Consider the following 137131-nt stretch of genomic DNA (forward strand, 5'->3'; position numbering starts at 1 on the left):
CCGGACCTGCTCCAACCTTGTGCTCACCCCACCAGGTTCTTCACACCTCGCTTCACAGGGTTTGGAGGTTGCCCAGTCTTGCAGCTGGTGGGGTGGTTAGAACTGGAACCCGAGCGACGCCCTGTCAGACAGGGTGGCTGTAACTCAAATCTGCTGGAGAAGGCAATGGCACCCCACTCCAGTACTCTTGCCTGGAAAATCCCATGGACGGAGGAGCCCGGTAGGCTGCAGTCCACGGGGTCGCTAAGAGTCAGACACGACTGAGTGACTTCACTTTGACTTTTCACTTTCATGCATTGGAGAAGGAAATGGCAACCCACTCCAGTGTTCTTGCCTAGAGAGTCCCAGGGATGGTGGAGCCCGGTGGGCTGCCGTCTAAGGGGTCGCACAGAGTCGGGCATGACTGAAGTGACTTAGCAGCAGCAGCAACTCAAGTCTGCAGGAAGTGGGGAGGTGCATAGGGTAAGCGAGTGGTGGCAGGGGTGCACCGTCTGTCTTTGGAGAGAGCCACACGGGGCATCTGGACCTCCGGACATGTGGCGACGGGCATTCCTGGCAAAGGGAACTTTGAACAGTGAGGGATTGTGCTGTGCGAGGGGACTGGGGGAAGGGGCAGGGGCAGGGTCTTCTGGCCATGGGAGGGGCTGTGGATTTGATCCTAAGTGTGGTGCCAAGTCCTTGGAGAGGCTGAGAGGGGTGACATGGCCTCCTGTGTTCTCCCCAGCAATTCTGCCAGTGAGGGGGCCAGGCCCCAAGTGCAGCAACAAAGCAGAGGCTCTGAGGGTCCCCGTGTGCACCCATGGTCTGGTCCCCAGCACAGAGCGGTAGCCGGACTGGGCTCCCTAACTTGCTCTTTGTGTGGGATGCCGGGTGTGGCTACAAGCACCCCCACCGACCACAGCTGGGGTCCCTGGGCTTCTGGAGGGCTTTTCCCCAGTGATGGCCTGTCCCCTATTGTTCCTTAACACGTGCGCTCAGACACTGTGCCCTGGGAGAACACTACAGGGGAGGAGACGCAGGTAACAGAGGCCGGGCCAGGCCCCACTCAAGGAGTTGCAGGACCACAGGGTGGCAGAACCCATATCACTGTCCAGGGGGAAGTGCCAGGATGCCCATGGCATCAACGGAGGCCCCCAGGGCAAGATGCCCACTGGATCCTAAAAACCTATGAGCACTTGGGCCAGGCTGACTTCTAGAAGGATCCTCCTGGGTGGAGAGGTGCTCAAGGCAGAGGGAACAGCACACGCAGGGGCTCAGAGGCATGCACATACAGGCCATCTGGGAGACCCCGGGGAACAGGTGGGGCTGGAGGGCAGGATCTGGGAGCGGCGCCAACAGAGGAGACTGGCGGGCATGATGCGGGGAGGCCCGAGGAACCCAGGCCGGCTGGCAGTCTGGGTTTGCGGGCGGCTTGCATCCAGTCACTCAGATGAAGATGGTGACGATGCAATTTTATTCTCATCTTTCTGCTCAGTATGTCTTAGATAAGCACAGTTACAAAAATTAATAACAATGTTTGCTTTATGTCTTCAACTTGTATTTTCTTATAAGAAATTAAAGAAAGAAGTGGAAGGAAAACAAAAAGGATGGGGAGGGAGGAAAGAAGGGGAGAGGAAAATGTGAGAAAGAAGCAGAAGAAAGATTGGGGGGATTTTTTTTTTTTTTTTGCCTTTTTCTGGTTTAAATGGCTAAAACTGTTGCATTGTCTCACCCCTTGAGGTCATTGGCCTCCTGCCCTCTCTTGAGACCTCTGTGTCTTGGCTTTGTAACTGCTATGTCTGGGTCAGCCTCCCCAGCCTGGTGCCCCAGCACAGACCAGCTTCACAAGGAAGGGCTCAGAAAAGGAGCAGAGGTGAGTGGGAGGAGAGGGCAGAGGGAGAACCAGTCTGGGGGTGAGGTCCGAGGTCTCCGGAGAGACTGGTAGATCCTGACATTCTGCTCCATCAGCCCCAGCTGGAGGCCTCTTCCAGAGCCAAGATGAGTCTTCTTGCTCTTCTTCCCACAGCACTGGATCCCTTAAGTGCGAGGGCCCGCTGTGCATGCGGCCCTGGACTACATGCTTCCTGCCCATGGCCTCCTACCTCGAAGCAGGTATTATTGAGCTATCTTGTCTGCTTATGTGTTTTATGATCTTGGCAGCTTTGAAAAGTACTGGTGAGGTATTTGTAGAATGCGTGCATGCTTTTTTTTAAGATTTATTTATTTATTTGGCTATGCTGGGTCTTTTTTACTGCACTCGGGCTTTCTCTAGTAGCAACCAAGTGGGTTTCTCATTGTGGTGGCTTCTCTTGTTGCAGAGCACAGGCTCTAGGCACTCTGGCTTCAGTAACTGAAGCTCACAGGCTCAGTAGTTGTGGCTCACGGACTTAGTTGTTCCGAGGCATGTGGAATCTTCCAGGACCAGGGATTGAACCTGTGCCCCCTGCATTGGCAGGCGGATTCTTGACCTCTGGACCACCAGGGAAGCCCCTGCATTTTTTTAAAGGATTATTGTTATTTTTATTATTTTGACTGAGTTGTGCAGCATGTGGGATCTTAGCTCCCCTACCAGGGAAGGAACCATGCCCCATGCAGTGGAAGTGTGGAGTCTTAAGTACTGGACTGCCGGGGAAGTCCCTGGAGCATTATCGTTAAAGATGTTTACCAAAAAAAATAAAATAAAATAAAGGCTTTCCCTGGTGGTCCAGTGGTTGAGAATCCACCTGCCAAGGCAGGGGACAAGGGTTTAATCCTTGGTCTGGGACGATCCCACATGCCACAGGGCAGCTAAGCCCGTGCACCACAGCTGTTGAGCTCAGGCACCCTAGAGCCCTCAGTTCAGCTCAAGTCAGTCACTCAGTCGTGTCTGACTCTATGCGATCCCATAGACTGCAGCATGCCAGGCTTCCCTGTCCATCACCAACTCCCAGAGCTTGTTCAAACTCATGTCTATCAAGTCAGTGATGCCATCCAACCATCTCATCCTCTGTCATCCCCTAGAGCCTGTGCTCTGCAACAAGAGAAGCCTCCGCAATGAGAAGCCCAAGCACCACGATAAAGAACGAGCACAGCCAAAAATAAATACATAAATAAATAGCATTAAAAATAATAAAAATAGCCTATCTTGTTTGGAATGTTCACCACTATAGGGGAAAAAGCCTGAGGAGTAATGGCTGATAAAGACTAGAATTGTTGGGTCACAGATTGAAAATTATATATTAAGCTGATGCTGTTGTTCATTGTTACACTTCATGCCCTAAGGAGGAAATCTGAGGAAGATCATAAAAACTTGTTTCTGAGGCATGATGAGAGCTGTGGAAAAAAGGTGTTATACAAATCTCTACTGAATTACCAGGTTATTGATTAATGTAGAAAATACTGCAAATATTGCTCCTTCCCTAAAAATAAGATGGAAGCTTTCTTCTGAGCCCTCATGCCCTTTCTCTTATGATTTCTTGTGATTTCAGTGTTTTGGTTTCTGTCTGTGTTCAGGACTCCTCTGCCCTTTCAGACTTCCAGCCCCTGGAGGGACCAGGGTAGCTTTATCTCTGTGCCCTAATAAGAACCACCACCCATCTAGGGCTTCACAATTTCTAAAGCTTTCCCCCCTCTGCTTTCTCATTCTGAACTGAAATGCAATCCCTCAAGGTGGGAGGGATTGCTACCCCCACTTCACAGATGAGGAATCTGAGGGCTGGCCAGCATAGGCTCTGCTTGCTGGACAAATGGATTTGGATCTGGAGTTCAGATCTTGGATGAAGCTCCCTGAGACATCCTGCATCTTTGCCAGGAGAAGATGCATGCCATCTTCACGGCACACCCTCTCTCCCTGCCTGCAGCGCCTCTCCCTTGAAGCCCTTTCTTCCTGACCTCAGAGACATTCCCATCTGTACAGCCATTTCTTCCTGCTTCTGAACCTCATCACCCTGACTGGCCCCCATCACTCTGCCTCTTCAGGCATTTGAGATTCACCTCCAAACTGTAAGTTGTATCTGACTCTTTGCAACCCCATGAACTGTAGCCCACATGGCTCCTCTGTCCATGAGATTCTCCAGGCAAGAATACTGGAGTGGGTAGCCATTCTTCTCCAGGGGATCTTCCTGACCCAGGGATCGAACCCACGTCTCCTGCATTGCCAGGTGAGTTCTTTACCACTGAGCCACAGGGAAGACCCAGGAAGGCAGATGAGCCTGACTGCTCCAGCCTGTGCCCTGGGTCGGCTTGGGCCTTGGGCAGAGTATCTGGCTTATCTTGCACCTTCCTCTGTAAGACAGCTTACATGCTGTGGACCCAGGAGAACCTGGCTTTGAATCCCAGCATGGCCATGCGCTGCCTCTGTTTCCTCATTTTTTAAATGGCAATGGCGCTGCTAACCTCAAGGGCTCCTCATGGGGATGAACTGAGAGAGGAAATGCCAGAGTGCACTGGGCTTCAAAGGGCGTGAGGAAGGAGAAGTGAGTTTGAGGAATGCAGGAATGTCCCCTCTGACCTTGCACAGGGGAGATGGTCTTCCAGCCTTAGGAGGCCCTCTCTACTTTGCAGCCTGGCTTGATCCCCTGAATTGCTCTCCAGCTCACTTCCTGGGCTGTGGTTGGCTTATCATCTCTTTATCTGCATCCAGCTCTCTTTCCTAAATCTCTGGGGCAGTGCAGATTTGCAAGCTGGGTGTAGAAGGGACTGGGTTCTGCAGGCAAATGTTGGCCTGGGTGATCCAGCCCGGCATCTCTCCAAACCTCATTTTTTCCCTGTAAAATGTGAACAATATGAAAGCTCACCTTGAGGTGTCGTGGTGAAGTTTGGGGCCAGTGCCATGCCTGGTGGGGGCACGTGGTTGTTTAAAATCATCAACTAAAGTTAAATAAGGACTTAAAACTGCAGCTCCTCAGTTGCACTGGCCATGTTTCAAGTGCTTTCGTGTGGACAGGACAGCTAGATTGCAGTCCATCCTCCCAAGGAGTCCTAGTGGCAGCATTGGTCTGTAGAATCTGTGGACAGCACTCCAGCCTGTGCCGGGCACCTGCTGCGTGGGGGCACAAGTTCATCTGTAGCTGCAGACTCTTCAGGGGTGGAGGGCTATGATTTCAGCGAGAGTGCTTCCCTCCTGCAGGCCCAGGAAGGCCCAGCAGAGAGCCAGGGCTCACCAGAAGGTGTTCCAGGATGGGGGTGGACCAGTTTTAAAATGTGGAGCTCAGGTTCCTGCCTCTGGGGGCAGGCACACAGGGCTTCATTCACTTTCTGGTGGAGAAGGCGTGTGGAGTCTGAAGGCAGGTTGGACAAGTGGTTTCTGGCCTCTAGGACTACCACTGTCAGACTTTTCAAAAGAATGATGGCCGCATGGCTTTGCAGAGGTGTTAGTGTGTCTCTCTGCTTCTCCCCTCCCCCTCATCACTCCTTCCAGTCTTCCCTCTCCTTCCTTCTCTCCCTCTTATCTTGTGGCCAGAGAAGGGCAGTCTAGATTCCAGCTAGTGAGAACAGAGGGCTGTCATCCCCCATCTCCTTTTGCACAGGCAGAAGGAATATGGGGCTCGGGGAAGGACAGTGGCTTGCCTTCTATGCCTTTGCCAGTGAGGGCACAGTGGGACTTCTGGACACAGCCTCCCTGAAACCACAGATTGGCATAGTGTTGAGGTCACCCGGGCCTCCTTGGATCACAGGCCGTGGGAGGGTGCTCTCTGCCAACCCAGGAAGCCCTGATTCGTCCCCAGACCCTGCTGTGAGGGGTCTCTGCTGACCCCACTGTGACTGGAGCAAGTTGGGCTTGGGCTCCTCTCCAGGATCTGGCCCTCCTCCAGCATGGTTCTTAGCACATAGTAGGTGTCTCGTGGGCCCTGGTTGAACTGAAGGGAGGAGGTGTTTCCTATGTGAGAGTGCGAGGCCCTGTGAAGGGGCAAGCCTGCACCAGGGGGGTCTATAAGCCCCTCACTGGAGGAGGGTGAATCCAGTACCCCACCTTCTAGGGTCACAATGCCATTAGCAGTCTAGCAAAGCATCTGCACCATCCTCAGAATAATTTTCAGGTGTGTTTTACTGAAGTAGAATGCATACGTTAAAGTGACACATCTGTAGCATACATCAGTGAATTTTCATCAAGGGTAACACTCGTACCCCAGCATCCAGCGCCCCTGCACAACCACCCACCCCCACCATCCCGTTCCACCTCCCGGACTTGGTAATGTTTACAAGCGCACAGTGCGAGGAGAAGCATGTTTGAGCTTCGGCTGGGGGTTCTGGGCGTGTGTGTGAAGGAGGAGAGGGTGTGTGGACCTGTGGGACGTGCCTGGGATGTGGGGGGATTTGTGGGGTCTGAGTGAAGGTGGCCGTGTGCGTGGGTTCAGGGGTGAATTTGCCACGGTTTGTGCAGTGGTGTGGGGTCGTTGGCACGCGTGTGTAGGTTTGGGGCGTTGTTTAGAGTATTGGAGCGTGGGTTTTGGGGTGTGGTGGGAAGGCTGGGTAGTATGCGTGGGGTCGTGGGTACCCCAGGGAGGTCGCGGGATCAGAGAAAGTGAAGCTTGGGCAGGCTGGGACCCTGGCCCGCGGGCGCGGGGCGGGGCCAGACGGCAGGGGGCGGGGCCGTGCGGGACTTGGGCCGGGCGGAAGGGCGGGCCCTCGGGGCACGGGGCGGGGCAAGACGGCAGGGGGCGGGGCCTTTCGGGACCTGGGCCGGGCGGAGGGGAGGGGCCGGCGGGTGCGCGCACGCAGCCGGCGCGCCCCCTCCCGGCCGCCATGTTGGCTGGTGTGTGGGTGTCAAACCGAGCTGGAAGCGGCTGCGACTCTTCGGGCTCCAGTCGCTGCCGCCTCCTCAGCTCTCCTGGCGGCCTCAGCCGCGCACCCGGGTCGGCCCGGAGGAGCGCAGGTGAGCCGGGGCCTCGGGGCTCGGGGGCCGGAGAGGACCGAGGGCGCGGACCCTGCCCCTCCCCAGAGCGCCCACAGAGCACAGCTCCCCCCACCACCTCCCGGAGTATGCACCCCTCAGTCCCAGCCGGGTCTCCACCTCAGCCGGGATCCTCTCTTACCCAACAGGCCCCGCCCCACGGGCTGGAGCACGGCCCCTCCTCGTCTGGGTCCTCATTCCTCTGCAGGGACGCCCCCCCCGCGACCACCGCCTTCCCCTCTGGGAGCTCTTCCTTTGGTATCCTCGGAGCCCCGGGCTTCCCGCGCCCGCCGCAGCTCCGGGAGCCCGTCCAGGCCTCGCCGTCCACCTTTCCGCTGGACCCACCCTGCCCCTCCTTCCCGGGCTGGGCGCCCCCGCCCTCGTCCAGGTGCCGATCGCCCCCCTCTGGGCCGCCGCGGGCCCCCTCCCCTCCGCAGGGACCGGGCTCGCCCTCCCTACCCCACGGCACAGCGGGGACGGGGGCGGCGGAGCCAGGCTCCAGCTGCCTTTTGTTCCGCGTGGGATGGAGAGACCCCGCCCGGCGGTCCTGCCGGGCTGGTCTAGGTGGGTGAAGGGGTGCGTGGGGCCGCCTCTTCCAGGGGACCCTTCGTCTCTCTCCCCGTGGGGCGGCTCCCGGGAGCCCAGCGCCTTGGGAGAGGCCAGCCCTTCCAAGAGGAGTCCGTGCCAACAGGTTTTTGTTTGCAACCCGGAGTTGGCCCGGTGGCTTTGCGGGGGGGAGGGGAGAGGACAGCTCGCTCTCCCCAGAAATTCCGGCAGGGGCCTGTGGGAACCCATTCCTCCGCCCATGGGCTCCGTCTGGGGCCCTTCGCCCTTTAGCTGCCCTGGGGACGCGTCGGAGCCTGTGCTGGAAGGAGGATGGGTTTAACCACCTTTAGGGTTCAGATGGGGAAACTGAGGCCCAGAGAGAGGCACTGGGTCATGCGGTGATGCAGCGTCGGTGCCGGAACTAGAAGCTTGGGCTCGAGGCTCTCTCTGGGATATTTTAGAATTTTTTTAAGAGAGATATTCAGGGTTATCCCTCTCCTCTTTTTAACATTCACTAAGAACTTAAACAGAAAAAGGTGAGAAGTAGGAGTTGTTCCTTTCCACCTCCAGGAGGAACTTAAAATGATTGAAAAAGGTGAATTTTAATTTTTAATTGTCCTTGCCCTCTTCCAATTATGTAAGATAATGAAGATTTGGCAGAAAACTTGTGCATTTTGTAGCTCTAGATATGGATGTTAGGTGCTAACGGATCGTGTGCTGAATCCTGCGCAGCAGGGATTGAATTTGCACTGATAATTAAGTTTTCATCTGTATTTAAAGTAACATCCAAAGGGCCTACAGGTTGTTCCTGAGTGGTGCTCATTCCAGCAATTGTGTTTGGGGACAAGTGATTGTGTCAGAGAGTCTGCCAAGATCTTCTCATTTCTTATTTATCTGCATTAAAAAAAAATCTGTACTGTATTTTTACATTTTTAAAGCGTTTTTGCTTCTTTAGTTTTAATATTGGGTCAGTCATCCTTACCAGTCTTATTGCGTTTTTCTTTTGTAAGCACTGGATGAGTTGCATGCATACTCAGTTGCTCACTTGTTTCCAGCCCTTTGTGACTCCATGGACCCCTTTGCTCCTCTGTCCATAGAGTTTTCCAGGCAAGAATACTGGAGTGGGTTGCCATTTCCTTCTCCAGGGGATTTTCCTGACCCAGGGATCGAACCTGGGTCTCCTGCATTGGCAGGCAGATTCTTTAACACTGAGCCACCAGGGAAGCCCACTGGATGAGTTGTTGTTCAGTTGCTAAGTCGTGTCCTACTTTTTTTGACCCCATGGACTACAGCAGGCCAGGCTGTCCTTCACTGTCCTGGATGAGTTACTGGCTGTTGAAGAGTTTGGTAAAGTGCTGATTAGAGTGAGGCACGATCCAGGACTGCATCCCACCAGCCCCCTGGCCAGGAGCGTGTCTGGTTTGTGCTATGGGGTGTACTGATCTCGGTTTACACAGGCTTCTTGCCTCCCTGCACCTAGCGGATGGGGTGCTCTGGGGAGACCTCTCTCCCAGCAGGGTGTGTGACTCCAAGCATGTGCCTGAGGTGTGAAGAAATGTAAGACTCGCGTGATGAAAGCTAGCATGGTGTGTACAGTCTTGAAATGCCCCCATCCTCTATGGAAATCCTCTCTGGAAACGCAGGTGACTCTCTGTGTAACTGTCTTCCATGACAAGACGTGGGTTTCCTGAGTGTTTGGATTCTGATAAGAGCCCTGCAAAAATAGTTGAGAATTACTTGTGATGCTGATTTAATTTTTTAAATATTTATTTGGCTACACCGGGTGTTAGTTATGGCATGCAGGATCTAGTTCCCTGACCAGGGATGGAATCCAGGCCCCCTGCATTGGGAGCATGGAGTCTTAGCCACTGGACTACCAGGGAAGTCTCTGATTTATTTCAATGGCTTGGCTTTTCCCGAACCTAAGGAGTGGGCATTTATTATAATAATAATTATTGTTTCAATTTCATTAGGAAGAGTGGCAGCATTCAGTTCTTTGTGGCCTGAAGTGTTGAAGGATTTTCACTCACAGGGCTGCTGTTGTCACTTTCTAGGGAAGCACCTTTAAGTTTTCAAAGCTCTCTGGCAGCTGTTCTCCCCCTTCCCCAGAACCTTCCTGGTGAATTGGTGGGCGTGGAGGGTTGTGGCTCTTGTTTCATGGCTGAGGATCTGTTGACCCTGAGCCTTGGAGAAATCAAAGGGCTTGGATTTGGGAGATTGAGAAGCTGTTGTTTCATGGCTGAGGATCTACTGACTCTGAGCCTTGGAGAAATCAAAGGGCTTGGATTTGGGAGATTGAGGTTGGGAAGGATGTGAGGAATTATTTAGTCCTACCCTGCTTTTGTCTGCTGGGCTCTTGGTTCAAGCGTTCTACTTAAACAGGTTTTCTGGGATTTCCCTGGTGCTCTTGTGGTTGAGAACCTGCTTTGCAAGGCAGAGGATGTGGGTTTGATCCCTGGTCGGTGAACTAAGGGCCCATGTGCTGCAGAGCAACTCAGCCCATGTGCCACAACTGAGACCCGATGCAGCCAAATAAAATTTTTAAAAAAAGAAAAAAGATTTTCATGCAGTGTAGCGTGAAATGTGAATAAGGAGTCCTGGGCGGTGGGCAGCAGGGAACAAGCTTATCCATCCCCACTGCAGGATCCACGGTCTGTCTTGTTCTTGCCAGAACTGCTGCTGTTGGTCCAGCAGTCCTGTGCCACTCAAGTGGGTGTTATCCCCCTTCTACAGATGAGGAAACTGAGGCCCAAGAGAATAAGTCTTGTGCTCAAGGTCATGCAGCCAGTAGGTGATGGGGCTGAATTTAGACAACTGTGTTGACTCCCCAGATGTTCTGATGCCTTAATCTCCTGTGAGAAACAGTCCTGGGGTGAAAAGACTTGTTCTAAGCCCATCTGCGAGTTGGTGGAGGACCGAATACCATGGGGTGACCTGATTATCAGGATTGCTGAGGTGGGAGAGAGTACGTTTGGCTTTGCCAGATGCATTGTGAAATGTCTGTTTGTCTCCATCTGTTGAGTTTTTGAAAATTGACAAGCTTTCTGATAAGTTCCTCAATGAAATTTTCTTTGGTCTTAATTAAGTTTGTTCAAGGTGTCTAAAAATAGACGCTTAGAAAAACAAACACAGTGAAGTAAGTGTCCATGCGGCTGAGAGGGTGTGTTGAGTAGCCTCTGTCCACAGGCTTGTTTGACCGCACCTACCTTCCAGATTCTTGATGGCTTGAAATGCAAAGTTGTTCCAGCAGACTCTTGTTGAACATATTTCCCCTCTGTCTTCACATCCACATGCAATACAGGGGTTGCCACCCATCGTGAGTAGAAAAACAGGCCCAGAGAGATTAAGTAACCTTTGAGGAGCTGACCCAGCCAGGAGTCAAACCCAGGCCTGTGTGGTTCCCAAAACTGGGTGCTTCCTACTCCACCAGCCCCTGCAGAACACCCCACATGATGAGTGCTCATTTCTGTTATAGGACACACTTGTAACCTGAAAATGGCCATGTTTATTTAGAGGGCTGGGAATTGTGAGCGAGGAGATGTGTGTCTTTTTCCTGACTTTAGTGTCTCTGAAGGCACTGAGGTTTGAATGGACCGTTTGAACTGATAGAGGCTGAATTTCGGCTTCGGATTTAGAGAACGGCCTGGCTCTTTTGAGCAGATCCTCAGGACTGTTACGATCCCCTGCGTGCATGGGATTCTTTCTGGTGACTCAGCCCGGCGCACCCAGGTGCTGGGGCTGCATTGTGCCTTCCTGCGGGCCCTGATCTGGGTGGAGCGCGCCAGCCCTCCGGAGAAAGAGCAGGCAGCCGTGTCCCTTACCTGGTCGAAGTGGTGGTTGGAACTGTGCACAGAGGCTGTCAGGGAAGGGACCCCGTCTGCTTCCTGGCGCATGGATCATGAATGGTGACTGACCATTCAGGCTGATGCATGATATTGGTTTAAAAGCATCTATAATTCATCACTTCTGAGTGCAGGCTTCATCCTTCCTGTCACTCCCACCTCTTAAGGAAGAGTAAGCTTCACAGAACAGGGCTCCGTAGCTGAGGACACCAAATGGCACAGACAGTTTGGCTACAGAGGCCATGCGACAGCTTTGGAATCAGGCGTGGGTACAGATTGGCCTCCTGGCTGGATGGCTTTGGGCACTTCAGTCACTGAGCTTTGCTTTCCTTGTCTCTGAAGAGGCCAGTAATAACCACTGCAGAGAGAGGAGTGGTCTTCCTCGGCCACTAGTGCATATTAACATCGCTCAGAGGGCGAGGTGGGCCCTGCACCCAGAGTTTCTGACCCAGTGGATCTGGAGTGAGGCCTGAAAATGGGCTTTTTCAGCCAGTTACTAGATGTTCTCTGATGCTGCTGGTTCTGGGGCCAGATTGGGAATGCAGGTCCACAGGACAGACGGGAAGGCCAGTGAGGAGTCTGCACTGGCTGGCTGTGCCGGAGAGTCCCCAGCAGCAGGTCCTTGCTGCCTCCCAAGTGCTCTGAGTGAGATGGTGGCATGACACTTGGGAAGGGAATTTGGTTTCTCAAAGTGATGTTTTCACTTGTTCTTACGTGATTGTAATTTGACCTGTGGTCACAGCACGATGACTCTGTGGGTTAGTCAGGATGTTGTCCTTAAGGAAGGGAACGTAGACGTCAGTGCTGTTCGAAGATGCAGTTTAAGTCCAGAATCCTGTTTGAAAAGCTGGTTCTTCATTCCCAAACGTCAAGCAAGATGTTCGCTGTCAAGGCTCTTGAGAAATGCAGCTGAGAAAGGGCAGGGGGCGTGGCAATGAACAGAAGCAAACTCCCACGGGGCTGTTGGGGGTGGCCTCTGGGGTTAATGGAAGTTGCTCCTCCTTCCAGCAGTTCAGAGTGATTTCATAGTCTTTGGTGTTTACAGTTCGGAAGGAAAATTTTTTTTGCCTCCAGTAGTAATGATCAGCTTGTTCGTCAAAACCAGACACGTGGGTGTGTGTGAGCCCTGCGGATCTTTGAGTGTCTCCTTTGTGCCTGGCCCCGTGCGACTCCTTCCGCAGGGCGCAGGGATCCTCCAAGACTTGTCACTACTTCCCCTTTCGCCTGTGCAGAAACTTAAGTCTCCGAGGGGCTCAGCAGCTGACCTCAGGCCACACAGCCAGTCATTGCCCAGCTGATGTTTGCCGCCACCTGTGTTAGATTGAAAACCACAGTGTCTCCGTGGCCTCGCCCTGCAGCCGTCGCAGGTGTGCCCACTGCCTCACTGTGCCTCACAGCAGCCCGGGGGCAGGTGCTTCACAGGGGAGCAGAGCTGGGGCTCGGAGGGGTCGGGCTTGCTCACGGGCACCCACCCGCTGCTGGCAGGACCTGAATCCTCCCCTCCTTACCCAGAGGGGCAGAAGTCAATTCTGAGACCCAGAGCTGCCTGGGTGTGTAGAGCAGGGAGTAGAGCAGGAACCTGGGGGAAGCCTGACTGGAGCGGTGGGAGGAAGTCTGTGTGGCTGGTAATGGGTTTTGTGTTCGTAAAGCAGTGCTAAAGAAATTGCCCAAATTGCTCTTGGAGAGAAGGGTTTTTTTTTTTTTTTAACTCTGTGATCCTGAAACTCTGCACATTCGTTCTGTAAACATAGCACATGGGAGTTTAGGACTAAAAAATGGTCCTGTAATGCTTTTGGAAGTAATGATGCTAAAGCTGAAACTCCAGTACTTTGGCCACCTCATTGGAAAAGACTCTGATGCTGGGGGAAATTGGGGGCAGGAGGAAAAGGGGACGACAGAGGATGAGATGGCGGGATGGCATCACCGACTCAATGGACTTGAGTTTGAGTGAAGTCCGGGAGTTGGTGATGGACAGGGAAGCCTGGCATGCTGTGATTCATGGGGTCGCAAAGAATCAGACAAGACTGAGTGACTGAACTGAACTGAACTGAATGCTGTTGTTAAAATGTGATCAAATTCATACCGAAAAACTTGGTAGTTTTAAAATGTTGCATATAAATAAAAATATGATGCTTCACCTTTCTCACTAGGCATTTCACACATGCCTTCTAGCACACGGGTCATTTTTCTGGTCCTACCTCCCATGGGTGAGGAGGCTGGGTGTGATCACTTTCCCAAGGTTTGAAAACTGCCTACAGCTCCCAAGCCAAGGGGTGAGATAAACAGCTATGTGTCAGTACCTGCCCTGTGCTCTTGGGAGGCCCTGGAGGTTTGGACTCGAGTTGGTTGTTTTGTAAACTCTCTAAGACTCTGGGGTGAATACATCCTGAGAGCTAAAGGTTGCTAGCTAGAGTCTGTCCCCTTCTCTGTGTCTGCCTCCCCCAAGGTCATGGCAATCAAGGAATGATGATGGGCTGAAAAGTTCACATTTTTATTTGAAACTACGTCCTCCCTGAGTGCCTGTTTGATACCCAGAGCTGTCATGGGGTATATTGGGAAATGGATGATCAGAGAAATAGCTTTTAGGCCACTTTCTGAGAGGCAGTCGGTTGAGGCAGAAGTATGGGTGTCAAGTCAGGGCGGTTCCATGACCCTAGAGCCCACATCCGAGGGCAGCGTCAGCCTGCGGGAGTGCCGCACAAGGTCTCTGAGGTCAGAGCTTCGTGTTTGTGAGAAGCCATGGCTCCCGCCGCCACTAAAGAAAACTGTTAGTGAGGCAGAAGCTGGTGGTTTGTTGAGTTGTGATTTTGATTCTTGGTTAGGAAATCAAAAGTGGAGAAAAGTCTGGAAGAGTCAGGGAGAAGACAGGATCACAGCTGGACCTGGCTGGACAGGGAGCCAGAAGGCAGACGGGGGGTGGGTGCCTGGCGGGGGTGTGGTGTGCATGTGGAGGGGCTACGGAAGCAGCCCTGCTGGGTGGATGCCTCCTGAGAGCAGGTAGCGCTGGGCGATGACTGGCTCCAGTGTCGGGGGCGCCCTCGGGCAGGGCCTGCAGCGTGGCTTAGTTCCTGTGGGTGAGGGCCTGGCCAAGCTGCCTTCACCAGACCGGATGGGTCCCAGTTCCAGAGCCAGCCCCAGGGTGTGTGTCAGGGTGGAGAGGCCGGAGTCCCACTCTGTGGAGGGGGCTCCTTGGGGCCTTCTTGCCACCTAGGAAGATGGCTATCAATGCCCTCGGAGCCTGCAGTTCGTATTATTGGCTGCACCTGCAGGTCACATGGCCTGAAAGCTTTTCAGAATGCCTGTGATGGGGCTGTACCCTAGACCGTGGTGAGGGAGCCAGTCGTGTTTTCCGAAGTGCTCTAGAGCACTCTGATGGTGTGTGTGGGCTGCGAAGCTGAACTGTGTGTTCAGGGAGCTCCTGGGAGTGTCAGGGATTGGGGTAGGGGGGTCATCGAGGCTGGAGCCAGAGGGAACCAGAAGCCTTTGCAGTCATGAGGTGTGGGGTGCTGGGACCCTGAGCTCCTGTCAGCTGCTGTGGATAGGCTGGGAGGGAGGGAGGGGAGGGGGCAGGTTAGGGGAGTCGTGCCAGAGGAGGATGGCTGGGTGACCACCTGGCTGCAGAGGTTTGCCGTTCAGTCACCCCAGGGAAAGCGGGCTGGGTTAGCAGAGTCGGCAAGGTGAGAGCAGGAGGAGAGACTCTGGCCCAGCTGCTTGGTGACCTCCTTCAGCCTGGCTCTTAGCCATGTCAGTGCAGCTGACACCGCCGGGCCAGCCTGGAAGCCAGGTTCCTTCCTGCACCTCTAACTGTGATGACCACAGCAGACACTGCTTATAAAACGTAGAACTACACTTCTGAAAAGTAATTATACTAGATAGCTGTAATTTAGAACACCTTATTTAGGTAAATGCACTTTATTGATTAAAGGTCAGAAATAAGGTTTTACCTGGTGTCTTTAACACATACCACGATATCATCATTTAAGGTATTTCCAGAAAAAAGTAGTTTTCAGTCCAGTTTATTCACTTTTTAATGTTTACTGAACACACATGTGTTATATACTGTAGGTTAGGAATACATACATGATAAGATGTAAGTTCCTCGGAGCGAAAGATTAGGAGATTGTGATTAATATATACATACCACTATATATAAAATAGGGCTTCCCAGGTGGCACAGTGGTAAAGAATATGCCATCAGTGCAGGAGATGCAAGAGACGTGGGTTTAATCCCTGGGTCTGGAAGATCCCCTGGAGTAGGAAATGGCAACCTGCTCCAGTATCCTCGCTTGGAAAATTCCATGGACAGAGGAACCTGGCAGGCTACAGTCCGTGGGGTTGCAAAGAGTTAGACACAACTGAGCATGCGCGTGCACACACACACACAATATATATATATACATAAAATAGATAGCCAACAAGGACCTACTGTATAGCACAGGGAACAATACTCAGTATTTTGTAGTAACCTATAAGGGAGAATAATCTTCAAAAGTATACACACACACACTACTGAGTCACTGTGCTGTGTATCTGAAATTAACACTGTGTTGTGAATCAGTGTTGTAAATACTCTAGTTTAAAAACAAAGGATGTAAATTCCTGCCTTTAAGCAGCTGATGGTCTGCAGAGAGCAGCTCCTGATGTGGAAGGTAGTGTCTCCGTTTAGAAAGTGTGGGCAGACACCTAGAATGAACTTGGATGTCAGAGAGGAGATGGTACATAAGCAGAATCTTGAAAGAAAAGTGGGAGTTCTAGGGGGCAGAGGACCCCAAGCAGCAGGAACGGGCCATCAGAAGCCCTGAGTGAGATGTCAGGCTCGCTGAGCCGGGAGGGTGTGGACGAGGCAGGCTGGGGCGTGCGCGGAGGCCCCCATCAGCCTAGAGTCCACCCTGGTTCTCATGTGGCTTTGGCGGCAGGGGGCACCCAGTGCTCCCCCCTGACCTCTGATCTGAGCAGCTCTGCTCCCTCCGAGCCTGGGGAGCTGAAAAGAGCTCCTGTGAGAAGAGATCCTCTGCTGTTTGAGACAGACTGAAGTGATGTCACTGCTGTGGTGTGTGGGCGCACCCAGGGTGACTGGGAGCGGGTGCTGGAGGCTTCCCTGGGGACCTGGAATGCCCACACTCCTTTCTTTTGTCGCAGAAGGTGGGGCTGGAGGGGGCTCTCGGCTGCCCCTCCTCTCTGGAAAGCTGGTTCCTCGGGTCCAGGCCGGGCGGGGCAGCACTCCTGCCTAGTGAGCAGGTCCCTGGGGAGAGGACTCCTGACAGCCAAGCGGCTCTGTTCTCTAGAACCCCTGGAGCCCTGTGTGACGACATTGTCAGGGCGAAGGGTCGAGTTCTTAGCGCAGGGCATGTGTGAGCAGCTGCTGTGTGCCAGACTTGGAGCTGGGCACCCACCATGTGCACCAGGCAGAAGTGGTCTGTGGGCCCCATCCAGCCTGCTGGTGCTTTTCGTTTGGGTTGTTGGTGCCTCTCTTTCAGGATTGAACTTGGTTGCTGTATCGGTTTCCTATGGCTGCTGTAACAAATTACCATCCACACAATGGCTTAAAGCAACAGGGTTCTGCAAGTCTAGTCCATGTGGCTCCTTGGGTGTAGGCAGGGCTGGCTCTTCTGGAGGCTCTAGGGAGCTCTGTCCCTTGCCTTCTCCAGCGCCTTGCCTCGAGGTCCCTCCTCTTCAGAGCCAGCAGCTGTAGTCCTGTCCCTCTCCCACTGTGCCCTCTGACACGGCTTGCCTGCCTCCACTTGTACTTTAAGGTCCTTTGTGGTTACATGGAGCCCCTGGATAATCCAGGGTCCTCTTCCCTATTTTAAGGTCATCTGATTAGAGACCTTAATCGCATCTGCTGCTGTAATTCCCCTTTGCCATCTAACCAGGATTAGGATGAGGGCATCTTTGGGAGGCCATTATTCAGTCTACCCCAGATGCCAACATGAAAATCAGGAGATCTTACATAGCAATCCAGACTTGCGGCTTCATTGACAAATCAGAACACTTGGCAGCCGGGGCCTGCCCCGTTGCCTGGCAACACTGGGTCAGCGCCAGGGTCGGCGCCATCTCTGGATGGGGTTGCGTGCGCCAGCTCCTCACAGCCCTCACCCCTCCCGTGGTGTCCACTCACCTCCCTTCGTGGCCTGGGCCCTGCTCTGGGGACTCACGACCTTCCACGGAGTGCTGTGGTGGCAGGTGTCTGCTCACGGTGGCAGAGCTTCCTGCCTCCGTCTTCTGTGTCCCTATGAGACCCCCCTCCCTCCCCTGCAGACCTCTGTCCTCTCCATGCCTCCCCGCTGACCCAGGCTCCACGCTCCAGAGCCTCTCTGGTGCTCTTCTTGGTGGGGGTGTTTTTTCACCATAAGCTTGTCTCCTGTCCCTTTTTTCCATCCTGGTACCTTCCATCTTGCATTGGTGTCTGTGAGAAGCAAGTCTTTCTAGTGCACCGTTAGAGCAGTGCCCATCGAGTCAGGACCACACAGCAGCGTTTTGTTGAACACCTGCTGTGTGCCACATGCTCCCCTAGACTCTAGGAATGCAGCGGGGGTGGGTGGAGGGAGATACCTGCCTTGCCTCCCCTGCACACCTAGTTCTGGAAGAGGGAGCAGGGACAGGTGAGCTGGCAGTTAGTTGCAGCATCAGCTCCTCCTGACTCTCGGGAGGGAGGCTCTGGCAGCGTCCTGTTCCTGGTCCCTAGCCCAGAGGTGAGCTCCGTCTGGTGTGCTGGGGCTCTGGAAGAGGCACTTTGGTGACTGACCCCCGTATCTGCAGACATTGCCGGGACCCCAGCTGATGGCTGCATTTGGGACAGGCACTTTGGGGGCCCTCAGCTAGCAGTGTGAGAGGCCAGGCCAGACACCTCTGTGCACTGCTGCCCGGTGGCCTGGCCTGGGCCTCTGGTTATTTTCCAGGAGCCCTTTGTATGCTGCTTGTGGCCAGGTCTGCCTCCGGGTGGCCCTGTGCTGTGGGGCTCAGGTGGAGGACACCTGGAATTTGACAGCTTAGAGGCATCTAGTTCTTTTATCTACACAGAATACTATCCAGCAGGTCAGAGATCTTTGGAAACTTGCTTGAAAACAAAGTAAGACTTATCATTATAGAGGGTCCAGCTTATAAAAATAGAATAGTTCAGCCTGACTGTTTTAATCTAGGCTCTTCTCCCTCCCCTGCCAGATTATTTCAAAGCAAATGCGAGACTTGACTGTTGATAAGTACTTCAGTGTGTATTGCTCACAGATGTGGACTCTTTGGGAACTTATTTTTAAATAAGGACTGACCACCAGCGGTCTTATTCTGAAGTTCATACTCTCTGGGTTCAAAGCTGGGTTTTTTCAGTGGTAGCATAACAGCCATCTTTATACAAAATTTTGATATGGGTTAAATTTTATTAGCACTTCTATTAAGGCAAACCAATGAGAGTTCAGCTGTCTTAATTATTATTTTTTAAATAAAATAACGTAAAATTTACCATGGTAAATGGACCTGAGTTTGAGCAAACTCTGGGAGATAGTGAAGGACAGGGAAGTCTGGCATGCTGCTGTCCATGGAGTCACAAAGAGCTGGACACAGCTGAACAACAGCAGCAACCATTTTAAAGTGTAAGTCCTCAGCGGCATTAAGCACATTCACGGTGTTGCACAGTCTCACCTCTGTCTGGTTCCCAAGCTGGTCTCATCACACCCTGAGGAGACCTGCACCCATCAGCAGCTGTATCCATGGATTTGCCTGTGCTGGGCAGTTGACATGAATGGAACCATGTGGCATGTGGCCTTCTGTGACTGGCTTCTTCCCATCGGCATCCTGTCTTCCAGAGTCACCCCCATGGTCGAGTGTCAGTGCTTCATGCCTTTTATGGCTGAATAATATTCCATCATGTGGACAGACCACAAATTGTCTGTTCATCTGTTGATGGACACTTGGTTTGTTTCCACTTTTGGCAGCTGTGAGTAGTTGCCGCTTTAACTTGTCAATGCTTAATTTGAACCGTGGTGATATGGTGTGTGGATCAAAAAGAAAATGTCACCTGTGAGGGAGCAGGAAGGTGCCTTACCCTTGGCTCCATTGGTTTTCACACACACATTTAAAGATGCTTGCTGCTGAGTGGGACGCGTGCCCTGCAGACGTGCACTGTGCGGAGCGTCCCTCTCAGGGCACCCGGGCCCGCGTGGCTGCCACCCAGCAGGCTGCTGATCAAAGACAGGCCCTGCCCTTCCCAACCTGAACAGCCACAGCCGTGGGTCTGGGGGTGGATGGTGGCGAGGGGATGGTCTCTCATGTTCTCTTGGAGCCATCGGTATACAGGTGAATGCCTTTCCTTGCTTTCCCAGTGAGACGGTCAGAGTCAGTTCCCTTGTGGCTTCATGACTGCATGCTGAGTTCAGGATGGCTGGTTAGATACACGGCTGTCAGCTGGACCATGAAATGATTCGGGAGCATGGTGTACATGTGGGCGTTGATTTCTGGCAGGAGTTTAGTTCCAGTGAAGAGTCAGTGGCAGCCCAACTGCTGACTGTAGGTCAAGGGCTGCCATGCGGATGCAGAGGGCCCATTGTTCACTTCATAGGGGTCTGGTCCTGGTGTTGGGAGCACGTTTCATCTGTGTCACGCTGTGTGTCCCCTTATGAGGACATGAGGGTGGGGTTCATCTCAGGCCCCAGGACAAGGAGAAGCTTCTTCTGTGACTCTGGTCTGTTTTGTCTGTAGACAGTGTGAGTCATCTTTCCTTGGGCCACCAGGAAGCTCAGCTCAGAGCCAGTCTCTTGTCCCAACCCTGATGTGGCCTGCACTTGGGTTCTAACCTTGCTTTCTGGCCCTGCTTTTTTTTTCCTCCCCCTTCTGTTTCCCTGTTGCCTTGGTTTCTTCATTCACTCGCTATTCGCTGTGTCTCCTGGCTTCCTCTGAGCCAGTGATTCTCAAATGCTTGGCCCCCATCACCTTTGGTTCTAATTATTCTGGGTGGGGCCTGAGCATAAGTAAGTTCCTGAAGCTTGCCAGAGATCCCAACACAGATCTCCCTCACAGGTGGGGGTTGTGAGCCACTGCTGTTGGCCGTTTCCTTTCTTTTTAGCAACAAGGCAGGAAACATAGGCAGAAAGGATGGAGTTGGGGAGGACAGCCGACGCAAAGGATGGTGGCCTGAGCTCAGAGAAGCAGTCACGTGGATCATGTAGCTCCTGGTGGCCTTCTTGCTGGTGGAACCAGTGGGAGCTCTCTTTGGCCAGCCCGCAGAGGCCTCACCTCCTGGACAGACCGGGGATGAGCGGCTGAAGAGTTTGCTCTGAGGGCTTTGGGCCTGCCTGGTGGGAGCATGGCTGTGTGACAACATCCCCGGGCTGTCCAGGACCCGAGCCTGTGTGTGGTTCCCAGTCATGCTGCCATTTGCTATGGAATGCAGTTCTAGAGAAGACCAGTGGATAAGAAGCCATTCATAACAGGGTCTATGCAGCTAATCTGACCCTGCCTGTGTGTTAAAGGAGCACTCTCCCTGCTCTAATTGAGAGAAGGAATAAATTATGACCGAAAATACGTTCCTTCTTGATTTAAAAAAATATTCTTTATTGGCAGGAGAGTAAAGTAAGTAGCATAAGAAATCAGCATGTAACCTGACTGCAAGGTGTTAGGTAGATGTTAATATTTGATGAAAGAGAAACAAATGTTTTCTTTAAACAACAAAACCAAACCCTTTATTATTTCTTCCCTCTTGCTCCCTCTTCCCAGGTTTTTTTTTTTTTTATTAGGTTCTTTTGACTTTGAGCAAGAATATTGGTAACTTTTTTCCCTCTTCACCATCTGATTATCCGTAGTTTTTCCAAAGACTAAAGCCAGCTCTGATAAAACATATGCGCTGACCGAGTGTCTTCAGGCTAGTTCTCCTCCGTGCCATGTCTCTGGGGAATGTTGATGATGCCTGTCTTAATGGTAATGAAAGAAAATGTGAGAAGTTCATAAAAGTAGGAAGGGCCAAGCTGGAACTAGCCTTGTCACTGTAACTGCGGTTAATGTTTTGGTGTATTTTCTCTAAGTTGTTTGTTTAGTGCCCAGGGGTCTTTGTGCCCTGTGTGGCCGTCGCGGGCTGGCACAGAGCTCTCCCTCGGTGGCTGAGCTCTTCCCAGCTTGTGGCTTGTCCCCCGCTTCCTTGCTGTGGGTGTGGGATCTTGTGGCTGAGAGAGAGCACTGCTGGGAGCGAAGCTGGGGAGTGAGGGGCTTATTCAGCAGTTGGATGTGGAAGGGGAGGAGGAAACCCTGACAGGGAGGCTGTAGCCGGTGCTGGGATGGGGCGTGTGGGCAGGGTGGCCTGCAGGGAGGAAGACTTTGGGGCTGAACAGTGGAGCGGAAGACCTCTGGCTCTGCCAGCCTCAGCGACTGTGGAGTGGGCGGTGCCCCTGGGCAGAGTCAGCTGTGGCCTCCGGGGCTCAGGTTGCCCTTTACCATGTAGTTCAGGGAGTGGCTTCTCCCAGAGCCAGGTGCCCGGGTGCTGGATCTGCAGACCTTCCCTTCTGGGCTGGAGTGGTATCCAGCCTATCATCCTGGGTTTCTGAAGGAACCTCCTCCCTCACTGAGGTCAGGTTGGTTTATGATGAGGTGGTCGTGGGTAGTTTATGCCTCTCCTTTCTGGAGGCTCTGGAAGAGAAAGCAGGCCCGTTCTTCAGGAATGTGTTTGCTTGGGGCTCACCAGCTCCCTCTGTTTCAGTCCAGGCTGTGGGTCCACGACACGTCAGTGCTGAGTGAGTTCCCTCTGGGGCCCTTGGGTGGATGTGCTTGTGCCTAGCCTGAGCCCCTGTGAGCAGCTCTGTCATGCTGGGGAGAGGTCCCCACTTCCCTGCCTGCCTGGCTGGTTACAGGCACCTCAGGGAAGGAGGTCCTGGCTTCCCCTGAGACTGCGCATCCTGTGAGGGTGGTGGGCCTGGTGTGTGTGTGGGGGGTGGGGCGGGGGTATGCATCAGTGATTTGTGGCATTGCTCTGCCAGCCAATGGATGGTGAAGAAATCTATGTGGTAGACCACTAAAGGCTATTGGGAGGAAAGAAAAAGAAAATTGGGTTAAAACTAGGAGGAGGGGAACAAATACTGTCTTCTTTAAAAGGAAGAAACTTCATTGGCACACTGCTTCTGAATCAAGCTCTCAGAAATAAAAGATGTTTAAAAACCTGTGCCATGAGGCTCACAGGATGTAACCTGGAATCCATCCCTGAAGGCCTCTCACCTCACAGGAAGTGATGTGGAAGGGGCCAAGCACAGTGTCCAATGAACTGGTGACTTCTGAGCATCCAGTCACTTGAGAGAGAAAGCCCCAGGCCAGTGCAGCTGGCCTCTGAGGGCCTGTCCGTCCCCCCGCAGCTCCACATCTCTCTGTGTCTCACTGAGGCCAGGGCAGGGCCCGGCAGGAGGGTCCAGTTTTGTTGCTGGCCTGCAAGGCCAACCCCAAGGGGCCCTCTCTGTGCCTGCACTTCCTTCCTTGTTAAGGCTGTATGGGTATACCACGTTTTGTTGTTTATTTACCCATTCATCTGTGAAGGGAAGCTCTTCTCACTGGCTGGCTGTTAGGAGCGATGCTGCTGTGAACTCCAGGGCTACATGCGTGCTTGGACACCTCATCCTTTCTCTTTGGCGGAGACACAGGCTTCCGCGCCCCCCCCCGCCCCACGCTGCGGGGAACTGGCCTCTGAGGTGCTGGACGCAGAATGTCACACCTCCCTTCTGCCATGTTTTACTGGCTAGGGCCATGGCTGATCCCTGAGGAGTGGGGAACACAGTTCTGTTACAGGCCCAGGAGGCAGTGGACTGGAAGTCCTTGGTGCACAGAAACGATGACCACAGCAGGGGAATGGGTATCCTGGGCCCAGGGGAGGGGTCACTGCAAGGTGGGGCTCCCAGGTGCAGATTACCTGGCACTGGTAGGCCCGCCTTGGAAAATGGTTGGTGGAGAGACTCTGCCTCCTCCAGGAAGCCGCTTAGAACATGTGGTCTTCAAGGAAGGACCCGGGAGCTTCGCGTAAGTTATGTTTGGGTCCTGAGGCTGAGGAGCTGGCACTGAGCCTCCTCGGTGGGCACTGCCTCACTCACCCTCTCTCCTCTCCTGTGAAGTGCTTCCCTTGCAGGCTGGGGCACATAGTAAGCCATCAATAAATTCAGCGGCCACCTCAGTGAGTTTGGCAAGCAGCAGCCAAGCCTGCGGTCAGTGAGTGAGCGGGCCGGCCTCCCCACGTTTGGTTGTCTTCCTGTGAAGCACAGGTGTGCCGAAGGACCCGGTCCTCCCCCTGGTCGTCCCCGGGCTGACCGAGGGAGCAGGAGGCTGGTGGCCAGGGAGGCAAGGAAACCCTTCTTTCTCTAAAGTGGAGTGTTTTCTGGGCAGATCTGCGTGGGCACTGTCATCCGTGCTGGGAACTCCTATATTATTATTTTCCTCAATAAAGTAGGACAAAGGCAACATAAACGTTGTTTGAAGAGAAGTATTTGGCTAATGGAGATAAAGCCAAAAGGAAAATAACAACTTTAACTTCTTTTTGGTTTCTGTGTTTTGACATTCAGCAGCATACTTCTAATCTTTTAAGAATTAAAAAAAATTACATGATATGCCAGCCGCGGTTTGTTTCTGCTTGTTAACTTTAGTGTGAAATTGACTCAGTGCCGCCTTGCCAGACATGGGCCTCTCCAGTCCTGCTTTTCTCCTGGCTGGAGGAGGTGCCCAGCGGGACCGCAGAGGGTGTGGCAAAGGCCTGCGAGCAGCCGAGCAGCCGTGGGCCCCGCAGGAGGAGTGAAGGGTCTCCCCTCCATCCACTCATCCTTCATGGGGTCCTCTGTCGGCTTCCAAGGCTGCTGCTGCCATTTTCCTGAGGAGGAAGCAGATTAGCGAGGTGACGAAAACGTGGCGTGGGGCAGCTCTCTCTCCACTCCAACTCGTGGTAATTTTTAACCCCCAGCAGCACCACAGCCTGTTTCCACACCCCGTGATACATTGGGGGCCCTGGACTCGGGCGTTGGGTGAGGGTGTGGGGAGCAGCCGAGGCTGGGGCAGCGTGGGAGCAGGTGGGGTTGAGTCACTCCTTCCTGGGGCAGCTGTGTGCCCGGCTCCGTGCCAGGCCCTGTGAGGCAGCCCCAGTGTGCAGACAGTCGGGGCCTCTGTCCAGAGGCCGTGGGAGGAAGCGGGGAGAGATGGGGGAGGCCGGAAGCGCAGGTGGCCTGCAGGGCAGCCGCAGCAGGTGGGGGGTGCTCTGCACGGCTGGCTGGAGGTGGGGGGTGGCGGTGATGGGCTTGGTGCTGTGCCACAGAGGCCGGCCCTGTGCAGCAGGTCTGGAGGGCTGAGGGCCCCACACTGGGTGTTGGAGCTTTTTGTTGGCATAACCAGGCAGAGAAGTCACAGCCCTCCCAGCCTGAGGCTTGGCTCCTGCGGCCTCCTCTGGACTCCGCATCCCTGTTGGTTGGCATCACGCCCTGAATCCCCTCAGCTCCTCTCCCCTGCACCACAGGACGGTTCTCCTGTGTCTCCACCCCTCTCCTGGCCCTTCTTGGACGTCACTGGTGGCCACTCACCCCCCTATGGCTTGCGCTCCATGCCCGCCCTCCTGGGTTCCCCCAGCGCCACCGCAGCCCTTGGCACAGCTGCCTCAGCCGTCTCTGTTCTCTGTGCTGGTCCTGCAGCACCTCCAGCTTCATTGTCTTCACTGTTGTGCGGCCTCCTTCCTTCTCCTGAGGCGGGCACACCCTCCCCACCTTGACATCCTGTGTCCCTGCATTCCGCCGGCAGCCAGGCGCTGTGGTATGGGCGTTTGCCTGCTTCCTGCCCTTCCCCCCCTCCCCAGTCCGCCTGCTGTGACTCCCTCAGGGCTGCAGGAGCCCCGCCTGCACCACGCTGCTTCTCTGCCCCCAGACAGGCAAACCCACTCCAGTAGCTTCGACTGCAGCACTGTTTCTTAAAATAGTGTTAAGTGGAAGCCGTTGAATGTTACTCATCTTAAAGAGTTTTTTTTATCGTCAGAATGCCGTGGTACCTTTGGTGGTTCCTTCGAAAGTGAAGCTGAGAGCTGCCAGGTGACCCAGCAGCCCTCTTCCTTGGCACCTGCCTAGGCGAGCTGAGGACACACATCTACACAAAAACTCATACGCAGAGTTCACAGCAGCATTGTGCATAAAGGCCAAGGCATGGAAACAGTCCAGGTGTCTGGCTGATCAGTGGGTAAATAAATGTGGTCTGTCCATACGAGAGAAAATTACCACAAAAAGGAATGAGGTACCAATGAATGCAGTATAAACGAACCTTTAGAATACTCTGAGTGAAAGGAGCCAGACATGAAAGGCACATACTGTGTGGCTTTGCGTGAAATGTCCAGAGTAGGTGAGTCCACAGAGACAGAAGGCAGCTTGCTGGGGGCTGGTGAGAGGAGGAGTGGGTAGTGATGGCCGATAAACAGGGTCTCCCGGGAGAAGAAAACGTCCACTGCAGTGATTGTTACCCAACGCTGTGCGTGTATGCTAAGTCACTCAGTTGTGTCCGACTCTTTGTGACTGCATGGGCTGTAGCCCGCCAGGCTCCTCTGTCCACAGGATTCTCCAGGCAAGAATACTGGACGGGGTTGCCATGCCCTCCTCCAGGGGACCTTCCCGACTCAGAGATCGAGCCCACGTCTCTTATGTGTTTTGCATCGGCAGGCGGGTTCTTTACCACTAGAGCCACCTGGGAAGCCCGTCCAGCACTGTGAAGATCCTAAATTGTGAGCGTGAATTGCCTGCTTTAAAGGGGTGAATTTCGTCTTAATAAAAACAAATAGAAAGACCTCCACTGCCCAAATACCATAGCATGATACCCGATTTCACGTATGTGATTACTTGATGCAGGTATTTGAATTTAGAAGTAAATTGATTGAGGGGCTTCCCTGATGGTCCGTCTAGTGGTTAGGACTCTGTGCTTCCACTGCCGTGGCCCTGGCTCAGTCCTGGTTAGGAACGAAGATCCCACGAGCTGAGTGTGGCCAGAAACAAAGTAGGTCGATTTGAAGAACAATATTAAGCATACAGTAATGCAGCTTATATTAAGAATTAAAGAGGAGGATTCCTAACACAGCGCCTGGCATGTCAGAAGTGCCCTGTGAGTGTTAACCGTGTGACTCCTACTTGAAGGGTTTGACAGAGATCTGGAAGGGGAGTAACAAATCGGCAGGTGCAGATTCCTCAGGGCGTGAGGCCCCCAGACCCACCCCCTGCCTCGCCACCTCTCCCCCTCATGCCCACGGCTCCCCTCTGCCCCATTCTCCAAGCCCTGCCCCAGGGGCACAGGTGTCCCACTGGCTGTCCCGACCTAGGTAGGGGTGGGGGCTGCGTCCTGGGCTTCCCTGTGGGCATCACTCCTTGTATGTCCAACGTGTGAAAAGTATTGGCTAAACCCTCCATCTGTCTGCGCTGTGGCAAGGAAATGGCGTTACGAGAGAGAGAACAGCAAGGACATTTGTAAAATGCCATGCAGACACCACTGTGTGCCCTGCAGAGCAGCAGCTCTGCTCCCGGAACAGGGTCTGGAAGCCTCGGTGCACGAGTCTCAGGGAATCATGTGCACACACCAGCACTGTTCACGATGGCAAGAAGGTGCAGTGGGGGCCCAGGTGTCCCCGGACAGACGAGGGGGTAGGTGTCGGTGATCACAGGCGCTGTCACATGGCAGGGACATGGAGCAGCGCGGACGAGTCTCAGAGTCTCAGTATCGACGCCAGGGCAGATTGTGGTGGTTGGATGATGTTCATGGTAAGACCATCTTCTTTCTTGAAAACCATGGGATCGTGGAGCTCAGAACCCAAGCTGTATGCGGGGTAGGGTGGGGAAGGGGTCTGGGTGACAGGTGCGTCGTTTGTGCCCACACAGGGCTGGTGTGTACTCTGGTATGTGTGCCCAGCAGCACATACGTCATAAAAATGTAAGAGGACAGAGCGGTGGCTGGAAGACCGTCTCTGGGCTGACACTGACATTTGAGAGTCCAGTCAGCGGTGCAGAGTAAATAAAATCCTGGGAACATATCCAGCAGAGGAGGAAGGAGGGAAGTCGTATTTTTATTCTGAACCAAAAGAGGAAGTTTACCTTTCGGCACTGAGACTGGTTTTTTTCCTGGTGGTACTTCATACAACGGCTGTTCTTAAAGGAGTAATCAGAGCTCTTGGGTTGTTCTAGCCCATGTGGCTGCTTCAGCAGAAGACGCAGCAGTCACCGAAGAGGTCCCGTTTCTTAAGGTGTGAGTTCTGACGGGCTGATGTTTACATCGTCTTGGAGTCTCTGATGCACAGGCTTCTACCTGCCAGCTTTCCTCCTGTTGCCGTCTGTGGGGCCTGACGCTTTCCAGGGCAACGCTTTCTGGGAAGAACCTTAAAGGCTCCTCCTTGGTGGGCCATGTTGGAAGGCGCTGGGAATGCTGGGGGCCTATCCCAGGACAGCACTGCACCGCCTGGGCCTCACGTCCGCATGCGGGCAGGTGCTGGCCCTTTAGCTCCAGCATCTGGGCTCCTGCCCGCTTGGCTTGCAGAGCTGGAGACGGGCTGAGCAGGGGCAGGAGGGTGGTTATTTCTTTCCTGTCTCACTGCCTGTTTAGCACCTGACAGGAGGGGCCTTCAAAGCCTCTGGATTCAGTGAGGAAAGATTCACTATTCTCATGGTAGTATGGGGTTTGTCTGAAGCCAAACAGACGAGATGAAGAGGATACGACCAGAAGCCAGAGGTCTTGGGGCAAGTCCTGGTCCTGCCACTTGCTGGCATGTGGCTCAGGCCAGTTTCTTACCCTCTCTGTGCCCGACTTCCTCACCTGTGAATTCTTACTGAGGTTCAGTGAGCAGACGCTTTGGCATGCAGTCAGGGCTGTTAGGATTCTCCAGCGTCTGTTGAGAGAGCCTGTGCTATTTTCAGTTTCTATTCTGAGCCTGTTCTGTTCGGGTGACTGCTGGCATCAGAGTTAGCACATCTGAGGCCTTGTTGGAAATGCCAGCCACACAGGAGAGGACTGGGCTCGGGTGTGACGGTCAGGAAGGGGCTTGTGGACGATGCCACCTGCCTGACCAGGAGGTGCCTTCTGCCCAGCGTGTTCTGCCTGGGCCCTGCTGCTTCTGTAGGCGTGTCCCCTGCCCTGGACTGTGTCCCCAGGCTGCCCTCGGGGTGCTGCTGAGAAACATCCTCAGAGAGACACTCTGGGAGGACGCAGGTGTCTGGACCCGTGTCAGCGCTGAGCAGTGGCTGTCCCCACCTCATCACCTGGTCTGCTCCTGAGCCCAGGTTGGTGGGGTGGCAGGGTTCCGCTGTCCATGGGACTGCCTGGGTACTATTGGCTGACATGGCTCATCCACCCCTGCCCTCGGGTTCTTGGTTGTGAACTCTTAACCACGTGGAGTGGTTTTATATGTTCTCTGAGCAGAGTGGCTGCTCTGACCCCAGCGACAGAGCCCCGAGGGAGACTGCTGGGGGACTGGCCCAGGTGAGCCCCGTGTCTGAGGGGAAGGGGTGGGGTGCTGTCTGCCTTGTTCAGCTTCCCTCTGTGCCCGCTCACTCAGCCCGCGTCAGAGGAGGCTGTGCTGAGGACACATGGTGGAGATGGGGAAGCAGCAGCTGGGATGAGCAGGAAGGTGTCCCACATGGAGAGGTTCTGCCCACAGTGGGAGCTGGTGACTTGAGAGAGTGACCGTGGCCCCCAGATCTCATCTGACAGGAAAGAGCCAGTGGGGCAGTGCCGAGGGAGGCCGCGGGCAGGGGAGCAGCTCGTGCCTGGGACCAGGAGAGTGCCAGGGGCCGAAGGTGCACCTGTGCTGGACCCGGAGGAGCTCACCTTCTGGGTGTGCTGTCTTCTGGGCTCTGGTGCCCCCCGCACTTCCTGGGGTGGGCTGCAAAGACCTCAGCCACACTCCCCGAAGCCCATGGGAGTGCTTTGTGCCAGGTTGGGTCTGCACTTACACTGCCCGGAGGTGCCTGTCCTCACCCACGGGCTTCCTCTGGGCAGCATCTTGATTGAGCTCCTGAGAGAGCAGCGACGGGTGGCTGCTGTGCCTGAAACCAAGCCCGTGTGGTCCACAGCTCCCCTCCCCCGGCTTCCCCTCTCCTGCTGGCTCCTCAGGACGTGGCCACAGCCCAGCACTCAGCACCACCACAGTGACCAGCCAGGTCTAAATTAAGCATGAATCCCTGGGAATTCTTCATTTTCCCATGTAGCTCTGTTCTTTTCCCAAAATGCCTCAAGCTGGAAACTTCTGCTGATCAAACACACTGTGGGCCTGCCCTGTGTGCAGGTGGGTGGGTGTGAAGCCATCGGATGCCCCCTTCTGTGCCCCAGTCTCTGGGTGGCATGGCCACTGGCCATCAGGGATCTCTCTCTAGTGGTAGAGTCACTCAGCGTGTTGGAATAGAGACTCTGGCCCAGGGGCCACAAGCTCCTTTCTTGGAAGGGGGCTGAGTTCCGGGGGCTCACTCCACAGACCTGGGAAGCCCCACAGGCCAAGAGAAACATCCACCACTAGGCTTGTTGCCAGAACTCCAGCCTCATGGTGGCTGACCTGGAGCTGGTCTGAGGTGGGAGCTCCTGTGACACCCTGGGGCTGGCAGGAGTTGAGCCCTTGTCAGAAAGGGGCCTTGGGACGGGAGGCTAGGCTGGGTGTCTGGTCTGCTCTGCCATCCAGGAGCGGGAGGCTGGGTCTGGCCCAGCCCGAGCCCCGCTTTCCAGCTCCCTGGCTCTGTGTGCTGTCTGGTTTCCGGCAGGGTTGTTTAAGTACGTTGTCCCTGGTTGGCCATTAGCAAAACTACGTGGAGGAGTGGTGGAGGGGAACACTGAGGGATTCTCTGTCCTCTGCTCACGAATCCACTGGTCCAGGCACCAGTGTTTGGTGCTCACGCCTCTCCGGGAGGTGCTGCTCGTCACACCACCATTTCTAAGTGACTGTGTTGTCAGATGGCCAGAACTGTGTCTCCTGAGCCTGGTCCTTGTTTCACACCGTCTTTCAGAATGACTGCATTTCAACACCCATGTAACCTGTAGCCCATCTGCTCTTCCTAGAGACTGAACGATCCGCCACACTGGTAAAGAAAAGAGGGATTCCTCACGTGTGTTTTCAGTGCTTGATTTCTGCTTTTAGAAAAATCACTAACATGGTCATTGGAGGCTATCTGACATCGAATTTGAATTTTCCTGTGCTTGTTCCAAGACTGTCATGTCTTGGGAGAAGCCCCCAGGTGGCTCTTTCTTTTTAAGGGGACAGGGGTCATCCAGCGTTGGGGGGACGGTCAGTTCCCCTGCAGCCACTTAACTGACACCTGGGGCTCTTCCTGTACTGTGGGTGCTGTCACTGTATCTGCTTTATCATCTCAGAGTTAAGAGGCTCAGATGTTTGTTTTTGCAATTCTTCACATATAAGAATGCACAGTTTTCTTGAAGCCCGCTTTTGGGATAGAGATAAAAGATTTGATTTCTCTGCCCACCAAGGAGTCCTGGGACACAGAGGCTGCGTTCACTGAGTGAGGCGGACAGCCCTCAGCTTCCCTGTGGGTGTCACCTGCCTGGAAAAAGTCACAGGAGGCCCCCAGACGTAGAGCAGGAGCTGCCGTTTGTGGATCCTGTTAGGTTTCGGGAGGGGAGAGGTGTCTGCTGCCATTCCCTCAGAGCTGGTCTGGGTTCCTGGTAATGATCCCCGATCCCTGAAAAGACCCCCAGATGGGGGTTTGGTGGAGACCCCAACCATCAACATCTTCTTGACACCTGGCGAGTTACGTCCCTGTCACAGAAGGGATGTCCAGGACTCTCGTGGGCTTTGACCAGGGCCCACCTGGGGTCTGGAGCCATGAGGGGTGCTTCCTCCCACGTCTGGGACTCTGGATTGGGAAGGAATTTCCCCACCCAACTCTGCAGGCTCTTGAACACATTTTTATGGAATTCTTCTTGCCTCCAGGGGCATCACTCTAGCCTTGGAATTTTTTGTTTGTTTTTTTAGTGTTGTTCTATTTGCTGTTTTATTCAGTCTACTTGTAGTCTCCACTGTCAGGCAAATTCTGGTTGTATTTTCAAATATGCCAGAATTTTTCTGCCCCAGCTTGTCTTTGGCAAATGTGATCCAGCTGTTCCTTTATGGTCACCATTATAGGCTGCTCTTGAGAAAGAGTCCTGATCCCAGACTCTGGCTGGGTTGCCTGCATGTTGAGCGCCAAGGGACGCAGCTCCTCGGTGGTGCTGGGCCACGGCTCAGCTGTGGCTAAGGGCCCGTCCTTCAGGCTGTGTGTGTGTAGATGGGCTGTCGCCTAGGACAGGACACGCGTGCTGCAGGTTACATGCGGCCGCGATGGCTCCTGCAGCTGCAAAGTGCAGGGTAGGGGAGCCTGCCGAGCCCCAGCTGGGTAACAGACAAAGTGCTGGGCGGCCCTGGGGCTTCGGGACCGCGAGTGTGACCAGTGATGCTGGAGCCTTTGCTCTGGGAGCCGGAGCTGCTCTGGAGGCCCCCTCTGAGGCCCATCCTGTCTGGCGGCCATGGATGACCAGCCTGGTCACGTCACACGTGCAGGTCCCCGCAGAGCACCTGGCCCTGCTCCTCGGACACACTATAGAAGGTTTGTAAGAGCCGGCCGGGCAGGGGCGCTCAGTCTGCCCACCTTCAGCTGAAGCCCTGCACCTGCAGATGAAGGCAGAACTCTTGGCCTGTCTGAGGGTGGAGAGGCCTTGCTCACCAAGCAGATGTCTAATTGGCACCAGGATGATGGTTATGAGCTTCTCCTATTTGACTGAATGTGAGGAGTGGGCATTTCCTTTGGCTTCCCCACTCCTGACGCTTGCTGGTTACTTATTTCTGAGGCTGGGATGAAGCGGGTAGAGGCCGCCCACCCATTGTTCCTCTGGCAGAAGCAGCAGAATGAGGGCCCCCGTGGGAGGAGGGAGAGTGTCTTCACCAGGGGGCCTTGGTCAGCTGACTTCATGACCCAGAAGGAAGGCTCTCCATCTGCACCAGGGGAGGGGTGATCCTTACCCGGAAGGAAGGCTTTTTGTGAGCATACAGTGAGACAGCCTGGCCCAAGGCCACCCAGCTCTTTCCCAGGCCAGAAGCCCAGTGGCAGCTGGGGGTGGGGTGGGGGTGGGGGGCTGCAGGTCCTGGGCCCCTCCTCATTCTGTAGGAGAGGAGTCACCTGGCACCGCTTCACTCCCAGTCCCCGGCCACCCTGTCTCGTCCTCTGAAGAAGCCCGCTGAGGGCTGCAGGGAGTGCTCTCCTCGCCTCCGTCTGTGGCCCACTGCCCCAGTCGAGTTGCCCTGGACTTGCATCCTCAGGTCACCGCACTCACCTCTGTCCCCCGCCAGATGCCTTCCTGGGGAAGGGGCGCTGTTTTTGACTTGCGGCAGCAGCATTTATATCGCGGTGCTGGGTGTTCACTGGCAACCAAACCAGGTGGTGTCCCCCACACTCTGGACCAGCCTGTGGCCAGAGGCATATCCTTCACTCCAGCTCCGCAGGTGTTCCTTCCCTGGAGAGATGTGTTTGTGACAAAGGACTGGGTGGACCTGTTAATGTGGAGTCCTCAGTTCTCTTCTTCCTGAGATGAGGAAACTGAGCCAGAAGCAGTTTATTTGTAAGGTTGTATCAGTGCTACATAGTTTGTGCCAGATGCTGGAGGCTCTGAAAGCCCAGTGGGGCCTCAGCTCTGGTCTCAAAGGGGTTGAGAGTCTCTGTAAGAAGTCAGGAGAAGAGGGTCAGAGAGAGTCTCTGGAGCCAGTGTAGATGGTGTGAGATTCTTCTAGCGGGCGTCTGGCAGGTGTGGCAGAGCAGATCCAGCAGAAGTGGTTTGAAAATAGACCAGGAGTTACAGTGTTACTGCTTTCCTTCCAGAGGCTTAAACTTGAGTTTAAACTGTATTGGTTATTAATGTGTAGTATTGATCTTATCTTATTTTTGAAGGGAAGAGGGCATCCTTTTTGTCCTCGGGGGTTGGAGGATGTCCTCTCACCACAGAGGCTGGCCGACCCCTGCCTGCCATTTGCAGAGAGCCTGCTGTCTCAGGGGAACTCACACACAATAACGTTTGTTACTTCTTTCTCTAGGTCATGGCTTCCGGCTTCTCAGACCTGAGGCTCCGATAGAGGAAATGACCGTCAGGGACCCTGCTCCAGACCTGTTACGGAGACTGAGCCTCTGTGGGGCACGAACCTGCTGGAGACGGGGACGCTTCTCTCTCTGAAGGGATCCGCACTTGTCACAGAAGGTAAAGATGACGACCTCATCGATCAGACGCCAGATGAAAAACATTGTCAACAACTACTCGGAAGCTGAGATAAAAGTGCGGGAAGCCACCTCCAATGACCCATGGGGCCCGTCCAGCTCCCTGATGACGGAGATCGCAGACCTGACCTACAACGTGGTGGCCTTCTCGGAGATCATGAGCATGGTGTGGAAGCGGCTCAACGACCATGGCAAGAACTGGCGGCACGTGTACAAGGCGCTGACGCTGCTTGACTACCTCATCAAGACGGGCTCAGAGCGCGTGGCCCAGCAGTGCCGCGAGAACATCTTCGCCATCCAGACCCTGAAGGACTTCCAGTACGTCGACCGTGACGGCAAGGACCAGGGGGTCAACGTGCGAGAGAAGGCCAAGCAGCTGGTGGCCCTGCTGAAGGACGAGGAGCGACTTAAGGCCGAGCGGGCCCAGGCCCTCAAGACCAAGGAGCGCATGGCCCAGGTGGCCACCGGCATGGGCAGCAACCAGATCACCTTTGGCCGGGGCTCCAGCCAGCCCAACTTGTCCACCAGCTACTCGGAGCAGGAGTACGGCAAGGCTGGGGGGTCGCCGGCTTCCTACCATGGCTGTGAGTAGTAACCCCCATGCTGGGCACCGGGCTCAGCCAGACTCATGGCTCCTACCTTCCCACTGCTGGTGCCTGGCAACAGCCTCTCAGTCCACCTGGAGTTACTGTTACAGAGGGCCTTCCGGCCTGGGGTCCCAAGACCCTCTGCTGCTCTGTGCTTGTGGGCAGGGCAGGCTCAGAGGATGGATTACCTGCTTCCTCCTCAGGCCAGGGCTGAAGCAAAGGGCCTTGCTGCCCACAGCAGCAGGGGATTGGCTGTCCTGAAGAATCTACTCTCTTTTGTCTCATATTCAGTGTCTTTCTGAAATTGGGCTTTGGGTCTCCTGACCGGCTCAGCGTCTGTTCTCCTTGAGCATCACTGGGTGAGGCAGTGAATGTCCGCCTCTCTTGCAGAGGGAGAGGCCAGGCTTCCTTCCCACCTCTGGGTGGGAGTCCTTGCTGATTCGGTCACACGGCTGGGTCCGTGCTTTCTGGGCTGCTCTGTTTTCTCGCTTTGCGTGTTGAAGATGCTAGGTCTTTGCCCAGTGTTCAGGAGAGATGTCAGCAGAAGTGGCATTCAGGGCCTGACGGAGGCTGGCCAGGGAGCCATGTTGGCATTCTAGCTGTTCATGGAGATGGGTCGAGTGGGCCCAGGGACACAGAAATTGTGCCTCTGGCTGAAAACAGAAATCCAGGTACCCCTACCCTTTGCTTTTGGAATAAGTAACACTGTTAGCATAAGAAAAAATTTCAGGCAGCTGCTTGCAGTTTGACCCCCTGTTGGCCTTGCTTATTTAGTTTGGCAGGTTTCGGTTTGTCGTTGCCTTGCCACTCATAGCATTTGTGTTGAGCAGATCTGCACAGTGGAGTCGGGCTCCCGCCTCTGGGATTCTCAGCGATTGTCAAGCTCAGAGGCCAGCATTCCTGTCCCACTTGTAGTTCTTGTCGTTTCCCCACCTAGTTTGGATGACTCTGCTCAGGCAAAGGCTGGGACCTTGGTGAAGCCGCTTAAAAGAAATAGAGCATGCAGTCTGGGGTTCCAGGGGCTCCCCTACGCTAGGTTGATAGAAAAGGAAGAGTGCCCTTAAGAAGTGAAGTCGTATGTGTCCCTCATGGAGCCCCTCTCCACCAAGAAAGGCCGCTGCAGGTAGGCTGGGCTCCAGGCTGGCCTCCTCTTTGGAAGTGGTCATGTAAGGACCCTGGGGGCTGCTTTTCTCCTGTCTGCCTTTTGAGGTCATTGACCCTGAGTCCCGAGGACTGAGAGTAGGAGCTGAAGCCACGTCCCATGCATTGAGTGAAGACTGTTCCGGGGCTGGGAGGAGGTAGTGGGGCCTTGTGTCTGGTCCCGTGGCCTCAGCCTTCACCTCCCTGCCCAGCGGCCCTGAGTTGGCCCACCTCTGAGAGCCCGAGCTTGAGCTGCATGTTCAGAGTCTGTTCGCCAGGCCTGGCCTTGCCTGTCCCTCTAACGGCCTGTCTGTGTGTGTGTGTGTGTATATGTATGTATGTGTGTGTGTGTGTCCCTGCCCCACAGCACCTGAGGCCTCGCTGTGTCCCCAGCACCGCACTGGGCCCCCTCGGGGTCAGAGCGAGGAGCCGCCGCCGAGCCAGCGCCCGCCCTTCCTGCTGCGCCCGGGGCCACCCTCCTGCCCGGCCAGTGACCTGGCCCAGCCCTGCCTCTCTTGGGACCCTGCAGCCCAAGGTGGGAAACGAGGGCAGCCTGCTGGGTGTGCTCCTGGTTGCCCAGTACAGCCAGCTTTCTCCCTGCCTCCTGGGCCTCAGGGCGGCTCCCTCTGCAGCCCAGCGCTGGTCCTTCCCTCTCCCGGGAGCCCTGGCTATCCTGCGCCCCTCTCCACACCCCTCACCCAGAGGCCTCAGGGGAGCAGCTGTTTGCTTTGCATGAGGCCTGGGTGGCTGTCAGGCTCTCCCAGTCCTGCACCCTGCGGGATTGGAGGTGTGCTGGCGGCAGCCCCAGCCGTGGGGAGGACAGGCCCCTGGGCTGGGCCTGTGGTTTGGTCCTTGTCCCACCAGCACACCCAGCCGGGAGCCATCCCTCCATGTTGCAGTGATGTGGGCGGGTGAGCAGAGGACCAAATGGGGTGGATTTTGCTTCTCAGTTCCCCGCCGTCCTTCCTGAAATCCGCGGGACTTGGGACCCTGGCAAGCAGAGAGTTGGCTGCCCAATCAATTGTAGGTTGCAGTGTTTGGAGGTCTCTGACTCAATGGGGATGGAAGTGAGGCTTGCTTTAGGGGTGATTGCTAGCTCTCCTGGACAACCTTTAGCTGGTGTGGGCTACGCTGAAAACAGATTTCGCTGCAGCCTACAAAGAAGTGTGCTCAGTCCACTGCCTTGGCTCCTGGGCCCACCACAGAGAACGCCTCTCCTCTCTCCCTGCATGGCTCTGACCGGGGCAGCCGGCAGCCGTGGAAGTGGCCCCCTCACTTGGGCCTTGTACACCTTGTGGCCACCCTGCCAGTGCTTGTGGGATCACTGTGTTGAGCTCTGGGCCCATTTTCCCTCACCCTCTGTCCTGAGGGAGTACTGGCTTTGGTGCAGGGAGGCAGAGTGTTTCAGAGTGACACTTCCGCTGGTCACCAGTGCTCCTGAGCCTGCCTGTTGAGTACCTGGGGCCCCTAACTCTCCTGGGCCGCTTACATTCAAAGCCCCCGAGCCAAGGCCCACAGGTCCCCCCTCAACTCAGTGACTCCACACACTGCCAATAAGTTGGTCAACCCATAGCCCACACGGCCTCAGCTCTGGGGCTAGAGGTAGAAATTAAGGGTAAAATGAGTGAGTTTGTTTTCCCAGAGTTTCTCAAGTGCTGGATGAGGTTTGGGCAAACCAGTGATAACGTGGTGTCACCGTTCTGGGTGCCTTCCTCTCTGTGTCTCATACCCTCACTGTCACGGGTGATCCTTTCTGAGCACCCGCCTGATGCCCAGTGTGAGGTGAGGGCTTCCCCTGGGCCCTGGGGATCTGCCTTGAACACGCTGGCTTGGAATGCAGCATGGAAGGGTCACCCTGATTGGCCTCGTGAGACGCAGCGGAGATCCAGGCCAGGCCGTCAGCTCAGCTCGTGTGGTATGCTGTCTCCATCAGTGGTTGTCTCAGGCTGGGACACTAGCCCTCTTTTCCTTTTATTGACACTTAGCCTTTGGAACTACATTTTGTGGGCTTTTCCAGAAACGTGGAAATGTGCCATATCTTGAGGCTTTGAGTCTAGAACATCTGATTCTTAGAGGTTAGATTTTGTTGGTAGTGAAGGCTGTTTCCAACTTTGTAGGTGCCCTTTCTCTGCTCCCTGAGCTGCTGGCTGCCCAGAGCCCAGACACGTCTGACAGGCTGGAGTCTCGGGGTGGGCGCGGGCATCGTGGTCGTGGTGCTGAGTTTTCTTGGAGGCTGCAGCCTGTCCAGTTCAGGTTCTTCCTCCTGTCCCTCCAGCTGATGACCGGCAGCCATGCCCTTTCAGAAAGTCAGAGTCAGCAGGCGGTGCGCCCATGGGCCTCCTCCCGTGGCCTGCTGGCAACTCAGTGATGAGTCTGTCGGGCCAGTGCCCCTGTGGCCCGCTTCTCCACGTCTAGGTGGTAAGCTCAGCATGGGTGGCACAAGAGAAACTCTGCTGGTTTTCTCATAGTAAGATAATGCCTGTCTACTCCTGATCACGTAGAAAGTGCAAAAGGAAGACGGACACACTCCATGATCTCCTTAGATTGCTGATGTTCCCGTGTGGGTGTGTCCTTCTGAATGTTTTTTCTAAGCGTGTGCTTTTCTAGGCCTGAAGGTTTGTTTGGATCCCTGCCGTTTCTATCACGACGTCGTCACCCCAGCTGCCAGGCCTCTAGGCATAGGCAGTGGTGGGGCCTCATCATGGCCATCTGTCTGGGGAGAGCCAGAGAGTTCTTACTCTGAGGAGGAAGCGAGGACCAGATCAATACCCATATCCCCCACAGCCAGCTGTATGGACAGACCTGGATCTGTGTCTGAAGTATGTTTCGTGGGAGCAGAAAGAATCTAATGCTTTATATTGCATACATGGTAGAACAGTGTTACACACGTGTCGTTTGTAACAAAGCACACATCTCAGAAGGTTACAGCATTCATTTGCCCAGGGCTGGCGCTGGGCAGTGAGAGCTCATGGTCCACAGATGAGGCCTGGCCCTCTGTGGGCCTCCAGTTCAGGAGAGGGTGGGCACCTTGACGGTGTGCCACATGGAGTGCCCGGAGGGGGCCGGGCAGGCGAGTCAGAGGCTGTTCTCAACGTGCGCGCAGTGGGCGGGATGCAGTGGCTTAGAGGACCCCTCAGCTGACTCAGATAACTTGCTGTGCATTTTCCACATTGCTGCACAGTTGCACTTGACTGCAAAGGTTAGAGCTCGGGTGGGTTAGGGTCCGTGGAGCAGGTTGAGGTGGTGCTCTCTTCTGGTTTTGCTCATCCCCTGTGCTGTCACAGGCTCTCACACAGCGCCCCGCCTGAGGGACACGCTCTGAGAAGGGACCACGCGGATCACAGTCTCCACCCTGTCTGAATTGTATCCAGGTTCTCACAGTGTGGTAACAATGTGGTGAATACCTTTGGGCAGAAGGCTGCTTTTCCGAGGGGTCTTGATGTAGAATTGTCTTGTCTTCAATATAGAATTCCAGGAAGTGAGGTTAGTGGACAAGTGTGTTGAAAAGTGAAAGTGAAAGTGAAGTTGCTCAGTCATGTCCGACTCTTTGCAACCCCATGGACTGTAGACCACCAGGCTCCTCTGTCCATGGGATTCTCCAGGCAAGAATACTGGAGTGGGTTGCCATTTCCTTCTCCAGGGCATCTTCTCGACCCAGGGATTGAACCCAGGTCTCCTGCATTGCAGGCAGATGTTTTAACCTCTGAGCCACCATGTCTTGAACTTAGCAGATGTTTTCCCAGCAGACCCGGCTCAGGTGCAGCGCCCTCAGCTGGGGTGCAAGAGAAGTGGCCATGCTTGGTGGATAGCCTCGAGCCCAAAATGGGTACTGAGATTTTTCTGAAAGATAATTTCTAGTTTCAGTTAAGTTGAGTCGCTCAGTTGTGCCTGACTCTTTGTGACCCCATGGACTGCAGCATGCCAGGCCTCCCTGTCCATCACCAACTCCCAGAGCTTTCTCAAACTCATGTCCGTTGAGTCAGTGATTCCATCCAACCATCTCATCTTCTGTTGTCCCCTTCTCCTCCCACCTTCAATCTTTCCCAGCATCAGGGTCTTTGCAAAAGTCAGTTCTTTGCATCAGGTGGCCAAAGGATTGGAGTTTCAGCTTCAGCATCAGTCCTTCCAGGAATATTCAGGACTGATTTCCTCTAGGATGGAATGGTTGGATCTCCTTGCAGTCCAAGGGACTCTCAAGAGTCTTCTCCAACACCACAGTTCAAAAGCATCAATTCTTCGGCACTCAGCTTTCTTTATAGTCCAACTCTCAGTCCATACATGACTACTGGAAAAACCATAGCCTTGACTAGATGGACCTTTGTTGGCAAAGTAATGTCTCTGCTTTCGAATATGCTATCTAGGTTGGTCATAACTTTTCTTCCAAGGAGCAAGCGTCTTTTAATTTCATGGCTGCAGTCACCATCTGCAATGATTTTGGAGCCCCCCAAAATAAGGTCTGTCATTGTTTCCACTGTTTCCCCATCTATTTGCCATGAAGTGATGGGACCAGATGCCATGATCTTAGTTTTCTGAATGTTGAGTTTTAAGCCAACTTTTTCACTCTCCACTTTCACTTTCATCAAGAGGCTCTTTAGTTCTGCTTCGCTTTCTGTCATAAGAGCGGTGTCATCCGCATATCTGAGGTTATTGACATTTCTCCCGGCAATCTTGATTCTAGCTTGTGCTTCATCCGGTCCAGCATTTCTCATGATGTACTCTGCATATAAGTTAAATAAGCAGGGTGACAGTATACAGCCTTGATGTACTCCTTTCCCGATTTGGAACCAATCTGTTGTTCCATGTCCAGTTTTAACTTTTGCTTCTTGACCTGCATACAGATTTCTCGGGAGGCAGGTCAGGTGGTCTGGTATTCCCATCTTTTGAAGAATTTTCCAGTTTGCTGTGATCCACACAGTCAAAGGCTTTGGCATAGTCAATAAAGCAGAAGTAGATGTGTTTCTGGAACTCTCTTGCTTTTTCGATGATCCAACGGATGTTGGCAATTTGGTCTCTGGTTCCTCTGCCTTTTCTAAATCCGGTTTGAATGTCTAGAAGCACTGTTCGCATACTGTTGAAGCCTGTCTTGGAGAATTTTGAGCATTACTTTGCTAGTTTAGTAGATGAAAATTTCCATCAGGATATTCATTTTAAAAGTTAGTTTCCTGTTTGTAAATGTTGCTCTATAAGAAATTGCTGTGGGCATGTAATCTCAGTTTACAAATGAATTAAGAAAGAGGGCGTTCTGTCTCTGTTGAAGTTCTGGTGACCACAGCACCCCCCACCCCTACTCCTCCCGAGCGCCTGCCTGGGGAGCTGTGGGCATGGCCCTCACCCTGGTGCTCCCCCACCCCCCGACCCAAGAGTGTGACTTCCCAAAGCACCAGGAACCATGGAACCCCCGGGAAAGAACAAGGAGGAGAAATGGCTTCCTGTTCTGGACAAGCTCCTAGCTCCCACCTTGCAAGCTGATGACCTTGTAACGGACAGGGTTTACTGTGCAGCCCAAAGAGAGCAGCACAGATAGGACGGGCTCTGAGTCCTGCCAGCCAGCGACAGGGCAGCCTTTGTCTCTGCCCAGCTGCCCATCCCAACCATCGTCCGTGCTGCCTCCTTTCTTCCTGGGCTTCGGCTTTTGCACACCTCGGTGGTTGGGACCAGGGTGTGAGGTGTGCCCTTGGGAGTCACAGCTTCTGCTCACTGGAAACTAAATTAGAAAATGAACACACAGGTGCGTGGAAAGAGGCAAGTCGGGGAGATGGAACAGCTGTAGGCAGGTCTGGAGCGCAGGTGAGGCCCCCAGTCTGTGGGCTCTAGGTGCCTGGGGCAGGGGTGTCTGCACTGAGCCAGGCTGAGAAGAGCCCCTGCCCGCGGAGCACCCCAGTGGGGAGGACGCGCTAGGGGGTGGCTCCAGAGCCGAGGCTGGAGGGGAAGCCGAGGTGCTCTTGCCCACCTGAGGGCCGGAAGGAGCTGGAGGATTCTAGGCCCTGTGTGGGGGTGGCAGAGCAGGGGTGGCGTGGGTGTGAGCAGTAGAGAGTCGAGGGGCAGCTCCTCCGCGTGGCAGGAGTCTGCGGGAGGCGGGGCCCAGACGTGTGTGCTGGGAGGGCCCGGGGCCTGCCGCTGCAGCAGCACTGACACGGGTTTTGTCCCCTGTGGAGGCTGCAGGCCCGGATCAGGGTGTGTGCAGGCCTGTGCCTCTGAGACCCGCATGAGCAGGGAGCGTCCTGCCTTATGCTCCCCCTGCTTTTGCTGCTGGAGGCCTCCTCGGTGTCCCCAGGCCACGGCTGCCGCCCTCCCCTCATGTCTTCGCCCCCATCTCTTCCTTGCCTGTAAGGACACAGGTGACGTTGGGTGTGGGGCCCACCTGCTCCAGTGTGACCTCAGCTTAACCACTCACTAAGGACGCTGCCACAGCCATTTCCAAATCCACTTGTGTTCTGAGGTGCTGGGGGTCAGGACCTCACACCTTTGGGCCTGCTCTGCCTTGGCCCCTCGGCAGGGCAAGGCTCTCGACCCTGGTGAAGCTCCACCTGCTCTGCCTGGCAGCCTTGCTCCCTGCCCCCAGGCCATGCTCCAGTGTCCCCACCCCCTCCCCTGTGTGTGTGTGTCTTGTCCCTCCTTACTGGACACAGGCCCTGGGAGAGCAGGGGCTGTCCTCTGGCCTGGAGAAGCGCCAGGCATGGTGTGCACAAATGTTAGGGCCGAGGGCTCCGAGCAGCTCAGGGCATGGGGACAGCATGGCATTGGCTTTTGAGTTCTGCCGACTCTTGAGTGGCCTCCCTGGGCCCCGGCTCCCTCCTCTGTGGGAAGCAGTCATGGTGAAGAGCAAGACCTTAGGTCGGCCTTTGTCCCTTGTGGCTGTGGGACCCTGGCGAGCCACCTCATCTCTGGGCCTCAGCCCTGGTTTTGGGGTGGATTGGAAGGCAGGACCCCATCTGGGCTGAGGGTTGGGCAAGATGCCAGGTGTGGTACCACTGTCACACGCCAGGCACTGGCCAGGTGCCCCCCGTAGGAACTCGTCTGGTCCTCACAGTAGCCCAAGCTGCGGGAACCCTGTCTCCCATCCTGTGGGTGAGGAGGCCAAGGCGAGGGGTTGAGCAGCGGCAATCCCAGGTCTGGGCCCAGACTTCCAGGCGCACCCTTCACCAGGGCTGCCTCTCTGAGGCCGAGACCGTCAGCCTGGATGGGGATGCGGTGAGGTGGAGCCCACACATGGCAGGAATTGAGGGGGCCGGTGGGCGAGAGTCAGGAAAGCACGCCAATGTGCAGGGCGTGCGTGTATGTCTTCTGGGTGGAATCATGAGAAAATGTCAGCAGCTGTTTCCTCTGGGAAGAGGGGTAGAGGCAGGAAGAGTGGGGCGGCCCTCACTTCCTCTTACACTAAAGTATTTAACACAAGCTCTGGCATCTCCCCTCCCCCACAGCCTGACAGTGGATGGAGTGGACAGCAGCCACTGGGCCGCCTCGTCTCTGCCTGCGTGCCCATCTGCCCACTGTTCTGACTGTGACATGCAGCCAACTGTCTGTACGGAGACTGCCTGGGATCTTGTCCCTTAAGTCTGACTGTGCTCACGACCCTCATGTGCTGGGATGTTGGGCCGGCTGGCCTGCAAAGCAGCCCTTGGTCTGGGTTTGTCTGCTTCAGTCCCTTTCCTGTGCTTCTGTGAACTGGAATCAGATGTAAAGTCTGCGATGGGATCTAGACAGGGTTTTGCCAGGACTGCCGAGTGGTGGACAAAGGGCAGAGCATGGTCATGGTCCAGCCCCTCTTGTCCTGAAGGTCACCCGGCTATGGTGGTACTTCAGTCTCTTCACATCTTGCACCTTTTTGGCTTTTCCACAACATTGTTGTTCAGTTGCTCTGTCGTGTCTGACTCCGCGACCCTATGGACTGTAGCACACCAGTCTTCCCTGTCCTCCACCATTTCCCAGAGTTTGCTCAAACTCAAGTCCATTGAGTCAGTGGACATGTTATTTCCACAACATATTTATGTATTTTCTCTCTTTCAGTGTTACCTGGGATAATCTGAGCTTATTTTCTCATAATTCATCTCACTTGACTAAAAACAGTCTTCCTTGCTGTCTCCTGTGAGCTGGGAGAGGGTGTGCCTGGAAGGTCTCCCAGGGGACAGGGTCAGAAGCCTCTGCTCTCTGTGGGAGTGTCCTTGGTGGCTGAGGTCATTGCTGACTCAGGAAACAGCCTGTGGAGCACAGGAAGATGTCGCCATGCTGAGGAAGGCCCAGTAAGCACTTCACTGCAGTTCAGTGATGAGGAAGGAACTTAGCTGAACGGGGACCTGCTCACCGGGGGCAGAAAGTGGCCCTGGGCTCAGCGCCAGCTCTGCAGCCCCTCCCTTGGTGGCCGACAGAAAGGGGATGGGGAGGCCACGGCTGCCAGAACCATAGTCCTCAGCCCATGTAGGCCGTGGGCCACCACGGTGTCCATCTGTGGTTTCTGCCCTTTGAGATGGGGTGTCTTGTGGCTGTGGGTGGAGTGGAGAGCAGTGACCTGGGCAGGGCCAGCCCCCAGGGTGGGGGCAGCTTGTCTCGGGCCTTCCCACCCCTCCTGCCCCTCCCATCACTCACCTTACAGACTTGGAAGCAGAAGCCTGGAGGGGTGGCATCCAGGTACAGCTCCCTGCTGCAGTGGGGTGGGGACAGGCCAGGTGCCTGGTGTTCCCGTCAGCTGGCAGGCATGGGGTGGTGGCAGTGCTCAGACCCAGGTGGGGTCTTCTTGGCGCAGCATGGCCAGGCCCTTGCCTTCTTGCCAGCCCCTGTGCCGGCTTTCTGGGAAGTCCCTGTGCAGAGCCGCCTGTGGGAGGGGGCTTGCAGTCTACGCCCTTCAACCGGCGTCCGTGACTGCAGACGCCGCTGACAAGCTCTCTAGGAAAACTGCAGAACGTTGCCAATGAGAAGAGGCAGTTTCCTGTTTTTCTGTTACCTTGAGTGCTTTACTTTCTTTTTTCACAGTTCCCAATCTTGCGTATCTGAAGTGCCTTGTAGGGGGCATTTGGGGACCAGTGCAGTCAGCCAGCCCCTGGAGCAGGCGAGCAGGGTCAAGGGGTGTGGCCCTGCAGGAGGTACCAGGTTGAGGGTGGGTTTCTGGTTCTCCTCCTGGCCTGAAGTTTGAGAAAATGTGGTCCTTTGTGGGCTCCCTGTCCAGCCTCCCCCTGTGCTTCCTCAGCCAGGGTGGTGGACCAGGCAGGACAAATGGGAGCTCACCACAGGGGTGCCAGCTTTGCGCTCCTCCCCATGGGTCAGGCTCAACCACAGGGAAGGGCAGGGAATGCTCATGCATCCAGGGTGATGAGCTTGTGTGCACAGGGCCTGCCTTCCCAGGAGAGCATGGGTGAGGCAGAAAGCAGAGACCCGAGGGGGCTTGCTTCTCCTACTGCCCCGTGAGTGGTAGGCCCTCAGAGTGGGGCCCGGCTAAACTGGTGGCCGGAGGGCCCTTTCAGGCTCTGTGCTCACTGTCCTGTTCTCGGGCACAAGAGGCCCTTTGTGGGGCCGAGATGCTGTCACTAATGCAGGAGCATCTCCACCGGACGCCACCCTCGCAGCTGAGGCCCGTGTGCACTCAGCTGACTCTCCAGGCTGGTGGCTGTGAATTCTGCCATCTGTGCGACCGAGAGCCGCGCATCCGCTTATAAAAACCACAGCATTTAGGGGAATACCCTTTGTCTGATTTCCACATTGATGTGGTGAGCTATTTCCGTGTGTGCCGGCCACACATTATTCCAGCAGCGTCAGCTGGGGGGACACAGACGTGCACATTTGCATTTGAAGCCGGGCTGGCCGCGCAGCTGTGCAGAGAGGCACCGAGGACAGGGCGCCTCACTTCTTCGGCCAGCCCTACAGAGGCCCAGCCCATTCATCCTGTCCCGGGCAAGTCAGGTTCTGTGGCTGCACAGCCAAGTTCAGCTTTCCCTGCCAAGATGGGGCCCTCTGTTCAGAGCCCTTTGGGGGTATAGGGTGGGACCTGGGGGCCTGGTTTCCCATTTGGGAGTAAGTGGAGGATGGTAGATATGCAGGGTTTGTTATAAACTGAAGGTTTCGTGAGGCAGCCTCAGAGACCATTCATCAGGAGCTGGCGGGGAGTGGGCGGCCCATGGGGCTGTGACCTGGATGAGACAGCCACTCTGGTCATGGGAGAGCCTCCTCCTGCTCCCCACAACTGTCCCCAGCCATCCCGCTTCCCTTGTTCTCGCCAGTCTGGGTGGTGGTTTTGCTTCTAGAGCACAAGGATGCCAGAATCTGCCGTCTGTGATGGGCAGAGGTGAACTTTGGGGACCTGACATGCTTTTGTTTAGGGATGTTGTTAAGAAATAGGATTGTTAAGATAGATTTGAGGACATTTTGTTACCATCCAGCTTTATTTCTAAAGGAATGCTTTGGAAAATTGGGGTGATGGACTGGGATTGGACTTGATTTTATTTAGAAAAGCATCTTTATGTTTTCTCCTAACTGCAGTGTTTTTTGCTCTTTGACCTCTTCATTAGCTTGGAGTATACATGAGGCACTTGGCCCTTTTTTTGTTTTTAACCATTTCTCTTGGTTGACCATGAATCATAGTGAAAACACTGTGCTCCAGGCCTGGTTGTTCAAGATGTAGTCTCCTTGCTGTGTTTACGTGTCTTTCCTAAACGTAGGACAAGACGTAGCCCTTTACAGGCTGCCCCAAACTGGCCTGCAGCCTTGCCCGTTGGACTGCTCAGGGACCCCAGCTCAGTCTTGGTTCTCCTGCCTTACTGTAGCCAGAGCACAGCCATCTAGAAACTTCAGTATCTGAGCTCTTCCCCACCAGTTAATTTCTCCCATAGAAGCAGATCCTGAGAGGCAGGCTTAAGTGGGAGATTTAGGCTGAAGCAGCGTTTGGGGTCAGGAGGTCTTGAGAGGATCCGTGAGTCCGCAGAGGCCTTGGGCTTCTTTGAATGATGACCCAGCTTTTCCAGAACTGTGCCTCCAATCTTGTAAAAACTCAGCTCCCCTCCTTGATGCCATGCCGCCCTGCTGTGGGGGCAGGTCTGATCCTCGAGAGATCGGAGCTGGCCGTGCCTGTGCCCCAGGATATTTTTCCTGGTGGATGCTGGGCGGCTGGTGTGCTTGTGATGTTCCTCAGCTGTGACCTTGAGATGGTCACAGACACCCGTTCTCCCCGCCCAGGTGGACCCATGGGTGTGAGGCGGGAGCGGGTGGCTGACCGGGGAACATGGGTCCTTCATGGTGACTTTGCATCCCCCACAGCCACCTCTCCACGGGTGTCCTCGGAGCTGGAGCAGGCAAGGCCGCAGACGAGTGGGGAGGAGGAGCTGCAGCTGCAGCTGGCGCTGGCCATGAGCAGAGAGGTGGCCGAGCAGGTGGGTGCTGGCAGGGACACGCGCCCGGTGGGGAGGGCCTGGGCACAGCCACGCGGAGGGAAGGCTTTCAGGACATTGGTCCCGGGACGCACCTGCCAGAGGTGCTTCGCGAGATGCTCCCTCTGCACCCTGCGTGCAGAATACGATCCACAAGGTGGCTGGAGAGCATCTGGACCCGGAAAAGGACAAGACAGAGGCTGGAGAGAGGGCCCAGGAGAGGAGAGTGCTAATGTCCAGAGAAGGGCGTGTGTTTGGTCTCCCTGTTACGAGCACACGTCACGTGAAGATGGCGAAGGAGAGGAAGGAGTGGCCCAGAGGACCTTCAGAGGAGTGGGCCCTCTGCTGCCTTGACTTGCTGTCCTGTGGTTAAAAAGGGCGAAGCAGTGTAGCATGGCTGTTCACCCTCTCGCTTAGAAGTGCCATGAGGAACAGGCAGGGGGTCACATGGAGGCAGCCGTCGGTCCCAGTGTGGCTGGTCCCCCTGTGACTGGAGTATCCTGTAAGGTCCACAGTAGCGGACAGCACCCAGGGCGGCCCCTCAGTCCACCCGACCTCCCCATGGGTCCCGCCCCACCCCTGGCGGCTCAAGGGAGGTACAGAGAGCTCACAGGGAAAACGGGGCGGATGGACATGCCCATCCATTGTGGTTCCTTATCCCATCTTAAGAGTAAATAAGACACAATGAGTGTATTCACTTATATTTAATCATTATATTACCCATTTGTAAAAGCTCGAGTGGCCCAGTCATATATGGTGACTGTGCTTTGAATAAATATAAAATACAATGGACCATTTCTGTTAAAAATCAAAAATAGGAACACACTTGTTTTCTGGAAGCACAGTGGGTCAGGGTGAAACGGCCTGTGACATGTCCCCCTTCCAGTTCCTTTCTGGATTGTTTGTGTTTGTTTTTTTTTTCCCCTCCCGATTATTTCTGTTTTATGAAGAGACATATTGCTTCCATAATTAGAAAGAATTTTAAAGTCATTTTCACTCTGAGAAAGAGCATTTTAGAAGTATTCCTCTTCTCCTCTCTGTCTGTGGTGCCTGTGACCTGGGCTCCCTGGTGGGACTGGAAGTAGGTGGGAGTCACACAGGCGGGTGGGGACCCTGGGCACACAGAGGGGACGGGAGATACTCGCTGTCCACCTTGTCCTCAGACCCTCCTCTGAAGTGACTGGTGACACAGCTTTAGTTTCTGGCTGTGGCGGGAGGGCCCAGCTGGGTGGTGATGTTGTGACCATAACCACCAGCTTTGAGGTCCATTGTACTCCACAGGAAGAGCGCCTTAGGCGGGGCGATGACCTCAGGCTGCAGATGGCCCTCGAGGAGAGCCGCCGAGACACGGTTAAAGTTCCAAAAAAGAAAGAGGTGAGTGCTTCACGGGGCTGGGGGTGGTCCCTGTGTGAGCCCCTCCCAGGCCTGCCCCCGTGGTGTGACAGCAGGAGTGAGGGGAGGGCGGAGGGCACACTTCCGCCTGGGTGGTGGGCCCCCGTGACCCCTCCCGGCTCCCACCCCCCAGCCACATGGCTCCAGCCACTGCTTCGTAAACTGCACATCAAGTGCTCTGAGACCTAAAGGTGACTGCTCTGCCCCCGACAGCCATCCTGTTGGAAGGCAGAGTTCCCCCCCAGGGCCAGGGGCTCTGTTGGGGCCCCCCACCCTGTTACAGTGCTGCGGGCCCTGACAGCAGCCAGGATGGCCGTGAGAGTGGGAGGGTGAGCCAGCCCGTGGGAGAGAGGGCCTTGGGTGACGCTGGCCACCGCGGGGCCAGGTGTGTCAGCGGACAGCACCTGGAAGGAGGCAGAGCCTGCGTTTTCCCAGGAGACCCTGAGGACCGGTCGACAGAGAGCATGTGGCATGTAGGGTGGAGCCGGGTCTTCACTGGGAAATGGTGATGTGGGGCAGTGGACGTCCTGTGGTCCTCTGGGCCCCCAAAGGCCTTCTCTCTGGGAGAACCCCGGGCAGGTGCAGGTGATGGGTGAACTTGTGCTGCCAGGCAGCAGAGCTCACCTGTCCCCTACCCTGCTCGTCTCAGCAGCACAGCTCCCACTCGCAGCAGACCACGCTGTTGGACCTGATGGACGCCCTGCCCAGCACGGGCCCTGCTGCCCAGAAGGCAGAGCCCTGGGGCCCATCCACCTCTGCCAGCCAGACCAACCCCTGGGGCGCACCGGCAGCTCCGGCCAGCACTTCGGACCCCTGGCCGTCGTTCGGTAAAGACCCCCTTGGTACATCTCCCCTGTGCACTTGCTGTCTGCTCACCTGGCAGCGGTGGGCTTGGGTCCAGGTGACGGGATGGATGTCCAGGCTTCCACACCCCCTGTAACGCCCTCCTGAGGGCATTGGTTCAGAGCTCTGTTTCGTCCTGTTGTGAGGAACTTTGCTTGGGCACATTTCTCTTCTGCTTCCCACATGCACTGGAAATGGCTTGTCCCTCCTCTGGAACACACATCAATCCTCAGCCTCAGGATTGCACCCGGGTTAAAAAACTATTATATGGCGTGAAATGTCTGAGTTGAGTTGCTGTGATTAGCTAGAAATTATGACATGCTTAAATGACCAAATTAAAGTAATTCCTCTTACTTGCTATTTAAAGCAATAGCAAATCTGTTTAATAGGCTAAATGAACATTTTAGAGTTCTGTTTAATGCCAGCATAAAGTGAACTTGTGACAGGTGATCCAGACATGAGCGTGGCACCATCTGTTTCATCTGGGTGGTAACCTTGGGCACATGGGCTTCCTGATAGCTGGGCAGGGCTTGGCTACAGGCTCTGTGACGGTTTTGCAGCCAGCTCGCCGCTCTGGGAGCCCCCCCCAGGTACACTCAACCCTGCTCCCATGGCTGATCTGTGGACATCCTGTCTTGTAACTTTGGCTGTATCTTTTGTGCTCATGTCTCTTGGGGCCTTTGTCTCTGCAAATCAGAACCCCATCTTTTGTATTCAACTCAGTTCCCTAGCAGTTTACTGAAGTGTACCAAATGCCAGGGTCTGTTCTCCCATGCGGGGACCAGGACAGGCGCAGGGAATGGCCCTGCCCTGGGATCACACAGCACGTGGCCCTGGTGCTTTCCACTTGGCATGTTTCCAGAGTTCATCCACCTGGTAATGCACATTCCTACCTCACCCCTTTTTATGGCTGAATAATATTCCATTTTATAGATTAAATCATATTTTGTATGACTATTGAGCAGTAAGAGATGATTAAAACCTAGAAATTTTTTTTAACAAAGAATGGTTATCTTTGGCTGTGCTGGGTCTTTGTTGCTGTGCACAGGCTCTCTAGTTGGAGCTCGTGGGCTCTGGAGCACAGGCTCAGTAGTTGTGGTGCTCCGGGCTTAGCTGCTCCACGGCATGCAGGATCTTCCCAGAGCAGGGATCAAACCCAGGTACCTTGCATTCGCAGGCAGATTCTTAATCACTGGACCACCAGGAAAGTCCATAACCTTAAATTTTCAAATCAAACCTGTAATGTTGACAGTGAATTTAAAAAATTAAGAGCATGTTTGGAGCTCATCAGAGCACAGCTGGAGTGGCCTCATGTGGTTTGTGGCCTGCCGCTTTGTTGCCTGCTGCTCCTTACCCGACCCAGGGCCAGCTCCTTGGTTCTCATGCACTTTACTCTGGGCTGTGTGAGGAGGTGGCATGGGGGCTGCAGGGCTGGACTGCACCCCGAGTACATCAAGGAGGCAGTCTGATGGGCAGGACACTAGTCATATATGGCCCCAGTGCAGACAGGTGGCTCTACGCTTGGGCCAGCTTCATCCAGCAGTGGAGCCAGCGTCCTCGGGAGAGATCCTGCCAAGACTCAGCAGAGAGTGAGAAGAGTTTACCAACTCTGTGCTGGCAAACCTAAGGACTTGGATAAAGTGGATAAAATCACACTCAGCCACACTGGTGGAAGGACACCTGTGAACAGGATAGTCCTAGAGTCACTAAAGGACCCGAGTCAGCCACGCACCTCCCCCTCACCCCCTGATCACCCCACAAACTTTGCTGGGAGGTCTGACACCCCGCAGGAAACACCTCCCCTTCACACAAACTCCTGTGGGCTAGCACAACCTTAATACCAGAAACAGAAGACGCCCAGTGTGAGAACAGACATGGGAGGCCAGGCTCACTTAGGAATATAGATGCAGAAACCCTCAGCAAAGAAGCAATTGCAAAATCAAAGTGAGGAAAACATAAAAATGATACAGTACATTATGAAAAGCCTTTTTTTGCAAGGACCAAGTCAGGAAATGCACGGTTGTTGTTTAGTTACTAAGTTGTGTCTGACTCTTTGCGACCCCCATGAACTGTAGCCCGCCAGGCTCCTCTGTTTATGGAATTTTCCAGACAAGAATACTGGAATGGGTTGCCATTTCCTTCTCTAGGGGATCTTCCCGACCCAGGGATTGAACTTGTATCTCCTACAGTGGCAAGCAGATTCCTTACTACTGAGCCACCTGGGAATCCCCAGGAAATGTATTAATGTACCATATTAATAAACCCAAAGAGAAAAATCATGCAGTCATCTTTGTAAAGGCAGAAATAGGTTGATAAAATTCAGCAGCTGTTTATTGTAGAGCTTCTGAACCTGATCATCAGCTTCTGAAAGGAGAAAGCCCGTCATGGTAAATGATGCCATTTAATGGTAAATGTTTAAGAGCAAGGCATGAACTCAGCCTGCGCCCCTGCTGTGTGTTGGGATGGGTGGTCCTGGCCAGTGCAGCAAGATAGAAGAAAAGGAACTCAAAGAGCTCCGCCGCCATCCTTTATGAGAGATGGGAGAGAGTGCGTAGCTACCAGGGGAGGGGTTTATTGGAATTGAGAGTTATTATTAGAATTACTGTGAGAATAAATAGGATGAATTTGAGTGATTAGAATTGAGTTTAGTAAGATTGCTGGATATGAAAATTACTATGTGAACTTCAGTTGTTTCTCTGCATAACAAAAAGGTAATTAGAAAATGAAGTTTTAAAAACATACCAGTCCCTAGGACTAACTTTTACAAAAGTTCTGTAAATCCCTTATGGAAATAAAAACTAAAGTAAAAAGTATTACTGAGGCCACTTGCGGGGATGGAGCTCCTGCTTGTCCCGGAAAGCGCAAATCAGAGGAAAATCCCGGGGGTCCTGCCCCATCCCAGTTGAGAACTTCTCCATTCTTCAAGTGACCCCTTAAGGAAGGTGAAGGGAAAATCCGCAAGTGAGAAGGTGTTTGTAACTCATGGAAGAGAATCGGCAGCCAGATGTGGAAAGAACGCCACTGCTGAGCATGATGGAGAAAAGCAGCCCCTTGGGAGGCGAACAGAGTCAGCACCGCATGGGGGTCAGGGGGAGTTGTGAGGGGCTCCTGGGGAGCAGCGGCCACGCAAACACACCCGCTTCGCCTTCTCTGTCTCAGAGCGGAATGTCACACAGGAAAGCAGCACAGCTGAGCCTCCCAAATAAAACACGTGAACACAGCCTTGTGGTGTGTCTGCTGGGCACCTGATTCAGGGGCCCTGAACCGCTCGTCCAGGGGAGGTGCTGACCATTGGGACAGGGCGCAGGGGCAGGGTGTGGGCACCTGTGATGCTCCAAGGGGGAGAGCCGGCATGTGGGTGCTGTTGGAGTCAGCCCCCTCCCCACAGACTGTTCCCAGGCGTAGAAGTCTGTCTGTCCTTCAGGGAAGGGCCTGTCCAGACCCACCGAGTTGCTGTGGTGGTGCCCAGGTGTGTGCCCTGTGCTCTGTGAAGCACACGGGTCTGCCAGCAAGCTCTGTGGCCCTCTCCCCCCGGGTGTTCCTACCACTCAGGGCTGCCCCTCCCTCTCTCACTCCGGCTGCCCAGCCCTTTCAGCGGGCATCTTTGAGCCAACCCTACCTCTCCACAGGTGCCAAGCCAGCCACCTCCGTTGACCCATGGGGGCCACCTACTGGAGCCGGCACACACTCTGCTCCCAAGGGCTCGGACCCCTGGGCTGCCCCGCAGCAGCCAGCCCCCAGCACTGGGAAAGCCGCTGACCCCTGGGCTGCAGCCTCGGCTGCCAAGCCTGTGTCTTCCTCTGGTGAGATCACCTTCCTGGTTCCTCTGCTTCAGTCTGAGCACCCTACTCTGTATGAGGAGTCCCTCTCCTGGTCCCCGCCCTGCCCACCTGGTAACCCAAGCTTGTGCTTCACCTCCTTTTCCTCAGCTGGCTCTCTGGTTCTCCCCACAAGGGGCAGAGATGCCTGCCCACCCCGGCCCAGGTGGGCAATGGAAGGCAGGGAGTGGAGGCCCCCTACAGTCACCACCACTCTCTCCCCCAGGGTCCTTCGATCTCTTCAGTAATCTGAATGGTACAATTAAAGATGACTTCTCTGAATTTGACAACCTCCGAACTTCAAAAAAAGCAGGTACATGAGGTGGTGGTGGTTTCCGCGCGGTCCTGTGCCCTTGACCAACTCCGTCTCTGCAGGGATGACAGTCGTGAGCCCAGTGACTCCACGCACTTTCCTCTTGTCTGACTCAGAGCTGGAGTGACTTGGGGCAGCAGTGGATGCCCTTGAGCTTTCTGTCCTCTCACTGGGCTGCCTCAGCCTCCTGCCCTGGGGCTGCTTGCAGAGGCTACTGCCCTGGCTTCCAGCCCCACATGGCCCCTGCCCCATCTCCATCTGCCTTCTTCCTCCAGAGCTCCCCAGAGGCGCCCCCTTTTCTAGACCACTCAGGTCTCTGTATGGGCAGGCATCTTTGACACAAACACACACACACATATATGCACACACATACACTCAGAGACACATGCTCACACAGACACACATATACATGTGCATACACGTGCGTACATGTGCACACACAGACATGCACATGCATATGTGTGTGTGCACATGCGCACACTGATATATGCACACACATACATGTATTGACATACATACAAACATGCACACACACAGACACACATACATACTTGTGCGTGTGCACACACAGAGATATAAACAAGCAGCTCCCGCACTGCCCACCCGCCACTGTGCAGGAGGCCTGACCCCTCCCCATGTGCCCCTAGGCTGGGAGGGGTCAGGGTGGCAGGCAGAGGAAGGGTCCGGATGCCCTCTTTACATACTGCACAGAGCTGGGGACAGAGCATCCCCAGGGCCACCCCTCTTGCCAGAGCAACTTTTCTCCTTGCTCTCTCCTCTCGGCTCCCCCTCCCCATTTCCCACTGCCTCCTGTGCCTCCCCCAGCAGCCGAGCTGGGCTGGTCTAAGGTACGGGCAGCCTGGCACCCCGTGCCACCCCCAGGCCTTGCGGCTTGACGGGCTGGAAGCGCCTTAGAACTGCTGCTTTCTGGGCTCTTTGTTTTGCCACATGAAGAAAGCAGCAAGCTTCCATGCATCCTCCACAGCCAACCTAACTGTCCATACCTGCTCCCCGCGCTTAGTGAGAAGTCTGAACACGCTTCCCTGGGCCTTCGAAGTGTTTATCCTGACTCCAGAGGAGTTCCACTGTATCAATAGAAAGCTTGGAAAAGCTTACAGAAGAAAATGAGAATCGTTTCCAATTCTTCCATGTGCTCGTGGCCATCAAGCTTCATTCTAGTACTTTTCCTGAGCTCTTACGTACAGCCTTTGTCGTTGAACTCACAGTGGCGTGAGAGAGTCCAATCCTGCCCCCATGACTTTTTAGAAAAACAGATTGAAAACATTTTCTCTCTGCATTAAAAGTCCTTTAGGATTAGCTCTGTAGTATCTTAGCAATGTTACCGAATCTTTCACTTAAGGGAGGACATTTCAGGCTGACTTCTAGGTTGTGTGTCTCTGTGTGGTATTTCTCGAGACCAGGCTCCTGGACGTGGGGCTGCAGGAACAACGAGCAAAGACATCACCATTTCTAGGAACCCACATCCACATTGCCTTCTCACATCTTGGCAGAGCATCCATGTCCTGCTGGCCTGTCTCAGCACACCCTCTATTGGCTGAATTTTTAAAAATCATTTGCTTTCTTACTGTTGAGAGATTCATGTTCATTGTAGAAACTTAAAAAAATGAAAACATCCGAAAGATGTAATTTACTCGTGTGTAGCCACCAACCCACAATGCTGTTGTCGTGTGTGTGGAGACGGTGCCGCGCTGTCGGTCCCTGCTTCTCTTGGTTGGTCTCCCTCCTCACGCCTTCTGTCCCTGGACTCGGGTCTGATGGTGCGAGCCCTACCCAGTGGCTGCTGCAGCTCCAGTTTGGGGCTGTTGGGAAAGCTCTGCCATGAACGTCCTATCCTCTGGAGTAGCCGTGCACTTCCCCAGCAAGGTAGCATCTGAGGACATCTGGGTTCTGGACACTGCAGGGTGGGATGTGCCTGTCTTGGGCCCCTGCCCTCCAAGCTCACTGGTCCATGTGTGCCCTTGTCTTGCAGCCAAGGCGGCTTCTCCGCCGGCCCAGAACAATGGAACCTCCAGCCCTGATCCCTTTGAGTCTCAGCCCCCGACCGTCGCCTCAAGCAAGCCCAGTGGTGCCCGGAAAACCCCAGAGTCCTTCCTGGGCCCCAACGCGGCCCTGGTCAACCTGGACTCCCTGGTAACCAGGCCAGCCCCGCCGGCACAAGCCCTCAACCCCTTCTTGGCACCAGGTATGTGGCTTCCTGGGTTCCCCAAGCCGTCCACCCTTCTTGAGAGTGGCCCTAGGGCAGGCCTGTGGGCGCTGACCTCCCCTCCAGCCCTGGGTGGACTTTTCCCGCAGGCCATAGGCAGGTGGGGAGCGTGCTCTGGAGCACCTGCATCCTGGGCCAGCGCTGGGGCCTCTCTGGGGCCTTGTGAGGGGCTGGACAACAGCCCCTCCTCTCAGTTGAGACCACCGAGCAGAAGCTGCCCCTGGCTTGGTGCCCCCAGCCCGGGAGACCCTCTAGCGAGCAGCAGTTTGGGACAGTGCTGGGGGCCAGAGGAGCCAGGGTTGGCTGCCCCCGCTTTGGGTGAGTGTACCTGGGTCCTCTGCTGAGCCGTTTGCCCCTGCACTGGGTTCTGCCTCTTCTGGAGCCGGAACTCTGCCCTCTGTCCCAAGCCCATCCTCCCTGCTGGTGGGCTTTCCACCGACGGGCTCCACATGGCTGCAGGACAGGCCCCACCCCTTGAGTCGGTGGCCAGGGCTCCATGTCCCACCCCAGTCCCGAGCCCGTGTGCTCACACCCTCAGCTGCGTGAGCCGCTCACCGTCCCCGCCACATGCTCTGTCCTACCGACCAGGCTGTCTTGCTTCTCCCCAGGTGGGAGGGTCAGATCTACCCTTCAGCCCCAGTCCAGGCAACCCTCTTCCTTAAGGAAGCCCCCGCCCTTCCCTGAGTTTTCCTTGGGCTCTCCAAGGATAGGAACGGGTCACGTTCAGGGCATTTGGCCTGAGGACTTGGCAGGGCTGAGCTCTGAGAGCCTCGAGCAAAAGTGCAGAAGCCCCAGCCACGAGCTCCTGAAGGGATAGGGGTCTGCATCTCTCCTTGACCGCGGGACTTCTCAGAGATTTCATGAGGTCAGGGTCCCCAGGTACAGCATGTGGGGACTGCTCTCAGGCTCTGCTGCTCGTCCCACCTCCCCCGTGGCTCCCCTGTCTCCCCGCACCTGTGGTTGCTGCTGACGGTGCCCAGGGTGCCCGCCTGGAGTAGGCGCTGGACCCTGTCAGCCTGGCCCATCGCTTGGCTCCTCACAGCCTGAGTTTCCTCCTCTGGACATCGCGCCCAGAGGTGGGGCTGCCTGGGTGGCCTCTCTGGCATTGCAGTCCAGCCCCAGGGCCCAGGGACACTGCTGCTCTGAGCACAGCCACTGCAACTCCCACTCTCTCCCCAGGTGCCGCCACGGCCTCGGCCCCTGTCAACCCCTTCCAGGTGAACCAGCCGCAGCCGCTGACACTGAACCAGCTGCGGGGGAGCCCAGTGCTAGGGGGCAGTGCATCCTTTGGTCCTAGCCCAGGCGTAGAGCCTGTGGCTGTGGCCTCCATGACCTCCGCGGCCTCCCACCCAGGCCTGGGGGCCAGCAGCTCCTCCCTGCCACCTCTGGGCCCTGCTGCAATGAACATGGTGGGCAGCCTGGGTGTACCCCCGTCGGCAACTCAGGCCACTGGCACAACCAACCCGTTCCTCCTCTAGTGCCCGGCCGGGACCCGTGCAGAGCATCCGTGCCAAGGACGCCGAGCAGGGACTGTCACTTGTGGAAGGGGTTGGGGAGCAGGGGGATGGGTGTCAGGGCGTCCCGTCCGGCTTCCTGAGCAGAGGGTGTCTCTGTGGTCCCGGGCCTCAGTCTGAGGGGCGAGTGGTGGCGGCAGACAGAGGCATCACACAGCATGCGGGTCCCCGGGCCTGTGTCGTGTGGGGGCCCCCTGACCCAGCCTGGCCACCCCATTGCCTCTATGGGGATCTGCCAGCTCTCGGGGGCTTGGCCGAGGTGGTGGCCATGTGCAGTACCAGTCTAGCCTCAGCCCAGGGTCTCTGGGACACTCTCGCCTGGGACCTGGCCCCCACCCCTAGCCCCAGGGACACCCCAGGCAGCCCCAGGCATGGACCGGATGGATTGCCGGCACCCTCAGACACTGACCTTTCGGGGACACAGTTGTGCGTGTTTCTTTTCTTTGACTCGTGCGTGAGTTCAAAGTGAACGCCACCACCGTGGAACAACTCTTGAATTAAATCCACTAGAGAAGCTTTAAACTAACCTGAGCGTAGCCCTGCCACGTGCTCCATGCTTGTATGCGTTTGCACAGATTTTGTTTAGTACAGTTTCATATTTGAGTTTGCAGAATTATCAAATAGTCTTTTTTTGGCTAATATTTTTATAACGTGGTTCTTATTTAACTGTCTAGTTTTGATAGAATTTACCAGGTCTGGCTGAATTAAGATATTGGCAGTGTCATGTTAGTGGTTTAAATTCTCTTATTTATGGTTTTAACTCTGTAAGAAAATTTAAATACGAAGAGAGAAAAAAAATGCCTTATGGAAAAACTAAAGCAAATTCTTTATAGGAAAAATATGGGAATTTGATTACACATAAAAGATATTTAAAAAAAAAAAAAAAGAAAAACCTACAATAGTAACAAAAAATTGTAGCCTCCAGTTGCCTTTTCCTTTAACTCCCTTTTTTTGGTAAATTACCAAACTGACTTTCAGCCTTTTTGGCTAGATCCTAAGAGAGAGGCTATTTTTCTTACTGATGTACCAACATGAAGAAAGTTAAAGACAAAATCTAACATGAATGTGACTCACCAGGTTTTATCAGCTAACTTCTGTGACTGAAGGCATGCACAGTTAACAAGACTTGCGTTTACAGTGGAAACATGGGATGGAACCCTATCTCTGTGACCTCCCCCTTAACTCCACCCTCAGGGCAGAGGTGGGGACAGTGCTGGCGGCTTGTCCGGGGCCAGTGGGCCTCTGCTGTGGCTCCTGGGGCAGCCCTAGGCTGATGGGCTGCGGCCCAGGCCTGGCTCCCACACACTCACTTGCCCTCCAGACACATGTTGTGATGTAGAAATAACTATCTCTTTCTTTGGAGAGAATAAAAAAATCACTCTTATACAGAAAAGATATTAACAAACATGCACTAATCTTACCTCCCTCTCCCCTGCTTCCTTTGCCCCACCCACCACAATTTTAAAAAGTATTAAGTCACAAAGATCAGAAGAGACTCACTCCTCCCCAGAGCAGGGACATTGGCCCCGAGCCCCATGTCTGGTCAGCTAGCCTGGTGGGCACATCAGTCTCCATTTCCACAGTGGATGTCTCGCCTCCAGCACCAAGGGCAGTTAACACCAGGTCCTTCTGCCTGCAGTGCTGGGCACGGGAGGCTGACAGAGAAGCCTGGAGAGCTCACTCTGCTCCTCCTCTCGGGGGCCACCTCCAGCCCAGAGACCTGGGCTGGACTGTGGGCTCCTGAGTCATCAGGAAGGCCAAACCGGCTCTCCCCTCCCAGCTGCCCAGGGGAGGACGGGCTCGGGGCAAGATGTTCCCCCAGGGAGGGATGGGCTGATGCCTGCACAGGTGGCAGGACCACACTACTGGGTGCTGGGGCCAGCGATTCCTCATCAGTTAAGAGCCCTTCCTGACAGGACATGGGCCTCTGAGGCCCAGGCAGCCTCAGCTCCTGTCCCCGATCAGACCCGTCCCCAGGTGCCTCTTCCCATTGCCCGTTGCACTGATCATGAAGCCACTGGCGCTGCCAGAGTGTGGGATGTATGCCATCAAGCGCCCTCCTGCCAGGTGCCATGGTGGGGGTGTCACCCAGCCGTTCTCAGTCCAGGGGCAGGTGGCTGGTTTTGAACTCATATTGACTATTGATACTTTATTTACTGTATAAATATAATTTATCATTTGTATCATGATGCGGTTTCTGGCTGTGTCCTTCCCCTGCCTCCATCCTCATCAATCCTGAAACACCGCGAGGGGCCAGCTCAGGAGCCAGTTCCCACCTGGACCCAGCTTGGCCACTGAGCTGGTTCCGGTGCCTGTGTTAGCCTGAGCGTTGGGTAAGGAGTGGACTGGGGAGCTCCTGTACAGGTCAAGGTCATGACAAGGAAGGGGCTGGGAGAGAGGCCATGTCAGGCAGGGACCGTCCAGGTGGATGAGGATGCGTCAAGGGCAGCTGGAGTCTGGCGGCCGCGGGCTGGGCTGACGGCCAGGGGTGTTCTGGAAGCTGGGATGGGGCCATGTGGGATGCGCCTGCGGAGCAGAGGCCAGAGCAGGACTCCTCATGCAGAGAAAGCCAGTGTCCTGCTGTCTGTTCCAGGGAGCACAGTGAGTTGGGGCAGGGAGAGTGGCCCTGAGTAGCATAAACTTCTGGTTTACGGAGGAACGTTGGGCTGGGGGCTCCCTCAAATCCTGCCAAGGAGAGAACACTGGGCGAGCCCTGTGACCTGCTCAGAGGGCTCCCCTGAAGCTGTTGGCGGGCGGTCAGGTGGCCTGGCATTGGCCGAGGGCAAGTGGGTTCTCCCCCTGCAACACCACCCACCTGGGGAGGCTCTCAGCCCATCCCCTGTCCAAGGGTGGCGGGCATCCATGGAACTAGAGCCATGGAGCATGGTCAGTTTGACACGTGCCAGGCACTGAGCAGGCAGGTTTTAGGGCTGAGCATGTCGAGCTGTGAGCCGTGGAATCAGTGTTGAGTCCAAGCTCGTGTGCTGTTGGCCGTCCTGTGCAGCGAGCGTCCATGGGCGGTGCCCTCTGAGGTGAGGCCCGGGCTCTGCTCCCAGGCAATGTGCTGTGAAAGTCGGCGCAGCCCCAGCCCAGCCTCTCTGAAAAGGTTACACTTTATTATACGATCGCTGGGCAGAGGGCTGTTGCCTTCACCGGGGAAGGCCCTGGGGTGGGCTGGGCCCTGAGATGCCCTGCGTGTCCGGAGGCCCGGTGTCATAGCCCAGCTTCCTCATGTCCTTGGTCACCACGTTGAAGAGGAGAGTGACGAAGCCCTGGGAGCGGACACGGGTCACTGGGGACAGAAGGATAGAGTCAGCTTCGAGCTGGGTCAGAGACAGATCCAGACTGCTTTGGGAATCGGCAGCCTCAGTGTTCCCTCCTAGAAAGTGGGGGCAACACTGCCCAGCCCACATTCCTCCCTGGGAGAAGGGGCTGCCCTGGGGACGGGGCGATGGAAGTGGCAACCCCTCTGAGCTGGGCCCTGCTCCACCCATCTGACTCCTGGGGGCCCACCTGGTCCCTTCCAGGCCCACCCTGCCCAGGGTGAGGGGTAAACCTTTACCTTCCCGGCCTTCCCCCTGAGCCACCACTTTGGGGTCTGTGTACTCGGGCCGTCGTCCCATGAACCAGCTGGGAAGACAGGGGAGCGCGTGAGCAAGGAGCTTGAGGTCCCGCAGACACGGCATGGGCTCTCCCTCCAGCCCTTTCCTGGGGCAGAGCCTCCCCACGCCACCCTCCTCAGCTGGACGCCGTCCACGGGTATGATCATTGTGGGCAAAAGCAGAGGGAGGGCTAGGGCTGGGAGGGTGCACGGCCTGAACCCAGGAGGCCCCACCCGAGTGCAGCAGCCATCCTTGGGGGTGGGCAGAGGGACAAGATCTGGGCTCTCCACTGTCTTTATAGTAGAGTGGGACCCGAGACTAGTTACTTCCCGACTCTGGGCCCTAGTGTTCTCAAGTGTCCTGGGGATGTGATCACGGGCCCTACCTGACAGGGCTCTGGCCAAGATGTCTGTGCCCCCGGCCTGGGCAGTGTCCTCCCAACCTCGCTCCCAACGGCAGGGAGGTGGCACTGGCCTGGCTCCTTTGCACCCACACGGGCACTGAGGGATGTGGGCCATGGCAGGTAGGGAGGCGCCTCACTGACTGCGCCTCAGTTTCTCCGTCAGAGGAGCAGGGCTCCACTTGTACCTGCCTCCCAGGCTGCGCTAAGGACCGAGCTGGGGAAGCAGCCCCTGGGGCTGGCACGTGCCAAGCACAGACGCTGCTGTAGGAGCACCACCGGCTCCTCGGGGCAGAGACATGCCTGAGTCGCCCATGTGGTGGCATCTTGGGGAAACCCTTGAGGATCAGATTGGAGGGGCTGAGTGATGGCCCCAGAGATACCAGGTCCTGTTGAGAGAACTTAACATCTTTGGTTTTAAGCCACCACATCTGGTAACTGGTCACAGTGGCCACAGGAAGCAGTCACAGGGGAGTGGGTAGGCAGCAGGCTGAGGAAAGGTGCTTGGGAGCAGAGCACCCAGAGAGGGGGTGCGTGGAGGGGCTGCTTGGCCAGCTTCTCAGCGGCCTCCCGGGGCCCTGGCCTGCGGAGGTCTGTCGATCAAGCTGCTGCCCTGGCTTCCATCATCCAAGCTTACACAGTCCAGGCGGGGCCAGAGCACTCCCTGCCCCCCGCCAAGAAGAGCAGGAGACACCCCTGATACCACCTGGTCAGCAGCTGGTCTTCCCCAGCCAGAAGCCCCTTCCTCAGGGAGACAGCACACGGGGGCCCACAGTTCTCCCCCAGGCAGTGTGGACATGGCCAGGATGTGTGGACCCACAAGGCCCTTGACACCCCACAGCTGCCCGGTGGGTGGTGATGTCACCTCCAGCTGACACTGGCCCCATCATAGTGGCTTCTGGAGGAGCTCCCAGGGGCAGCAAGCACCCAGCCATGCTCCCCAGGCCTCACAGCTCAGGAAGCTTCCTCCAGCCAGCAAGGCTCCAGCCACGCTCCCCTCATCCTGCCCGCCCACCCAGCAGCTGAGCTGACTGTTTTCCATCCCTACCCCCGACAACCAGCCAGGCCCAGCCACGCTCCAGCTCCTGTTCGGATGAGGGAAGGGGCCAGAGGCCTCGGCTGGTCTCGCCCAGAGCCGGTGTCTGGCCTCCGCTGGCTGCACTGCCAAGTCCACCACCTACTCCCTGTGCCTGCGACCTTCTCTGGGCTCTGCCACAACGGCCCCACCCTTGGCTCTAGGCCCTGCTCAGACGCCACCTCCTGGCAGAGGCCCCTCACACAAAGGTATCCAGCATGACAAGGAGGGGTGGGGGAATGTAACAGCCCTCCTTCCGACCACCGAGGCCAGGACGGGCGCCCTGGGGACGGGGGGATAGGCGTCTACTCACCTGGTAAACTTTTGCAGTTTAGATGTAGATTCTGGGACAAACATGGGGATGGTCTTTTTGTGCCTGAAACAAATGTTTTCACAGCTGTGCTGAATCAAGGGAAAGCGCTGGAACTTTCTGAGCCTCCAGTGAGGGGTGAGCTGGAGTGCCCAGAGGTCAAAGCCGCGGCTGCCTCCAGGGCCAAGTTCCTGAGAGCCCTGCCTGTCTTCAAGGGCCAGAAGATGTCAACCCCGGCTCAGCTGCGCCCTCACAGGGTCTTGCCTTTCCCCAAATGTCCCCGTGCTGCCTGGATACCCTTCCTCCAGGAAGCCCATGGCAGCCCCCAGGGTCCCACCTGCTGTGAGCAGCCAGCGGGTCCTGCCCCAACACCTCTCTGCTGCCCACTGTCTCCTCCCCCCGCCCCCTCTGACCTACTCCTACTCCTTAACGGCCTGCCTGGTCCCACTGTGCCCAGAATGTCCTGTCTGCACTGTCTACATCTGTCACTGGGCTTGATGAGACAGAGCCGCAACTCTCCACCCCTGCCCATTAATGGGGGCTGCCGAGGGCAGGGCCCTGAGCTCACGTGTGTCTGACACGTCGTCCTCAGGCCAGCAGAACCGCGCACAAAGGCGGCAGCCATGCGGGCTCTCGGGAAGGAAAGAAGGAATGAGTGTCTCAACTCCAACCCCTGGGGCCTCTCGAAGCCCAGGACACCCCCCACCCCTGCCTCCTCCCAGATGGGGCTGCGCCCCCACCCCTGCGAGGCCCCATCTACTCCCCACCTCCAGGGGGGTTCCTCTGGATAGGAGCCTGGCAGAGGGTGCCCACCTCCCAAAGCTGTGTGGCCAGCGGCCCAGGGAGCATGGAGGGAGGACCTACCGGCCAGGTGAGAGGGGCACGTGCACCGCCCCGTATCCTCGGACCACGTCGTTTCCAAACACGTCCGGCCCGTATACACTGAGCACGATCTGCGGCCCTTCGAACGACAAGGCAGGGGTCAGCCCGTGGGGAATCCTGAGAAGAGCAGGGCAGAGAGCAGGGCCGTGGTCCTCAAAGCCCCCGGGTGTGGGGCTGATGGAGAACGGGGTGAATGTGGGGACTCCCCACCCCACACCAGGGGCTTCTGCCACCCAGGATTCAGGAGGCGGGCAGAGCGGGGCAGAGCCTGGCAGCTGTCCAGTACTGGCCGAAGCCCCGCCTGGGATGCTGTCTGATTCAGCTGTCCACAGACCCAGGAAGTCAGCAGGCATCCAGGTGTGATCGAGCGGGGTCCGGTCCTGGGACCTCCTTTTCTGAGGGGGCGTCAGACTCGGGCCAGCGGGGCAGGTTCTGGGAGGGGTGGTGTGCGGTCGGGTCCAGGAGGAGAGGGGAAGCAGAGGCCTGCATGCCCTTCCTGTGGAATCCTAACAGTTCCCAGTGTTCCCGGCGGGCAGTCCTGCCCCCTGGAGGCCCAGAAGAGAACTCCCTCCACTCTGGGCCCCTCTGGTGGAGGCAGCAGGTGGGGTGTGGCCAACCCACATGAAGTGCTCCTGGGGCGGGGAGGGCCGTTCAGAGATTGTCACTGCTTTTCCTAAGGTTTCACCACCAAAGCAAGTGTTCCCAGCCCGGTCCTTTGGTTCTGCCTGTGTTCTGAACTTTGTGCCATGGGAATGGAACAGTGCACAGATTTCTGCTTTCAGCTTCCTGGACTCAGTGTTCACGAGATGCAACCAAACCATGTCACCTACAGGGTCTGCTCGACTTGGTCCCATCTAGCGTGTCTGTGGGCCACACAGTTAAGCAGGGGCTCAGCACATGTCCACCCCAGCTGCTTCCCTGGAGCGCAGCATCCACACCAGCCTTGTTCCCTAAGCCAGTGCTTGGCACCCTTCACGACAACTTGGCATCCTCAAGCTTCCTGATTGGGCTGTTCTGGTGCCTGCACTGTGGCCACTCACTTTAGCTCTTTTTTTCTTATATGATTGTTTTTAATTTTGACTGTGCTGGGTCTTCATCACTGTGTGAGCTTTTCTCTAGTTGTGGTGAGCAAGGGCTATTCTTTGTTGTGATGTGTGGGTCTTTTCATTGCAGTGGCTCCTCTTATTGCGGAGCACAGGCTCTAGGGCTTTAGAAGTTGTGGTTCCTGGGCTCAGTAGTTGCGGTGCAGCATGTGGGATCTTCCCGGACTAGGGATCGAACCTGTGTCTCCTGCACTGCCAGGTGGATTCTCTACTACTGAGCCACCAGGGAAGCCCCTCACTTTAGCTTTAATTTGCATTTTCCTTAATTGTAACTGTTCTTCCTAAAATAAACCCGAGGCCTTGTCCTGTTTCTTGGTCACTCAGACCACTTTCAAGTCCCCTTTCCCCTCCTGTGCTGCCCCTTGTCATGAACCAGCTGTCTGCACAGTTCTGCCTGGGGCTCCATATGGATCTGTCTGTCCTGGTGCCCTCCTCACTGTGCTGTATAATTACACCTTGGTATCTGGCCAACAAAAGTCTCGACGGGCATCTCCATCTCCTCTGCCAGAATTGGCAAATGCTCCCGGGGGGAGCAGGGGCGGGGCCTCTCTGGAGCCCTGCTTTGCTCCTAGAGCTCGGCAGCTAAAGTTCCAGGCTCTGCTGCCTGTCTGATGCCTTCATGTAGTTGTTGTCTGGTTTTGCTTTTAAGTACTTTATTCGCCTGTCCTCAGCAGCAGGAGATTGGTACTTTCCCTAGTGCGGTCTTCCAGGAAGTCAATGAGAGTTTCTTATTCATGGACAGCAGGATGGCCGTCCTGTCCAGGAGTGTCACTGGGGAGCCTCTGCTCTAGACCTGCGACCCCAGACCCTCCACACCTGCTAAGCCTGGGCGCCGGCTGCACGCAGCATGAAGGCCTGCACTATGAAATCAGATCCGTGCTCAGCTACTTGAGGTGAAGCTGAGGCAAATGATGCCAGTTTTGAGTCTTGGTTTCCTAAATAGGAGAAGAGGTGGAGAGAAGCCTGCTTTCTAGATAGTATCTCACAGCTCAGCCAAGCCCACGCGTGGAAAGCACGCACAGCTCTGTGGAGCGAGCCAGGCTTTGCACGCAGCTAACACTCATTAAGTGAGAGTGATCACAGATGACCAGGTACAGTGGACAACAAACCCTGCAGACACTGGCAAGGAGAACTTCGGGAGGTCAGAGGTAGGATGAGGGCTGGGTGCCCATGGCAGAGAGAAGGGCCTACCCCTGGCTCAGGGCAGGGTGTTGGAGGAGGAGCAGGGGGGTTGGGACTGGCTGGAGCACAGTGCTGATGGACGGGGGAGAGCCGTTGAGGGGCCAGACTGCTGAGCCCCAGACACCAGGCTCTGCCCTTCACAGGCAGTCACTGCCTAAGGTTTCAGGCTGGGCTTCACCGACTTCCTCAGAACCTCGGAAAGGTCAAGTGCACACAGTGGGAAGGAGGGGAAAACAGCCAGGTGTCTGATAGCACCTGACAAGGCTGGTAGAGGGCCCCATGGATGGGCAGGACGAGGCCTGCAGACTCACAGCCGTAAGGGTTAGTGCTCTTAAAGGTGACGTCGATGGGGAAGTTCCACACCAGTGCCCGCCTTGCATCTTGGCTCTTGGAAGTGATCTGTGAGATGCCCTCCTCCAGCCCCTGCAAGGACAATGACAGTGACGGCCAGTGTCCCAGCTCCAGGCTGCCATGCCCACCCACCCTACCTCTGAGGTGGCAGCTGAGAGCTGTTTTCATCACCATCTGCCAAACAAAGGGACCTAAGATGTGACAGAGCGGCTCCCAGGTCTTTGAGGGTTTCTATCCATTAGGGCCTGAAACCTTGAGGCCCCTCCCCTCTCCCGGTGCCCAAGCTCCACCTGCACCTCCTGCAGAATAGGGGACGGTCCAGCAGGCTGTTGCCCTCTCTCCTGTCCTTCTGCCTGGCTAGTTTATTCTACAGCCTTCTACTTGGCCCATCCCCCTGCTTCCTTCAGCTCTATGCTCAGTTACCGTCTTTTTTTTTTTTTTTTTTTTTTAACCATCTTAAGGAGGCCTTTTCTGGCCTCACATCCCTCCCCTTCCTGCCTTCACTTTCCCCTCAGCACCGCTACTAGCCAACAGCCTGGAGTGTTTACTGCCCCAAGTCTGTGTCCCTCTCAGGCAAGTGGCCCCAGCAAAGCTGGGCTGGTCTGGCTTTGTTCACTGCAGGGCAGGGCTCGGGAGTGACCACAGCCTTAGGGGTGGATCAGGGATCTCTGCATTCTCTGCTCCGGCCTCACTGGGAACAAACTCACATGTGTGCCACCCCTGAACTCTTAACGGGTTCTGAATTGGGAGGGGAAAGGGTGCAATGGAGCCTTCAGAAACCCCTTCAGTCACAAAAGCTGTGAGTCTGGGAGGCTGTAGGGTCCAGCTTACCGCTGTGGGGGCCCAGTCCTGGCCATACACGAAACAGTACTTGCAGTAGAGGTCGTCGTACTCAGGAAACTGTGGAAATAAGCACACACAGCTGCTCACAGGGACTCATGCTGTGACCACCTGTTAGCTAGGCAGGTACAGCCACCAGCAACTCTGAACATGAGGCACCTGGGGGGCGGGGGCTGAGAGAGCAGGGTGCATGGATATGGAGTTCACTGGAAGGTCTGGTCTCAAGATGTAGGATAGTCCAGGGCCACTGCTGCCCCCAGGCTTTTGCTCAGGCTCTGACATCTGTATGACATGCCCTTCTAATGAGAAGTGCTCCTGCTCACCCTTCAAAACTGACACTTCGGGGAGCCTGCCGACTTCCAGGTTGTTGGAGCCACATCCCTGCTTCCAGAGCCCCTGGTGTTCCATCACAGCACTGACCATGTTTATTTCTCTCAACTCCATTAGACTGTGAACAAGGGACAGGTATGTGGGCTTTCTGTGTCCCTAGCACCTGGTACAGGGTGGGCACTAAGGAATGGTGCTGAAGTGAAAGGTCTAGAAGACAGTTGCTCCCAGGACACAAGGCTTGGTGGGAGCCAATGGCCTGCAGAGCGGCCCGAGCAGAGGGGAGGAAGAGTGGGGATGAGGGGCTGCTGAGAACATAGGCACACGTGACCCAGCCCAGCTGAGGCTCCTGCTGGGATAAAGCAGAACAGGGGAAGCAGGCCTTAGGCACCAGGCCAAGGAGGAGGTGGACAGGGTGGGAGCATGGGGCAGCGACCCTGATGAAACAGGAAGGCGGGAGATGCCCGCTAAGAGACCCCACGGGGCTTTACCTAGACCACCTTGGTTAGTACTCACAATATAATCATAATATTTTAAAAACAGCCTGGAAAGGCAAGTCCAGCAAAGCTGTGACATCAGACCAGGTTTGAAATTTGTTTTGCCACTTCCTTTGGGCAACTTCCCATCTGTAAAATGGGGGTGCAAGTAATACCTACTTCAAAGGGTTGTTGTGAGGATTGGCTGAGCGGGGCTGGGCATGAAGACTGGCATATGTCATGTCTTACAGTAGTAACAAACGGTTCTTAGGACATGCAGGGGACTGGAAAGCACTGTCCCCTTCCGTCGGACAGACACACCGTCCGGGTCAGGACAGCTGCCACCATCGCTGTGTCAGACCAACCCGCGCCGGAGGAGCTGAGGGTCGCGGGGTGGATGGAGGCCCCTGCCCGAATCTTCACGCGGGCTCGGCCAACTGTGGCCTCGGCCTGGCTCAACCCTCCAGGCCTTTTTCCCCACCGCACTTCGTGGCGGAGGGTCCGCGCGATCTCTCGCCAAGCCTGTCACGCTAGCTCCCTCCCCCGAGGTTCGACCCTGGAGGACTCACGGCCGCTCACCTGGGCGCTCTCCACCTGCCCGTTGACCATGAGCAGGAACACGCTGGGGCCCGCGGCCGCCATAGCCGGGCCTCACGGTTACTAGGAGGCGCCTGGTTGCCCTGGAGACGACGGCGTGGCGCACGGGACAAGTTTCATGGAAGCGGGAGCTTTGGGAAAACGCGCACAAGGCGGCGGCGCGCAAGCGCAGTCGGAGCGGCGCTGTGCGGTGGGAGGCGGGGCTCAGCCGCCTGGTCCGTCTGAGGGGCGGTCCGCCCGAGGAACCCCGCGCGAGTGTAGCTGGTGGTGCGGGACCCAGGCCACCGCCCGGGAATGTGTGTCCGCTCTGACTACCGCGCCGCCAGTTGGAGTGTGTGACTGGAGCCCGAGGCCGCCAAGGGGCGGGGTCCGGCCGCGCTTCCGAGAGTCCCCGTGGGGCCAGCAGCTCCCTGCCTCGGGTCTACAGATGCTCCCTCGTGCCTTTGAGACCCTCGCCTCCCAAAAGTTTATTAGAAAAACCGAGAAGGGACATGGGAGGTCCTTAAGCCCAAGACGGCAGGTCTCCGCGTGACGCGGGAAAACGGGCCTCTGAGTGGCCGCCCCGGCACCTTGCCGGCGGGGAGGGGCGAGCCCGCGGGGCTCGGCCGCCCGCTTGCTCTCAGCGCTCCCCACTGTTCGCTTTTGCACATTGATTACTGGAACAGCTCCAGCCAGTGCCGCCTCTCCCCACAGCCCTACGCCACGAACACCGGGTCTGGGCCACCTGCATGTCCCGGTTGCCTGAGCACTGGTGGCAGCTAGTGGAGTGGATGGATAATTGAATAAGTCTGCTGCACTAGCTGCCAAGTCTGCTAAGTCGCTTCAGTCGTGTCCGACTCTGTGCGACCCCATAGACGGCAGCCCACCAGGCTCCCCCGTCCCTGGGATTCTCCAGGCAAGAACACTGGAGTGGGTTGCCATTTCCTTCTCCAGTGCATGAAAGTGAAAAGTGAAAGTGAAGTCGCTCAATCGTGTCCAACTGGTAGCGACCCCATGGACTGCAGCCTACCAGGCTCCTCCGTCCATTGGATTTTTCAGGCAAGAGTACTGAATACGTCTCCGTTGCTCAATATCAAAGCTATGGTTTTTCCAGTAGTCATGTATGGAGGATGTGAGAGTTGGCTCATAAAGAAGGCTGAGTGCTAAAGAATTGATGCTTTCGAACTGTGGTTTTGGAAAAGACTCTTGAGAGTCCCTCGGACAACAAAGAGATCCAACTAGTCCATCCTAAAGGAAATCAGTCCTGAATATTCCTGGAAGGAATGATGCTGAAGCTGAAACTCTGATACTTTGACCACCTGATGCGAAGAACTGACTCATTGGAAAGACCCTGGTGCTGAGAAAGACTGAAGGCGGGAGAAGGGGACGACACAGGATGAGATGGTTGGATGACATCACTGACACAATGGACATGAGTTTGAGCAAGCTCCAAGAATTGGTGATGCACAGGGAGGCCTGGCATGCTGCAGTCCATGGGGTCACAAAGAGCCCGACACGACTGAGCAACTGAACAACACGTGTTGCGCAAAAGAGGAAGCAGAATCAGAAGCAAGGTGACTCGGACTCAGTCAGAGGTATAGGTACAGAGATGAGTGAGGACTCCATCAGCTTGGGACCCTTGCTGCTGCTTCCCTTCCTGGACTTGGGCCAGAGCCAAGGGTGTTTCTTGACCAAGGTATCAAAGGTGGCATTAGAAACCTTGTCTGGGATCCAGAGAATGAAGGGATGGACAGGTGTGTAGACATCAGGGAGGCCGTGCCCTCAATAGGGTGCCCAGGTCATCACACCTTCCAGCTGACTTGGTAGCAGACCAGGGGTTGTCCCAGGAGACATCTGTGCAGGAAAGGGAAGGAGAGGTCACAGCCAGCCCGGGCCCACTGACCATCCCCCGCCACCCCCGGCCAGGTGAGCAAAGATACTTGACAGGGGATGGGGCAGCCAGTGTTCACACCTCTGATAAGAGAGGCTGAGGCTGGGGAGGCTGATGGGTGGGCTGGGGGCTTGGGTGAGAGTCTGCCTCCCCGAGGCCTTGGCCATGTCCCCCCCACACACATACCTTCCCTTTCCAGTTAAGATCCTTCTCCACAGATGATACCACTCTCGTCCAACACTTTCCAGTGGCTTTTGAGGCTCGGTGTTACACAAATCAATTTTCAATAAAATGCTTGCTGTTTTCGAATAATCATGGGCTCCCTAGAGTTGCAAACCTGGCTGTGTCCAAGGCTGCCCCACATTTGCACAGAACCTAGACAGGGAGGCTCCTGGGGGCGGGGAGGAATCTCTGGGGTGTCCATTAGGTGTGCAGATCAGTAGTTCCCTGGAAGGTAGGAGATGACTAGGCCTAGTGGCTTTAGGAGGGACTTCGGGCCTGGTGGGGCCCGACTGGAATCCTCACCGTGAGGTGGGGTGGGCTGGTATGGGGTCTGGTGCATCAGGAGCCTTTGGGCAAGTGGGTCTTCGGGTCAGAACAGTCAGAGGGAGGAGGAAGGGGTCTTTGCAGGTGATGGTGTGCAGTGGCCTAGGCAGGATGCTGTGCAGTTTTCGGGGTGGGATGTAGGGGTCTGTGCAGGGAGGGGAGCCAACCCTCAGCAGGTTGGCACTAACCTGGCCTCAAAACTTTCCACCCCTCCTGGACTTCCAGTCCTCCCTGTCCTCTCTCTGGACCCCTAGCCCCTCTCAGTGCAACTTCTTCCTCCGTTGTACTCTCACTGTCCCCTCAGGGCCAGGCCCACTGAGACTAGGGACACACTGTGGCCCAAGGGAGGGGGCTGGGAGAGTGCCCAGTGTCGCCCTGAGGGCTGGGTGCCCGGCATAGCGGGCACCAATGCCTGATGCCCATGTCTGCGTGCCAGCCAGCAGCAGTCAGAGATGGGGTGTTTTCAGGGTGAGAGACTGAGGTCCGCTTTGTGGCTCCCCAGCTCCACCCTGGCCAATTGTCCGGCCCAGCCCAGCATCTCCCCCGATGCTTCCACCCCGGACTTCTGCTCCTGTCCCTCCTGAAGTCAGGCTCAAACCCCTGGGCCCAACACATCTACCACATGAACAAAGGTTTCGGCCCCGTGGCTGGAGGGACAGGCTGCATGGCACTGAGAAATGGTGGGTTTGCCAGCCAGGCCAGGGCCAGGCCACCAGACCCAAAGGTCCTGGACCCTCCTGGCGACAGGAGCAGTTCCTCCACACTGGACTTGCTCTCACAACTTTCCAGTGCCAGTCCGTCTCGGCTCAGGGTCACGCTGAAGTGGGACTGAGGCCAGCTGTGGAGAGTGGAAGTGAAGCGTCTGGGCGCCCCCTTCAGTCCCCCCATCCTCGAGCCCCTCTCCACCACCCTCCCTGGCCCCAGCAACAGCCTGCCAAGCAGTTGGCACCTGTGAGCACCCACTCTCTGGAGATGAAGGCCCCCTCTCTGTGGTACCAGAAAGATGCTGGCCTGTCAAGGCCACTTGGCTGGGCCCTTTCTATTGTGGGCGTCTGCCGGCCTGAGCCCTGCCCCAAGGACGAGACATCTCAGCCGAGTTCTGGGTCCCGGGGCCCCAGCGTCTGCTGTCTGTCTCTAGTTGATGTTGATCTCTCCGCATCCTCTGATCCCTTGACCACAGTCTGCCCTGGAAGATTCCCTGCATCTCCTGCCCAGAAGCTCATTATACTTGTGTGTAATGTAATACTTGCATTTCTCTCCAGACAAGGAGCACACTCCTAACTAACGCACTGGGCTCCTGGCTGCCTGGGCCTGTTAGCTTGGTTCACCCTCGGGCAGGCACCCTGCCCAGTGCCTGGTACGTCTCTATCCTGCACAGCTTTCTTGTTATTTGAACCCGTGTCTGGGCTACGAGTCAGGAGAACCTGGACTCTCAGCCCTTGAGGGGTTGGTTCCTCCCCGCAGCAGCCCCCTTCCTGCCTGCAGCTCCTCACCAAACGGCAGCAGCAGCAGCCTTATCTGTAGATCAGACTGTCCCTGCTGGGTCTGGCCTTCCCTCACCCCCACACCCCCCATCAGCCCAGGACATTTAATCTTTCCAGCACCCCCTCCCCACCACCATCCTAAGGCCCATGTCCTGGAAAAAGGGGAACTGGCCTGGGGAAGAGGAAGTGCCAGGCAGGGCCTGCCCCAGGGTGCACAGCCTCAGGCAAGTGTCCCACTCACAGACTTTGGCCGCTGGTGGGGTGGGGGGCTGGGGACCTCTAAACCTGCCATCTCAGGTGAGGCAGAGGCCAGCAGTGACATCAGCACCCACGGACCTCCTCCTCTCCCCTCCCTAGGCCCCACAAACTCTGCAGCACCCATGACATTTGACTCCATGAGAACACTGCTGCTCCTTTTTTATGGGGAGGGGCCTTCCCAGGATCTCAGGGAGTCTGAAGCAGAGCTGAAATTTGAATCAGGGTCTCTGGGCCCCCAGGTCCCCAAGGTCATTCCTGTGACAACCCTCATAGACCTTCCTTCCCAGCCCAACTCTCAGCTCTCTGGGAGAGGGTGTGTGTCAGCTCCCTGTGGGATGGGCCACAGGCCAGGCCTGCAGCTGTGTGTCACCAGGGACAAAGCCCAGGTCCCCTGGCCTGTTGGGTCCCTCAGCCCCCTCTGCTGCTGCCCATCTTCCCCTTCTCTCAACCTCGCGGTACTGGGTGCCTGCATACACATACCACCTTCTTTAAAATTACATATACTTGGTTTTCATTGAGGTAGAAATCACATAACCTCAAACAACCCCCTTTTAAAGGCTTAATTCAGTGCATTGCAGGTCTCTGTACATGCTGTTCCTTCCACCCTTTCCATCTGACCTTCCTTTTGAGCATCAAGCTCTAGACGACTGTCCTGTCCTCCAGACAAGCCTTCATTGGGCAGGGGCCTTCTCCACCATGGAGGGGCTGTGGCCTGATCGGGCTCCTGGACCACATTCAACTGCCCGAGCACCCACTTGTTGAGTGAACTCATGAGTAAGTGAACAAGCGGGCAGAGGAGAGAGACCTCCAGGAGGGAACTTAAAACACTGAAGGCGAGGGCTGAACCCTCAGGTTCCATCCAGAGGGCGGTTCGGAGTCAAGGAACTCAGGGACCCCAGCCTCCAGCAGCACAGCTGAATCAGTAGGTCTGTGTCGGGGCACAGCCCAAGGCAGATGTCTCGTCTCCAGCCTGTCCCCAGCTTGCAGTGTGGTCCTGGCAGGTCATTGCCCCTCTGCAGGCCTCAGTGTCTCACTAGGAAGATGAGGGCCTGGCCTGGACTGTCCTTTTCCTGCCGAGTCACTTGAAGAGCCAAGGGGTTCCCTGGCCTCTCCAGATTAGCCCCAGGACAGGCATGCTTCCTTCATCCTCAAGTTCAAGGGGGAAATGCCAGGGCCGCTGCTTCCAGGGCTTAACCAGCAGGGGGAGCTGGGTTCCAATCTGAGCTCTGCCACTTCCTGGCTGTGTGACCTTGGGCTTGTGGCTCAACTTCTCTTGAGTCTCAGTTTCCAGGAAATCAGAGGTCATAAGATCCTAACCTGGTGGGGCTCAGCAGAGGGAATCAGTGGTCCCCATAGTGAAAGCGGTGATGCAGTTGGTGTTCACCTTGCTTGGAGACAGCAAGTTGAATTGCTGGCTAAACTCTGGGAAACACTGCAGGTCTTTAAAAACCATTCATTTTCAATCCATGGGACATAAACTCAACATCAGCCAAAGCCAGGCAGAGAAGTGAAGCTTGCCAGGAGTTCACATGTTGGGTGCATGGCATGGCGGTTAGGCTGCATGTGGCAGAAAACTTAAGTAGGGTATAAATACATAAGGGTCACTTGTCTCAAAATCAAGACAGCCCAGAGCTGACGCCAGCTCAGCCATGCCACCAGGGACCTGGTTCTCCTGACATGTGGCTTTTGTCCTCATGACAAGACTGCCAGTTCAGCTCCAGGTACAGGGCCATGTTCTATGCAGAGCAGGGGGAGAGGCTGGGCATCCCCAGAAGGACTTGGCATAGGACAGGGCATCCTGCACAGCCCAGTAGCTGGAACTGGGGTTCGGGGCCTCTTCTAGCTGCAAGGGAGCCTGGGAGCTTGAGCTCAGATGAGATAGGAGGGAAGACGCAGTTAGAATGAGCGTCGAGTCACCCATTCTCCTCTCCACGGAGAACCACATGCTGCTGCTCTCAGTCTCAACAAGCACATCTCCATATCTAGCTTTTGTTTACCTACTGTGCTGAAAGTTGCAGCTTCCAGAAACATGAGTTCAGGTGTGGAAATAATCCAGGGGATAATGAGGCATGCTCAGTCCCAGGCGGTTGTTGAGGAAGGTGCGGTGATTAAAATGCTGAATAACTCACATGACACAGACCCCAACCAACCTATCAGAGGTCTAGTTGATCAAAACCCACCCAGCCTGTCCTCACGGGTGTCTGCCGATGGCCGGAAGCCATGCCTACCAGCAGAAACCAGCCCTGATTGTAGACGTTGGTGTCCACAGCTGGGAAATGTTTCCTTGAACTCTCCTAATTTTGTCACATTGGGTGAATTTTTAGATGATGTTAGGTAGGGCAGAGAAAGCTCATTTGTGGCATTGTTATCTAACCCCTCATCTGGGTCTTGAGGTGGCAGAGGCATGGTCTGACTGGTTCATGGGAGGGGGTGGCATGTGCCAGTCACTCTGCATGGACCTGGACAGATGGTTCCTTCCTTTGGGACATCACTCCTTCTGGGTGCCCAGAAGAGAGACAGGAGGTTGAGTGGAGAGGGATGGGGTTCAGGGGACAGTGGGAGAGGCTCCCTAGGAAGAGACAGCTGAAAGCTGGGAGAATTTAGAATGACATTTTTAAAAAGATATTTATTTGGCTGCATGGGATCTTAGTTGTGGCTCCTGGGGTCTTCGATCTTCGTTGTGGCATGCAGGGTCTTTAGCTGTGGCATGTGGGATCTAGTTCCCCGACCAGGGATGGAACCCAAGCCCCCTGCATTGGGAGCTTGGTGTCTTAGCCACTGGATCACCAGGGAGGTCCTGGCATCATTTTGAAATGTATTGAAGTCCTCAAGGATGGGGAAGGGACAACAGAAAGATGAGTTTGTTTGTTTGTTTTTAAAAAGTATGCCAGACAAGACAGAGCCAGGTAGGCGTCTCCACATGGTGGTCAAGAAGACTTGCTCTAAGTGGAGATTGTTTTGTTAAGATTATTTCCTCAGTTTTCTACTTGACGAAAATAATGAATAGTTAAGTTTTCTACTAGATTTTTTTTTAAAGCTGTTACTGAATGATTTATGCTTTTACATCATGTGTAGCTGATTGTGAAGACTTTTGACAGTTCTGGGATGTTTCTACAGAGAAGGCAATGGCAACCCACTCCAATACTCTTGCCTGGAGAATCCCATGGATGGAGGAGCCTGGTGGGCTGCAGTCCATGGGGTCACTGAGAGTTGGACATGACTGAGCGACTTCACTTTCACTTTTCACTTTCATGCATTGGAGGAGGAAATGGCAACCCGCTCCAGTGTTCTTGCCTGGAGAATCCCAGGGATGGGGGAGCCTGGTGGGCTGCCGTCTTTGGGGTCGCACAGAGTCGGACACGACTGAAGCGCCTTCGCAGCAGCAGCAGCAGGATGTTTCTAATAACTACAAAATGCCTTTCCTTCTGAGAAATAGTGGGGTAGATGGGGGCTCCTAAATTTTAGTGGCTATAAGTTGCAAAATGCTTTCCTGTCCATTCAGCCATGTGATGCCCACAGTAGCTCAGGAGGTGGAAGTTATTAGTTAATCTTCCCTCAGAGGGGACAAATCCAGGAGCCTCAGAGATGGAGAGAGCCTCACCAAGGCTGCACAGCAGAGTGGGAGTGGAGCGGGGCTGAAGTCTGTGTGTCCAGCTGGCTCCTGTGGGGGTGGGGTGTATTGAGTGGCCCCAACCAATGCACAAAATGAACATCAAGGTCATGGAAGCCAAGCTCACTGAGCTGAGAGTTATCGCTCACTCAACAGGTATTTATTGAGCTCCTACTGTGTGCCAGGCACTGGGCTAGGTGCTTGGAGTTAAGTGGAAAACAAGACAGGCTATGGCCCTTGCCCTCATGGAGTGACTTTCTAGTGGGGAGACAAACATGTAAACCTATTTGATAATCTAGGACTGTGGGAGCTGCTCTGAGGGAAAAAATAAGGCAGAGAAGAGGGCTGGTGAGTGAGGGGAGGGTTATTGTGGATGGTGCACAATGTCCTGAAAACAGAGAAGGGGCAAGTCCTGTGCAGGTGTGGGACAGGCGTTCCTACGCCACAGTGAGAGCACAGTCGGTGCAAAGGCCCTGGGGCAGAATGTGCTCAAGGATCAGAGAGTGTACCGGCTCGCACAGCCTGCGCTGACTCACAGCTAACTGTGTGCAACTTGGCCTCCAGTGACATGCTGGTGGCTTGAGATCAGCCACAGAAACTGGCAAATGCTAAAATTAGGACTTTCCATTCTTTACATTTTATTGACTTTATTTTTTCAGAGAGTACTTCCCCAGCATGCCATGGGGGTTGGAGGTGGGTTGACAGTGCACACAATGCAGGTCACCGAGGCCTCCAAGTGGTAGGGAGAGCCCAGGAGAGACGTGAAGCCACTGGGTTTCCACCAGGTGTCTCTGGTCCCCACATGGGGCCGAGACCTGGAGCCAGGGTAACTGGGAGGCCGGTGTGGAGGCATATGTGGTCCCTGTAGGGCTGCCAGATTCAGCAAAGGAAAACACAGGACGCAGGTGGGACCTCCACAACTGAAGAACTGCTCGTCGGATATCTGGAATTCAAGCACAGTGGGGCCTCCTGAGTTTTGTCTGCAGCCCCACCCACAGGTGCCAGAGGAGGGGCAGGGCCACACTGCTGCTGAGCAGCTCACCCAGGCTGGTCCCTTCCTCCTGGGAGCATTCCCACCACCTGCTCCCCAACAACTCACACCCCAGCCGCCCCGGGCTGCACATACCCATTAGCAGTTTCCTCAGGGCTTTTCCAGCAGATCTGAGAGAGGAAATCAGGCAGATGCATGAAGGGGATGACTTCACAGGAACCACAGCTGGGGCTGTCACCACACCCTGCACTTGGCCTCCAGGCAGCCAGTCCCATCACGAAGGCCACTTCCTCCATCTGTCCCCCACTCTCCACCAGCAGGGCCTCACGGGCCTGGGGCGTGGACTTGATCCCACAAGATGTCTGTTGAAGCCTCATCTGTGTTTGTTGAAAGGTCACTCTGGCTGCTGGGCAGGGAGGAAGTCACAGCAGCGAGAGGAGGCTAAGAGGACAGTGACTCAGTGATGACAGTAAGGGTCCTGGCGAGAAGTGATGGCAGCTGGGACCAGGCAGCGAGCAGTCGTCCCGATCACTGCCCCCTGGCTGATTCTCACAGGCCAGGCACACCCTGCCTCTGAGCCCTGTGTCTGTTGTTCCATCTGCCCAGAATGCTGTTCCTGCTGCTCTGTCCACATGGGGCTCCTTCCCTCTCCCCCCTTCAAGTCCTTGCTCCAAGGTCACCATCTTGGCTGGCTTTTCTTGATCATTCCATGGAAAATCACCACCTCCTCCCCCAGCAGCCCTTCCTGGGTCCAGTCACCCGAGACACTGTAGTTCAGTGACTTAGTTGTCCTCTTCCAGGCTAAATCTGAGTTTCTCAAGTGCAGAGATTTGTACATGTGTTCACGGTCAACCCCTTCCCCTGCCCCCCACCCCCCACCCTGGAAGACTGCCCTTCATGGAGCATGTGCTTGGCGATGTGATGAGTGACTGAGGCTCTGGCTTTGGGGCAGGTGTGGGAGTGGCCGGTCAGCCTGTGGGTGAGATGGGGGCCTGGCCAGGGCACTGGTGACCGTGGCAGTGGTCACAGGCCCGGGAGCCTTGTGGGGCATCCCCTGGAGACGTCTACAGAGCACTGGGTGCTGAACAGAAGCTCAGGGGAGTGGGGAGAGACGGACTGCAGCAGGGCTAACAGTCAACTTGTGTGCTTAGTGGTGCCCCTGAATTCTGTGCATCCTGAGTGGGCGTGTGTCCGTGTTCTGGGAACCTAAATGGACTACAAGGGCATGTGAGCACCATGCTGTGACTGTACTAGTATGTGTGTGTCACAGTGTGACTGTGTATGGCCTGGAGGGCTTGGCAGTCCTGAAGGAAGCCAAGGGGCAGTCCAAGCTGCTGGCCAGCACCTCCCTCACACCCACCCCTGCTGCACTGCTTGTCTCCTGTGATGTGGGCTCTGGGCCAAGGGAACTCTTGGTCCCTGCCACCTTTGGGAAGGAGTGGTGACCCCCCCAGGGCTGAGAGAGACGAAGCTGGTCTGTCCTGGGGAGGCTGTGGACTTTGAGTGAGGGAACTCAGGCTTCCAGTCTACAGGGTCTCTAAGAAGGTCCTGTCTTGGTTTGGGGGACTAGGCCATCACCCACCTGTCCTCTAGACCAGAAGATGTGGCTCTGGCTCTTCTACCTGTTCATTGTCTGTTCTCCATTTCTAACAAATCCTGACTTGGTGGGCAGCCATGTGCCTGACTGGGCTTTTGATTTCTCAGACCCCTGCAAGGGGGGTGGCCATGTGACAAAGTTCTGTCTAGCAAGATAAGTGCATGTCTGCTGGGGGAAGGGAAAGAGGGAGGGGCTTCAGGCTGACAAGTGGGCCCCAGAGCAGCTTCCATAGCCTCTGCAGATCGGGATGTGGGCTGCGCCGACCGGCTGCTCACTGGGTGACTCAGGGCTGTTGGCCTTAGTCAGTGGGGAGAGTGGAGCCAGGCACAGGGAGTCCTGGAGGCAGAGGCAGCACCCCCACCCATCCCCACTGTGTGCTCTTAGGTTATCACACCCCTCCCCTGCTGATCCCCCTTCTCAGCCGTGGACAGAGACAGTGACGAAGAAGGCGAAGGTAGACATGGTGGAGGGCACAAACAAAACCCTATGCGTGCCAGGACCCAGGCAAAGGAGCAGTGACCCCCACAAGAGACTGAGCCAGACCTTCCTGTGAGTGTGTGTAGGTCTCCTGCAGAGGCATGGGTCAGCAGTGGCCTGCTGTGGGGACAGGAGCAGCAGCAGTCCTGGGAGATGTGGCATGTGGTGTCAGCCCTTTTGGAGGTCTCCCTAAGGCCTGACACAGAGACTATAGCCCTTCCATAGAGAACAGACTCCAGGACTGGCCCCTTCTCCTTTTGCCCTCAGTCTTTTCCAGTATCGAGGGCTTCCCTGGTGGCTCAGAGGTTAAAGCGTCTGCCCGCAATGCAGGAGACCTGGGTTCGATCCCTGGGTCGGGAAGATCCCCTGGAGAAGGAAATGGCAACCCTTGCCTGGAGAATCCCATGGATGGAGGAGCCTGGTGGGCTACAGTCCACGGGGCTGCAAAGAGTCAGACACCACTGAGCGACTTCACTTTCACTTTTCCAGTATCAGGGTCTTTTCCAATAAACTGGCTCTTTGCATCAGGTGGCCAAAGCTTTGAAGTTCAGCTTCAGCACCAGTCCTTCCAATGAATAATCAGGGTTGATTTCCTTAAAGATTCATTGGTTTAATCTCCTTGCTGTCCAGGGGACTCGCAAGAGTCTTCTCCAGCACCACAGTTCCAAAGCATCAGTTCTTCAGCACTCAGCCTTATGGTCCAACTCTCACATTCATACATGACTACTGGAAAAACCATAGCTTTGACTATACATACGGACCTTTGTTGGCAAAGTGATGACTCTCCTTTTCAATATGCTGTCTAGGTTTGTCATAGCTTTTCTTCCAAGGAGCAAGCATCTTTTAATTTTGTGGCTGCAATCACCATCCACAGTGATTTTGGAGCCCAAGAAAATAAAATTCGTCACTGTTTCCCATTTTCCCCCATCTATTTGCCATGAAGTGATGGGACTGGATGCCATGATCTTAGTTTTTTGAATGTTGAGTTTTAAGTCAGCTTTTTCACTCTCCTCTTTCACCCTCATCAAGAGACTCTTCTGTTCCTCTTTGCTTTCTGCCATTAGAGTGTTATCATCTGCATATCTGAGGTTGTTGATATTTCTCCTGGCAATCTTGATTCCAGCTTGTGATTCATTCAGCCCGGCATTTTGCATGATGTACTCTGCATATAAGTTAAATAAGCAGGGTGACAATATACAGCCTTGATGTACTCCTTTCCTAATTTTGAACTCCAGTATTCTTGCCTGGGAAATCCCATGGACAGAGGAGCCTTGCGAGCTACAGTCCATGGAGTTGCAAAGAGTCTGACATGCTGCTGCTGCTGCTGCTGCTGCTAAGTCGCTTCAGTTGTGTCCGATTCTGTGTGACCCCATAGACGACATGACTTAACAATTAACAACTAAGGACAGAAATTTGACATTACCTATTAAAATCACAAGTGCAATACTCTTTAACTTGGCACACATCCACTTCTGGGTGTTTTAAACTTGCAATGCACAAAATGATGTGTTCAAGATAACTTAGTGCAACATCATTTGCAAGAGCAAAAATCTTAAAGTAGTGTATACCTATAGGGTCTTGGTTAAATAGGTTATATTTGAAAAGAGGTACTGTGCAGCTGTAAAAAAGAGTAAGGTGAGACTTCCCTGCTGGTCCAGTGGTTAGAACTCCAAGGTTTCACTGCTGAGGGTGTAGGTTCAATCCCTGGTCAGGGAACTAAGATCCTGCACACTGCATGGTGGCGCCACAAAAAATAATAATAAAAGTAAAAAATTTAAATAAATTTTAAACAAATATGTAAATAAAAATAAAAGTTTTTATATAAAGGTTTTTTTTAATAAAGTCTCTATAAAGTTTTAAATAAAAATAAAAGTGGGTTCAATGCCAATGAGGGCTTCTGTGGTGCCTCAGTGGTAAAGGATCTGCCTGCTAGTGGGGAGATTCCACATACTATGGAGCCCCTACACCACAACTATTGAGCCTGTGCTCTGGAGCCTAGGAACCGCAACTTCAGAGCCCACATGCCATAGAGCCCATGCTCTGCAAGAAGAGAAGCCACTGCAATGAGAAGCCGGCACACCACAACCAGAGAGTAGCCTCAGCTTGTTGCAACTAGAGAAAAAGCTCTCGAGGCAACAAAGACCCAACACAGCCAAAAGCAAACAAACAAAACAGAAAGGAACTGAATAGACACTGAACAGACGTTTCCCCAAAGAAGAATGGCTGATAAGCCCGTGAAAAGATGTTCAACATCATTAGTCATGAAAGAAAGTGAAAGTGAAGCCGCTCAGGCCCACCAGGCTCCTCCGTCCATGGGATTCTCCAGGCAAGAATACTGGAGTAGGTTGCCATTTCCTTCTCCAGGAGATATTCCCAACCCAGGGATTGAACCCAGGTCTCCCACATTGCAGGCAGACACTTTAACCTCTGAGCCACCAGGGAAGCCCTGGTTAGTCATGAGAGTAATGCAAATCAAAACCACAATGACACACTACTTCATACCCACCAGGATGACTACAATTTAAAAAAGAAAAGAAAATAATAAGTGTTGGTGAGGATGTGGAGAAATTGCAACCCTCAAATACACTGGGGAAATAGTGAACTGATGTGACCACTAAAGGAAACAGTTTGGCAGTTCCTCAAAATGTTTAAAAAGTTTACCATATGACCCAGCAATCACACCCTTAGATCTGTACCCAAGAGCTCGGAAAGCCTAGGTCCACACAAACCTTGTCTGTGAATGTCCAGAGCACAATTATTCACACCAGCCAAAAAGTGGAAGAAACCCTAATGTCCATCAGCTGATGATGGGATAAACAAATGCGGTCTATCTATACAGTGTAACATATGCAGCTTTAAAAATAAAAATGAAGTTCTGATACAAGGATGAACCTGGAAAACATTAGGCTGAGTGAAAAGTCAGATACAAAAGGTCTCAAGGTCGCAGAGTGTATGATTGCATTGATCTGAAACATCCAGAATAGGCAGTCCGGAGACAGGAAGTAGATTAGTGGTTGCCAGGGACTGGTGAGGGGAAATCAGGAGTGACTAATGGCTTTCTTTTGAGTTGATGAAAATGTTCTAAAATTGGGTGGAGTGATGGTCGCACAACTCTGTGAACCTACTAAATTCATGTACTGAATTGTACACTATAAATGTTCTATAGTATGTGAATTATATCTCAAAAAAAAAGCTGTTATAAGAATGAGAGAGCCCTCTGGTTTTTGATACTTAATGATTTCAGGAAAAGTGTAAATGATTTGCTATTTTTGTCAAGGGGACAAAGAATGTAGTTGTATTTGTGTATTTTGGATTTTTATTGTTTCTTTTTTACTTCCAATGAAAGTGAAAGTGGCTCAGTCGTGTCCCCAGGCCAGAATACTGGAGTGGGTAGCCTTTCCCTTCTCCAGGAGATCTTCCCAACCCAGGGATCAAACCCAGGTCTCCCACCTTGCAGGAGGATTCTTTACCAGCTGAGCCACAAGGGAAGCCCAACAGGAAACTATAAAATCAGCCACCTGGCATGAGACCAGGATTTTCACTTGAACCTTTTTATTATGATTTGAATTTTGAGCCTCATGAAAAAACTTTTTCTTGAAGTAGTCAGTTGTGGCATATGAAGTAAGCTCATAAGACAAGGCTGAAGAATGTTAGATAACTGACAACTTTCTCAGGACAGAGTCAGGGTCTAGTAGGGGGAGAAGTAAAGCAGCTCATGATGGATTCAAAAGTAAACGAAGGGACTTCTCTGGTGGTTCAGTGGTTAAGAATCTGTCTTGTAATGCGGGGATCGGTGGGTTCAATGCCTGGTTGGAGAACTAGGTAGGATCCCACATGCCCCAGACCAACTAAGCCTGTGTGCTGCAGCTACTGACTTTGCATGCTCTGGAGCCACTCAGTGCAGCCAAACAAATAAGTAAAATATTTTTTAAAAAGTAAACAGGGAGAAACAGGTAGGTTTTGCCAGAGAAAGTTGAATCATCTATAACTTGTATACCAATCCTAGCTGAAATATTTCTAAAGAAGTATTTAAAGCATTCAAAATATATGGGTCTTTTCTGTTATCTTATGCTTTATTCCTTTAGCAGACCAGATTGTCACAGAACTGGGCATTGGGTTCCCAGAGAAGACATGTTTCTGGGTCCTGCAGTTTTATGCGCTCTCTTTTCACTGATGGACACCGCAGAACTTAATGCACACATATGTCAGAGTTAAGGAAGGTTGTCTACCATGTCACTTAAGGAAAGGCCATCATGGAAATGTTTTCAGAACTCCGTGCAGAAAATGTCCACTCCCCATGAATATGGTTTATTAATGGTCAAGGCAAATCATGTAACAGATAATTTGGCTTTTTGCTATGCTTTCTGAAAAACCAGAACCAAAGGTATAGTTAACTCAGGAGGTCCAAGTGATCTTTCCATGTTTAAATATGAGGTATTTATTTGTCCTGCTGCTGCTAAGTCACTTCAGTTGTGTCCGGCTCTGTGCGACCCCATAGACGGCAGCCCACCAGGCTCCCCCGTCCCTGGGATTCTCCAGGCAAGAACACTGGAGTGGGTTGCCATTTCCTTCTCCAATGCATGAAAGTGAAAAGTGAAAGTGAAGTCGCTCAGTCGTATCCAACTCTTAGCGACCCCATGGACTGCAGCCTACCAGGCTCCTCCGTCCACAGGATTTTCCAGGCAAGAGTACTGGAGTGGGGTGCCATTGCCTTCTCCATTTATTTGTCCTAGAGCTGACGTTATGCTCTCAGACATTTTCCCTGATGTTGTATTTTTAAAATGCAATCTCCACTTTTCCATCTTAATGTATGGGCCCCAATGAACCTCCTAGAATTCACGGCAACCCCCAACCCCCAAAGTATGGAAAAGAGTTAACAGAAAGAAGTTGTAACCGCTGAAAAGAGAAAGGGCTTCTGAAGCGCTGGAAATGTTCTGGATTTTTTTTTTTTCCTCCACCTGACTTCGATACACTGATATGTTCAGTTGGTGAACTTATTCATACACTTACGCTGTGTGAAACTTCCTGTAAGTATGGTTTAGTAAAAAATAAACCTCCACAACAGTGGGGAATGTAAACAAAATTCCTTTTCGGTCTAAGGGATGGACCCTCCCTAGGGCCCTCAGGCCTAACTTCTGGGCTCCCCGCCCCCTGGCTCTCTTCTCGTCAGTCACTGGAGGATACACGACCTCCCGCGAGCCGCCTCAGGACACAGAGGATCAGCGCTCGACGCGCAGTCGCTGCGAGGTCGAACGCGGGCCCTGAAGATTGGCAGGGCACTGGCTCCGGCGGAGCTCTGCCTCCTCCAGGCGCAGCTGACCCTGTGGCCCTGCCTGCTGCCCTGCAGCCACAGCGCGGGAGTCGCTGGACGGAGCCGCCCCACGGAAGGTTCATGGCCGAGGCTAGCGAACCGATGGCCGAAGTCCCGGGCGCCGGAAGCTGAGCTGAGAGGACCAGATACCGGAAGTCAGGGCGGCTTGGAGCCGACGCTCTAGAACCCGGAGGACCGGGATCTCTGTGGTTGGATGTGACGGATCACCGTCTACCTGGGACCACGCATTCCCAAGCGCCAGGCTTCCGGGGCCCATCGGGAAAATGGGAGACGCAATCCTCGGGCTGATAGGGGCTGATAAGGGAAGAGGGGCCTAAAGGGGACTGAGTGATGGTAACTACCGGTAACCTCAGCCCTCCAAGATCCCGAGGCCACCAGCAACTGACCTGAGAGGACCTAGAAGATCGGAGCGGATGCGCGCGCGCGCACGCAGGAGGCGGTGCCTCGCAGTCTCGCGGCGCCCGGGGCTGCTGGCGCGCCTGCGTCCGAGGACCGAGCCAGGCGGCCGCGCCCCGGCTAAGCGCCGAGCGCGGGTTGGGTGGTTCCCTCCTGGAGACTGGACCACAGCGCGGGCGCGGGTGAAGGCGTGGCTTCCTCGAAAGTTAGGCGCGGATTGGAGGAGCAAGTGGAAGGGGTGGGGACCTCAGTAAAGACCGTTCAAGGATTGGTCAGAGACGGAGGGGCGTGGTCTTGAGGGGCGGGGCGGGAGACCGGCTGAGTTGAGCGTTCCGCTGAGGTGGTGACGGCTGCCAGACCTATTGAGGGAGCGGGTATTCGGGTCCCACCCCCGCAACCCTGACCCCGGGGCTAAACGCCCGGGCGGCGTCGAGGGCCCTTGCGGCGTCGGGGTGAGGCACCATTAGCCTAGTGAGGACCAAAAGGAGCGGGCGCCCCGCCCCTCGCTTTCTTCCTGGACCGCGCCTCGCGGCGCCTCCCCCACCGCCGACCCCGCTTCCCGCGCGGGGTTGAGCTGGGGGCTCCCGAGCGTGCGGGACGCGGAGTGCACGTGCTGCTCGGCCTGCCGGTCTGGAGCCTCCGAGGGTCCCCTGAGTCCGGGGCCGGGCCCCTCCTCGCCCGCGTGTCCACGCAGACGCCATGGCCGAGCCCCTGAAGGAGGACGACGGTGAGGACGGCTCCGGGGAGCCCCCCGGGCCGGTGAAGGCGGAACCCGCTGGCACCGCCGCCTCGGTGGCGGCCAAGAACCTGGCCCTGCTGAAGGCGCGGTCCTTCGACGTGACCTTCGACGTGGGGGACGAGTACGAGATCATCGAGACCATTGGCAACGGGGCCTACGGGGTGGTGTCCTCCGCGCGCCGCCGCCTCACTGGTGAGCGACCCTCCCGGCCGCTCTCATGTGTAGGAACCAGGTCCCAGGGGGTGGGACCCGCCGTCCCAGCAGCCAGCAGAGAAGCTGGGATGTGAAATCTCGGTCAAGTCAGCAAGCAGGTGTTGGGCGCTGTCTGGGGGTCGGCCTCTGTGTTGGGCTCGGGTCTCTAGAAACTCTGGTGGCTCTGCCAGCGCAGCAGTCTGCTTCCTCCTTAGAAAGGTGACAGTCTGGGTGATATCAGAATGGAGGTTCACCGGAGTGCGTTGTGGAGCAGACAGTAGGCATTGGGTTGGTGGTGGAATGAAGAGGCCTGAGACGCAGAGAGTGTAGGGAGGTACCGCTAACTAGCTGTGCAGTGTGCCCAACAAATTGCTGTGCCCCGGTCTCCATGTCTGTGACTTTGAGCTGTGTACCTGCCTTGGGACAGAGGTGAAGGGGAGATGTGGTCATGTACCTACTGTGCTCAGCACAGGATCCGGCACATAGTAGGTCCTCTGTGGTAGCTGTTGTCACATGCATAGCATATCGAAAGAGGCCATGTGCTACTCTGCAGCTCACCAGCTATCCCAAGTGGCATCTACTTTTCCCCTGTTCTCCAGGCCAGCAGGTGGCCATCAAGAAGATCCCTAATGCTTTTGACGTGGTGACCAATGCCAAGCGGACCCTCAGAGAGCTGAAGATCCTCAAGCACTTCAAGCATGACAACATCATTGCCATAAAGGACATCCTGAGGCCCACTGTACCCTATGGCGAGTTCAAATCTGTGTAAGGAGCGGGGATAGGGAGGGAGGCAGAGTTGGCACCTTTTTTGAAGGCTGGAGCCACTCTGCTAAAGTTCTGGAAGGGCAGCTGAACCTAATGTAGGGTAGGCTGGGGAAATTCCCATGACTCCAGGACCAGTGCTCCCTAAGGGTTTGCCAGGGACAGCTATGATTTCTTCAAAGAAAGTGTAGAAGTGACAGGTTTATAGAATCTCAGTATGTGTGTATGCTAAGTCACTTCAGTCATGTCTTGACTCTTTGCGACCCTGTGGACTGTAGCTTGCCAGGCTCCTCTGTCCATGGGGATTCTCCAGGCAAGGATGCTCAAGTGGGTTCCCATGCCCTCCTCCAGGAGATCTTTCCTGACTCAGATCGAACCCGCGTCTCCTGCATTGGCAGGTGGGTTCTTTACTGTTGGTGCCATCTGGGAAGCCCAGAATCTCAGTATACAGCATGGCAAATGTAGGGTATTCATCCTAAGTCTGTTCTTTCCTATTCCAGTAGCAGAAGTCACTAGTCAGTCACAGAACACTGTCCTGCAGATTGCAGAAGCCTTTAAATTTTCATCATAGCCTTTTAAGCAGCCACTACCACACAACGAAGAGGGCCCCCAAACTAAACCCTGGGGGCCAGACTGGTCTAGTCCAGCCTCATCTTTTCTCTGATGAGAAAAGCTAGGCCTGGAGGGAAAAGTGATTTCACTTGAGTCCATGGAAAAGTTGTAGAGAATCTTGATACCATGCAGGCAGCCCCTGGAGAGTCCAAGAGTAAGACCTTGACCTGTCTGGAGCTGGGAGGGCGTGGTGACAGTGGGGTTGGAGTTTGGGCAAGACAGCCTGCATCTCTCCCCTGCCTCTCAGCTACGTGGTCCTGGACCTGATGGAGAGCGACCTGCACCAGATCATCCACTCCTCACAGCCGCTGACACTGGAGCATGTACGCTACTTCCTGTACCAGCTGCTGCGGGGCCTCAAGTACATGCACTCGGCTCAGGTCATCCACCGCGACCTCAAGCCCTCCAATCTGCTGGTGAACGAGAACTGCGAGCTCAAGATTGGGGACTTTGGCATGGCCCGTGGCCTGTGCACCTCGCCCGCTGAGCACCAGTACTTCATGACTGAGTATGTGGCCACGCGCTGGTACCGCGCCCCCGAGCTCATGCTCTCGCTGCACGAGTACACACAGGCCATTGACCTGTGGTCCGTGGGCTGCATCTTTGGGGAGATGCTGGCCCGGCGCCAACTCTTCCCAGGTAAAAACTATGTGCACCAGCTGCAGCTGATCATGACGGTGCTGGGTACCCCGTCGCCGGCCGTGATTCAGGCTGTGGGAGCTGAGAGGGTGCGGGCCTATATCCAGAGCCTGCCACCACGCCAGCCTGTGCCCTGGGAGACGGTGTACCCGGGTGCCGACCGCCAGGCACTTTCCCTACTGGGGCGCATGCTACGTTTTGAGCCCAGCGCCCGTGTCTCTGCAGCTGCTGCCCTCCGCCACCCCTTCCTGGCCAAGTACCATGACCCCGACGATGAGCCTGACTGTGCCCCGCCCTTTGACTTTGCCTTTGATCGCGAAGCCCTCACACGGGAGCGCATTAAGGAGGCCATCGTGGCGGAGATCGAGGACTTCCACGCTCGGCGTGAGGGCATCCGCCAGCAGATCCGCTTCCAGCCTTCCCTGCAGCCTGTGGCCAGCGAGCCTGGCTGCCCCGACGTGGAAATGCCCAGCCCCTGGGCTCCGAGTGGGGACTGCGCCATGGAGTCTCCTCCACCAGCCCCACTGCCGTGCCCTGGCCCTGCGCCCGACACCATCGATCTGACCCTGCAGCCGCCCCCACCAGCCAGTGAACCAGCCCCTCCAAAGAAGGAGGGGGCCATCTCAGACAACACCAAGGCTGCCCTCAAGGCCGCCTTGCTCAAGTCCTTGCGGAGCCGGCTCCGAGGTGCCTGGCTGGGGAATGGAGGGCAGAGGGGGAACCCCTGCCTGGACTGACTCTTAACTTCACCTTCCCATCCTCCTCACAGATGGCCCCAGTGCCCCCCTGGAAGCTCCTGAGCCTCGGAAGCCGGTGACTGCTCAGGAGCGCCAGCGGGAGCGGGAGGAGAAACGCCGACGGCGGCAGGAGCGGGCCAAGGAGCGGGAGAAGAGGCGGCAGGAGCGCGAGCGCAAGGAGCGGGGCGCGGGGGTCTCGGGGGGCCCCTCCGCTGACCCCCTGGCTGGGCTGGTGCTCAGCGAAAACGACCGCAGCCTGCTGGAGCGTTGGACTCGCATGGCCCAGCCCCCTGCCCCCGCGCCCACAGCCCGGCCCCCCAGCCCTCCTGCTGGCCCTGCTACCCAGCCCACTGGGCCCCTGCCACAGCCGGCCTGCCCACCCCCTGCACCTGCAGCTGGCCCTGCTGCTCCCCAGACCACCGCCACCTCCAGCCTTCTGGCCCCCCAGCCACTGGTGCCGCCCCCTGGGCTGCCTGGCCCCAGTGCCCTGAGTGTTCTCCCTTACTTCCCCTCTGGCCCACCCCCTCCAGACCCCGGGGAGGCCCCACAGCCCTCCACATCGGAGTCACCTGACGTCACCCTGGTGACCCAGCAGCTGTCCAAGTCACAGGTGAGAGAGAGGCCTGGTCGTGGGGATGCCTGGGTCTGACTCGAGGGAGGTGGGCTCTGAGGTTGTTGAGGCCAGAGCCTAATGCTGACAAGCAGATTGTTGGAGACCCCAGCCCACGCTCAAGGGTTTTTCGAGGCTGGCGCTGTCACCACTGCTGTCCAGGCCCGGGCATGGGTGGGGCGGTGTCATGGCCGGGCACCCTGCCAACCTCAGTCGGCTCTTGGTGGTGCCTGTGTTATGAGCTGCCGTCATCCCCTGCAGGTGGAGGACCCTTTGCCCCCTGTGTTCTCGGGCACCCCCAAGGGCAGTGGAGCTGGCTATGGTGTTGGCTTTGACCTGGAGGAATTCCTAAACCAGTCTTTTGACATGGGTGTGGCTGATGGGCCACAAGACGGGTAAGAGCTGGGTCTGACCTTTTGAGTTGGGCTGTGGGTTCAGTGGGGCTCTGGGTCCGGTGGGGCTCTGGGTTTGGTAGGGCTGTCGGTTGGGGCTCCCCCTGCAGGAGGAGCTTCTCACCCCCTCTCCCCGCCGCACCCACAGCCAGGCAGACTCAGCCTCTCTCTCAGCCTCCCTGCTCGCTGACTGGCTCGAGGGCCACGGCATGAACCCTGCCGACATCGAGTCCCTGCAGCGTGAGATCCAGATGGATTCCCCCATGCTGCTGGCCGACCTGCCTGACCTCCAGGAGCCCTGAGGCCCGCAGTCCGTGCCTTGCTGCCAGGGGCAGACCCAGCTCCAAGATCTGCAGGACCGTCCTGCTGGAGCCCTGTGCCCAGTTGGGGAATCAGCTCAGATCATTCTGCAGCTTCATCTCAGACCCACCCTGTGGCCTTAAGCAGCCACCTGAGCCAGCACAAGCCACACCAAGAGGGGGACCCTCCCCCAAGCGATTCTTTTCAGTATCATAATTTTATTATTATTATTATTACATTATTATGATGACACAGTTTCTTTTGCCCTCGGAAGGTTGCCTGTGAAATACAAGGTCTCCTCTAGTGCCTGTCTCCAGGGTGTGTTTTCGGAGTCGAGGACAGTGTGCCGTCATGGGGGCAGGCAAAGGTATCTGCGTGCACAACAGTAAGGCCGGTTCGTTCAGGTCCTGAGGTTTATTGAGACCTCCACTCCCACCTGCTCCCAGCCCCACAGAGGCGGTCCTCTGACCCTTGCACAGTCACACTCACCCCCGGGGCGGGTGGGGGGACCTCACATCTGTGCCCGCCTTGGCTGTGGCATTTTAGGGTGGCCTGTGGGAGCTGTGGTGAAATACAGTTTGGGTGTTGCGCTTCAGGTGCCTGGGTCAGGCAGGCAGGGGGCCGCTGAGCATGAGTGCAATGGGGCCGGGCCGTGGTGCTCACCCCAGGGGAACACGGGGGTAGGAGGAGGGTGAAGGGCCAGCCAGTGGGACTGCTGGGGTGGCCTGGCAGATGCCAGGAGAGGTCTACAGGCTTGGCCGGCAGAGGCCGCGGTCAGGAAGCTGGCTAAAGTGGGACACAGCCCCATGTCCTTCGGGACAGGGTCTGAGTCCGGCTGGACCGCGGTGCCTTTTGAAGGTGTGGGACGCTGCGGCAGCATAGCCTCGGGTGGCAGGGAGCGGGGGCCTGGCCGAGAGGTGGATGCCAGGGATGTGATGGGGACGTCCAGCTGGAACCACGGGGGCCTGGCCGAGGCGGTGCTGAGAGCAGCGGAGCTGCCGGTGGGCCGGGTGGGATGGGGAAGGGGCGGTGGGCCGCGAGGGGGCCAGCCCCTCAGGCCCGGCGGATCTTCATCTCGGTGCGCTTGAGCGAGTAATAGAAGCCCTTCCACTGGGCCCAGTTGATGCCATTGGCGTAGGAGAGGTGGGAGCCGCCCAGGTAGAAGCCGTTGAGGTTGGCGAAGTGGCAGCTGCGGAACCAGAAGGCGCCCGAGGAGAGCGCTGCGCAGTTCTGCACGAAGAGGTCCTGGTCTCGGTCAAAGGTGGAGAACTTCTGGCCACTGTGGTAGGTCAGCGAGTCGCCTGGTGGAGGGGAGGGCCACAGGGCAGCTGAGATAGGAGGGCGGCCTGGGAGGCCCCCCGAGCCAGACGTGGGGTGGCGGTGATTGGGCTCAGCGCCCTTCCCCACCCCCAGCCCCACACAACTGGCGGAGTGTACCTGCCCCGCCGTCCTCAAAGCCGGACACATAGAGGGTGTAGCCGTCCTCCTCCGCGCTGACAGCGTTGGGTGAGATGGAGAAGTCGGCGTACTTGGCGAACGCCGTGTTGTTCTCAAAGTCCTCCAGGTCCACCCGCAGCTCGTACTTCTGCTTCAGTGTCAGCAGGTGCATGTTCTGCAGCCCTGAGAAGGGGGGTGCAGTCAGCTGGTCAGCGGTTCCCTGGCTCCAGGGGCCCCCAGCCCTCCGGGCCCTGCCTTACCCAGCCAGTACTCCCCATCAGCCCGGCCAAAGCCCAGCTTGTAGTCATTCCAGCCCCGGAAGAAGCTCACTGAGCCGTTGAATCTCTTCTGGAAAACCTAGAGCAGAGAGGGTGGGCCTGGGTGCCTGAGGGGCCGGGGGCAGTGCCCTCACCCAGGCACAGACCCTGTGAGGCTAAGGTGGTTTGTGAAAGGACCAAGCAGGGGCCAAGAGGAGGTGCATGCAGGCCCCAGGGGCAAGAGCAGGTGGAGGGAGCCGGCGGGCTGGAGTTCAGGCACCTGGGGTGGAGTCTGGCACTGGCTGTGTGACTTGGGCCAGTTACTGCACCTCTCTGGGCTCCAGACCATCATTTGTAAGGGGCACCTTGCCCCCAGGGTTATGGTGCAATGCAATGCAGCCCCTAACCTACCTTAGGTGCCTAGGGTTTGGGGGTGGTGGCGCTCCACACACTGCTGTGAGCATCGTCCCAGGCTCACAGCCACACGATGTGCCCCCCGTCCCCCCTCCACTCACCGTCCACTTCCCGCCCTCCGTGGTCATGTCGCAGAAGACAGGCACGGGCACGCTGGGGCCTGAGGGGTAGATGAGGTACACGCCATCCGCCTGGTAGCCCTGGGCGTAGATGTCGTCACAGTCCAGGGGCAGCTGGAGGCACGACTTCTCCAGAGCTGGGGCAGGTGAGGAGGAGGGGCCTGAGGCGACGGACGCCTCCGCACCCCATGCTTGCCTCCCTCCCTAGGCCAGGGGTGCCGACTGGCCGGCCCATCCACCCCATCTTAACAGGTTCAGCCAGCCCCACTCCCAGCTGTGAGGGCCCAGGACAGCCCCTCGCCCAGCCTGTCACCCAGCCTGCGGGCCAGGAGCGAGGCAGCTTACCATCTCCCCGGATCCCCAGGAGCTGGGGAGCGCAGGGGCCAGTGGAGAGCAGTAGCAGCAGCGGCAGGACCAGGAGGGCCTGGCGACAGGAGAGCGGGGTCAGCACCCAGCCCTGGAGCCTCTCTCTCCCTGCACTTGCCCCTCACAGGAGCCAGCCCCGCCAGGAACCCCTGGTCTGCCCTGCCGCCTCCACCTCCTCTGGGACAGACTCGCGACAGCCCCCGTCTGTCTGTGAGGGCCCTCTGCGCACAGTGGGCTCAGCCCACCCGGCCCTCTTCCCGGCCCCGTACCTCCATGCTGTGAGCTGGGCTCCGAGCTGGGCTCCAGCGGCTGGGTGTCTGCTGTCCCAGACTCTGTCCGCCCAGAGTTATGTGCTGGGCCCCCAGCCAGCCGCCCGCCCCGCCCCGCGGCTGCAGCGCCCCTTCCCCTCCCCCGCTCCACTCATGCTGTCGGGGACCCGGGATGGGCCTGGGCCAAGGGACCACCTGGATCTCATTAGGCCTGTCTGGGCAAAGCACAGAGGACATCCACGCCCCACAGACACCCCCGGACCCCTCCGCCGGCACCCCAGCCCCTGCCCTGCTTCCTGACGGCCCCCCTGCTCACGTCTGTTTATTTTCTCCCTCTCCTTCCCTGGCCTGGGTTTCATTAGCCGTTGTCTTTGTCCAGGGGAAGGCTGGGGTGAGGGTGTGGGGGTATGTCTAGGTTCTGGGGAGGGAAGGCCCATTCTGGGGAGCAGAGGTGGGGTGGGGGGTAGCTCCAGAGCTCCCGATGAGGGGGCCGTGCCGGGGCCCAGGCTGGGGCCGGGCGTCTCCTGGCAGGGCTGGGACATTGCTGAGCTGTGAGCACAGGCCGCAGGCGTCCAAGTGCTGTCTGCCAGCCCAAGCCAGGGCCCCTCTCCAGCCCCCTGCAGCAGGCCCCCTCCCTCCCCCTCTCACACAGGCCTCCTCTGTTTTTCTTTCTCTTGCCCCGTTGCTGTCTTCCAGATGCCTTCACTGGGCCCGTCCCACCTCAGGCTCTCCGTCCCCTCTCAGTCGGTTGCCTCAGCCCTGAAGCCCACCTCCTCGCGTCCTGCCCCCTGAGCCTCCAGCTCTGTCTCTGCCTCGGGCTCCCTCCCTCAGGGCTCCGGCCTCTGCTCAGGCTTCCAGGACAGTCTTCCCTGGGGCCCCCCTTCCCTGCCCCCCACTCCAGGCCTTCCCATGGCCTCAGGCCTGAGGCTGGGCTTCTCATCTTGGACTTGAGAGGAGAGTTAAGTGTGACTCTGGCCCACCTGGAGGGCCTCAACCGTGGCTGCTTGTGACCCCCGAAGTGCAGCCCAGCCACACCAGGCTTGTCCCGAGGAGGCCCCAGCTGAGCCCACTCTGTTCCCCGAGGGGCCACCTGCCTGCTCCTTACTTGGCCTTGACCGTTGGTGGGCTGGTGTCGCGGCCCACTCATGGGTCAGACATCTGAGCACCTGCTGTGTTGGCTGCCCACGGAGTGGCAAATGCAGGCAACCAGACAGTTCATCACACATGTCACATGTGTTGAGGAGCAGTGTTGGTTGAGCGGATGAGATGTGCAAAGGCTCAAAGTAAGCAGCGCCGGCCCCGGCCCCTTCTCCCTCCTGAGTCCTGGCCCCTCGAGTTTGTGAATGCTGATGATGGTCTTCTCTTCATAGCTGTGTGTGTCCTGGGGGGACCTGGAGCCAGTCTGCCTGCACTCAAGTTCAAGTTGTGCCACCTGTTAGCCGCGTAACTTTGGACAGTTTCCCTAGCCTCTCTGGGCCTTGGTTAGCCCCTCTGTAGAACGAGGCCTGTGGTTGGGAACAGACACCAGGTGCCTGGCGCAGGGCCCACGGTTGGTAACTATGTAGTGAATACTCACCCTCATCATCATAAACGTAATAATTGTGTAATAATTTTTCTGCTGTGAACAGATTGCCTGAAATGGGACTTTTAGCCTCATCTGTGGAAGAGACGGTGGTCTTCCTCTCAAGAGCCGTTCTTCCCTTAGTCTTGAGTAGTGAGGTCCTGGTTCTTCGCTGCCCCAGTGGTCCAGCCTCCCTTACTGAGGCCACATGTCTGAAATCTGGCCAAGAAGATGCACATGGATGTGGTGCAAAGGCAGCTGCTCTTCCCTCTTCTCTGAGCCCTCTGACCTGTCCGTGGGCACAGCAGCTGGACAGGGAGGAGGAGGCCCCTCCCATGGATGGTAGGGGGTGATTGGGGAGGAGCTCGGTCCCTTGGACTTCGTGACATGGTCGAGAGCCAGCCCTGACTGCCCTTCCCCAGGCCTCTTTCAGGCCGCAGAGAAAGGAACTTCTATCTAGTTTAAGCCTCTTTGGGCTCTTTCCTGTTACACACAGCTGAATCTAATCCTAAGACATCTATCCTTTCAGCTAATTTTAGCACAGGCTACAGCAAGGAAAATAATGGATAATCAGTCTTCAAAACTAATAAAATGTAAAATTAAAAAAATACTAATAAACATGTCCTAATTCTAGCATCAAAGACTTCTGCCGAGTACAGCTAATAAGCCTAGGCCCCACCCCCTACCCCCGAAGAAACCCAGAACACACACACCAAAAACAGAAGAGGAAAGACGGGGTAATTAACGAGTGAGGTGGTCCCTATTGTGTTTTGCCTGTTAATTTTTTCTTAAAACCTTCACGTGGGTCAGCAAAGCAGGCACTCTGCTTGTTGGGTGTGGTGGGGTTTAGATGCACTCTTCAGGGACAGAAATCTGGCCCCATACACTCCCTCTGAAGGTGGTGTCTGATGGAAAGCCTTGGATGTCCTGAAGACACATTAGTGGGCATGTTTATTGGCCACCCAGCATGGACATGTCTTCCTGGGTTTGGGGGGCCCCTGCCTGGAATGGTTGGTTGGTTTTGCAGATCTAATCTGCTGCCCTGAGACCCACTGTGGGAGGTGTTGATTTAAGCCAGGGTGGGGGAATCCACTCCAATCCATTGGAGTACCAGTCACCCCCAGCCTGTCTGCTCCTGGGTCACTGGCTGGGCAGCGGTAACTTTGCAGGTGAGGTGCTGGGTCTCGTCAGCTCTGTCTGGGCTGCCAGCCCTGAGCTTGGGTCTCTTGGTTTATTCTGGTTATGAGTCTGAGGAAGTCCCCTTGCTGTGAGTGAGGGGCTTCTCTGACCAGCATTGCCAGGAGGCGGGAGAACTCGGGGTGACGGGATGGGGCAGTGGGCCCACTGGACAGGCCTATCTGTTGCGGTCCCCACCCCACAGGCCTTGCACGGGTCACCTGCCCACTGTACTCCACCTGTCTGTCCTGCTCTGGCCCCAGCTGCTGGCTGAATTTGGCCCTTAGCAGGCACCAGCAGGGTGTGGGGGGAGAGGTGCTCCCAGGCCCACCCTGCCAGGACCCTAGTTTGGCAATGGCTATGTCCCCTCTCCACCCCAAGATGGCTCCCATGTAACCACCCCAACTGGCCCTGACGACCTGCCTCCTCCCTTTATCCCTGCAGCCCAGGGTGGTCCGAGTTGCCTTCCTTAAGGCCCACAGCCTGGTGACAGTCATTTCATGAAATTCTCTACAAAGCAGAGCAGCTAAATCTGCCTTTGTTCCCTGCCAGATCCTGGATGATACAGGTCTGATGCTGATTTTGTCCTGAAAGCCTGGCAGCCTGCAGAGCATCCAGGACCACAGCCAAAGATGAGGTCCCTCATCTCCTGCAGGCGGCCACCGCTCCTTCTGCCTGAGCTGGAGAAGGCTGGGTGTGTGTACCCCGGCCCTGGCTGAGTGAGGGGCTGCCTGCTGTAAGGAAGGAGGGGCTGGCTGAGACACTGACCCCAGGCCCCTCCCCAGAGGCTGCACCTGCACTGGGAGGGAGGCTGATGGGGAAGGGGTGGGGCCCTGGGGCCCCACAGTGCTGTGGAGCATCACATCAGATCACATTAGGCCCACCGTGGGGTCAGGGCTTCGGGAGATGATGTTTGAGGACACAGGCCAGCCCATCACCCCTGTGCCGGCGGCAGTGGACAGACACAGCCTCAGCAGTCCTGGAGCCAGAGGGGAGAGCATGATGACAGGTGGGATGGTGGGGGATGGGGGAACCCTGGGGGAGGGTTTTTAAACACATGGTGCTGGAGGGGGTCACCGGGTGTGTGATGAGCTTGTGTGCCGCTCTCTGATTGGCTGGCAGTGAGGGGACAGCCTGGTGTTTGCAGAATGTGAGTCATCCACCTCTGGGTCACACCAAGCTGGGATCCGTGTGCTGGTGGGCTGTATGCAGTGCGCTTCTCCCACCTGGTAGGGGTCCAGTCTCTGTAGCACTCAGAGGCCGTGGTTCAGACTGCACGATCCAGTCCAGTTCCCTGAGGAGGAACCGAAGATCCTGGGCTTTGTTTTATGGCTAAACTATTATTATTTTGTCTTAGTTGTCTTTTCCCATTGTTTCTGCATTTACTCACTTCTCTGATGAAACTTATTCTTTGGAATTCAGGGAAGACCTAGGAGGCTAAAGTTTTCCCATAAACAAGAGGCAGGCGGAGGCCATGGTCTGGGGCAGTCTTTCCCAGGAAGATCCCGTTGGGCCCTGCTCAAATCCATCAACTATAGGTGTGCAGTTCAATAATTGCTCCTTTAAAAAAATAGACTTTATTTTTTAGAGCCCTTTTAGGTTCACTGAGAGAAAGGTACAGAGATTTCCCACACCCCTGCCCCGACACAAGCACAGCTCCCCAACAACAGCCCCACCAGACCCACGCCCTCAGGTCAGCATCACTCGGAGCCCACAGCTGATGTGAGGGGTCATGCCTGGTGCTGTGCAGCCTGCATCACGTCCCGACACACACACAAAGCACTGTATAGAAGAGTCTTCCTGCCCTGAGGGTCCTCTCTGCTCCACTTAGTCGTCCTGTGGCACCCTCCCCACCCCGCCCACCCCCACAGCCAGGGAGCCACCTTGAGGTGCTGATGCTGGGGGTGAGCAGCTCTCTGCCCAGGCGCTGGCCCCTGCTGCAGAGAAGAAGCCTGGGTTTAGGGGCCCAGCGCCCTGAGGAGGTTGTAGGTGCCGGGGGTGGGGGGGGTGCATGCAGCACAGGGAGCCCGGGCAGGCTGGAACAAGGGTGGTGTGGCTTTGTGGGCTGCAAAGTGCCCCGCACTTCATGTCCTTCCTGGAGATGACTTAGAGCCCCAGAGTGAGAAGTGTGGCTAAGGGTCATTCCACCTGACCAGGAAGACCAAGCGGCATAGAATTCTGCTTCCAGCAAGTGTTCTTCTCACCACCGTCCGCTCTGAACAAGCACAAACATCCCTTCATCCTTGCATCCCTCAGTGTTTATGGGTGCCTGTGCCATGCCAGTCACCACCGGGCACTCACGATGTGAGCAGTTTAGGGGATGCAGATGGACACCCACGTTCTCAGCATCCATCTCTGGAGCCTGGCACACTGCCATGCCGAGGTGACCAGGATACACCCAGGAACAGACCCAGTGGATGGCCTGCCTACATCAGTGATTGAAGGCAGGGAGTCTCATAGAGTTCAAGTTTGGGGCAGGAAGCCTCAGTGAGCAGTGAGAAGGTTCTGAGGGACCGAGACTGGGTGAGCAGCTTTGTCTATAAATGGCCAGATGTGAAATAGCCCAGGCTTCAGGAGCCCTTTGGTCTCAGACTTGAATCTTCAGCTCTGCCACTTGGCCGTCCCCAGACATGCACGAGATGGCTGGGCTCCAGTGAACCTTATTGACAGATGATAGGGAGGGGGCCGATTGTGTCTGGACCCCTGGAATAAAGACTGCAGGGCCAGGGAGGGAGCAGTGCAGACATTCCAGTTAAGAGAGGTCTGAGCAGTGGAATGACATGTGCAAAGGCCCTGGGGTAGGAGGCACCTTTGCATTTGAGGACTGGGGCGCCAGCTGACTGGCCAGGCAGAAAGGACAAGCGAGGACACAGGAGAGGCTCAGAGAAGGCGGGGCAGGGTCCTTTGGGGCCTCGCAGACACAGGACGGACTTTGGCTTGTGCAATTGTAAACAGTGGAAAGGGAGGGCCGTGGAGAATGCCAAGGCCCGTGCCTAATTGTCTCCCCGTGGTTACTCCAAGTCTCCTTCCCGCCTGAGGCAGAACTAAGAGCCTGTTCTTTTTCCTGCAAAGAGAGCTGGTCCTGAGTCAAAAGACAGACTCACTGGGGGAAGAAAAGTCCTTGGCCAAACATGTCCAGACCTGGTGGAAGCAAGCAAGGCTGGGGGTGGGGAATAGCTGTGTCCCCTGATCCTGCTGGTCTCCCAGGGACGGGTCTCCCTGATATAGCAGTGGCCTTACCAGTGAGTGTCCCGTGAACTCTAGGGTCTGCCCTGGCTGCACCAGGGTGATCTCGGCTCTTATGGAGAGCAGGCGTGCCCTTGGAGGCTGGGGCCCCCACAGGTGGCCTCTGATCCTTGTGAACTGATTGGGGGCATGTCCTGGCAGTTCTAATGAAGCTGAAGCCAGGTCCAAGGTGGAAGAGCACGATGTTAATGGTTTTCCTTTTATCGAGGTCAGCGATGGTGCAGGCAGGAGTGCAGCTCATACTGGGTGAACCACTGTGTCACTACCTGCAGGTCAAGAGACAGAAGGTTTCCAACCCAAAAGGTCACGTCTGTGTCTCCCACTCCCCAGCCCAAGGGAGACACCACTGTCATTGCTCTCGACTTGCAGTGGTTTTGTCTGTTCCTGAACCTCCTATAAATGGAATAATTCAATTCATATTCCTAAGCATCCAGTGTTCTGCTCAATACAAAAGTTTTTTAAAAAATAGTTCCATGTAGTGCTTCTCAGAGTGTCATCTGGGGTCCCCTGTGGGTGTCTGGGGCCCTTCCAGGGATCTGAGTGATGGGAAGTGTTTTCACAGTAGTGTGTTATTTGCACTCTGTGCCCTGCTTTTCCAGGGAGTGGGATGGAGTTTGCAGAGCCTGTGACTGCGGCTTCTCAAGACTGCACACAGAGGCTGGATGTCAGCGGGATTGCAGTGGGGCTCAGGGGCTTCTCTGGGCCATGCTTACTTTGGGTGAGATGCAGGCAAGGAGGCCCTCAGCTTGGGGGGAATGAGTGAGGGGCTGGAGGAGGGCAGGGCTGGGGAGCTGAGGGGGGACTTGAGATGGGCAGGCCTCATGGGGAGGGAGTGTCAGGCTATCCTACAGGCAACAGAAAGCCGGTGTCCCATTTTAAGCAGGAAGGGACACCCTTCTTCTAGATTGTTATTTTATTTTTAACTAGACTTTTGGTCGAGGTCATGGTAGGTTTCCATGCAGTTGTGTAAATTGATACAGAGAGTGCCCAGGCATCTTTTTCTCCCCCTACCCCCCTTTTTTTGGCTGTGCCTGGTCTTAGTTGCAGCATGCAGAATCTTGCCTCATCCTTGCAGTGTCGGGATCTTTTCTTACGGTGACCTGTGAACTCTTGGTTGCGGAATGCAGGACCTTGTTTTTAGTTGAGGCACATGGAATCTTTAGTTGTGGTATGTGGGGTCTGGTTCCCTGACCAGAGATGGAACCCAGCCCCCTGTACTGGGAGCGCAGAGTCTCAGCCACTGGACCACAGGGGAGATTCCGAGCCCTGGTACCTTGTCCTGTTTCCCCAGTGGGCACACGTTGTACGTCTGTCCCTCAGCATCACAACCCGGATGATACCATGGATGTGGTCAGCATGCAGGATGTTTCCAGGACCACAGGGTCTGTCCTCTGGCCTGTTGATGGCCACTTAGTGCTGAATCCTGAATGGTGGAACACCTCATCACACGACGCCCTGGATCCTGGGTCCTATTGGCCCCTGTCTCGTGGCTTTCTCTGACACCCCTCCAGCAAGGGACTGGGTACAGCCTCAGGATGCTGGCGCAGGTGGGCATCCAGGCTCCTTACTCTACCACCCCCACCAGTGCCTCAGGAGGGGCTGTGGCCACCAGACAGGCTCAAGGTTCTGACTCCCCAGGTGGCCTCCACAGTGCTTTGGGGTCACAAGAGTGCCTGTCCCTGGCTGGGAGAAAAGTCCAGGCTCCCTCCATGGCCTCCTCTGACACGGCCAGGTGAGGGGGCATCTAGTCCCCCCCGGCGTCTGCTGGGGTGGCTAGGCTGGGGCTATATCTGTGGTGTTTGGCTAGAGTGTTTACTGTCTAAAAGTTTCCCATCTTGCAAGCCTGTCCCTCTCCTGATTCCTCAATTAGAGTGGAGGTGCGGGGAGTTCATTGGGACTTTTTATGTCTGCCTGTTGGCCTTTCTGGGCTGCCCCTTGTCCAGCATCAGGTTCAGGACGGTGAGGCAGAAGGAGAATCCAGGGCACCTGCCTCCATGTGGCTCCTCAGGTCCCGAGGCCCCAGCCCCTCGCCCCTCCCCTTCTCTCTCCTTTAGAGTCTTGTCTTGTTCTCTGCCTGGTGTCCGAGCATTTCATCATACTTCACCCAGGAATGGGGCAAGGCACACCTGCTCCATCTCCCTGTGAGTGGGATTTGCTCAACAAGACTGTGATGCAGTGTGACTTACATGGAGCACCGTGGGCCCGTCTCCATGGACATGAGCCCCTGGCCACCTGATGAAGCGGGGTCCCTTGTTCCTGAAGGACTCGTTTTGATTTACATTTGGGCTGGCAGGGCGTAGGGCTTCCCAGGTGGGCTAGTGGTATAGAACCTGCCTGCCAATGAAAGATACATAAGAGATGTGGATTTGATTCCTGGTCAGGAAGATCCCTGGAGAGGGAAATGGCAACCCACTCCGGTGTCCTTGCCTGGAGAATCCCATGGACAGAGGAGCCTAGTGGACTACAGACCATGGGGTTGCAAAAAGTCGGATACACACTAAAGTGAGTTAGCACATGTGCATAATACTGGTGGAGCGTGTTGGGCAGGGGCTGTCAGCCCGCAGTCTGTTCCTGGTGGCCACTGTGGATGGGCAGGGCGGGCCTGGGCCCTGGGGATGGCTCCCCAGCCTTCTCAGGCCTGTCAGCCGACAGCCTCCCCCCTCTGGCCCCAGGACGTCCTCCGGGACCAGCTGCTCCGATCGGGGTGGGGCTGCTGCTCTTCCTGCCACCAGATCCATCATCAGAAAACAGGAGCAGATTCCAGCGTTTGGACACCATCCTCCCTGACCTCTGGGGTCAGCTGGCCACTTCCTGTCACCTGACCTCACTCCACACTAGATTTCATCAACAGACTGTGTGGTGGATTGCTGAGCACCTGGCTGTTAGGGCCGCTCTGCTCTCCCCAGGTCTAGGCTATAGGGTGGGGAGGGGTTGAGAGAGGAAGAAGTGTGTGTGTGTGTACACATGTGTGTCTATGTATGTGTGTATGTGTGTGTGAGGGAGTGAGGTTAGCAGGAGGCAGGCATGGCTGTGAGCATCTGCAGAGCCTCAGTTTCCTCATCTGTAAAGTGGAGCAATGATTCCACCTTTGGAGGAAATCGGGGAGAACTAAGTTTCTGTCGTTGAAAGGACTCAGCCTACCTTCAGTTCAGTTCAGTTCAGTCGCTCAGTCGTGTCTGACTCTTAGCAACTCTATGGACTGCAGCCTACCAGGCTCCTCTGTCCATGGGATTTTCCAGGCAAGAGTACTGGAGTGGGGTGCCATTGCCTTCTCCGCCAAGCTTCCCTGTCCATCATCAATTCCTGGAGCTTGCTCAAACTCATGTCCATTGAATCGGTGATGCCATCCATGGAATGGCAGCGTACCTTAGGGGTGAGTAAATGCCCATGACCATCTCATCAGAGTAACAAACTAGCTAAAACAGGACTCTGTCTACAGGGCATGGTCTTCTCGCCCTCAGGTCCTGCCTCTGTAGGAACCCCTCGGATTCTGATTTGACAAGAGGAAGGGTCAGGCCCACTGGATGGGGAGGGGGCTGAGAGACCAGGCAGGGGGCAAACAGTGGGGAGACGCTGGCACAGTGAGGTGAGGTGAGCCCAGCTGTCATTTATTGAGCTCCAGCTGCATGCCAGGCTCTCGCAATAACCCGGCAGGGGAGAGATTGTTATCTTTAGCTTTCCTGTCAGGAAGCTGAGCTGCAGGGAGGCAAGCTGGGCAGGGCTGGCATTTGAACCAAGGCCTGGGTGCTGCCAGGGCCTTCCAGCTGGTCCAGTCCATCTGAGGACAGCCTTGGCCACCAGATGGCCGTGGAGGTCCGGATGCAGAGGCTGAGCCTGCAGGGGGCCCGGCCCCAATCTGGCTGGCTGGCTGGCTGGCTGGCTGTCCAGCTGCAAGCGGCTGCCTCTCACCTCGGAGGGGTCTGGGGGCCCGGGCCCGGCTGGGTGGAGACTGCGGCGGGGTGTCTGCTCCTCAGGGCCAGCTGGCTGCATCCTCAGCATCCTGGCCGACTGCCTGGATGCTCCAAACCTGGTGGGTGGCTAGGAGTCCAAATGGGGGATTTCAGGGGAGGGGCCTGGAGCTGGGCATGGGCTCAGATTCGGGGAAGTTGGTGCATGATAGCGCAGGTTCCTCGGTTGCTGGTGGCCCCCCCCGCTAGCCAGTGTGAACCTCAGGGGGCCTTTAAGCGTCACCACTGTCACCTCCTGTCCCCACAATGGTCAGTCAGTGCCCCAGCTTGGGCGTCCCGCCCCTGAAGCCCAGCTTCCTGTCCGCCGTGCTGGGACTGTGGCTTCTCTACGCCTTCCTGACCCCCAGGCAGGCCGCCCCAAGCCTCTGTGAAGAGGTCACGTGACTCTGAATCTCTGCTTTCTAGTCCGCAGAGTGGGGCTGTGAGGGTTAAGAGGTGGCTCCAGTGTCCGTGGCCCCCTGCCCTCTCCCAACCCCCCAGATTGGCCGCTGAGCTCCCCTTCTGACTGACCACACCACTGCCCAGAAGTTTCCAGGTGTTCCACAAAATCTCCACTCTTGTCCTCATGCCCTTTGTTTCAGGGGAGAGAGCCTAATGTGCTCAGCCTGACCGCCAGGGCCTTTCCAGTGGGCTGCCCAGCTGCTGGCACACAGCAGGGACCACCTGTGTCTGTTGTCTGAAAGAAGCAAGAACAGATGGGATTCTAATTGGAAATGGACTCAGCCCAAAACAGACCCCTGGGTGCCTAGCATCAACAACAGCTTTGCCCACGCCACCCTGCAGCTGAAGCGTCTAGTTTTAAATCATCAACAATTTATTTATCTATGACTGGACACTGAGGATGCTTTAATCTCCCCCCTTTAATTAGAAAAAAAGCTTTTGATGACATGGCAGACCATTAACCTCAAAACTCCAGAGCAAGTCAGATGTGCCTGGCACCACCCTTCATTGTTTGTGGCTGAAGTCGGCAAAGATCAGCGTGTGAGTTGACCTTGATGCAGGTGAAGATCCCCACCAGCTGGGCTGTGGTGTCACGGCAGGAGCCCCCGGCACAGCACTGCCTGCTCTAGCAAAACTTGGTGGCACTCTGGACGCAGTCCCTGGGGGTCAGGTCTCAGGCCTGGTTTAGCTGCCAGGTCTCCTGTAGTCTCTCTGCGTGGGTTCAGGGACGCAGATCTCGTCACATGCCTCCTGCTCCAACTCCTTTAGGTTCCCATCATCACATCAGGAAAGTCTAAAAGCTGCCCCATGTCCTCCCTAGGTCTGTGCTCTGCAGACCACACTCCCCAGCACTGCCCCAACCTGACCTCGACACAGGCTGTTCCCCATGCCTGCAACACCTACCCCCACCCAGCACCTTTCACGGAGAGGGGTTAATGTCCACTCACCCCACAAGACTGAGCCTCAGCAGCTGCAGGTCTGGCTGCAGGGCTTCCCCAGTCCCACAGTGTTCTGGGTTTCTGTGTCCGTGCTCGGGGTGGAGGTCTGTCCTGGGTTTGAACACAGCCTTTGAGCTCCCTCGGGTGAGGACCCCATCTGTCTCTTGTAGCCCTGGCAGCAGATTCCATGATTGGTACAGAAGAGGCACTTCCTAAAGCTTTGAGAACAAAGAGGGGAAAGGACAGATGGGGAAGCTCACTGAGGGTGTCTGAGCCGGCCTGGGCCTGGGCTGGGGGGTGGTTGCTGGGGGCTCTCTGTCTGGGTAAACCCCCCAGCATGGGTTGCGGGGAGGCGGCGACAGAGGGCTGCCTGTGCTGTGGGGACTGGGGGAAGCAGCTCTTGGTGACAGGTGTGACCCTGAATTGCTAAGCAGGTGTGGGATGATTGTTCTGCTATGTCGTCTTAGGGCAGGGTGGGGGTCGCCTTGATGGGGGGGACTGGTGGCCCTGGGGGGTGGGGGTGTATACTCAGCACATCCTGCTGTTGCTCAGGGCTTGGGAGGGTCCCAGCCACGAAGGCAGCTGAGTCTGCGTTCACCCACTGGACAGTACCCAGAGGCTGCTGGCTTGACAATGGCATCCTGGGCCAGAGAGGGCCCTGGGGACAGGACTGAGGGATAGGCTGCAGAGGGTCCTGCACGCCCCACTCCTGGCCTCTCCTCCCCCTCTCACTCTCCCTGTGAGAAACGTCCTCCTACCCTCACCCCTTTGCTGGCCTCGCCTCCCCAGGAATGCAGATCCAAGTGCCCTGCCTTTGCTTGGTGCCCCCAGAGACCTGGATTCAATCCCTGGGTTGAGAAGATCCCTTAGAGGAGGGCACAACAACCCACTCCAGTATTCTTGCCTGGAAAATCCCATGGACAGAGGAGCCCCGTGGGCTACAGTCCACGGGGTCACGAACGGTCAGACACGACTGAGCGACTAACACACAGAGGAGCCTGGTGGCCCGCTACAGCCACAGGGAACACTGGGTGGAGGGTGGAGGTGGAGGAGGGAGGGCTGCTCAGGGAGGTTCAGGCCCTCAGGTGCAGACCAGAACTTTGGATTCCAATCTAATGGTCATACAGAGCTGGAGCTGTGGCAGGTATTTGAGTAGCCAGGGGTCAGCTGTGCTCAGGGGTCTGGGCTGGCTGTGTACTGCAAGGTGAGTGGGAGGGGCCCAGTTAGAGGGTCCAGGGATAACTCAGTGGGAGAGGAAGACACCACGGGACAAAGAGCCAATGTGAGAGCAGCCCAGGGGGCTGAGGAAGGCATAGCTGGGACAACCCTACGGGAGGGATGACGCTGGGGGAGGGACTACCGCGGGGGAGGGTCTTGTAGGCCATGTGTTGTGGGTAGCATCATGGGCCCCAGCAGATGCCAGCACCACAACCGTCCACGCGAGGAAGGAGACCATCTGGGGCTCTGGGTCAGCGCCCACCACGTGCTTTCCCGGTTCCCACACTTCTGTACCCCCTGCCTGCGGCCCTGGAAGAGACCCGCTGGGCCAGCAGGGGCAGTGCCAGCCTAGTTCTGTGTCTGCCACGCGCCCATATGGTTTCGCTCTCCCTCCACCCTCCCCCGCCCTGTCCTTATCTTTCCCTCGTCTCCATGGCGACTCACCACCTCGTTCGCCTGCATCCCAGCCTCTGCCAGGGATTCTGGGCTCAGCTCTTCTCGTCCCTCCCTCCTCCGGAGCCCTGGTTCCCGCAGTCCTGTCTCCTCCCCCTGGGGTGAGTCCAGAGGCAGCCTTCTCTTTCCCGACTGTCACGTCCATTTCCCAGCCCTGCCCAGTCGTCTCCTCCGGGGAGACCACCCTCCCCCTCACCAGCCTCCACCTGCCACAGCCCCACCAGCGCTTCCAGGAGAAGAGCCATCCTCAGCACCGGCAAGGTCTCTCGGGCCTGTTCTCTGCTCTGGGACTCTTGCCCCGCCAGCCTCCCATGCCGAGGTCCGCCTTGTCAGTCATTTCCTTTTGTCACCGGCTTGGCAAACAGGCAAGGTCTTGGTCCTGAGATCTGGGGAGGAAGTGTGGGGTGGTGCTGGGAAGGGGCCCCCTTGGGGGGGATGGGTCTCCAGAGGGGGGATGGGGGCACCTAAAACCCAGGATGAAGATAGAACTCTGGATTCTCTTCTAAATAACATTTTTTGGGTTTTCTCTCCCCAATTTTCTCCAAGGAGAGAAAACGGAGCTTCATGGGGAACAGCAGCAACAGTTGGTAAGTGGAGGGCCTGGAGGCGGGTACGGGCCATGTGGGTGGGCTGGCTGGGAGCACGGAGGCCTGTCCCAGGGGAGGCAACACGAGGCTGGCCCTAGTGGGCTGTGGAGGGAAGGTCGGGAAATCAGGTGGGTGCCTCAGGAAGCCTGTGCCAGGTCAGCCCTAGAATCTTCCGAGAGCCATCTGCCCCACTGCGGGAGCCCCCTTATGTCCGCAGGCCCAGGGTGTTGAAGCCACTGCAGGGAGGGGGTATGGGTAGGTGACCCCTGGAGGGACCCCTCCCCTCGAAGCAGGAGGCCGTGGGGGTGGATTTTCTTGGCATCTGTGCCAGACGCCGGCACCATCTTGTCTGCCCGTCCCTGCCTCCCTTCCTGGAGGGTTAGAAACAGGCCAGACCCGGGCGGGAACTTACCCGCGACGGCTCCATTCAGGGTTCCTCGTTTTGGGGGGCCCTCTCACCCCTGTCTGGGGTACCCGCAACCCCCCCACCGCCGCCCCCAGGTCCCACACGCCGTTCCCCAAGCTGGAGCTGGGGCTGGGGTCCCGGCCCACGGCGCCCCGCGAGCCGCCCGCCTGCTCCATCTGCCTGGAGAGGCCGCGTGAGCCCATCTCGCTGGACTGTGGCCACGACTTCTGCCCGCGGTGCTTCAGCACCCACCGCGTGCCTGGCTGCGGGCCGCCCTGCTGCCCCGAGTGCCGCAAGACCTGCAAGCGGAGGAAGGGCCTGCGGGGCCTGGGGGAGAGGATGAGGCTCCTGCCGCAGAGGCCGCTGCCTGCCGCCGCGCTGCAGGTGCCGACCTGGACCTGGAAGGAGGGGGTGGGGCGGGGGAGGGGGCGGGGCGATGGAGGTGAGCACGCCGGCTTGGGCCGGCGCGACGGAGGGGCGTGGCTATGGGGCGGGGCGACGGAGGGAGCGGAGTTCGGGGAGGACACGGCCCAACCTGGTGCTCAGGGAGCCTCGTCTCTGGGCCCAGGAGACCTGCGCTGTGAGGGCTGAGCCGCTGCTGCTGGTGCGGATCAACGCCTCGGGGGGCCTCATCCTGCGAATGGGCGCCATCAACCGCTGCCTGAAGCACCCGCTGGCCAGGGACACCCCAGTCTGCCTCCTCGCCGTCCTGGGAGGGCCACACTCAGGGAAGACCTTCCTCCTCAACCACCTGCTCCAGGGCCTGCCCGGCCTGGTGAGCGCGGGGCCGGGCGGGGGCTGGGGGACAGGACCAGGGTCCCAGGCGGGTTTGGCGAAGGGAGCAGGGCCGGATGGTCCAAAGCTGCTCTGCTTCTCTGCCCCTCAGGCATCCGGCGAGGGCAGCTGGCCGAGAGGCGCGGGCTCCGGGCAAGGATTCCGGTGGGGAGCCAACGGCCTCTCCAGGGGCATCTGGATGTGGAACCACCCCTTCCTACTGGGGAAGGAGGGGAGGAAGGTGAGGCGTGAAGGGACAGAGGAGTCCAGGCCGATTCGGGCAGTGCGGGTGGCGGGGAGCAGAGAGGGTGGTGGGCAGGAAAGCTTTGGGGGCCAGGATGAGAATGCCGGGTGGGAAGGGGCAGGGTCGGGGAGGAGCCTGGCAGGCTGACCCATGGCTGGCACTCCACGCAGGTGGCTGTGTTCCTGGTGGACACGGGGGACGTCATGAGCCCGGAGCTGAGCAAGGAAACAAGGACCCGGCTGTGCGCCCTCACCTCCATGCTGAGCTCCTACCAGGTGAGACCCTGCCAGCTGCTCAAGGCTCTCTCCACCTTCCCAAGGCCATCTCAGCCCAGCCCGGTCCCACCAAGGAAGGTCACCTTGGCCCCAGAGCAGGTTCTGGAGACGCCCCTGCGAGGGGGTGACCTCAGGGAAGGTGGGAATGTGGTTTGTCCTGAAGTTCGGTTGAAGGTTCCTGGGGCAGCTGAAGGTCTGTGGACCATTCTTGGGCCTGCCCTCCACTCCCCCAAGGTCAGGCCAGTCCTGCCCCACTGCAGGGTACAAGGGGCTCCCCGCCACCGGAGCTGATCCCTCCCACATCCTGAGCCCCACGGTTCACCTGAGGATCCTTCCTTGCCCGGGTCCTCCCAGTGTCTCCTTGTCATCACAGCCCCTCCCGCACCTTGTTCTCCTTGGTTGCAGATCCTCACGGCCTCTCAGGAGCTGAAGGACACAGACCTGGAGCACCTGGAGGTGAGGGGATGGCTGGCCTGGGGCTGCTCCCTGTCCCTGTGTTGACCGTGAGGCAGGGGGACTGGGCAGCTGGAATCGAGTGCTGCCTGGCTCTGCCCCAGGGTTTCGTGACCTGGAGCAGGGCTGTGGGCTGGGGGCTGAGGAGAGGCCTGAGGGTCCTGGGCTGGGAGTTGGGAGGGTGTCCTCCGGGGGCTGGGAGGCACATCTTTGGAGTGGTCCAGTCGTGACCCCTGTGCCCCATCCCCAGACGTTTGTCCACGTGGCCGAGGTGATGGGCAGACACTATGGCATGGTGCCAATCCAGGTGAGAGCCCACCTCTGGACTTGGAGCCCAGACCCCGGCGCCCCAGCTGCTGCTGTCAGCACCCCTTCTCTTCCAGCACCTGGACCTCTTAGTTCATGACTCCTCCCACCCCAGCACGGCTTGGCAGGGCCACGTGGGCGATGTCATCCAGGTGAGGGAGGGGACGGAGGGCCAGGCAGATGGGGCAGGTATGGGGAGCTAGCTCAGAGTGCTCCCCCTCCTTTAGAAATCATCCGGCAAGTACCCCAAGGTCCAGAGGCTGCTCCAAGGGAGGAGAGCCCGCTGCTACCTCCTGCCGGCTCCTGGGCGGCGGTGGGCGAGCCGAGGCCATGGAAGCTCAGGCGGTGAGTGTCCCTGGAGCAGGGACTCCCTGGCCTGCCCTCTTCCAGGCGCCCAGCCTGATACCCTCTCTCCTCCTAAAGCCGGTCCTGCTCCGGGCTCCTCTGCATGAGGGATCTCTTCCTCAGACACAGATGACGATGCCGGCCGCCTGCGCGCCTACGTGGCTGACGTGCTGAGTGCGGCCCCCCAGCACGCCAAGAGCCGCTGCCCAGGCTACTGGAGCGAGGGGCGCCCCGCAGCCCGGGGGGACCGACGCCTGCTCACAGGGCAGCAGCTGGCTCAGGAGGTCAAGGTGTGAAAGCCCCCTGGAGCCCCGGACACCTGCTGCCCCTGCACCCCCTGACTCCCCACCGCTGTCTCTACAGAACCTCTCAGGCTGGATGGGAAGGACAGGGCCCAGCTGCGCCTCCCCAGACGAGGTACGGGGCCGAGGGGAGGACGTGGGGGTGGGGGAGATGGGCTGGACTCCTCTGGATGGGGCCGGGCAACCAGCAGGGGACAGGGGCAAAGGAGGGAGGCAGCCGGGTTTTCCCCCTGGACAGATGGCCGCCCAGCTGCACGACCTGCGGACAGTGGAAGCTGCCAAGAAGGAGTTTGAGGAATACGTGCGGCAGCAGGTGAGCCTGGCCTGCTGGGAGCCTGGGCGTCCTGCAGCAGAGGAGCCAGGCATCGTATAGGAGGAGCCCAGGCGGGGGTCTGGTGGGAGGTACTTGGCTCCGGGTCAGGCCCCTTCCTCCTCCATCACAGGATGCAGCCACCAAGCGCATATTCTCTGCGCTCCGGGTACTGCCAGACACCATGCGGAACCTCCTGTCAGCCCAGAAGGACATGCTGCTGGCCCGGCACGGGGCAACCTTGCTGTGCACCGGGAGGGAGCAGACCTTAGAGGCCCTGGAGGCCGAGCTGCAGGCCGAGGCCAAGGCCTTCATGGACTCCTACACCGTGCGCTTCTGTGGCCACCTGGCCGCCGTCGGCGGCGCAGTGGGCGCGGGGCTCATGGGCCTGGCAGGGGGCGTGGTGGGCGCCGGCATGGCTGCAGCGGCGCTGGCCGCAGAGGCTGGGATGGTGGCAGCTGGAGCCGCGGTGGGGGCCACAGGGGCGGCCGTGGTGGGGGGAGGTGTGGGTGCTGGGCTGGCGGCCACGGTGGGCTGCATGGAGAAGGAGGAAGACGAGAGGGTGCAGGAGGGGGACCGGGAGCCCCTGCTGCAGGAGGAGTGACCCCTCCTGGATGCTCCAGGGCTGGATGCTGGGGGGAGGGGCGGATGTGGGAGAGGGCTGGGCGTGCTGATCCAAGGGCTCCTGTGTACCACACTATCCTGGGTCAACGGCCCATCTGGGTGGTGACAGAATTGCAGTCACCAAGAAAGCGAGAGGGCCCAGGGCTGGGAGGGGCCTGAACAAAGCCTTGGGCTGTTTCTGTCCCAGACAGTCCCAGACCTGCCTCTCTTCTAGATGAACAGGCCCAGGGTCTCCCACCAAGAGCGTGACCCACCCTCTCCACCCTGGCTTCTTTCCTGGGACTGCAGCAGGGCTGGGCGGGCGCCATTCTGAAGCCTCCCCTTCAGAGACGGAAGCAGCCCCAGGATGGAGGGTCCTGGTGATCAGGATCAGGAGCCCCGAAGAGGGGCTGAGAATGGAACGGGTGCCCCCACCCCAGGCGGCACACAGTGGCCTAACCCCAGAGCGGAGACTCCTCCCAAAGTTACCCCAGCAGGATGGGGGCTGCCCCTCCTCCGGCAGCCCCGGGGAGCCTGCACGCTCCCTGAGAGCAGGGCCCCTTACCTGTCCCTCGTGGTTGTGCCCTTTGTCCAGCCCGGTCAGTGCCCACGTTCTCTATGGAATGCCATCCCAGCAACAGGTCAGAGCCAAAGAAAAACACCGGTAGTTGTTGCATTACACCAACAGCCCTCATCGCAGATTCTAGGAAAGTCCTGGGGGGACAGGTCCATGGACCACACCGCCCCCTGACCCTGGGGGAGACCCCTCGGGCCCGTTGGCAGGAGACCTGAATGCAGCCCTACAACAAGCCCGAGGAGGACGGGAGAGCCCCACGAGGAGGCTTCTAGGCTATTAAACCGCGAAGGATTAATGGGTGCATCCTACAAAAAATAAAACGTGTGTGCTTGAGTGTCAGCGTCCCAGTAAATCATTGAAGCAGCTCCAGAGCTCAGCCTCCATGGGGCTTTGGGGACTGGGCAGTGAGCCCAGGCGCTCCATGACGGGGACCTGCAGACAGAAAGAGGGGCCAAAATCCAGAGACCTGGGGGCCAAGGGCTTGTCCGCCCACTAGGACTGGGTCCCGTTCCATCGTCTCTCCCACCTCGCTGGCCCTGGGGAAGGTTGTCACTTGGTTTCCATCTAAGGGTGGAGGTGGACGGGGAGTGACTGCTGGAGCCAGAGGCAGGAGGAGCCAGGACCTCTCTGCAGGCCAGCACCTGATGATCATCTGCTGCCCTGGCTCTGCCCAGCCCGCACTCAGCAGGACAGCAACTGAGTCTGCGTCGGAACCCTGTCCTTTGCAGATGTAAACCCAGAGAGGGGACATCTCAGCTGACGCTGCCCTGGTGGCTGATGGCAGGAGAGCCTCCAAACTCCTGACCCCTAGCTGGTGTCCCCCTGCCAAACTGAGAGATTCCTTTAGGGTCAGCTGTGCTGAAACTGAGGTGTCAGGACCAGCTCTGGGAAGCAGTGTCTGGAGACAGACAGAAGGGCATGATCTGGGACCCAGCTCCACAGCAGAAGTCAGAGAAATCCCAATACCCGGCCTGGGACGGGTGGAGATGGAGGGTTGGGGTGACTCTGGAACTTCTAGGGTTGGGGCCAGAAGTGAAGGCAGGGCCCAGAACGTGTGTGTTTGTCGAGGACAGTTTCTGGAAGCATCTCACTGGGTTGTTCCCTTGTCATCTAGTGGACACACAGGTTACAGAGCCTCGCAGGCTTTGGGGCTCACAGGCTCAGGATGTGGGGCAGTCTCCGAGGAGTCAGGAAGGGAGGGGGCGGTCTAGCTGGAAGCTCCCTCCCCTGGGGCTGCAAGGAACTGCAGTGCGCCGCCCCCCCTGCTCTCTGGACAGAAGGGAGACTGCCCAGTGGGCCAGGCGAGCACTCTGCAGAGGCCGGATGGATCACGTTGAGCCACATTTGCCTTGTGTCTTACAGCTCTTAAAGCGTCTCCCCAGAGCCTGGGGCCCACCTGGGGTATCGAGGACATTGAGGGCCCGCTTTTTTCAGAAGTTCAGAGAAATGACGCGTATCCATTGAGAAAACTTGTCAGAGATGAGCTGGGCCTCGAACACACGATCTCTGATGCCAAATTCGTTGCTCAGGTAAGCCCACATCACTCCCTCCCTCCCCTCCGACCCAGATCCTGCGATCAGGCCTCTCCAACACTGGTTCTGTAATTCACAAGAACCCAGGGACTGTGTCAAGACCTCGAAGCCTGGTTGGTTCTAACCTTTCTCTCTTGTGAAGGTAACTGATTCCACATTCTTCGGGTGACAAGCGTCAGGTTAGAGATCTGGCTGGGGACTTAGCCTGTGGTGCTTGCTTCTGGAGCCTCCTGGTGCTGAAGCTGGCCACAGAGGGAGGGAAGCTGCGTCCTTGGGCCCCCTCCCCACCCCCGAGTCCCCAGGTCATACTCTGAAACCCTTGTGCCCAGTGTGTGGTATCAGCGGGTGAGGCTTTTGGGAGGGATTAGGTCTTGAGGGTGCAGTCCTCATGTATGGGGTTAGTGTCCTTGTCAGAGATGAACAGACCTGGCAGAGCCCCCAGCTCCTTCCACATGTGAGGGCCCAGCTGGCTACGCTCCAGGAAGTGGGCCCTCCCCAGCTGCAACAGCGTGTCCGCTGGCCCCAGGAGCTTGGACTTTCAACTCCTCAAGCATGAGGAATAAATGCTGTCCCTTCTGTGGATTTTATTACAGCAGTCCCTTTATGTTGACGTTTCTGGGAAGAAAAATCTCTGACTTTTCATTCTGGTAAAAAGCTTATTTTGGGCTTCCCATGTGGCTGAATGGTAAAGAATCCATCTGCCAACGCAGGAGACACCAGAGGCACAGGTTCAGTCCTTGGGTGGGGAAGATCCCCTGGAGGAGGAAATGGCTACCCACTCCAGTATTCTTGCCTGGAGAATCCCATGGACAGAGGAGCCTGGTGGGCTACAGTCCATGGGGTCACAAAGAATCGGACACAACTGAAGCAACTGAGTATGCAGGCAAAAGGCTTATTTAGCCTTTAAAAATATTTGCATACCTATCAACAGGACAGAGGAAGAATTTCCAAATATGAATTTTCTCTAGGAAAAGTCTTAAGGGAGGGGGCGAAAAGAGCTCTTCCCTTTGATAACCAGGGAAAATTCAGTCTTACATTTATTCACCCTCCAGATTTTCCCCTTTTGTTGTTATTTTAGAGTAATGAGACAGGCTGGGACCCCGGACTATTTCCCAGAGCGCTTGCACCGGGACAAACGCGAGGGCACACACGTGGGGGCAATCATGAACAATGAGCTGCGGAAGCCACACACCAACCACCATGACTGAGGTGCGGAAGCTAAAGCTGGGCGCTGGGGAAGATCTCTGCGCACTGCCCCACCCAGGGCCGCCCCCGGCCCCACCCTTCCGAGTTAAGGGCCCAGCCCACCCCTAAGAGCTGCAAAGCCACCTGTTGCTTATTCCCACTGCGCATGTGGCAGAAGCTCCAATAAGCCTCACCTGAATTTCTCATCTGGCCTCATCGATTTCTGTTGATCAAAGAGTCCAGGGACTCGGGTCAGTGCTATACTTGGTGACCATCCTGGTGGGCTGTCTGTGGGGCCTTTGCCTCTTCCCTGGGAGAGGATGCAGGCACCTCTGGGACCACTGAACAAGCTTCCCTGAGCAGCCGGGACCCCGTGTTTCAGCGTCTCCCGTTCAGTAAGTCTGCTTCCTCACCCCAGGGCCTCGGCACCGGTGCTCAGGCACAGCTTCTCTCCCCTTTGTCCCGGCCCTCTCCTGACCCCTCTCATCTCCTCCTCCTGTCCTCTTCTTCCACGGAGGTGGACGACGGGCAGCTACAGCTTTTCTCAGCCGTGACAGCTGCTCCCTCTGGCCAGCAGCGGTCACCTGACGAGGGACAGACAGGTAGGAGACGTGACTGGCTGGTGTCCAGGCTCCATCACCCCAGGGGGCAGTGGACAGGGTGCTCAGCCCTTTCTGAAAGCGAAGGGACTGGTGCTTGAATAGAGGCCCACCGCCTGGGTTGAAATGGCAACCTCTCTCTCTCTGTCTTTTCTGTCCCTCCTCCCCGCCCTTGGTTCTCACACCCACACTGCCGTCCCTCTCTCTCTGGACACTCCTTGTGGGGTCACATTTTCATGACCCCCTCCCCCAGTGCTTTTCTGTCCCCAGCTCCCGCTGGCAGGAGGGGCATCTAAGAGAGGAGCAGGGCTGCACAGAGTCCTCCAGGGACAACGTGCGGTGACCTCATCTCTCTGTTTCTTGTCTGTAATAGACAGTGTCTGTTGCTGCTACATGTTAAGGCTTGAGCAGTGAGTTTAAAGGGGTCTGTGTTTCATGTGGTTTTGTCCATCCAGCCTCTCCTGTGCATCTCTGCTGGGCTCAAATCCAGCACGTGAGGCTTGAAATACAAGCACAGCCCATGTGGCCTGAGACTCCTGCCTTGGGTGACTTAGTCGGACTTCAGAGAATTAACCTGTTGATTAAAATAGAGTCCAAGGGGCTTCCCTGGTGGTCCAGTGATTAAGAATTCGCCTGCCAGTGCAGAGGATGCCGGTTCAATCCCTGGTCCGGGAAGACCCACACACCATGAGGCAACTAAGCCTGCACCAGTGACTGAGCCCGTGTGTGGCGACTGCAGAGGCTGAGCGCCTGGAGCCTGTGCCACACGAGAGAAGCCACCGCAACGAGAAGCCTGTGTGCCACAGTGGAGAGCATCCCCTACTCACAAACCTGGAGACAGCTCACCAGCAACAAAGGCCCAGCACAGCCAAAAATAAATAAGTAAATAAATATATTTTTAAAAGGAGCAGAATCTATTTAAAAAAGAAATAAAAAATAAATAAAGAGTTCAAACACCTGGGTCAGTAACAGCAACACTACAATTTCTAATGATCTCCGTTGCTATTTCTACCTTTCTTATATTTTTCAGCCATTGGAATTTTCAGCGATTCTGTAAATACAATGCCAAGTATTTATCAGAATCCCAATGGGATGAATTAGAGAAGTCAGTACAATACATGATTTGAGGAGAAATCTTTAATGCAAACCAGTGTTAAACACTTAAATTCTTGATTATGTGAGGGAGGAAAAAGCATTTTTTCTTTTGCTGTATATTTGTTAAAAACAAGATGACATTCTCAAAATGGAGTCACTGATGCTGAGCTCCACATCACCAAACTTCACTTAATTACCGTTTCAGACTGTCGCCGAAATAGCATCTTAAACCAGGGAATCAGGAATTGCCTGGTCGATACCAGTGAGGTCACACTGGCCTGGCAGACCCCTGCTTCCCCTACAGGGAAGTGACCTCTCAACTACCACCTCACTTTTCAGCCCAGCGTGACTTCTTGTTCCTGCCCCTTCTGCCTGTGAAACTCTTGCCCTCTGTACAGTTCCTCGGAGCTCCTGCCAGAGGTGATGCCATCTAATTCATAAGTCATTGAACAAAGCCAGTAAGATCTTTAAAAATGTATGCAGTTGAATTTTGTTTCTTAACATACTTGTCTGCATTCTCAGCTGGGAGCCATGCAACAAAAGCCAGATGAACAAGAGAAAAGCACACAGATTTATTTAATGTAAGTTGTCTGGGATGCGGGAGCCTCGGTAAGGAAACAGAAGCCTGAAGAGGTGGTTACACCTGCGTGTTTTTAGAGAAACATGCTAGAACCAGAAAGGGTACGACAAGCTCCGTGGATTAGGGGCGGGGGGAGGGGGAGGGGGCTCCACAATGCCTGTCCATACCCTTTCCTCCCCTCCTCACTCATTGAGGAAACAAGGGGCTCCTTTCCTCCAGTTGTGGGAGGGGTCCCCTCTCACACGACAGTGTTATGAGAGTCAGAAACTGCTTCCTGAACCTGCCATTTCTCAAATCCCTTCATCTTAAAATATTCATTGCGCCAAGGCGCCAAATTCTGGGCAGTGTGTCCTGAATCCCGCTGATAAGCAGCGTGCAAAATCCCCCTTCTGCTGCACATTAGTTTTACAAATCATATTCACTGTTGCTCACACTTTCACACGATCAACTATTTGAGTATCATTCTGTTGCTCACAGTCCCACCCAATCTTTTTTTGCTCGAACCACACGGCCTGTGGAACTTCCCGGACCAGGGGTGGAACCCACGTCCCCTGCAGTGGAAGGGCAGAGTCTTAACTCCTGGACCACTCAATCCTAACCTAAGGAACAGTGTAACTCCAGGGCCTGATAGTTGGAACATGCTAACATTTTCTCTTGTAAGAACCAACACGTTTGTCCCAAGATCCCCGTGATCACACAAGAAGCCGCACACTTCCGTGATAACTTTGGCCTTTCAGTAAGTCATCCTAAATAATGTTTCCCAGACACAAAGGAAAAGACACCCATGGCCATCATCCAGTACTGAAGCATCTCATGAGGTGCCCTTGGGAGGTTCAGGCTCAGCCTCCACGGCTCTGAGTCTCAGGACTGACCCCGTGGGGGCCATTTCCCACACCAGTCGCTGTGTGATTACAGCCAGTCTGAGCTGTCTGTGCTGGTGATGGTCTCAGAGCCACAGTGAGGCCACAAGCTCAGCTGCATTATGGCTGAGTGACCTCTGAGTCCTTGTGGGGAGTTTTTGTCCCAGTAGTATTCTGAAATTCCCCCATTTCCATTCCAATTGTGTTTGTTTTAGTAATTGTCTCAAAGTACTAAGTTTACTAATCAAAGTATTAACATCAAAAAGCATCAGCTAGGACTTACCTGGTGGTGTGACGGATGAGAATCCACCTGCGAACGCAGGGGACACGGGTTCGATCCTTGGTCGGGTCCATCCCCTGGAGGAGGGCACGGCAATTCACTCCAGTATTCTTGCCCAGAGAATCCCATGAACAGAGGAGCCTGGCGGCTACAGTCCACGGGGTCACAAGAGTCGGACACGACCTAGTGGCTAAACAACATCATCAAGATGCTTGTTAGTTACTTTCACTTCAACGTCGTCGCAGATTACTTGTGAAGAGGGTCCAGGTTTACTTTGTGGCTATGTGAGTTGCTGGACACCTGTGCCCAGACCGTGTTTGGGAACCCCGAGAAGACCATGCCCGGGGGGACACAGCAGTGTGATGGCACCTTTGTGGCCAATGAATTGTGAGTCTTTGAGCAGCTGAGGTGTCACAGCTGTGAACAGGACACAGAGTCTGCCTGTGATGACAGACAACTCTACTAGGAAAATTTTCTCCCTGGGGTTCCAAGCAACATCAGTGATTCTAGAAAACTTGTGTCCAGTCCTCTGGGAATGTCCCTCACCTTGGAAGCATGGATCCAGCTGGGTTCTTCTCTCACGTGGAAGTGGCATCGGCGCACGTGAGGGGTCCTCCCGGGTGACAGTGCTCGTGTGGCTGGTCCCTCCAGCTCCTGCGACTCGAGGCCTCAGGCTGTCCAGTATGAGTGGACCAGCCTGGGAGTCCTGTGTCCACGGGACATGGCCTCAGGTCCAAGGTCACAGGCCCACCTGATACCAGTGTGCTATGTTCAGAGGGTACAGCTCTGCTGCTGGGACGGTGGGGCAAAGCTTCTAGAGTCGGGCTCGTCCACTCCACTGCTGGTGGGCCAAGAGGTTGGGGCAAATGCAGCATGATTCACCAATGACAGTGGACATAAGGCCAGCTGGACACCCCACTGACCATGGCAGGAGACCTCACCCATTCCAAGGCCTCAGTCTACAGGCACAACTGCTCCCAGAAATGTCCTGGGCTTTCCTGGCAGCAGCCAGACAGACAACTCATCTCCGGTATGTGGTGTACATGGTGTCCTCTGGGGAGAGCGTGGTGCCTGCAGACTCCCTCTTGGGTGGTAGACTCACATGGTTCTATGATGAGACAGCAAAGCAAGAGGGTGTGCTGAGGCACAGCAGTTGTTTTGTTGGCTGGTGGCCAGAGTTTGGTCAAGTTCATTTCATCCTTTCTCAACCCATTTGTCTGTTTCCTTTTGAGAATCATTATTTTTTCAAACGAACAGCCGTCATCTGTCACATTGCAAGAGAGAGTGTCCACCGTTCAGCAGGGGCTTGGGCAGCAAAACGGCCCCCACCTCCCTGGAACCCATCCTCGGCCCCATGGACCCTGTCTGCCTGAGGGTGCTCGAGCCGTGAAGCCCCAAACAACACAGAGCCTGATTTCCTGTGAGACATTGTAGTTCCCACCACAGGCATGAATGCCCTATTTTCCCAAATTTGCCCTGTTGCATAACAAGCCCTAAACAGATGTTCACAAATACCACAGATACTTACTGCCTGTAGATTTGCTGTGAGTCCTGAGCTGGGAGCGATGGTCCAGGGGCTGCTGAGGGTTATCTCAGCTCTGGCCGCTTTCCTTTCAGGCAGAGCCTGGGTTCCTGAGGCTCCCTGGCACCCAGCACCGCTTGGAAGCTGATTTCAGCCATTTTCATCCCACACCTGGTCCAGCTGAGGATGGGAGCAAACCTGAACTCGGGACAGCGACATCGGGTGAGTCAGACCGGGCCTGCTGGCTTCCTCAGCGGCCCTCGTGTCGCCTGCCTGGCTGTGGCCCAGGGTCTGGTGAGAGAGCTCAGGGCTGGCTGGTGATACTCCCCCACAGCTCGTGGACGGGCGCTTGCAGCGCTGGGTGTCATGCACCTGAAAGGGGCCTGTCAGGGTGCGTGCGATATGCAAAGTCCAGTGACCCAAACCGGACTCGGGCCCTTTTGACCCACGTGTCTGCTGCCACCACAGCATGAGGCTAGATCCAGCAGTGCCGGGAAGTGGGCTGTGGGCCTGGAGTCTGTTAAACTCTGCTTCCTGTTCTGTGAAGTTCTGTGGATTAGCTGCAGGCTGGTCAGGAGTGTTGAGTCGTTCTTCTAGACGCAGCATTGGGACGTTTTTCTCTGCAGCTGGGGAATCTGTCCCTGAGAATCCACTTTGACATTAAAGCTACTCCAGGTGTGTGTTATTCAGTGGTTGCTCAGAATAGCTTTTTTTATTCTTGTATGTTAAACTGTGTCTTTATAGTGAGGGTGGGTTTCTTATGGGCAACATGTTTTGAGTTTAGCTTTTTTTTTTTTTTTTTTTTTTACCCATTCTGATAGTATCTGTTTTTTGTTTGCAGCATTTAGGCTATTTATATTTAAAATAGTTGTTGATGGGATGTACCTTCGTGTGGTCTTCTTCATGGTTCCTGTGCTTAGAGTTCCTTGAGCTTCTTGGATCTGTTGGTTTCTATCAAATTTGAAATTTAGGACATTGCTCTTCATATAGTTTGTCCTGCTCCCTCTCATTCTAGGATTCCAATGACACATATGCTGCATAGTTGATGTTCTTTTCTTCCTCTCTCTTCATGCTTTCCCTGTCTTTTCTTTTCCGATCTTTTCCTGTAATGCCTACTCTGCTAGTAGTCCCAGCTAGTCTTTCTTTTTTAAAAACATTCTCCCATTTGTCTCCTGGTCCTCTGCATTCTCCAGCACACAGGGCATCTTTATGATGCTGTTTGTACGTCTTTGTCTAAGAAGTCCATCATCTCTGTCACACATCTGCAATTTTCTCCTGGCTGTGGGTAATATTGCTGATAATCCCTGGTGGGTCAGTGGTAAAGAATCCACCTGCCAGTGGAGGAGACCTGGGTTTGGTCCCTGGGTTGGGAAGATCCCCTGAAGAAGGAAATGGCAATCCACTCCAATATTCTTGCCTGGAGAATTCCATGGACAGATGAGCTTGGTGGGCTATAGTCCATGGGGTTGCAAAGAGTCGAGTGAGACTAAACAGCGACAACAATGGGTAATATCTTCCTGCTTTTTTTCATGCTTTTTGATTTTAAAAAAATTAAATATTTTAAAAACATATAGGAGCTTCCCTGGGGTCCAGTGGGTAAGACTTTGCCTTCCACTGCAGGGGACGAGGGTGTGATCCCTGATCGAGGAAATTTCACATGCCATGAGGTGTGGCCAAAAAAAGAAAAATCCAACATGCAAGCTTTAAAAAAAAATATATGTATAACGTAAGTTTATAGTTTTTATCATCTTAAAGTGCACCATTTGGTGGCCTTAAGTTATATTCAGGAGCCATCACCACCATCCATCTCCAGACTATTTTCATCTTGTACAACTGAAACTCTATACCCATTAAACACTGACTCCCCCTCCCTGCTCTTCCCAGCCCCTGGAAACCACCTTTTTACTTTGTCTCTAGAAATCTGATAATTCTCAGAACCTCCCATGGGTGAAATTGCACAGTATTTGTCCTTCCGTGACTGGCTTATGTCATGGGGCGTAATGTCTTCAAGGTTCATCCGTGTTGTAGCACATTTCAGAATTCCCTTCCTTTTTCAGTCATGCCTATTGACTTTTAGTTGGATGCTTGACACTGTGACTTTTATAAAGTCTTTGGGTCCCAGATGTTGTTTAATTCCTTTAAAGAGTCTGAGGTTTTCTGGGAACAAATAACTTGAAAGGATCAAACTGATCCCTGGTAGCTTCACTGTGTTCTGGAAAAAAACGCAATGGTGTTTCAAGGAAGACAGTACTTGGCCTCGTGTATTACAAGGTTTTTCCATGCTGGAAATTTCCCCATCCTGAGCGAGTGCCAGTTGTTCAGTCTGCAAGTTTCACATCAGATTTCTAGGTGAAAAACCTCAGAGGCACTAAGCAAACGATCAGTTTGAAATACCATATTGGTATCAGTGAAATCTAAAAACACAAGTCCAGTGGGCTCATTCCTATTGTAATAAATGCGGGTTATACTCTCAGTATAATACAGGCTTCACTGGGATGTTATGTGCATATTCTAACTTATTCTGTGTATTCTAAGTAATTGTTAGAGGTTTCCAGATATTTAACCACCCTTCCAGTCACTCATACATCCTAAAAAGAACATCCAGCAGCTTCTAAGACAAAATTAACACCAGCTATTTAAAAAGAAATTTCCAGAAGGAATCTGATTCCCTTTCCACGCATACTCCACAGAATACAATTCCCACAAAGGGAATAAAACAACTAGAAAAAGTGGTGCAGGCGTGTCTCTAACCTTTACAGAAGTTGTAAATGATGTCACATGTTCTGAATGCCTAATAAACTGATCTAAAAGCTTACACTAAAACAGGCACAGACGATGGGACAGCCTTTGACCTGCCGTTAGCCTGCTGTACAAAAATCAGTACTCCTTGTGAGGCCTACATAAGTACAGCAGGGCAGACAGAACAGTGAGTGACGAGGCTGGAAGGGAACGGGTCTGTCTGTCTAAAGCAGACCCTATGAAATTCTGGGCCCTGTGGGCTTTGAGACCTACAGAAAGCATTAAGAGTCATTTTCTTTGTGTTAATTGTCTATTTTGTTGTTGGTTTGTATGTCTTTCCAGAGATTTTGTTTGCTTATTTTATTTTCAAGAGATGAATTTTTTTTATTGGAGTATAATTGTTTTACAATGTTGTGTTCGTTTCTGCTGTACAACACAGTGAATCAGCCATATGTATACATAATAATCCCCTGAAATCTAGTTGATTTACAATATTGTGTTAGTTTCAGGCTTACAGCAAAGTGATTCCATTATATGTGTATATATATATATATATATTTCAGATTATTTTCAATTATAGGTTATTACAAGTGATTGAATAGAGTTCCCTGTCCTATATAGTAAATCCTTGTTGCTTATCGATTGTATGTATAGTAGTCTGTATCTGTTAATCTCACACTCCTAATTTATCCATCCCCCTACCTTTGGTAATCAGAAGTTTGTTCTGCTTGTCTGAGTCACTTTCTGTTTTGTCTATAGATTCATTTGTATTATTCTTTATATTCCACATATAAGTGATATATGATATTGTTTGACTTCACTAAGTATAATATTCTCTAGGTCCATCCATATTGCTGCAAATGGAAATATTTCATTCTTTTTTTATGACTCATACCATCTACTAATGGGCACTTGGGTTGTTTCCATGTCTTGGCTATTGTAAACAATAGCCAAGCCTCATTGTAGTTTTGAGCTGCATTTCTCTAATATTTAGTGATGCTGAGCATCTCTTATGTGCCTATTGATCATCTGTGTGTCTTCTCTGGAGAAATGTCTGTTTAGGTCTTCTGCCTGTTGGGTTGTTTTTTCCGATACTGAGGTGTATGAGTTGTCTGTATATTTTGGAGATTAAGCCCCTGTCGATAGCATCATTCACACATATTTCTCCCTTTCAGCAGGTTGTCTTTTTGTTTTGTCGATGGTTTCCTTTGCTGTGCACATATGTCTTGTCCAAGGTTTAAATGCTACCGCATAGCCACTGTCACATCAGACGGTTCAACCATGCAGCCTACAGCAGAGAGAAAAAAGGGATTAACCCTGAGTCCCCTAGAGAGTGTGTGTAACACACATGCTTCTGATCTTAATCAACAGAGTGTTGACAAGGGTAAAAATCTGGGCATCATGAATTAATGTCCTGTGGCCTGATGTCATCTGTCTTTGGCCAAAAGCGGAACTGAGAGAGAAGAAAGCAGCTTCTGACATCTGGAGCTGATCTGACACTTGCAGCTAGATCTTAGCATGGTCACGAGCTGTCTGAGGCTCACCGCCAGGCCGTTATGTTCTGTGGGACATAAAATCCTCGCAGACGATCAGCCTCAGAGGTTACTGAGGTTACTCAGAGACCAGGATAAAATGAAACACGATAAGCCTGCTTAACAGCTTTGTCTAAGAACAGACACAAAAGTCACCCACAAAGTTCCCAGTCTTAGCGTGGTCCCTGCACCTGGGAGCATTCCATTCCAGGGCAGACCCAGCTTCCTCAGATGCTGCTCCAAACTGCCTACCAGCACCCAAGTCCTGCCCCAAGCTCTGCTCCACAGAGCCTCAACGATGTCACCTACAGAGGAGTCCCTGACCAGAAAGGGTTAAGCACCACATGTCACAAAGACCTCCCTGTGCTGAGCCCATCCCAGGAGCAGCATGGCACACACCCGACAGACACAGGATTCTCAGACATAGCTCTGTATAGAGTCACTCATGTTTGTGCCACGGGTAAACACAAGCTTCAACTTCTTTTTTTGTTTAAATTAATTCAGTTCAGTTCAGTCGCTCAGTCGTGTCCAGCTCTTTGCGACCCCATGAACTGCAGCACGCCAGGCCTCCCTATCCATCACCAACTCCCGGAGTTCACTCAGACTCACATCCATTGAGTCAGTGATGCCATCCAGCCATCTCATCCTCTGTCATCCCCTTCTCCTCCTGCCCCCAATCCCTCCCAGCATCAGAGTCTTTTCCAATGAGTCAACTCTTCGCATGAGGTGGCCAAAGTACTGGAGTTTCAGCTTTAGCATCATTCCTTCCAAAGAACACCCAGGGCTGATCTCCTTCAGAATGGACAGGTTGGATCTCCTTGCAGTCCAAGGGACTCTCAAGAGTCTTCTCCAACACCACAGTTCAAAAGCATCAATTCTTCGGCGCTCAGCCTTCTTCACAGTCCAACTCTCACATCCATACATGACTACTGGAAAAACCATAGCCTTGACCAGACGGACCCTAGTCGGCAAAGTAATATCTCTGCTTTTGAATATGCTATCTAGGTTGATCATAGCTTTCCTTCCAAGGAGTAAGCGTCTTTTAATTTCATGGCTGCAGTCACCATCTGCAGTGATTTTGGAGCCCCCCAAAATAAAGTCTGACACTGTTTCCACTGTTTCCCCATCTATTTGCCATGAAGTGATGGGACCGGATGCCATGATCTTCGTTTTCTGAATGTTGAGCTTTAAGCCAACTTTTTTACTCTCCTCTTTCACTTTCAAGAGGCTTCTTAGTTCCTCTTCACTTTCTGCCATAATGGTGGTGTCATCTGCATATCTGAGGTTATTGATATTTCTCCCGGCAATCTTGATTCCAGCTTGTGTTTCTTCCAGTCCAGCGTTTCTCATGACGTACTCTGCATAGAAGTTAAATAAGCAGGGTGACAATATACAGCCTTGACGTACTCCTTTTCCTATTTGGAACCAGTCTGTTGTTCCATGTCCGGTTCTAACTGTTGCTTCCTGACCTGCATACAGATTTCTCAAGAGGCAGGTCAGGTGATCTGGTGTTCCCATCTCTCTCAGAATTTTCCACAGTTTATTGTGATACGCACAGTCAAAGGCTTTGGCATAGTCAATAAAGCAGAAACAGATGTTTTTCTGGAACTCTCTTGCTTTTTCCATGATCCAGTGGATGTTGGCAATTTGATCTCTGGTTCCTCTGCCTTTTCTAAAAGCAGCTTGAACATCAGGAAGTTCACGGTTCATGTATTGTTGAAGCCTGGCTTGGAGAATTTTGAGCATTACTTTACTAGTGTGTGAGATGAGTGCAATTGTGAGGTAGTTTGAGCATTCTTTGGCATTGGAATGAAAACTGACCTTTTCCAGTCCTGTGGCCACTGCTGAGTTTTCCAAATTTGCTGGCATATTGAGTGCAGCACTTTCACAGCATCATCTTTCAGGATTTGAAATAGCTCCACTGGAATTCCATCACCTCCACTAGCTTTGTTCATAGTGATGCTTTCTAAGGCCCACTTGACTTCACATTCCAGGATGTCTGGCTCTAGATGAGTGATCACACCATTGTGATTATCCGGGTCGTGAAGATCTTTTTTTGTACAGTTCTTCTGTGTATTCTTGCCAGCTCTTCTTAATATCTTCTGCTTCTGTTAGGTCCATACCATTTCTGTCCTTTATCGAGCCCATCTTTGCATGAAATGTTCCCTTGGTATCTCTAATTTTCTTGAAGAGATCTCTAGTCTTTCCCATTCTGTTGTTTTCCTCTATTTCTTTGCATTGATCCCTGAAGAAGGCTTTCTTATCTCTTCTTGCTATTCTTTGGAACTCTGCATTCAGATGCTTAAATCTTTCCTTTTCTCCTTTGCTTTTTGCTTCTCTTCTTTTCACAGCTATTTGTAAGGCCTCCCCAGACAGCCGTTTTGCTTTTTTGCATTTATTTTCCATGGGATGGTCTTGATGCCTGTCTCCTGTACAATGTCATGAACCTCATTCCATAGTTCATCAGGCACTCTATCTATCAGATCTAGGCCCTTAAATCTATTTCTCACTTCCACTGTATAATTGTAAGGGATTTGATTTAGGTCATACCTGAATGGTCTAGCAGTTTTCCCTACTTTCTTCAATTTAAGTCTGAATTTGGCAATAAGGAGTTCATGATCTGAGCCACAGTCAGCTCCTGGTCTTGTTTTTGCTGACTGTATAGAGCTTCTCCATCTTTGGCTGCAAAGAATATAATCAATCTGATTTCGATGTTGACCATCTGGTGATGTCCATGTGTAGAGTCTTCTCGTGTGTTGTTGGAAGAGGGTGTTTGCTATGACCAGTGCATTTTCTTGGCAAAACTCTATATAGTGGCTGTGACGGCCGAGAGGAGCTACCTCACGTCTGAGGTCAGGGGAGGAGGTGGGGAGGAGCCACCCCGTGTCCCAGGGGTGGCGGCCGGGAAGAGCAACCCACCTCCAAGGAGCGGTGGCTGCGCTGGCGCTGGAGGGCCTAGAGGAGCTATCCCACGTTGAAGGTCAGGAAGGGCAGTGGTGAGGAGATACCCTTCGTCCAAGGTAAGGAGCAGTGGCTGTGCTTTGCTGGAGCAGCCATGAAGAGATACCCCAAGCCCAAGGTAAGAGAAACCCAAGTAAATTAATTATCTATTTTTCACTGTGCTGGGTCTTCATTGCTGCGCTCATTCTCTAGTTGCAGTCAGCAGGGGCTCCTCTTCCTTGCAGCGCATGGGCTTCTCATTGTGGCGGCTTCTCTTGTTGTGGCTACCCAGCTCTAGAGCACAGGCTCAGTAGTTGTGGCCCACAGGCTTAGTTGCCCTGTGGCATGCGGGATTTTCCCAGACCAAGAATCTAACCCATGTCCCCTGCATTGGCAGGTGGGTTCCTAACCACTGGACCACCAGAGAAGTCCCTAGTTATATTCCTAGATGATAACAATGAGAAACCCAAAAAGGAAATTAAGAGAACAATTGCACGTAAAATAGCATCCACATGAAAGAGATGGGGTCAATCTAGAAAGTGTAATACTCATATTGTAAAAAGTATGAACATTGTCAAAAGAATTTAAGTTCAGTTCAGTTGTTCAGTAGTGTCCGATTCTTTTGCAACCCCATGGACTGCAGCAGTCAGGCTTCCCTGTCCATCACCAACTACCGGAGCTTGCTCAGACTCATGTCCATCAAGTTGGTGATGCCATCTATCCATATCATCCTCTTCTCCTTCTGCCTTCAATCTTTCCTAGCATCAGGGTCTTTTCAAATGAGTCAGTTCTTTGTATCAGGTGGCCAAAGGATTGGAGTTTCAGCTTCAGCATCAGTCCTTCCAATGAATATTGAGGGTTGATTTCCTTTAGGATTGACTGGTTTGGTCTCCTTGCAGTCCAAGAGACTCTCAAGAGTCTTCTCCAACACCACAGTTCAAAAGCATCACTTCTTTGGCACTCAGCTTTCTTTATAGTCCAACTCTTATATCCATACATGACTAATGGAAAAACCATAGCCTTGACTAGATGGACCTTTGTCAGCAAAGTAATGTCTCTGCTTTTTAATATACTGTCTAGGTTGGTCATAACTTCTCTTCCAAGGAGCAAGCGTCTTTTAATTTCATGGCTGCAGTCACCATCTGCAGTGATTTTGGAGCCCCCCAAAATAAAGTCTGTCACTGTTTCCATCGTTCTCCCATCTATTTGCCATGAAGTGACGAGACCAGATACCATGTTCTTAGTTTTCTGAATGTTAAGCTTTAAGCCTACGTTTTCACTATCCTCTTTCACTTTCATCAATAGGCTTTTTAGTTTCTCTTCGCTTTCTGCCATAAGGGTGGTGTCATCTGCATATCTAAGGTTATCGATATTTCCCCTGGCAATCTTGATTCCAGCTTGTGCTTCATCCAACCCGGCATTTCACATGATGTACTCTGCATATAAGTTAAATAAGCAGGGTGACAATATACAGCCTTGATGTACTCCTTTCCTGATTTGGAACCAGTCCATTTTTCCATGTCCAGTTCTAACTGTTGCTTCTTAACCTGCATACAGGTTTCTCAGGAGGTCAGTAAGGTAGTCTGGTATTCTCATCTCTAAGAATTTTCCAGTTGTGATCCACACAGTCAGAGTCTTTGGTGTAGTCAATAAAACAGAAGTAGATGTTTTTGAGGAACTCCTGCTTTTTTGATGATTCAAGGGATGTTGGCAATTTGATCTCTGGTTCCTCCACCTTTTCTAAATCCAGCTTGAACATATGGAAGTTCATGGTTCATGTACTGTTGAAGCCTGGCTTGGAGAATTTTAAGCATTACTTTGCTAGCATGTGAGATGAGTGCAATTGTGAGGTAGTTTGAACATTCTTTGGCATTGCCTTTCTTTGAGATTGGAATGAAAACTGACCTTTTCCAGTCCTGTGGCCATTGCTGAGTTTTCCAAATTTGCTGGCATATTGAGTACAGCACTTTCACAGCATTATCTTTTAGGATTGAAATAGCTCAACTAGAATTCCATCACCTCCACTAGCTTTGTTCATAGTGATGCTTCCTAAGGCCCACTTGACTTCACTTTCCAGGATGTCCGGCTCTAGGTGAGTGATCACACCATCATGGTTATCTGGGTCTTTAAGATCTTTTTTGTATAGTTCTTCTGTGTATTCTTGCCACCTTAATATCTTCTGCTTCTGTTAGGTCCATACCATTTCTGTCGTTTATTATGCCCATCATTGCTGAAATGTTCCCCTGGTATCTCTAATTTTCTTGAAGAGATCTCTAGTCTTTCCCATTCTATTGTTTTCCTCTATTTGCACTGATCACTGAGGAAGACTTTCTTATCTCTCCTTATTATTCTTCAGAGCTCTGCATTCAGATGGGTATATCTTTCCTTTTCTCTTTTGCCTTTTGCTTCTCTTCTTTTCTCAGCTATTTGTAAGGCCTCCTCTGATAGCCGTTTTGCCTTTTTGCATTTCTTTTTCTTGGGGATGGTCTTGATCTTGCCTCCTGTACAATGTCATGAATCTCCATCCATAGTTCTTCAGGCACTCTGTCTATCAGATCTCATCCCTTGAATCTATTTGTCACTTCCACTGTATATTGTAAGGGATTTGATTTAGATCATACCTGAATGGTCTAGTGGTTTTCCCTGCTTTCTTCAATTTATGTCTGAATTTTGCAATAAGTTCATGATCTGAGCCATAGTCAGTTCCCGGTCTTGTTTTTGCTGACTGTATAGAGCTTCTCCATCTTTGGCTGCAAAGAATATCATCAATCTGATTTCAGTATTGACTGTCTGGTGATATCCATGTGTAGAGTCTTCTCTTGTGTTGTTGGAAGGGGGTGTTGGGTATGATCAGTGCTTTCTCTTGGGAAAACTCTGTCAGCCTTGAAGGAGTCTTTTGGGCCTAGAAAAGAAAAGAACAGTTTCAAAGGTCCTTGCTGAATCATCTAACTTCAGAGAAAACAAAACAGAACTTTAGGTCCCGCCCTGATGCTCCAGGCTGGTTGCATCTATCTGGGACTTATCACCCCCTGGCCAGAAACCTTCCACCCACTACACCTGCACAGAAGACTTATCACCCCCTGCCAAACTACAAATGCCATCTCAACTAAAGAATACCCAAAACATCCCACCTGATTAATGTTTCCCTTATTGCTTCCACAAACCTTCCTATAAATATGGAGCCTCCCTGATCCCTCTCCGCACTCAGCCTGGTCGTTAGGCCGACTGTTGCCCCTCCTTGTCTGAATAAAGGTAACCTAAAAGCCTCTTGATGAAAGTGACAGAGGAGAGTGAAAAAGTTGGCTTAAAGCTCAACATTCAGAAAACGAAGATCATGGCATCCGGTCCCATCACTTCATGGCAAATAGACGGGGAAACAGTGGAAACAGTGTCAGACTTTATTTTTGGGGGCTCCAAAATCACTGCAGATGGTGACTGCAGCCATGAAATTAAAAGACGCTTACTCCTTGGAAGGAAAGCTATGATCAACCTAGATAGCATATTCAAAAGCAGAGACATTACTTTGCCAACTAAGGTCCGTCTGGTCAAGGCTATGGTTTTTCCAGTAGTCATGTATGGATGTGAGAGTTGGACTGTGAAGAAGGCTGAGCGCCGAAGAATTGATGCTTTTGAACTGTGGTGTTGGAGAAGACTCTTGAGAGTCCCTTGGACTGCAAGGAGATCCAACCTGTCCATTCTGAAGGAGATCAGCTTTGGGATTTCTTTGGAAGGAATGATACTAAAGCTGAAACTCCAGTACTTTGGCCACCTCATGCGAAGAGTTGACTCATTGGAAAAGACTCTGATGCTGGGAGGGATTGGGGGCAGGAGGAGAAGGGGATGACAGAGGATGAGATGGCTGGATGGCATCAGGGACTCGATGGACGTGAGTCTGAGTGAACTCCGGGAGTTGGTGATGGACAGGGAGGCCTGGCATGCTGCAATTCATGGGGTCGCAAAGAGTCAGACACGACTGAGCGACTGAACTGAACTGAACTTCTATTGAGGTCGTCTTTCCTCTTTCTGCCTCACCCGAACTATACCTTACAAGCCTTTGCCTTGATCCATTTTGTACTCAGGCCAAATTTGCCCATTACTGCAGGTATCTCTTGACTTCTACTTTTGCATTCCAGGCCGCTATAATGGAAAGGACGTCTTTTTTGGGTGTTAGTTCTAGAAGGTCTCTACAAGACCTTCAACAAGGTCTTCATACAACCGTTCAACTTCAGCTTCTTCAGCATTACTGGTTGGGGCATAGACTTGGATTACTGTGATAGTGAATGGTTTGCCTTGGAAACGAACAGAGATCATTCTATTGTTTTTGAGATTGTATCCAAGTACTGCATTTCGGACTCTTTTGTTGACTATGAGGGCTACTCCATTTCTTCTAAGGGATTCCTGCCCACAGTAGTAGATATAATGGTCATCTGAGTTAAATTGACCCATTCCAGTCCATTTAGTTCACTGATTCCTAAAATGTCAATGTTTGCTCTTGCCATCTCCTGTCTGACCACTTCCAATTTACCTTGATTCATGGACCTAACATTCCACGTTCCTATGCAATATTGTTCTTTATAGCATCAGACTTTACTTCCATCACCAGTCACATCCACAACTGGGAATTTGAAGAATTTAAATTTAAGAGAATTTAAAGACCTAAATAAATGAAAAGACATCCTGTGTCCATGGATTGGAATGTTTAATATTGTTAAGATGACGTTATTCCCTGGGGACTTACTGATTCAAGACCATCTCTCTCAAAACCCCATCCGCATTTTCGTGCAAAAATGGAAAATCTGACCCTAAAATTGATACAGATCACTGTTTTCCAGAATTACAGGGCTCAGATTGTCCCTACTGCCAACGTGTGTGCAACTGACACAGACACTCGGGGAGGGGGAGCTACTGGTGTAGGGCTATGAAAGCAAGGGGTATGCAGTATAAGACACTCCTCCACCTCGCAAAAAAAAAAAAAAAAGGAGAACATGTACAAGAAGAGCCAGGTAATGGATATGCAACGCGAGGGACAATGTGGATCTGCTTGCCAGCAAATCTGGTGAAATATTATAAAAGCACAATTGCTAAAGCCTCTAGATGGGGTTGCAAAGAGTTGGAAAACACTGAGACAACTCAGCACGCCTTGGAGACATTCAAGCCCGAGGGTGCTCTCGGGGGTGGAGGATGTGGTGAAAGGCAGTTGGAGGGAGGTTGGTGGGATCACTGGACACACAAGCTAACTTGCAGCCTGGTTGGTTTGCCCCAAAACCAGGAAGGGAGAGAGCTGGGAGGAGACCACTTGGGGTGATAACACATCTCAAACCCTGAGCCCTACAGATATCTCTTCAAATGAGTGGGAACTTGATGGGTTCGGGTTGTGGGGCAAGTTACACCCCCAGGGGACTGCTGCAGACAATGGAGGAAACAGCATGTAATTAGTGAGGTTTAACAGATGGATGTACTCAGGGAAAGAGACAGAGAGCGCCCTGCCAAAACCAGTGTCATTCCAAGGTGAGGGCCGCACATCCAAGGCTGTGCCCTCAAGGACCGTCCATGCTCAACACTGCAAACAGACTCTGCTGAAATGATCCAACCAGTCACTAAACAAATAAAAAAAGAAGTGATAACAGACCCCAGGGAGAGGATCAGTACCCGGGGTTGCTGTCATGTATTATCCAGAACATCAGGGTCCAACAGAAAAATTATGAGACATGCAAAGAAGCTGGAAAGTATGACCCATTCACCAGGACAGAACTGGGTGGGGGGTGGGGTGGGGGTGGGGTGGGGGGAAGCAGGCACAGAAACTGACAGTGAGTGAGACCAGATGTTGTTTTTCACAGACAAAGCCTTCAGAGTAGCCATTATAAACAGATTCAGTAAGTCAAGGAAGACATGATGATGGTGCCACATTCAACAGAGGATACAAACAAAGAGACTGAAATTGTTTTCAAAAACGAATCAAATGCATACTCTGGAATTGAAAGGACAATAGCTGAAATAAAAGAAAAATTAACTAGGGGAGCTTGGCAGTGTATTTGAACTGACAGAAGAAAGAATCTGTGAACTTGAGGATAGGTCTATAGAGATTTTACGATTCGGTCCCTTCTGGTTTGTAATGTTTCTGCTGAGAAATCTGCTAATCATCTGATGGGAGCGCCCTGAACAGGACAGGGCGCTTTTCTCTTGCTGCTTACAGGATTCTCTCTTTTCCTTTTGACAGTTTGATTAAAATGTGTCTCAGTGTAGGCCCTTATCCTAGTTGGAGTCCTTTGAGCTTCTTAAATTTGGATGCTCCTTCTGTTCCTCAGAGCTTGGCCATCATATCTTCCACTAAGTTTTCTGTCCCTTTCTCTCTGTGTCTCCTCACTCTGGAACTCTCATAATGTCTGTACTGTCAACTTGAAGTGTTCTATAGGTTCCTACGGCTTTCTTCACTTTTCCTCATTCTTTCTTCGTTTTGTTCCTCTAACTCAGTGGTTGCGAATGACTTGTCTTTGAGTTTCCTGGTTTTTTCTTTGGCTTGACCCAGGAGGCTAGTGAACCCCTCTAGTGAATTTTTAAATTCAGTTATTGTATTTGCAATTCAGAATTTGTTCAGTTCTTTTTTTGTAATAGTTTCTTTCTTGATACTGATTTTGTTCATCATTTTCCTGATTTTGTTTAGTTGTCTATCTGTGTTCTCCTGCAGATCATTAAACTTCTTTAACACAATTATTTTGACTTATTTGACAAGTAATTCAGAGATCTCCCTTTTTTCTTTTTTTGGTTTGGTTTCTGGACATTGATTTTGTTCCTTTGATTGGGGCATCTTTCCTTGTTTGTTCATGTGTCTTGTGATTGTTTGCTGAATTTTTTAAGTATCAAATTTATTTCAATATCTAGTTTCATTTTTAAATTAAAGCTATTGGACAATTTTTGCAATTTAAAATTTATTAATAGAGGTGAGGAAAACATTAAGAAGCTATTAATTATTGACAAGAAATAAAATTATCAACCATATATTTTAAAAAGCCATGTTAAAGAGTAAAAAGTTTCAATTATACTATTTAACTGAAGGAAATATCCTTTTACCTCTTTATCTCTACTTATAACATTCTCATTTTGACATAATTTACCCCTTTTTCACCCAATTAATACAATGAAAACAAAATTTTTCCAAATGTTAAGACTTTCTTTACCATTTACAACATATGACATAACTGTAACTCTTTAAAAGTTCCTTAAAAGAAAGTTGAAATTTTAATTTTTACCGTGAACCTGTCTGATCAAAAATTAAAGACATTACTACCACATGAATTAAAACAAAGAATGGAATAAAAACAAAGGTGGTTTCTATATAAGCAGCAAATTATCTGATAAGACATTTTAACTACTTCACATTTCTACTTAGCACAAGTGAGAATAAACTGGTTCTAAGGTATATTACAAGGTTTGGCATTTCCACTCTTAAGCTTTAAATCATAGTGTTACTCTACTCAAGTCATTGCTAAGAAAATGGCAGTGTTCATAAGTACAAAAATTATTATATCCAGTAGGTGGTATTCTACACAGTCAAGATAACAGGAAAATTCTTTATAAAATTAGATTTTTTAAAATGCAGAATATCTGGTAATTATCAGTATCTCAAAAGCTAAAATGAGAAAAATACAGAAAATAGAGAAGTACTCATTGAATAATATTATTTTCCTTTGAGGAAACCAGAAATTATTCTATTCCAAGAAATAAGTAATAATGATAAGAGATATAATTAATACACCATATATCTTTTAAGCCAAAGCACACTTTTCTTCTCAGAACAACTTTGATTTCTATGTTCTTAATCTCCTTTGTCCAGAACAGGACCCCATTTTAAGCCATTATTTGAATAGAGTTCATAAACTAAAGCCACTTTTCTTCACAGGATGTTTTCATTTTAGTATTCATACATAAGCTGCAAAAAGGCAAATGAAAGTACTAAGAATGTATAGCATAATAAATGCCATTTTACAGTAACTGTCAACAGACTTCTATTCTGAACCTGAAAAGTTGCCACAGTACAGGTGAGAACGACATGATTCTTCCATAGACTCAGACTTCGTTTAGTAATACTGTCATAAGATCCGAAAGGAAACCTTAATGGGTCCTTTCAAGGATGCATAATTTTCCAGTTTTTCTCTGGATACACAGCCTGTTCATTCTTTCAATCCTTTTTTAGTCATTCAGCTTTTGCAATATTTTCTTGATGTTTTTATTTCTTCTTTTGCTCCTTTTCCCTGCCTCAATCATCTTGGCCAATTTCCAAGACAGCACAGCACTTGCTCAGAAAAGTGGAATCAGAGCCAAAATAACTAAGGAAGCCATATGGGTCCTTTGCAGCCCATTCCACAGCATACTCAGCCCAGGCCTTTAATCAAACATCTTCGTGGAAGCCTTATGCTTGAGTAGTGATCTCTGATTTTGTCCAAGGATTATCAGCCAGTCACAATTTCAGATGACCTTTGGTTGGCTGTCTTCTTTAACTCTACCAATACACTTCTGAGAGAAGGCTTAAATTCTATATACTCCTGTGCACCTCAATTTTGGACCCCAAGTGCAAGCACCCTACATAGTTTAAGGAATAAATATTCTTCTTCTTCCTTCAGAAAAGGATCCACCAGGCTTGCTCTCCCGACCAGACCCACATGGCGCCTGAAGCTAAGGACAGCTCAACAGCCACCTGCACTTTCACTACCTTGTGTTTTCCCCAGCTCACCCTTCCTCCCCCGCGGGCCCAGCGGGGTGCGAACAGCCTGTGGTCCCGGGAATCAGGGGTCGCCCCCACCACACCCTGGGCCACTGGCGCCGTGGCCACCTCCACTAAGCACTGCTGCCCGCCTCCCCATTCATCTCACAGGGGACAGTGGGTTCGGACCCCCACTCCCGACCTATTTGCTGAATTTTATGTTTTGAGAAAAGTAGTCACCTTTCCCAGGCTTTCTACAAGTGAATGCACTCACCAATTAGCCCAGCTAGAGACTCTGGTGTCTCTGAAACGTTTTGTGGGCCTGCCTGCAACTTCTTCCACGTGACTTCCCAATTAGGTTTGCCGGGTTCTTCTCCAGGAGCATGTAGGCCTTTGCTCCCTCTAGTGTGCGTCTGTGGGACTGCATGTTCCCTGGCTCTCTGTTCCCCGGCAACCCTTAGGCATCTGAAGTATGCCAGCTGTCCATTAGCTCCCCAGAGCCTGGGAGATAGATACCAGTCCTCAGAATGCCGGCTGGATTCATGCTCTGCTCTTCTCTCTCCCTCCTGGGGGTGCTACTGAGTCAGGCATCTCCTCCTGATCGCACCAAGCTGCCCTGGCCTCCGTGTGCCGCACCATGGGTCCCCTGGTGCTAGAGCTGCTGAAAACTGCCCTCATTCCTTCTAGCTTTCGGCAACCTCCAGACCTCCAAACTGCGTTGGTTCCGTTAGCCCTGGAGTCAGGAGAGACGGACACCAGTCCCTCGAGTAGCCCTCTGAAAGCCTGGAGTGTTGGTCCACGTCTTATGTTCTCTTCCCCACCCTCTGGGACAAGCCGCGCCAGCCAGGGGGTGGGCAGTCACAGAGGAAATGAAAGGCTCTTCTGACACTTCTCCGTGGAGCTGTTGTTGACTCTGCATTTGCCTGGGGGACTACAGCTTCTTGGAAATGGCACCCCCACTCCAGTGTCCTAGCCTGGAGAGTCCTGTGGATGAAGGAGCTTAGTGGGCTACAGTCCAAAGAGTCGTACAGAGTCAGACACAGCAACTAAGCACAGCACTGCAACTTGTTAGCTGGTTTCTGAAGTTCTCCTAAAGGTATTTTGGTGTTTCTAGGGTTAATTTGGTGTCTCTGTTGGGGATGAGGGCTGAGCCTTCCTATTCTGCCATCTTGCTGGCATCACCTGAGTCTTCTGTTCATTACCAAGAGATCACATGAGGTGTCAAGACGTATAGAGCATGTCAGTCACTCAGTTGTGGCTGGCTTTTTGCGACCCCATGGACAGTAGTCCACCAAGCTCCTCTGTCTGTGGAATTCTCCAGGCAAGAACACTGGAGTGGGTAACCATTCCCTTCTCCAGGGGATCTTCCTGACCCAGGGATTGATCCCACATCTCCTGCATTGCAGGCGGACTTTTTACCATCTGAGCCACCAGGGAAGCCCAGGATGTATAGAGCCCAGTTGTCTAAAAGGTGCTTAACACAGACTTTGAATGAAAGGCTGAATGAGGGACACAGACCAGACAAAGACCCCATCTCCTTTAACTAGTAAGGAAACTAAAGATCAGGAATGCCCAAAGTCCAAGGCCACCTTCAAGCAAGAGATGGGTATGCAGTGGGTTGAATAGTGTCATCCAAAAAGGCATGCCCACCATAAACCTCAGTTGCAAACTTATTTGGAAATAATAGGGTCTTTGCAGACATAATCCAGTTAAGGGTCTCAAGATCGTCCTGGATTTAAAGTAGGTCACAGTTTCATTGACCGAAGTCCTAAGAGGAAGGAGGAGAAAACCGGAGACAGGGACACAATTGAAGATGTCTCATGAAGACAGAGTTGGCTACAGGCCAAGGACTGCCAGCAACCCCAGCAGCCAGGAAAGAGGCATGAAACATATGCTCCCCCAGGGCCTCCTAGAGAACTAACCCTGCTGCCACCTTGGCTTCAGACCACTGGCCTCCAGACTGGGAGAGAATAAACTTCTGGTGTTTTAAGCCCCCAGTTTGCTGTTCTTCATTCCAGCAGCCCTAGGGATCTAATATAGGATCTAACTTCCCACTCAGAGTTGTAACTTCTATTCCCGATCCCACCATAGATCTTGAGAAGGGAGTCGGGTCTGTTAAAAAAACAAAAACAAAAAACTACAGGTCCCAAAATGGAGTCACCTGCAAACGAATACTTCCTATCTAACCTTACTGCACTCGCAGTGTCTCCCAGGAATGTGACCTTTAACCCGTCAACTGGAATTAGGTATCTGCATGATGGAATTCCCCCTCCCCCCAAAGGAAAGTGACCCTGCCTAAAGCAATCCATTCTTAGAAATTGCCTTTTTTTCCTACTCCCCTTTTGCCTGTAAAAGCCTTCATTCTGTATAGCTCCTTGAATCTTCTTCTCTTGTGCTGGATGAAATGCTGCCTGATTCAAGAATCTCTGAATAGAGACTTTTCTGGTGGTTCCCTAAGACTGTGCTGCCACTGCAGGGGTCACAGGTTCAATTCCTGGTCAGGGAACTAAGATCTCACCTACCTCGCAGTGTGGCCAACAAATAAATAATAAAGAATTGGATTAAATCATGAAAAAACTGACAGAGCACAGGTATGTTCAGAGTACTTTATTGGTTCCTATGCTAACCTCACAGTAGCCCTGAGTGAGGCTCCCACTGTCGGTCCTCTTTACACCTAGAGGTGAGAGTGAGGGAGTTTCAGACACACCCTAGACCCACGAGAGGGCCAATGACAGGTGGGGACTCCACCCAGGCAGCCCAGCTCGAAAGCCATTCGATTACACTCAGAATGTGGGCAGTAGCCGTCCTCCAGCTCAGTGACTTCAGATGGACTGTGGAGGGAAGGAGCAGCAAGTCAGTCCTGGGGCGTCACCTTGCTGTGACTAGCATCTCTCCCAGCTCACTATTCAGACAGACCCCTTCGTGGACTTCCCGTTGGGAACACAGAGAAGGTTAGGGTCCTCAGGGACAACATTTGCAATTCTCATCCAGTCTTAATTACTCGGCGGGTACGGTGTTCACTCTCCTCTGGGAGGTGTAAGGAGCAGACTCCCAGAATCCACACTCGCAGCCAATTAGATCTGACCTGGACGTACAGCGCCTCATTTTCGGTGCCCTCAGATTCCCCTCCCAGCTTTCCTCCTAAGCCAGCTCATCTGCGTCGTCGGGCAACTGGCCTCGATACGGTCTACGATGAAGTGAACAATAAACTGGAGACATCGCCGT

At 54.4% G+C, this 137131-nt stretch overlaps 5 protein-coding genes and 1 pseudogene across 16 annotated transcripts; 3 read left to right on the plus strand and 3 right to left on the minus strand.

The window, feature by feature from the left end:
- Window positions 1-6641: 6641 nt before the first annotated feature.
- On the plus strand, window positions 6642-58799 carry EPN2 (epsin 2). Of its 6 annotated transcripts, none has more exons than XM_040245844.1 (9): window positions 6642-6832; window positions 33251-34012; window positions 46397-46509; window positions 47788-47880; window positions 48548-48740; window positions 52371-52544; window positions 52786-52872; window positions 54863-55075; window positions 56276-58799. In XM_040245844.1, the coding sequence occupies exons 2-9, from the start codon at window positions 33418-33420 to the stop codon at window positions 56572-56574; spliced, it is 1767 nt and encodes a 588-aa protein (XP_040101778.1). In that variant the 5' UTR covers window positions 6642-6832; window positions 33251-33417; the 3' UTR covers window positions 56575-58799. The 6 variants fall into 6 exon arrangements, with proteins under 6 accessions (XP_040101778.1, XP_040101781.1, XP_040101780.1 ...); XM_040245847.1 differs by having other exon boundaries at window positions 48548-48725; XM_040245846.1 differs by having other exon boundaries at window positions 48551-48740.
- Window positions 58800-59704: 905 nt separating this feature from the next.
- On the minus strand, window positions 59705-67892 carry B9D1 (B9 domain containing 1). Of its 2 annotated transcripts, XM_040245851.1 has the most exons (7): window positions 67738-67892; window positions 66347-66415; window positions 65476-65587; window positions 62862-62958; window positions 62001-62063; window positions 60173-60240; window positions 59705-59902 (listed from the first exon to the last, which is right to left on the minus strand). In XM_040245851.1, the coding sequence occupies exons 1-7, from the start codon at window positions 67798-67800 to the stop codon at window positions 59760-59762; spliced, it is 615 nt and encodes a 204-aa protein (XP_040101785.1). In that variant the 5' UTR covers window positions 67801-67892; the 3' UTR covers window positions 59705-59759. The 2 variants fall into 2 exon arrangements, with proteins under 2 accessions (XP_040101785.1, XP_040101784.1); XM_040245850.1 differs by lacking the exons at window positions 59705-59902; window positions 60173-60240; window positions 62001-62063 and adding an exon at window positions 62082-62629 and having other exon boundaries at window positions 67738-67855.
- A 15796-nt stretch (window positions 67893-83688) lies between these two features.
- On the plus strand, window positions 83689-89603 carry MAPK7 (mitogen-activated protein kinase 7). 2 transcript variants are annotated; one of them, XM_040245852.1, is made up of 6 exons: window positions 83689-85247; window positions 85847-86012; window positions 86869-87947; window positions 88030-88607; window positions 88869-89002; window positions 89148-89603. In XM_040245852.1, the coding sequence occupies exons 1-6, from the start codon at window positions 85016-85018 to the stop codon at window positions 89299-89301; spliced, it is 2343 nt and encodes a 780-aa protein (XP_040101786.1). In that variant the 5' UTR covers window positions 83689-85015; the 3' UTR covers window positions 89302-89603. The 2 variants fall into 2 exon arrangements, with proteins under 2 accessions (XP_040101786.1, XP_040101787.1); XM_040245853.1 differs by lacking the exons at window positions 83689-85247; window positions 85847-86012 and adding an exon at window positions 86383-86407 and having other exon boundaries at window positions 89148-89602.
- Window positions 89604-89689: 86 nt separating this feature from the next.
- MFAP4 (microfibril associated protein 4) lies at window positions 89690-92527 on the minus strand. Its single transcript, XM_040245854.1, has 6 exons — window positions 92162-92527; window positions 91872-91950; window positions 91509-91663; window positions 90997-91093; window positions 90737-90919; window positions 89690-90600 (listed from the first exon to the last, which is right to left on the minus strand). The coding sequence occupies exons 1-6, from the start codon at window positions 92396-92398 to the stop codon at window positions 90353-90355; spliced, it is 999 nt and encodes a 332-aa protein (XP_040101788.1). The 5' UTR covers window positions 92399-92527; the 3' UTR covers window positions 89690-90352.
- Window positions 92528-105122: 12595 nt separating this feature from the next.
- On the plus strand, window positions 105123-110678 carry RNF112 (ring finger protein 112). 5 transcript variants are annotated; one of them, XM_040245855.1, is made up of 14 exons: window positions 105123-105263; window positions 105378-105527; window positions 105709-105749; window positions 106251-106539; window positions 106724-106930; window positions 107042-107170; window positions 107344-107448; window positions 107854-107904; window positions 108152-108208; window positions 108285-108359; window positions 108435-108552; window positions 108676-108842; window positions 108916-109167; window positions 109298-110678. In XM_040245855.1, the coding sequence occupies exons 2-14, from the start codon at window positions 105474-105476 to the stop codon at window positions 109766-109768; spliced, it is 2016 nt and encodes a 671-aa protein (XP_040101789.1). In that variant the 5' UTR covers window positions 105123-105263; window positions 105378-105473; the 3' UTR covers window positions 109769-110678. The 5 variants fall into 5 exon arrangements, with proteins under 5 accessions (XP_040101789.1, XP_040101792.1, XP_040101793.1 ...); XM_040245858.1 differs by lacking the exon at window positions 105123-105263 and having other exon boundaries at window positions 105271-105527; window positions 108916-108969; window positions 109093-109167; XM_040245859.1 differs by lacking the exon at window positions 105123-105263 and having other exon boundaries at window positions 105271-105527; window positions 108682-108842; window positions 108916-108969; window positions 109093-109167.
- Window positions 110679-133384: 22706 nt separating this feature from the next.
- Window positions 133385-137131, minus strand: part of LOC120866631 — a 3919-nt pseudogene continuing 172 nt past the window's right edge.

Source organism: Oryx dammah, unplaced genomic scaffold, assembly GCF_014754425.2.
Source record: "Oryx dammah isolate SB20612 unplaced genomic scaffold, SCBI_Odam_1.1 HiC_scaffold_8, whole genome shotgun sequence".
Lineage (NCBI taxonomy): Eukaryota > Metazoa > Chordata > Mammalia > Artiodactyla > Bovidae > Oryx > Oryx dammah.

Coding starts and splice junctions, on each gene's coding strand:
- MFAP4 (XM_040245854.1), bottom strand. CDS start 92,398: ATGTCCTCTGTGCTTTGCCCAGACAGGCCTAATGAGATCCAGGTGGTC. Junction 91,664..91,871: donor CCTGGGGATCCGGGGAGATG/GTAAGCTGCCTC, acceptor CACCTGCCCCAG/CTCTGGAGAAGTCGTGCCTC. Junction 90,601..90,736: donor CTTTGAGGACGGCGGGGCAG/GTACACTCCGCC, acceptor CCCCTCCACCAG/GCGACTCGCTGACCTACCAC.
- MAPK7 (XM_040245852.1), top strand. CDS start 85,016: ATGGCCGAGCCCCTGAAGGAGGACGACGGTGAGGACGGCTCCGGGGAG. Junction 85,248..85,846: donor CGCGCGCCGCCGCCTCACTG/GTGAGCGACCCT, acceptor CCTGTTCTCCAG/GCCAGCAGGTGGCCATCAAG. Junction 89,003..89,147: donor GCTGATGGGCCACAAGACGG/GTAAGAGCTGGG, acceptor CCGCACCCACAG/CCAGGCAGACTCAGCCTCTC.
- B9D1 (XM_040245850.1), bottom strand. CDS start 67,800: ATGGCGGCCGCGGGCCCCAGCGTGTTCCTGCTCATGGTCAACGGGCAG. Junction 65,588..66,346: donor AGGACTGGGCCCCCACAGCG/GTAAGCTGGACC, acceptor TTGTCCTTGCAG/GGGCTGGAGGAGGGCATCTC. Junction 62,959..65,475: donor GAGCACTAACCCTTACGGCT/GTGAGTCTGCAG, acceptor TGTCGTTCGAAG/GGCCGCAGATCGTGCTCAGT.
- RNF112 (XM_040245855.1), top strand. CDS start 105,474: ATGCCGAGGTCCGCCTTGTCAGTCATTTCCTTTTGTCACCGGCTTGGC. Junction 106,540..106,723: donor TGCCTGCCGCCGCGCTGCAG/GTGCCGACCTGG, acceptor CTCTGGGCCCAG/GAGACCTGCGCTGTGAGGGC. Junction 107,449..107,853: donor CCATGCTGAGCTCCTACCAG/GTGAGACCCTGC, acceptor CCTTGGTTGCAG/ATCCTCACGGCCTCTCAGGA.
- EPN2 (XM_040245844.1), top strand. CDS start 33,418: ATGACGACCTCATCGATCAGACGCCAGATGAAAAACATTGTCAACAAC. Junction 52,873..54,862: donor CCGAACTTCAAAAAAAGCAG/GTACATGAGGTG, acceptor CTTGTCTTGCAG/CCAAGGCGGCTTCTCCGCCG. Junction 55,076..56,275: donor CAACCCCTTCTTGGCACCAG/GTATGTGGCTTC, acceptor CTCTCTCCCCAG/GTGCCGCCACGGCCTCGGCC.